We start from the raw sequence: 127,149 nt of genomic DNA, 5'->3' as shown, positions 1-127,149 counted from the left end.
CATTTTTTCCTCAGTCCTGACTAGTCTCCCAGTTCCTGCTGCTGAAAAACATCCCCACAGCATGATGCTGCCACCACCATGCTTCACTGTAGGGATGGTCCTGGTTTCCTCCAAACATGACACCAAAGAGTTAAACCTTTGTCTCATCAGACCAGAGAATTTTGTTTCTCCTGGTCTAAGAGTCCTTCAGGTGCCTTTTGTCAAACTCCAGGTGGGCTGCCATGTGCCTTTTACTAAGGAGTGGCTTCTGTCTGGCCACTCTACCATACAGGCCTCATTGGTGAATTGCTGCAGAGGTGGTTGTTCTTGTGGAAGGTTCTCCTCTCTCCACAGAGGAATGCTGGAGCTCTGACAGAGTGACCATTGGGTTGTTGGTCACCTCCCTGACTAAGGTCCTTCTCCCCCGATCGCTCAGTTTAGACGGGCGGCCAGCTCTTGGAAGAGTCCTGGTGGATCTGAACTTCTTCCATTTACAGATGATGGAGGCCACTGTGCTCATTGGGACCTTCAAAGCAGCAGAAATGTTTCTGTACCCTTCCCCAGATTTGTGTCTCCAGACAATCCTGTCTCAGAGGTCTACAGACAATTCCTTTGACTTTATGCTTGGTTTGTGCGCTGACTGTCAACTGTGGGACCTTATATGTAGACAGGTGTGTGTAAATGGACTGCATTTATATAGTGCTTTTCCATCTGCTTCAGATGCTCAAAGCGCTTTACAGTAATGCCTCACATTCACCCCGATGTCAGGCTGCTGCCATACAAAGGATTCACTACAAACTGGGAGCAACTATAGGATTAGGGACCTTGCCCAAGGGCCCTTAAGTGATTTTCCAGTCAGGCTGGAATTTGTACCAAGGATCCTCTGGTCCCAGCGCTTGACCAATAGACCATCACCTCCCTGTGTGTCTTTCAGATCATGTCTAATCAACTGAATTTACCCCAGGTGGACTCAAATTAAGCTGTAGAAACATCTCAAGGGCAGCACCATGGCTTAGAGGTTAGCACTGTTGCTTTACAGCAGGAAGGTCAGGGGTTTGATTCCCACCTGTGGCCTTTGTGTGGAATTTGCTTGCTTTCCATGTGTTTGTGTTTGTTTCCGCCGGGTGCTCAGGCTTCTTCCCACATCTGAAGACATGCAGGTTAGGTGGACTGGAAACGTTATAATTGTCCAGGTCTCCCTTGCGAAGGAGATCTCGATCTCAATGGCAGTAACCTGGCTAAATAAAGGTTAAATTAAAATTAAAATCAAAATCAAGGATGATCAGTGGAAACAGGAGGCACCATTATGGGATATTGGGTGGAGAATTTTGAGGTAAAAAATCAATTTCATCCATTTTGGAATAAGGCACTTATTCCACATAACAAAATGTGGAATAAGTGAAGTGCTGTGAATACTTTCTGGATACGCCGTATATATTTTTTGAGAGATGTTGACTGACACAACACCGCTGCTTTTGCTCAGGTTCTCCTTTGTTGCCCCACAATCACCACCAATGGACCATGGACACCCTTGCCGTGTGGAGGCTAACTGCCACATGGGCGTGCTTTGTGGTCCTGATGACAATAAGTGAATAAATTGACAAAATGAAATAAAGTGAGGGAATGTGGAAAGAATGTCTTGTCCTTTAGTTAATGCTGTTTAAAATTTATTTTTGGAATCTGATGGTTCTGAAATTCAGCTGTGAACTGAAAAACATTTTGCTGCTGTATAATTTTGTAAATAGTATGCCAACAGAAAATCAGCTGGTGCCGTGTTTAGCCTTCTGGAGCAAATGTCAAACATATTGAACATGACAACAGAAAGAGGATGACTGTGATGTTAAGGTATTGTTTTTTCATCAAGCTTTTCCTCAGAAACATTTCATTTGAAGTTAAAAGCACAAACCCTCTCGACAGTGTGAGTATACAGATACACAATATGTGGAATACGAACAAAATGCCCAGATATAAAAACTGCCAACTCGCTCAAAGAGGAAAGAAACAGTCTCACAAGGTGAGTAAAATTCTGAAAATCGACAGCTGCCCTCCTTAATTCAAGGCCACCTGTGCTCCATCATCTGTGTACATCTGGAAGTGTATTGGAATTAAAACTTGTGCTCAGTCACATGGATCCATATGAACTGTTCTGTCAACTCCAAACAAATTGGAAATGGGAGAAGAAAAAAAATGAGTGCAATGAAAGTCTGTCACTGACCACAGCGACAGAAACACGGGTGTGTCTGTTACGTCCCCGAAAGAGAGCCAATGTAGAAATGCTACATTTGGAAACTCGTATTCTGAATTCTTAAAGAAAGCGTCTCGGGTAGCTCTTGAAAGTGTAAAAGCTTCTGTGCTGTCAATTGGTTCCACTTTGCCTTTCTGACCCAGTGATTTTTGTTATGAAGTTACCAGAGGTGGGACGAAGTCACCATCAAGTCACTCAAGTCATGACTCAGCAATTCCCAAGTCAAGTCTCAAGTCAACTTGCAAACAATTGGTCATTATGACTTGGAACATGCTGATTCATGACTTGACAGTGACTTTGTCCCACCTCTGGTGGTTACTAGTTTGTCAATACTGGCGAGTTTCTTAGTGAAGGATTATTTATTTATTTTGGGGTTTTGGATTAAAGCAAATGACAATTTTCACATTTTGCCTGGAAATTACAAATGGCAATCGTTTGTTACAACATAGATGCAAGAACCAACTCACTAAGTTTTAGTTTTGGGTTTGTTTCAGGTGGAGGTTATATTGAGGTTCGTGTGTCTGTTGGTTCTGCACTTTATCGCTTGTTTATGCAAGTTAGCCCTCAGGTTATGCGGTACAATGGAGTCCAGGCCTTTCCACAAAAAAATCAGCAGACCCATTACTTGGACTCAAACATTTATCTCATACTTAGCAAAGCCACTGGGATCACACTCTTGGTCTCTATGTGAATGGGCCACTTGATTAACTTAACTGTTTCCATGTCAGTTTTTTTTTCTGAATTGGTGCTCCTTTAAAATGTGTGTGTGCTGTCAGCGACAATAATTCACAAATGAACTTTCATAATACACTTAATTATTTAAAAATAAAATCAAAATTCTCATTTTACTTCAAAGACAAAGTTAATTGTGTTTTATGTATGTTTGACTTCAAACGTCATCTTCGAGGTTTTAAAAGTAGAGCAGTTAGTCCTGGCTAGGATTCGAAGGAACAGAGGAAAATTAACAAAGGCCAGGTATGCTGCACATAATCAGTTTCTGGCGTCTGATGAGTGGAAAAGCAAGGGAATAAATACAGGTGCTGCTGATGAGGAACAGGTGAGACCAATCAGTGCCTGAAAGACACAGGAGGGGAGGAGGGAGAGAGCAGAAGGAGACGGCGCAACATCTTCCTGTGATTGCTTATGTCGTGGGTTGAATTTTGGCAGTAATATGCGATAACAGCTGTGATTAACGGGTTGAATTTCAGCAGTATTATCAGATAACAGCCTGTGATTGCCAATGTATTGGGTTGAATTTTGGCAGTAATATCTAATAACAGCTGTGATTGCCAACGTGGGTTGAATTTTGGCAGTAACATCCGATAACAGCTGTGATTGCCAGGTTGAATTTCGGCAGTATTATCCGATAACAGCTGTGATTGCCAGGTTGAATTTCGGCAGTATTATCCGGTAACAGCTGTGATTGCTGATGTCGTGGGGTGAACTTTGGCAGTAATATTCAATGTGCTGATGTGGGGTGAATTTTGGCAGTAATTTCTGATAACAGCTGTGATTGCTGATGTCGTGGGGTGAACTTTGGCAGTAATATTCGATAACGGGATTGCCAACGTCATGGGGTGAATTTTGGCAGTAATATCCAGTAACCGCTGTGATTACCTACGTCATGGGTTGAATTTTGGTAGTAATATCCGATAACACCTGTGATTGCCGGGGTGACTTTTGGCAGTAATATCAGATAACAGCTGTGATTGCTGACATTGCTGGGTTGAATTTTGGCAGTAATATCAGATAACAGCTGTCATCGCCGACATCGTGGGTTGAATTTTGGCAGTAATATCCGATAACAGCTGTGATTGCCAACATCGTGGGTTGAATTTTGGAAGTAATATCAGATAACGGCTGTGATTGCTGACATCGTGGGTTTAATTTTGGCAGTAATATGCGATAACAGCTCTGATTGCCCATTTGTGGGGTGAATTTTGGCAGTAATATCCGATAACAGCTGTGGTTGCAGATGTCGGGTGAATTTTGGCAGTAATATCCGATAACAGCTGTGGTTGCAGATGTCGGGTGAATTTTGGCAGTAATATCCGATAACAGCTGTGGTTGCAGATGTCGGGTGAATTTTGGCAGTAATATCCGATAACAGCTGTGGATGCAGATGTCGTGGTGTGAGTTTTGGCAGTAATGTCCGTTAACAGCTGTGATTGGTGATGTGGGATGAATTTTGGCAGTAATATCTGATAACAGCTGTGATTGTTGACATCGTGGGGTGAATTTTGGCAGTAATATCTAATAACAGCTGTGATTTCTGATGTCGGGTGAATTTTGGCAGTAATATCTGATAACAGCTGTGATTGTTGACATCGTGGGGTGAATTTTGGCAGTAATATCTAATAACAGCTGTGATTTCTGATGTCGTGGGGTGAATTTTGGCAGTAATATCTGATAACAGCTGTGATTGCCAACATCGTGGGTTGAATTTTGGCAGTAATAGCTGACAACACCTTTGATTGCCAGGTTGAATTTTGGCAGTAATATCATATAACGGCCGTGATTGCTGACATCGTGGGTTGAATTTTGGCAGTAATATCCGATAACAGCTGTGATTGTCAACGTCGTGGGTTGAATTTTGGCAGTAATATCTGACAACACCTGTGATTGCCGGGTTGAATTTCGGCAGTAATATCTGATAACACCTGTGATTGCTGGGCTGAATTTTGGAGGTGATATCCGATAGCAGCTGTGATTGCCGACGTCGTGGTTTGAATTTTGGCAGTAATGTCCGTTAACAGCTGTGATTGCTTATGTAGGGTGAATTTTGGCAGTAATATCTGACAACAGCTGTGATTGTTGACATCGTGGGGTGAATTTTGGCAGTAATGTCCGGTAACAGCTGTGATTGTTGAGATTGTGGGGTGAATTTTGGCAGTAATGTCTGATAACAGCTGTGATTTCTGATGTCGTGGAGTGAATTTTGGCAGTAACATCTGATAACAGCTTTGATTTCTGACGTCGTTGGGTGAACTTTGGCAGTAATATTCAATAACAGCTGTGATTGCCAATGTCGTGGGGTGAATTTTGGCAGTAATATCCGATAACAGCTCTGATTGCCAATTTGTGGGGTGAATTTTGGCAGTAATATCCGATAACAGCTGTGGTTGCAGACGTCGTGGGGTGAATTTTGGCAGTAATATCTGATAACAGCTGTGATTGCTGACGTCGTGGGGTGAATTTTGGCAGTAATATCCGATAACAGCTGTGATTGCTGACGTTGTGGGTTGAATTTTGGCAGTAATATCCGATAACAGCTCTGATTGCCAATTTGTGGGGTGAATTTTGGCAGTAATATCCGATAACAGCTGTGGTTGCAGACGTCGTGGGGTGAATTTTGGCAGTAATATCCGATAACAGCTGTGATTGCTGACGTCGTGGGGTGAATTTTGGCAGTAATATCCGATAACAGCTGTGATTGCTGACGTCGTGGGTTGAATTTTGGCAGTAATATCCGATAACAGCTCTGATTGCCGACGTCGTGGGTTGAATTTTGGTAGTAATATCCAATAACAGCTGTGATTGCTGAATTTTGACAGTAATATCCGATAACAGCTGTGATTGCTGACGTCGTGGGGTGAATTTTGGCAGTAATATCCGATAACAGCTGTGATTGCTGACGTCGTGGGGTGAATTTTGGCAGTAATATCCTATAACAGCTGTGGTTGCAGACGTCGTGGGGTGAATTTTGGCAGTAATATCCGATAACAGCTGTGGTTGCAGACGTCGTGGGGTGAATTTTGGCAGTAATATCCGATAACAGCTGTGATTGCTGACGTCGTGGGTTGAATTTTGGCAGTAATATCTGATAACAGCTGTGGTTGCAGACGTCGTGGGGTGAATTTTGGCAGTAATATCCGATAACAGCTGTGATTGCTGACGTCGTGGGTTGAATTTTGGCAGTAATATCCGATAACAGTTCTGATTGCCGACGTCGTGGGTTGAATTTTGGCAGTAATATCCGATAACAGCTCTGATTGCCGACGTCGTGGGTTGAATTTTGGTAGTAATATCCGATAACAGCTCTGATTGCCGACGTCGTGGGTTGAATTTTGGCAGTAATATCCAATAACAGCTGTGATTGCTGAATTTTGACAGTAATATCCGATAACAGCTGTGATTGCTGACGTCGTGGGGTGAATTTTGGCAGTAATATCCGATAACAGCTGTGATTGCTGACGTCGTGGGGTGAATTTTGGCAGTAATATCCGATAACAGCTGTGGTTGCAGACGTCGTGGGGTGAATTTTGGCAGTAATATCCGATAACAGCTGTGATTGCTGACGTCGTGGGTTGAATTTTGGCAGTAATATCCGATAACAGCTGTGGTTGCAGACGTCGTGGGGTGAATTTTGGCAGTAATATCCGATAACAGCTGTGATTGCTGACGTCGTGGGTTGAATTTTGGCAGTAATATCCGATAACAGCTCTGATTGCCGACGTCGTGGGTTGAATTTTGGTAGTAATATCCAATAACAGCTCTGATTGCTGACGTCGTGGGTTGAATTTTGGTAGTAATATCCGATAACAGCTCTGATTGCCGACGTCGTGGGTTGAATTTTGGCAGTAATATCCGATAACAGCTGTGATTGCTGATGTTGTGCGTCTCCTCCTCAGCAAGATGGCTGCATTGCTGCGCGCACCAGCGGCGTCCTGCTGAAATGACGCAACCCACAGTTTGCGCTCCCTGAGCTCTCCGGTCCCGTTCCTCCACACTACGCAGATCCCGCCCGACACAGCCGGAAGACCGACTGGCGATCCCCCCGTGGACCGAGCGGATCCGGTTCGTCACAGTAAGTTGCCGGTGTGTGTGATCGTGGACGCGGTTCGTGGGGTGTCGCGGATCCGCGCTGCGTTTCTTTCTCGGTGGTGGTTGTTGTTGTTTGAATGCACGCGCATGTGTCCGTGCGTCGTTGTGGCGGTGTTTCCGTGGGTCGTGTCACGGTTTCTCTCCCGATTCGCGCTCAGACGGTCTTCGCTTTTCTTTTCTTTTTTTTCGGTTGTGTGCACGCGCTCGCTCGGCTCCTCCGTGAGGCCGTTGAAGGAAAAAAACAAACCAACCCCAAAACACTAAACTCGTTGTCAAACTGCGCACGCGCGGTTTGTGCGCTGCGGGGACAAAGCGCGCACGCGTGGCGCAGCTGGACGCAGCTGTTAGGCTCCAAAACACAACCGACCTTTTTTTTCTCGTGTAACAGCTACAGTGTGTTTCAATGTACAGCAACAGAGTTGCCAGATCGTAGGAGAAAACAAGCAGCCATCTGCAGAAAAGTCCTGCTGAAGTCCGCAGCTGTCTGTTTATATGATTTTAAAGGGCAAGTTCACAGTTTTTACCAGCTTTTTGTCACATTCAAACATGTTATCAGAAAAGCCTCTGAGTGCTCTGCTCACCTTTGACAACTGTGTTGCATGAGACAAATTTCTTGCCCACACACAGCTGAAAAGTCAATACATGGATATCAGTGAGGCGAGACGTGTGGGACAGCGGGATGGGACGGGCTTCCAGTCCTTCCTTATTTCCAATAGGCGCAGGTTGACAGATGAGAGCGGGCAGGAGAGTCTGTCGACTTATGATGTTTGCAGGTGACTTTGGGATGTATTGTTAGAGTTCGAAGCAGGTTAATGTGAGCCTGGAGACGTATCAGTAAACTCCGGAGAAAAGGGGAATGAAAGTCATTTGGAGCCATTCGGATTAGAGGTGTGTGTGATTGAAAGTGGATTCATGTAGTTGCAGGGATTAAAAGTTGTGAAGGCGGATCAGGTCGAATCCTCGTGTCCGTAACAGAAAGTGTGGTAAAGGACGAGAGTGCAGGTAGAGATTTGTTGCATAAGAATATCTCCCAGATGATAGAGAGACCAGTTATGTTGTATTGGCTTAGATCAGTGATTTTCAACCTTTTTTGAGCCGCGGCACCCTTTTTATATTTACAAAATCCTGTGGCACACCACCAACCAAAATAATATTATAATGCTATTACCTCTGGTTTTGCGCAAAATCAAAATATCATTATTATTATTATTATTATTAATAGAAAATCGATACAGAAAACACCGCATTTCGAAAATCCTCAAGCATTTTGCGCTCTGATATCAAGTAGGGCTGTCACGATTAGGAATTTCTGGAGACGATTAATTGTCAGACAAATAATTGCGATTGACGAATATATTGTCTATTTTTTTTTCTCTTTTTTTTGCCCTTCTTTATATTCTACTATTGTAGTATAATTACACAACTCTGGAAGAACGTTTGGCTTCTGTGAGTGGAGAACCTGGGAATGGTGCAACATTTTAATTTTTATCTTAATTTTATATACAGTCCCAACTTTTTCTGATTTGTGGTTGTTTCTGTTGCATTTCTGAAATTGTTTCTCCTCATCAGTCACGTTTTGTGCTTAAACACTGCATTAAGCTCAAGATTGAACAAATAAATACCTTTGGAAAATAACAGCTGTTAAAGTTCAGAGTTCTCACCTGCTTTTTGTGATCTGTGCGTCTGAACATTGTTTTTTTTTTTGTGGCTCAGTTCATTCATATATTCTCATTTTTTTTTAAATGTTTTTAAAGATATTTGACCATTTATTTCATCTCATGATCTCATAAATTCAGCATACGACGTGCACATGGTGTGAACAGACGGTAACGGCAGAATCACACCTTTAGAGAAAGTTCAGAGAGAAGTAAAGGCAGCTTCACGTTTTGTTTTGTTAACGTTCACTCGGGTTACAATCCTCTCTCTGCTCCACGCTCGCTGCGCACTGAACGTGTAGCGCCTGCATTCAGGAATCTCCCTCACCCACCCCCTCCCTCGCAGTCTGCAGCCTGTTAACTCCGCACGCGCGCACACAGGCACAGACACACACACCGACAGCTCCGCATTTTAGACGGCTTTTGAAGGAGACGGCACTGTTTTAATCGGCCGTCAGCCTCCTTGTTATTGTCCCGCCTTAAGACGAGAGCGATGCTGCAGCACGTTTGACATCAGATTCTGAGTCGTTTTATGCTTTGTGGATAAAATAAATAATTCACAGTAATCGCGAATATGAAAAATACCCACGGCACCCCGGTTGAGAATCACTGGCTTAGAGCAAGCTGCATGAACAAAAAGACAGCTGAAGATGCTGTGATGTTCTTCAGGCGTGATGAGGAGGACAGTGCAGGTCACATCATACACATACGTACATCTTTAACTGCTTATCCGGGATCATGTCACAGGGGTCATAATCATTTGGAGACAAAATCAGAGGTGAAACTGACATGGTTTGGACATGTCCAGAGGAGGGACCCAGGGTATATAGGGAGAAGGATGCTGAGGATGGAGCCACCAGGTAGGAGGACAAGAGGGAGGATAAAGATGATAACATGATAAAATCAATAAATACAAAAATAACACAAACATTTAAAAGAAAATCAAGCTAAAATGCAATTTTAAAAAGGTGAGTCTTAAGTTGCTTTTTAAAAACATCGACAGAGTCTATCGAGCGAAGGGAGCAGGGAAGCTCATTCCAAAGGCGCGGCGCCACGGCTTTAAAAGATCTGTCCCCTCGAGTTTTAAAACAAGTACGGGGAACCATCAGCAGGTTCAGGTTGAAGTGTTTATGGATGTGCTGAGGGAGGACATGCAGGTGGTTGGTGAGACAGAGGAAGATACAGAGGACAGGGTGAGATGGAGAATAATGATGTGATGTTGCGCCCCCTAACGGGAGCAGCTGAAGGAAGGTGAATAGTGCTAAATAGCTGAAGAGTGCTAAGTACATAATCCAAGTTTTCTGAACCTTAAAATCGTGTCGTGTAGCCGCCGGTGATAGTTAGTGGTTTAGTTAGCTGAAGATTCACCATCAGCCCGTTTTGTTCATTGTTCAAGTTCAGTTTGGAAAAAAGAAATCTGTGTGTTTGCTGGTTTGGCTAATAAACAAACGTCACTTCTGCTTTTATGTTAGCAGAGATACTCATAGCGTACTTTACTACCACGTGCTGTACTACCGTGTGCTTTACTGTATGTACCTGTATTATGTATGTGGCCTGATTATTATTTGCTATATCTTTGATATGATGCTCATAAATTTTAAAATGATAAAGGATTTGCAGAAACACGAGCGACATTGGCTGTCAACAAACTGACCAGAGTTAACTTCTGTAAAGCAGTGTTTGATATATATATACAGTAGTGTTCAGAATAATAGTAGTGCTATGTGACTAAAAAGATTAATCCAGGTTTTGAGTATATTTCTTATTGTTACATGGGAAACACAAATCCAACAAGACCAAGCATTCATGATATGCACACTCTTAAGGCTATGAAATTGGGCTATTAGTAAAAAAAGTAGAAAAGGGGGTGTTCACAATAATAGTAGCATCTGCTGTTGACACTACAAACTCAAAACTATTATGTTCAAACTGCTTTTTTAGCAATCCTGTGAATCACTAAACTAGTATTTAGTTGTATAACCACAGTTTTTCATGATTTCTTCACATCTGCGAGGCATTAATTTTGTTGGTTTGGAACCAAGATTTTGCTCATTTACTAGTGTGCTTGGGGTCATTGTGTTGTTGAAACACCCATTTCAAGGGCATGTCCTCTTCAGCATAAGGCAACATGACCTCTTCAATTATTCTGACATATCCAAACTGATCCATGATACCTGGTATGCGATATACGAGGTCTGTCAATAAAGTATAGGTCCTTTTTATTTTTTTCAAAAACTATATGGATTTCATTCATATGTATTTACGTCAGACATGTTTGAACCCTCGTGCGCATGCGTGAGTTTTTCCACGCCTGTCGGTGACGTCATTCGCCTGTGAGCACGCCTTGGGAAGGAGTGGTCCCGCCCCCTTGTCGGATTTTCATTGTCTGGAAATGGCGGAATGAAAAGGACTTTTTTTCCATCAGAATTTTTTCAGAAGCTGTTTGAGACTGTGCACCTGGAAACCATTCGAAAAATGAATGAATGAATGAAATCCATATAGTTTTTGAAAAAAATAAAAAGGACCGTTACTTTATTGACAGACCTCGTATAGGTCCAACACCATAGTAGGAGAAACATGCCCATATCATGATGCTTGCACCACCATGCTTCACTGTCTTCACTGTGAACTGTGGCTTGAATTCAGAGTTTGGGGGTCGTCTCACAAACTGTCTGCAGAGGGATTTAACAGAGGGACTTTGCGGGGGATTCTTGCAAATAAATTAGCTTCACACAGGCGTCTTCTAACTGTCACAGCACTTACAGGTAACTTCAGACTGTCTTTGATCATCCTGGAGCTGATCAGTGGGTGAGCCTTTGCCATTCTGGTTATTCTTCTATCCATTTTGATGGTTGTTTTCCGTTTTCTTCCACGCGTCTGTTTTTTTTTTTTAAAGCATTGGAGATCATTGTAGATGAACAGCTTATAATTTTTTGCACCTGTGTATAGGTTTTCCCCTCTCCAATCAACTTTTTAATCATACTGCGCTGTTCTTCTGAACGATGTCTTGAATGTCCCATTTTCCTCAGGCTTTCAAAGAGAAAAGCATGTTCAACAGGTGCTGGCTTCATCCTTAAATAGGGGACACCTGATTCACACCTGTTTGTTCCACAAAATTGACGAACTCACTGACTGAATGCCACACTACTATTATTGTGAACACCCCCTTTTCTACTTTTTTTTTACTAATAGCCCAATTTCATAGCCTTAAGAGTGTGCATATCATGAATGCTTGATCTTGTTGGATTTGTGAGAATCTACTGAATCTACTGGTACCTTGTTTCCCATGTAACAATAAGAAATATACTCAAAACCTGGATTACTCTTTTTAGTCACATAGCACTGCTATTATTCTGAACACTACTGTGTGTGTGTGTGTATGTGTATATATATATATATATATGTATATGTATATATGTATATATATATATATATATATATGTATATGTATATGTATATATATATATTATACGTATAATCTGTTTCCACACATTATGTCATGAATGTTCCTGATGCTCGCTGGCGTGATTCCGTTGTGTCTGTGGGTCTGTGTGACTCCTCTCCTCTTCACTCTCGTGTCTCGGGGATTTCTTGCTGAAGTAATTTTCCAAAGTACAACCAACAAGGAATTCAGCAGGAAACAGTCTAAAAATATTGATTTGAAAATGATTTTGACTGGCATCTTCTGGTGACTTGAATGAACTGCCACAGTCGTACACCACCACCAAACTGAATCAAAATGGCTTTTAAGATGTCCTGCTGACAAATAAACATTTCCACAAACAGCAACCTGAGAACATTTTCCATGTGACAAATTGATGTCAGTATTGCATCATTTTTATTTGTACTAAAATGGCCAAAGAAAATGAAAACTGTAAATGATAAAAGGAAAAAAAAACATTATGTTGTGGAATTAAATAAACGGTTGTATGAACACCTCACTTTGTTTAAAACCACTTTAAAATATGACTTGGTAACTAAAAATCATGCTGTAAATCAGAGGAATATTGGTCCCTGTGGAGTTTGCGTGTTCTCCCTGTGCCCGTGTGGGTTCCAGCTTCCTCCCACATCCACAGACACGCAGGTTCAGTGGACTGGAGACTGTCCGTGTGTGTCCCTGTGACAGATTGGCTTCCTGTTCAGAGTGAACCTGCCTCTCGTCATGTGACTGCTGGGATCGGCTCCGCCCCCGTGGCCCTTAACTGGAGTAAGTGGGGAGAGAAGATGAGTGAGTGAGTGAATCCCTTTGTTTTCACTCGGTGTCGCCACAACAAAGCCGAGGTGGATCTGCATGTTGATTTGGCACAAGTTTTACGCCGGCTGTCTTCCATGATGCATCTCCACATTACATGGAGAGATGTGGCAGGGATGGGGTTTGAACCAGGAACCTTCAGCAGTGAAACCAAGCACATGAACCACTTGTCCAACACCCCCCCTGCTGCCCCGTATATCAACCGAATGGATAAACCGAATGTTTACTCTTTGCGTATTCAGTGTTTACTCGGTATTTACTCTGGGAGTACTCGGTGTTTAATCTGTGCATACTCGGTGTTTACTCTGCGAGTACTCGGTGTTTACTCTGTGCGTACTCGGTGTTTACTCTGTGCGTACTCGGTGTTTGCTCTGCGAGTACTCGGTGTTTACTCTGTGCGTACTCGGTGTGTACTCAGTGTTTACTCTGTGTTTACCCGGTGCGTACTCGGTGTGTACTCAGTGTTTACTCTGTGTTTACCCGGTGCGTACTCGGTGTTTACTCTGTGTTTACCCGGTGCGTACCCGGTGCGTACTCGGTGTGTACTCAGTGTTTACTCTGTGTTTACCCGGTGTGTACTCGGGGTGTAGTCAGTGTTTACTCTGTGTTTACCCGGTGCGTACTCGGTGTGTACTCAGTGTTTACTCTGTGTTTACCCGGTGCGTACTCAGTGTTTACCCGGTGCGTACTCGGTGTTTACCCGGTGCGTACTCTGTGCATACTCGGTGTGTACTCGGTGCGTACTCGGTGCATACTCGGTGTGTACTCGGTGCGCACTCTGTGTTTACTTGGTGTGTCCTCTGTGTTTACTCTGTGCATACGCAGTGCGTACTCAGTGTCGTCGCTGTGTTGATTGGCTGTAGGAAATTTCACGACTCACGTGGACTTTGGTTATTTTTCTTTGGATGTTGGAAACAAGCCCAAAATAAGTAGCAGCTTGATTTGTACATCAGGGCAGCCGGTCCTGTGGGGGCGCTGCAGAGTGCAGCTTTTCTTTCCTCTGTAACGTGACATCATGGAGCTGACAGGTTCCGATGTTCCCTGAATAAAAATCAGCCTGTCTGAGGACAGACTCTGTCGTTCTTTTATCGGAGTTGAAAAAGAAGCTTTAGTCTTTTTCTTGTTTTATGTGTTTTCATGAATTTATGTACTGCGTCAAACATTTTTTGGGGGTTGTTGTGTGAGTGTGTGTGTGTATATGTTTTTTTTTTTTTAATGTGTCAACATAACAAAAATTAAGTAAAGTTCTTTTCACATGTCAAACAATCAGATGTTAACTGTTTGTGAACCCATTTAAAATGCTAGTTTACACTGACACACACACACACACCATGTTAAAATGTTTTTTATTTATTTTAGTTTTCTTTTACCTTTGGGTGGTGGAGGTGGGGGGTTAGATTGAGGAAGTTGTGAACCGTATTTATAGATCAGACAGAATTAGTTTTTAAATCAATTACTCTGGTACCAATTACTCAGTTCAGATTAATTGCTAATTAACTGTTAATTAGAGTCATTGTTTACAGCCCAGACTGATACTAACCTTGTTTTGTGTATTGGATAGACGCCACCTATGCTTCACCTATGCATTACAGCATCATACAGCATCTCTTTGTGCAAAGTGCACTGTATAGTTGAACGATGCACAGAGACACTATCTGCAGCAAGATCATGTTGTATGTCTTTAGAACAGGTCTGTGGGTTGACTATGACTGTTCCCACCATCCTTCACTTCAGCTTATCTGAGATTTTTCTTGGCCTGCCACTTCGGGCCTTAACTAGTACCGTGCCTGTGGTCTTCCATTTCCTCACTATGTTCCTCACAGTGGAGACTGACAGCTGAAATCTGAGATAGCTTTTTGTATCCTTCCCCTAAACCATGATGTTGAACAATCTTTGTTTTCAGCTCATTTAAGAGTTGTTTAGAGGCTCCCATGTTGCCACTCATTACAAGAGATGCAAAGAGGGGAAACATTTGTAAATGGCCACCTTAAATACCCTTTCTCATGATTGGATTCACCTGTGTAAGGAGGTCAAGGGTCAATGAGCTTATCAAACCAATTTTGTGTTCCAGTAATTAGTGCAAAATGTATTCAAATAAATAAAATGACAAGGGTGCCCAAATTTATGCACCTGCTTTAGTTTGTTTCAATAATTATTACACACTTTCTGTAAATCTTATGAACTTAATTTCACTTCTCAAATATCAGTGTGTTTGTCTGCTATATGATATAGTTAACTGAAATTTCTGATCCAGACAACCAAGGATTTTAAAAAGGAAAATCATGAAAATTATCAGGGGTGCCCAAACTTTTACATACAACTGTATCTGTGGCTGAGACAGATTGACTGAAGTGCAGTTTGAAGCAGAAACATGGATGGTGATAATCGGTGAACCGCGGCTAATGACGCATGTGCAGTGAAGGCAGGGTGGACCGATTTTAGGGGGGACTGTTTGGGCTGTGACACCGGCCTTGGCTGGGGCAGTAACCTGCGTTGGGCTGGTGTCCTGCCCAGTGGGAGTTGACTCTGTTCTGCTTCACGCTGCAGAATCTGGAAGTGAGCCAGACACCAGCGGGCCCCAGGGCCTACAGAAGACTGACTTTCTTTTGGGTTTGCAGAGTCATTTGCAGTGGTGACTAAAACTTTTCTCATCTATATCCTGCATTGTTTAGAATTCCAGCTTTACTTTCCCATTCTGTTGTGTAATTTTTCCCATATTGGTGATATATTTGGCATCTTGTTTCTTCATGTCATTACCAGCTGTGATGGCAGCTGTAACAATGAGATGACCCCAAAACAGGAATGGGAACCGGAAGAGCACCACCAGAGTCCTATAGAATCACCTCCAGAAGCCCAAAGGTGTGAATGTCTCTGACCAAACCATCAGAAACAAGACTCCATGAGGGCCTAATGTACTGTAGGGGGCACTTTGCTCACTGGCTGGCACTGTGGAGCTTGATTGGCATTGGCCATAGAACAGCAGAATTGGCGGAGAACCATGTTCTGCCCGTAACATCATCGAGGTCTGGGCCTGGGTTAACAACACAGCCACTGGTGCCATTGCCCAACAGGTTGCTGGTGGAAATTGGGCTACTGCTGGGCGAAGAAGAAGAAGAGGATGATAGCATGTAGACACGCTATCGTCCTCTTGGCCACCTTAAATACCCTTGACAGTGGGAGAAGAGGAAAACTAGAGGGGTGGAAGTGAGAGTTGGGACTTTGAATGTTGGCAGTCTGACTGGTAAAGGGAGAGAGCTGGCTGATATGATGGAGAGGAGAAAGGCAGACATATTGTGTGTGCAAGAGACCAAGTGGAAGGGAAGTAAGAGCAGGAGCATAGGCAGTGGGTTCAAGTTCAAGTTGTTGTATCATGGTGAGGATAGGAAGAGAAATGGTGTTGGGGTCATTTTAAAGGAAGAGTATGTTAAGAGTATGAAGATGTGTAATGAGAGAGTGATGAGTGTGAAGTTGGAAACTGAAGGGGTGATGATGAATATCATCAGTGCATATGTCCCACAGGTAGGAGTGAGTTAGATGAGGTGGTGGAAAGCGAAAGAGTGGTGATAGGAGCGGACTTCAATGGGCATGTTGGTGAAGGGAACAGAGGTGATGAGGAAGGAATGAGTAGATATGCTTTCAAGGACAGGAATGAGGAAGGACAGATGGTAGTTGATTTTGCAGAAACGATGGAAATGGCTGTGGTGAACTCCTACTTTAAGAAAAGGGAGGAGCACAGGGTGACATATAAGAGTGGAGAAAGGTGCACACAGGTGGACTACATTCTGCAAAGGTAAATGGACTGCATTTATATAGCGCTTTTACATCTGCATCAGATGCTTAAAGTGCTTTACACATCAATGCCTCACATTCACCCCTGCCATGCAAGGTGCCCACTACACACCAGGAGCAACTAGGGGATTAAGGATCTTGGCCAAGGGCCCTTAGTGATTTTCCAGTCAGGCTGGGATTTGAACCGAGGATCTTCTGGTCTCAAGCCCAACACTTAACCACTAGACCATCAACTCCCCCTAGGAGGTGCAAACTAAAAGAAATCAGAGACTGTAAGGTGGTGGCAGGAGAGAGTGTAGCTAGACATCATAGGATGGTGGTTTGTAGGATGACTTTAGAGGTGAAGAATAAGAGAGTGAGAGCTCAACAAAGAATCAAATCATGGAAGGTGAAGGGTAAGACTGTTGTATGAAATTTAATGAGCAGGTGAGAGAGGCACTAGATGGAGGAGAAGCAGTTTTGGACACCTGGAAAAGTACTGCAAATGTGGTGAGAGAAACAGACAGGAAGGTACTGGGTGAGACATCTGGACAGTGGAAGGAAGACAAGGAGACCTGGTGGTGGGACGAAGAAAGCATAAGGAGAAAGAGGTTGGCAAAAAAGTTTTGGGATAGTTGGAGAGATGAAGAAAGTGGACAACAGTATAAGGAGATGTGGAAAAAAAGCAAAAAGAGAAGTAGCAAAAGCTAAAGAAAAGGCATGTAATGAGCTGTACAAGAAGTTGAATAGTAAGGAAGGAGAAAAGGTCTTGTACCGATTGGCCAGGCAAAGGGACAGAGCTGGAAATGATGTGCAGCAGGTTAGGGTGGTAAAAGATGCAGATGGTAATGTGCTGACAAGTGAGGAGAGTGTGTTGAGAAGGTGGAGGAAACATTTTGAGGAGCTGTTGAATGAAGAAAATGAGAGAGAGAAAAGGCTGGATGATGTGGGGAGAGTAAATCGGGAACTACAAGAGATTAGTAAGGATGAAGTGAAGGCAGCTATGAAGAGGATGAAGAGTGGAAAGGCAGTTGGTCCAGATGACATTCCAGTGGATGCATGGAAATGTCTAGGAGAGATGGCAGTGGAGTTTCTAACCAGATTGTTTAATAAAATCTTGGAAAGTGAGAGAATGCCTGAGGAGTGGCGATGAAGTGTGCTGGTTCCTATTTTTAAGAACAATGGTGATGTGCAGAGCTGCAGTAACTACAGAGGCATAAAGTTGACCAGCCACAGCATGAAATTATGGGAAAGAGTAGTAGAAGCTAGGCTTAGAAAACCAATGAAGATCTGTGAGCAGGAATATGGTTTCCTGCTGAGAAAGAGCACTACGGATGCATTGTTTGCTCTGAGAATACTGATGGCGAAGTATAGAGAAGGCAAGAACGAGTTACATTGTGTGTTTATAGATTTAGAGAAAGCTTATGACACAGTGCCAAGAGAAGAGTTGTGCTATTGTTTGTCGAAGTCTGGAGTGGCAGAGAAGTATGTGAGGGTAGTGCAGGACATGTGCAGTAGTGTTCAGGATAATAGTAGTGCTATGTGACTAAAAAGATTAATCCAGGTTTTGAGTATATTTCTTATTGTTACATGGGAAACAAGGTACCAGTAGATTCAGTAAATTCTCAAAAATCCAACAAGACCAAGCATTCATGATCTGCACACTCTTAAGGCTATGAAATTGGGCTATTAGTAAAAAAAAAAAAAAAAAAAAGTAGAAAAGGGCGTGTTCACAAGTTTGTCAATTTTGTGTAACAAACAGGTGTGAATCAGGTATCCCCTATTAAGGATGAAGCCAGCACCTGTTGAACATGCTTTCTGTTTGAAAACCTGAGGAAAATGGGACGTTCAAGACATTGTTCAGAAGAACAGCGTAGTTTGATTAAAAAGTTGATTGGACAGGGGAAAACTTATAGGCAGGTGCAGAAAAGCTGTTCATCTACAATGATCTCCAATGCTTTAAAATGGACAAAAAAAAACAAAAACAAAACAGAAAACAACCATCAAAATGGATAGAAGAATAACCAGAATGGCAAAGGCTCACCCATTGATCAGCTCCAGGATGATCAAAGACAGTCTGGAGTTACCTGTAAGTGCTGTGACAATTTTGTGGACTGATGAGAGTAAAATTGTTCTTTTTGGGTCCAAGGGCCACAGACAGTTTGTGAGACAACCTCCAAACTCTGAATTCAATCCACAGTTCACAGTGAAGACAGTGAAGCATGGTGGTGCAATCATCATGATATGGGCATGTTTCTCCTACTATGGTGTTGGGCCTATATATCGCATACCAGGTATCATGGGTCAGTTTGGATATGTCAGAATACTTGAAGAGGTCATGTTGCCTTATGCTGAAGAGGACATGCCCTTGAAATGGGTGTTTCAACAAGACAATGACCCCAAGCACACTAGTAACCGAGCAAAATCTTGGTTCCAAACCAACAAAATTAATGTCTCGCACATGTGAAGAAATCATGAAAAACTGTGGTTATACAACTAAATACTAGTTTAGTGATTCATAGCAGTTTCAACATAATCGTTTTGAGTTTGTAGCATCAACAGCAGATGCTACTATTATTGTGAACATCACCTTTTCTAATTCTTTTTACTAATAGCCCAATTTCATAGCCTTAAGCGTGTGCATATCATGAATGTTTGGTGTTGTTGGATTTGTGTTTCCCATGTAACAATAAGAAATATACTCAAAACCTGGATTAATCTTTTTAGTCACATAGCACTACTATTATTCTGAACACTACAAGGACAGTGTGACAGCGGTGAGATGTGCAGTAGGAATGACAGACTCGTTCAAGGTGGAGCTGGGATTGCACAAAGGATCAGCTCTGAGTTTTCTTGTTTGCAATGGTGATGGACAGGTTGACGGATGAGATCAGACAGGAGTCTCCATGGACTATGATGTTTGCAGATGACATTGTGATCTGTAGTGAGAGTAGAGAGCAGGTTGTGTCTAGTCTGGAGAGGTGTAGATCTACTCTGGTGAGAAGGGGAATGAAAGTCAGTTGGAGCGAGACTGAGTCCATGTGTGTGAATGAGAGGGAGCCCAGTGGAATAGTGCAGTTACAAGGAGTTGAAGTGGTGAAAGTAGATGAGTTTAAATACTTGGGTTCAACTGTCCAAAGTAATGGAGAGTGTGGCAGAGAGGTGAAGAAGACATTGCAGGCAGGGTGGAGTGGGTGGAGAAAGGTGGCAGGAGTGATTTGTGACCGAAGAATATCTGCAAGAGTGAAGGGGAAAGTCTGCATGACAGTAGTGAGACCAGCTATGTTGGACGGCTTAGAGACCATGGCACTAACAAAAAGACAGGAGGCGGAGCTGAAGATGTTCAGATTCTCTTTGGGAGTGATGAGAATGGACAGGATTAGGAATCAACATATCAGAGGGACAGCTCAGGTCGGACAGTTTGGATACAAAGTCAGAGAGGTGAGGCTGAGATGGTTTGGACGTGCAGAGGAGGGACCCAGGGTATATAGGGAGAAAGATGCTGAGGATGGAGCCACCAGGCAGGAGGAGAAAAGGGAGGACAAAGAGGAGGTTTATGGCTGTGCTGAGAGAGGACATGCAGGTGGTTGGAGAGACAGAGGAAGGTACAGAAGACAGGGTGAGATGGAAACGATCGATCGATTGTGGCGCCCCCTAACGGGAGCAGCTGGAACAAGAAGAACTCATCCACCCACTCGCTCATTTATCTACATTTTTACTGCATACGCTGTCACTACATTGTCACCGTTGCAGGGAAAAGGTAAAGCAGTTTTACCCCTGGGAAGTCTCACAATATTACATCCTGGAAGGTTTGGATAGGTGCTGTACATCATGACCTCACATGATGATGATGTTGATAAACTTTATTGGCCACAAGAGGAAATTCGTCTTCGGTTTGTTGCAGCATTATAAAGTCAAATAAAACATGAAATTTCAGATCAATAAAACTCCATGTCCTTTTCACAGTGGACTTGTTTATTTCTGACCTTTGGACAAATGCTTATTTTTGTTTTCTGTAATGCTGATGTTTTTCACACGAGAGGCAGACAGGTTTTATGAGCTGTTTGTTATTGACTGATACTCTGAGTCTTGGTGTCTCAGTCAGTATCAGGGAAAGAAAAACTTTGAGTCTCCAGATGGAACTGCAGCAGTGGAAAATAGTTTCTCAGTTGATTCGTCGTTTTTCTGCTTCCTTCTTGAATATGATGGTTTCCGGTTAGGGGAGGTGATGGTCTCGTGGTTAAGCGTTGGGCTTTGGACCAGAGAATCCTTGGTTCAAATCCCAGCATGACTGGAAAATCCCTAAGGACCCTTGGGCAAGGTCCTTAATCCCCTACTTGCTCCCGGTGTGTAGTGGGCGTTTTGTATGGCAGCAGCCTGACATTGGGGTGAATGTGAGGCATTATGTAAAGCACTTTGAGCGTCTGATGCAGATGGAAAAGTGCTATATAAATACAATCCATTCACTGATCTTCTTTAATGTCGCTGCAAGGCTGAGCTGCGAGTGTGTGTGTATATATATATATATATATATATATATATATATATATATATATATATATATATATATATATATACCAGTTTCTGTCCTTCTGTGGACCAAACAACAACTTATGGTTAATCTTGAAAATAATCAATGGGTTCATTGATAATGAAAATAACCGAGTTGCAGCCTGAAGAATATGTTCAGATTTTATTAGCTTTTTGTGTTGAAAGATTTTCTTCCACAATTTATCCAGTAATAGCTTTTGAATTTTTGGCACCTATATGTTCTTTCTACATTGGGATTTATTTTTGTTATACTTTCTATGACAAAATATTTGAATCCATGGTTGAAAGTTACTCTTAGACTTTATGGTTATGATTTAGTGGTTAACTAACCAAAGGAAAATCAACCGATCAGAAGATAATAAACTATTAAAAACACAAGATTACTTAATTAATTAATACTTTTTTACATAATTTATGAAAATAATCTTTAGTTGCAGCCTCGTGTAGATCTGTATGTGTGTGCTGAAACATTCGTCTGATATTTTGTAAGATAAATGATGATAATCTAATTATTTACAGCTCCAGTTCGTGGTGGACTTGGGGAAGCACAGCGTGTTCTATCACCAAAGATAAGCAGAGAGGAATGACCAGAACACAAACCTGCATCTCTGATGTGCAGCTCATAAAATATAAGTTAGTGTGAAATTCACGTGTTCTGCATTTTCTCAGATGTTCTGTTTGCATTTGCAGACATGAGCAGCCTTTTGTTTGGTGATGTGGAAGCAGACGGCTTTGGCCTCGTCAGTAGCAGATTATATCGCTGATATACGAGTTTGTGCCGTCATGTGCCGCCATCTGCACCTTGGTGACCAAATACCCCTCATGACCTCACTGCTGATTTGTCTGCTGCCATCTGCTTTGAGTCGCTTGCCTGCTGAGGATAAAATCAAAAACGTGCTCGCGCACAGCTTGTGATGTAGCGGCCTGCTGTCTTTTCCTCTGTCTGCCCTCTGACCTTTGACCTGCAGCCTCATTACAGTGCACACGCTGGCATCAGTTCAGGTGGTCAGGATGCATCACTGCATCAGGAGTCGGGTGTCCATGGTTACCAGGATGTCCCCAGCTTGAGCAACAGAGCGAGGGAGTCCCCGTGACTGTCTGGCATACAGATGGTTGCAGACATGTGATGAGGCTGTTGGTGCTCCGCTGCAGTCAGTATGAAGCATTCACGGCACGGTGCAGCACGGTGCGCCTCAGTTTGACTCAGCAGTCTGCCGGCTGCTCAGATCGTCTTCCTCACTGACTCATCAACGATAACGCGCTGCTGGCTTTGAGTTGCTGTCTTTTGCTTTGTTGTTTCTGATGTGTGAATATTTCTTTATATCTGATTCTTCACACGTGTTTGTGCCGCCACGCCTTCTGTAGTCAGTGGGCTGCGGCTGCGCCTGTGTTGCCTTTGCTTTGCCCATATGCTTTGTGTGCTCGTCCTGCACATGGAGCAACGCCTCCGTGTGAGTGCAGGGTGTGTGTGTGTGCACACAGAGTCCACTTGGGATAAGAAGGCGGGGCATGATACAGATTTGGTGAGGGTGCTTTGATCCACCTCTATTGTGGCACAAGTGAGTGGTTAAGCAGCAGAGAGGTCAGGAAATGTATTAATTAATTAAATTTTTAATTGTACCTCTCAGGGCTTGCAGGTGGGCACCAAGACAGCCCTGGCCACAGGGTGGTTGATGACCCCGGGGGAGGGGGGTGCAGTTTGACCCTGATGGGATATTGAGGAGATCAGGCAGATGGAGGTGGAGATGGAGGTGCAGTGGAGAGGAGAGGCTCAACAGCTTCACCTCAGGGAGCCCATGTGCACACGTGCTTTGCTGAAATTCTGTTACCAGAAAACCTCTCACTTTTGGGTCTACCAACTCAATAGCAATGCACCAGGTTCAAGCACACATGGCATGTAAAGGTGGTAACAGTCTGATTTATTTCCTGTTACATCCCAAACCATTGACTAGATCCCACCTTTTTGAGCCTTACTTGCCACTCAGGTTACAAGATGCACATGATGCACATTTGGACATTTTTGTGAACATGGTGATGGTGGACATTTGATACGTGCACCATGTCCTCTGTGGAAACAGTAAGCAGATTCGATTTTCGAGTTTCTGTGTGTGTCTGTGTGTATTAATGGAAACTGAGTAAGTCTTGTACAGGTCCTGATGCCCATCAGCCAGTGCTCATCCCCAGATTAATGATTTTAGTTATTTTACTGCCTCCAGCAAGCATGTCAGGTTTTGACACTTTTGTAATTTTTCTGATTTGTATATTATTAAAATGTGTGCAGGGGTGGTGGCCAGCGGTTAAGTGAGCTTGCTGGCAGTCCTCATTTAAACCTCAACCCTGCCCATTCTCCATGTAATGTGGAGTTGTGTCAGGAAGGGCATCCGGTTTAAAATTTGTGCCGAAGCAAAAAGAAGATCCACCTTGGAAATGACTATATATGGATATATAAGTTAAAGTCCTGCCAAGTATAACACATTAAACAGTATATGGTCCCTCCCGACAGCAGGTGGAATGTTTCGCAGTTCCCCATTTTGTTTTTGGTTTGTGGATTTTCTTCCGGTTTCTGCGTTTGTCGTGTTCTGTGCGAAGGGGTCCCGAGGAAGATATTCAGAATGTACATATGTATTGACACTATGTTTTTAATCACAATTCTAGGCCAGACATTTGGCACTTCAAGTGCTTCAGTACAGACCTGAATGCAATAATTAATCACTGTTTTGATGAATGGATGAATCATTTTGAGACTTTCTAATATCCAAATTCTTAAAATGTGAATATTTTGTAGTTTCCTGTCTACAATCCCAATTCCAGTGAAGTTGGGACTTTGTGTGAAATGTAAATAAAACAGAATACAATGATTTGCAAAGCCTCTTCAACCTATATTCAATTGAATACACTGCAAAGACAAGATATTTAATGTTCAAACTGATAAACTTTATTGTTTCTGTGCCCATTTTGCTCATTTTGAAATGGATGCCTGCAACACGTTTCAAAAAAGTTGGAACGGGGCATCAAAAGACTGGGAAAGTTGATGAATGCTTAAAGAACACCTAATTGGAAACAGATGAGTGTCATGATTTGGTATAAAAGGAGCATCCCCAAAAGGCTCATCCGTTCACAAGCAAAGATGAGGCGAGGATCACCACTTTATGAACAACTGCTGAAAAAATAGTCCAATATTTTAAAAACAATGTTTCCCAACATTCAGTTGCAAGGAATTTAGGGATTCCATCATCTATAGTCCATAATATAATCAGACGATTCAGAGAATCTGGAGAACTTTCTACACGTAAGCGGCAAGGCCGAAAACCAACATTGAGTGCCGTGACCTTCGATCCCTCAGGCAACACTGCATTAAAAACCAACATCATTTTGTAAACGATCTTACCGCATGGGCTCAGGAACACTTCAGAAAACCATTGTCAGTTAACACAGTTTGTCGCTACATCTACAAGTACAAGTTAAAACTCTGCCATGCAAAGCAAAAGCCATACATCAACAACATGCAAAAACGCTGCCGCCTTCTCTGGGCCCGAGCTCATTTGAAATGGACAGACGCAAAGTGGAAAAGTGTGCTGTGGTCTGATGAGTCCACATTTCAAATTGTTTTTGGAAATCATGGATGACGTGTCCTCCGGACAAAAGAGGAAAAAGACCTTCCAGATTGTTGTCAGTGCAAAGTTTAAAAGCCAGCATCTGTGATGGTATGGGGGTGTGTTAGTGCCCATGGCATGGGCAACTTACACATCTGTGATGGCATCATCAATGCTGAAAGGTACATCCAGGTTTTGGAGCAACACATGCTGCCATCCAAGCAACGTCTTGTTACAACAACGTGGCTGCGTAGTAAAAGAGTGCAGGTACTAGACTGGCCGGCCTGCAATCCAGACCTGTCGCCCATTGAAAATGTGGCGCATTATGAAGCGCAAAATTCGACAACGGAGACCCCGGACTGTTGAGCAACTGAAGTCATACATCAAGCGAGTGTTGGGAAAGTGTAGTGACACGGACTCACAACAGGGGGCGTAAATGAGCGGACAATGAAAGAGTCGAATACGAACACTTTACTGTTGTGAATGAGCACAACCACAATACAGAGGAATGTGAAATTTTGCAAACAGTCAATCACAAGGGTGATGTGTGGGCAGGCTCGAGGATAGAAGATGTCTGTCCTGAGAAGAACCGGAACCACACGATTTCCTCTGCCCTCTGACCGAACCCGGAGAATACTGGAGCCGCCAAGTCCCGAGTCCCCAGGTGGCCACCGTCTCCGAATGTCGGATCTGGTACTGCTGGCAAGAAGCAGAAACAACAAGATGTGGGTGTGTGCACACCCAGTAACAGCAATGGTGGAGATTCCACCTCCACCTCTCATCCACACTCATGCAGCTCCTGTCACACAGCACTTATCTGGTGGGGTGTAAAGCGAAGCTGTCGCCGGTCACGCCAATCACCAGATAGTGCACTCCACAGGAAAAAACAGCTGCAAAAAATGAGTTACTAGACACAGTTATTTATACGGCTGAGATTGTTACCTTCACAGGTCGATGATATCTCGGCAACGAGGTGGAGATGACGTCCGGGTTTTATGGAGTAGCATGATGAAGTGTTGATGGGTGACAGCTGTCATGAGATGATGAGTGACAGCTGTCACCCCCGGCTGTGTCCGTGGTGGCAGCGCCCTCTCGTGCCTGAAGCCTGCACTCCAGGCAGGGCGCCATCTGGTGGTGGTGGGCCAGCAGTACCTCCTCTTCAGGCGGCCCACATAACAGCAAGAATAGGAAAGAATTCCACCTACAAAGCTTCAACAATTAGTGTCTTTAGTTCCCAAATGCTCATTGAGTGTTGTTAGAAGGAAAGGTGATGTAACACAGTGGTAAACATACCACTGTCCCAACTTTTTAGAAACGTGTTGCAGGCATCCATTTCAAAATGAGCAAATATTTGCACAAAAACAATAAAGTTTATCAGTTTGAACATTAAATATCTTGTCTTTGTATTCAATTGAATATAGGTTGAAGAGGATTTGCAAATCATTGTATTCTGTTTTTATTTACATTTTACACAATGTCCCGACCTCATTGGAATTGGGGTTGCATAATAAATGGAATATTTTTAGGTTGTGGACAAAATAAGACATTACAGATTGTTATTTTGGGCTTTGGGAAACAGTGAGAGTTTCCCCCATTTTCGGTCATTTTATGGGCCAAGCAATTCACCAGTTAATAGAGAAAATGGCCAACAGATGAATGGAAAAAAACAAAAAATCTTGTAGCTCTGTTGCCAAGGACATGATATTTTTTGCTCAAAATTGTTTTTTGTGTTAGCAGAATTACTTAATTAAAAAAAATGGCCACTGGCAATTAAAAACTCATTAAATTTTGATCTTGATCAGGATATGGATCCACAAGTTAATTATGACTTCCTTTAGTTTGGTGACATCGAGCATTAATGATAAGATTTCTCACTAACTCCAAAACTAATGGACAAATCTTCATTAAAATAAGACAGAAACTGAAGTGCATGTTTATGCAGTTTAGTGATGTTGATCCTGCAGACTGGTGGCCTTCGGTGGTGGCGTGCATGGGACTCACTGTGTTGTGGTGGAAATTATGGCAATAGTGTGGGACAACTACATTTTGTTTAAAAAAATCACAACAGTTGTATGCCATTGAATACCCCAATTATGTTTTGATTATTTTATTGATATTTTATTCAGAGATATTTTAAAACATTAGAAAAACGTTTCTTTACCATTCATTTTTATCATTGAAGATCAAAAGTCTGGGTGTGGGACAAGCACAAAACGGCAAAAGGTGAAAAAGTCATCATAGACTACTAGAACAAATTTCTTAAAACACTTTCATTGTAAAGATAACTATAAAAGTGTGAAATTTCCCCTTTTTTCTGTTTTTCATACAATATGATCAAAGGACATAAGTGCCCGTAGTCTAAGAATCACCCACACGTGCCTGTGCACACTTCATTGAATGATGCCACATTGAGAAACCTATGGTGCAAACAGTTGCTCACGTGCACATTGCGATGGCAGTGCTTACACAACAGATTGTATGACCCTAACAGAGGTGGAGGTTTGTGCTCTCACTGCACTTGTAGATCATCTCTTCAAAAAGTACTGGATGTGATGACTTCCTGATGTGATGACTTCCTGGTGCGATGACTTCCTGGTGTGATGGGTTCCAGATGTGATGACTTCCTGATGCGATGACTTCCTGGTGTGATGGGTTCCAGATGTGATGACTTCCTGGTGTGATGGGTTCCAGATGTGATGACTTCCTGGTGTGATGGGTTCCAGATGTGATGACTTCCTGGTGTGATGGGTTCCAGATGTGATGACTTCCTGGTGCAATGACTTCCTGATGTGATGACTTCCTGGTGTGATGGGTTCCAGATGTGATGACTTCCTGGTGTGATGGGTTCCAGATGTGATGACTTCCTGATGTGATGACTTCCTGGTATGATGACTTCCTGGTATGATGACTTCCTGATGTGATGACTTCCTGGTGTGATGACCTCCTGGTATGATGGGTTCCTGATGCGATGACTTCCTGATGCGATGGGTTGCTGGTGCGATGATTTCCTGGTGTGATGGGTTCCTGATGTGATGACTTCCTGGTGTGATGACTGCCTTCCGACGTGCCATCCTTTCACTCGCTTCATGTTTCCTTTCCTGTTCACTCGCTTTGGCTCTCCACATCTCCGAAGTTGTGAGAGTAAATGTTGATAGTCAAACAGACGCGTTTTTGTTGAACAGTACAAAGGAAAACAGACGCTTGTGTTCGTTGTGCCCTCTCCCTCCACCACCACTCGTTTCGGTCCTCACAGGAGCTGCTGCTCGCGCCGCAGCACACTTTAAACAAAGGCCGCGCACTCAGGAGGAAGCTTTGCTGTCCAGCAGCGTTGGTGTATGTTGGCGCTGCGACCCGGCGTGTCATGCTGATGGAGAGTTGAAGGTGAGAGGAGCAGAGCAGCATCTGCTGCCAGGCTAAAGTAAATATTACAGCATGTTGGCCAACGAATTACAGAGAAACTTTGTCATGGACAGAAGCAGAGAGAGGACACTCAGCAGCACACAGGAGCGAGTCTGCATCAAATGACTCACTTCACTGATCATTTTTAACCAGAGCTCAAATATGGCCATCAGGCGTTACAAAGACTTTGCATCCATCTGTCAATCCATCTGTCCGTCTCCCTGTCCATCCGTCTGTCTGTGTTTGTCTGTCCGTGCTCAGCATAAGTTCCGTCCTCTTACTGCCAGAGTCTTTAAATTAACAGGGAACATTCTTGGGACACAGACTTTGGACAAGTTCATAGATGGCTAACCTTGAACTTTTTTAAAAGGTCAAAAGGTCACATTCAGTTTCCTCTTGTCATGCTCATGTAGCTGAGGGTATTTTAGCATTGTGTTATATTATTTTTAGTTGCTTAGACTATGACATATCAGAAATGGGTTTTCTCTGTGCTTGCTACACATTTTCGATGCTGACATTTGACATTTCATCAGTGTCGTAATGTGATGAAGTAGAAATACTTCGTTACTGTACTTTAGTAGAATTTTGACGTATCTGTACTTCATTATTTAAATTTCTGGCAACTTTCACTTTTACTTCACGACATTTCCTTAATAAAATGTTTACTTTTACTCCAATACATTTCTCTGAACCATCTTCGTTGCTACAATATAAAAGTAGAAGAAATTTGATTGGGCAACTCCTGTTTGCAGAGGTACGGAACCGGGAGAGGTCACTTAAAGTGATATTTTTCTCTGGCCATGATAATTTGTACACATGTTTTCCTTTAATTGAGCCCTTGAATTAATAAAACGTGCGCACGTTTTCCTTTAATTGAGCCCTCGAATTAATAAAATGAGTGCACGTTTTCCTTTCGTTCGCTCATTTGTCATCCTCACGACGGGGAGACGCTTCGCCCTCAGGATCCTTTTTAATGTGCTTAAACTCCAGATGATGCCATGCTGGGTAGCTAGAGTTCTCTGTATGTCCTTGTGCACCCAAATGATATACCCTGATCAGATCCATTTCTAATGGGAAATGTATTACACTGTCTCCTGGTTTGTTGACTATTATATAAAGGCTGAGTGGATCCTTGTCATTTGATTGGTACAGTAGCCTTAAGAGTGCGCATATCATTAATGCTTGGTCTTGTTGGATTTGTGAGAATCTACTGAATCAACTGGTACCTTTTTTCCCATGTAACAATAAGAAATATACTCAAAACCTGGATTAATGTTTTTAGTCACATAGCACTACTATTATTCTGAACATTACTGTATGTCACATGACATGGATTAATTCATCCCATTTGTGTTGCATTGCATTTAGAGTGCAGCTTGGTTCCATTTAGAGTGCAAATTTGGTTCCATTCGTTTGGTACCATTGCACTCTGCTCACACAGGAGTACATGTGTGCCCACACATGCTCGTGTATGAGCGCACGCACACACAAAACAAATCCACTGTGCTGCCTGGAGGCTGTTAGCAAGAAGAGAAAAGAAAAGCTGGACTCATTTCTGACCTGATTTTTTTTTCGCTGCACTGAGGACATACACAGTCGACCGAGCCGGTTGCATGTGTGTGTGTGCGCGCACACGTGGGGGACAACGACACGATGATTTGATGGAGCTAACTGATGCTGCGACACACACAAAATCCACCCCGCTGTAAGCCCTCTGGTTGCATGAGGACCTGTTCACATGAAATGCTTATGTGATTTTGGCTGGACTGAGGAACTACGAGGTCTGTTAGAAAAGAAACCGACCGTTTTATTTTTTAAAAAAACTATATGGATTTGATTCATATGTTTTTACGTCAGCCAAGCTTGAACGTTCGTGCGCATGCGTGATTTTTTCCACGCCTGTCGGTGACGTCATTCGCCTGTGAGCATGCCTTGTGGGAGGAGTGGTCCAGCCCCCTCGTCGGATTTTCATTGTCTGAGAAGTTGCTGAGAGACTGGCGCTGTGCTTCATCAAAATTTTTTCAGAAACTGTGAGGCACATCCGAGTGGACACCATTCGAGAAATTAAGCTGGTTTTCGGTGAAAATTTTAACGGCTGATGAGAGATTTTGGATTGTTTCTATCGCTGTAAGGACTTCCCACGGAGCGGGACGTCGCGCAGCGCTCCGAGGCGATGTCGTCATCCTGTTTCAGGCTGAAAACCTCCATATTTAAGCCTCTGTTGACCCAGGACGTCAGAGAACAGAGAACTTTCAGAAGAGGTCGGAATTAGCAGTTTATCCGGACATTCCACTGTTAAAGGAGATTTTTTTTAATGAAAGACTTGCAGACGGATTGGCGCGTCGGCCTGCAGCCGGCGCGGCGTGCCTGCCACAGGAAAAACACCTCCGTGTTGATAACCATTTGTAAATCCAGGCAGCTTTTGGTGGCTTTCAGTTGAGTGAGTATCTGAGAAATTGTTTAACAGCAGGGCATGTTCCAACTTGTCCTTAAGGCTTCCAACTGAGGTGTCTTTCCTGTGGCGGGCGCGCTGCGCTGGCTGCAAGCCGACGCGCCAATCCGTTCGCACGTCTTTCATTAAAAAAATCTCCTTTGACAGTGGAATGTCCGGATAAACTGCTGATTCCGACCTCTTCTGAAAGTTCTCTGTTCTCTCACTACGTCCTGGGTCAACAGAGGCTTAAATTTGGAGGTTTTCAGCTTGAAACAGGATGACGACGTCACCTCGGAGCGCTGCGCGACGTCCCGCTCTCTGTGGGAAGTCCTTACAGCGATAGAAACAATACAAAATCTCTTATCAGCCGTTAAAATTTTCACAGAAAACCAGCTTAATTTATCGAATGGTGTCCACTCGGATGTGCCTCACAGTTTCTGAAAAAACTTTGATGAAGCACAGCGCCAGTCTCTCAGCAACTTCTCAGACAAAAGAATTACGACGAGGGGGCTGGACCACTCCTCCCACAAGGCGTGCTCACAGGCGAATGACGTCACCGACAGGCGTGAAAAAACTCTCGCATGCCCACGAGGGTTCAAGCTTGGCTGATGTAATCACACGTGATTCAAATCCATATGGTTTTTTAAAAAAATAATAAGGTCGGATACTTTTCTAATAGACCTCGTACACAAAGTCTTTTTTTTAATGGATGTCCAAGTCAGTGCACAGCATCACTGGACTAAACATTACAGTGGAACACCAAAATGTAAGTCCCTTTTCTGTTGTTTATAAATTAATAAAATATCAAATGACAAGGATGTATTTTAGCCATTATATAAAACAAATAATGAATGTTTTTACATTCTTTCAATGGAACGAACATTTAATTCGGTGAAAGCTGGAACATACCATTGAACGAGGCCTCGTCTCATTGAATGGTATGTTCCAGCTTTCACCTCATGAAATATTTGTACCATTGAACTCATAAACATTCATTATTTGTATAATAGCCAACATTTATGTGTCAAGACTATTGACTAATTGAGTGCATGTTTTACAAATTGTTGCCACGTTTAAGTAGATTGTGCCCTTGTTTTACTCAAACGATGCTTAAAATGTGCCCACAATATAATAAAACGTGCCCACAATATAATTAAACGTGCCCACAATATAATAAAATGAGTGCACAATATAATAAAACGTCCGCACATTCTCTCCCCATGCAAAACACTTCCAGGGCTCCGTAGTTGTGTGTGTGTGTGTGTGTGTGTGTTAATTCCAGCAGGAGCCGATCCGTGTATGTGTGCGCGCGTCGGCGTGTATGCGTTCGGAGTCCAAAGCGCACATGACCCCCTTTTCACCCTCCAGTCTCCTCTTCCTCAGCAGGGGTGCAGATTCATCTTTGTGTGTGTGTATGTGTATTAGAAACTTGTTTTATGTCAAACACACCACTTGCTGCAGGGTGAAAGTCGGACCCCTCTGCTGTGGCTGTCAAGGACTCCATCTCTTCCCAGTACGGCGCACCGCTGCAAGGGCATGATCTACTTAAACGTGGCCGCAATTTGTAAAACGTGCACTCAATTTTAATCAATATTGTCTTGACACATAAATGTTGTCTATTAGCCAACAAACCAGAAGACAGCGTAATACATTTCCCCATTAGAAATGGATCTGATCAGGTATATCATGGTTTGGGTGCACAAGGACATACAGAGAACTCTGGCTACCCAGCATGGCATCATCTGGTGTTTAAGCACATTAAAAAGGATCCTGAGGGCGAAGCGTCTCCCCATCGTGAGTATGACAATTTACTTCATATTTCATTTTGAACAAAAGGAAAAACGTGCACTCATTTTATTAATTCGAGGGCTCAATTAAAGGAAAACGTGCACGTTTTATTTATTCGAGGGCTCAATTAAAGGAAAACGTGCACACAAATTATCACGGCCAGGAAAACGTGCGCATGTTTTATTAATTTGAGAGCACGTTTTATTAATTCGTGGGCTCAATTAAAGGAAAACTTGTGCACAAATTATCATGGCCAGAAAAAAAATATCACTTTAAGTGACCTCACCCGAGTTCCGTACTTAACACACATTTAAGTACCGACAAAACTGGCAGCGTTGCTGTTTCATTTCAATTATTTTATTTGAAATTTCCTGGGAGATGCAGTGCGTAAAAGCAGTGCCACATTTTGGATTAGAGAGTTCAAAGAGCGCCGCGTTTAGTTGCTTTGCAGTGGTTGGTGGTGATGACGCTTGCATTTTTTTCCTTAAATTTGGCACAACTGTGTAGCTATAAATGATTGTTTGACAAGAGCCTGGCTGTTGTGTTTAACAGAAAGGTGTGCTGGTCTTCCAGGAAAACGACTGCGGTTTCAGAAAAAGAATGGCAAAAGAATGGATGTATGTACAGCTACATACACCCACCTGTTGCTCATTCATCCCGTCACCAATACCAACTGCTCCGCCAGAGGCGGATCCAGCCTTTCATAGGGGCTGAGGCCCCCTTCTGGTTTATCCAGACACCACACTGGCTTTCTTTTTGTGTTGCAGTTTCACGCTCCACTCGCTTTGGATTTTACTTTTACTCAATACTTTTACTTAAAGTACATTTTACATGAGGAATTTACTTTTGATACTCAAGTACAATAAATTTCAGATACTTTAAGACTTTTACTCAAGTAATATTTTTAAAGGAGACTTGAACTTTTACAAAAGTAATTTTATGGTAAGATACTTTTTTTTTATTTTAAGAATTTAAGAATTTTCTTTTTTCACTGGTTGGGGGAAGATGAGCCTCATTCTGAGATTCCCTGCCAGAGGCACCAACAAAGAGGTTATATATGACTACTAGAGTCTGCACTGCCAATGCTGCCCACTAAACACTAATGTCCCTTCATGGACAGCGACATGACACCTCCTAACCACCAAAATATTGAAGAAGTTCCCGGATGTTAATGCATTTTCAATGAGGATTCACGACTGAACACACTCAGAATAACACTCCCAAAATACGTATTAAAATGTCATTCTGACCTGGATATTGAGCCAGTAAAATTAATCAACATTAAATCATGTCAGGAAAGTATTAAACTTACTCTGACACACACACATTCCCAAATATTAGTGTTGAAAGTTACACGGTTGCACTGTTAAGCTGCACTGCTGAACCGAGCTGCTGCTGCTGCTGCTGTTTTCAGCCATTTTATATAATATATATTTAGAGAGAGAGAGAGAGAGAAAACCATTCAGACGTGTGGACACTCTTTCCCCTTCAGTTGAATTGTGCGCATTATGCATCAGTTGCACAACATCATTATGTGACATTTTAACCATGTTCGTGCACATGGTCACAGTTTGCATCCATAAGCAAACATTTTGCTGCGCTGTTTGTTTTCATAAATTGCGCACATTAAAAGTGTTGTGGGCATCATTTAAGTTCCATTTTGTGGATGTGCACTCTTTATAAATGAGGCTTCGTGTCTGGACCATGACACCATGGTCCCACAAACAGCCTGTTAAACTCTTGTGATAAGGTCTATGTCTGTAGCCCAGCAGGACGATCAGTGTCCCTGTTCCTTGCTGTGTATTTTGCATTTCTCTGGAACTGTGCTGTAAATGGATGAAAACCATCTTTCCAAACCATCTGCTCATTTACACCTGAAAAGCTGAGCCACACCGGCAAATTAAAATAATTAGTTGTGGAGGGGGGGAGAGAGACAAATTCTGTTTTCCAGCTTGACAAATGTGAACATTTACTCGTTGTTTTGACTCATCTATATATTAAAACCCAAGTGGCCTCTATGTATGTATGTGTGTTTGGGTTCAATCATGGAGAAACTGGGGAGAGCTGACATTTGGTATGTTTATGTATTTTGGGTCGAGAATGAACGGCACCAAAATAGAATGTTAATAGGACTAATATTTTTGGAGAAATTGCGGATATTGTGTAACAGCTGTGAACAATGGTATACAACTAATGAATGTTTATGAGTTCAATGGTACGAACATTTACTGAGGTGAAAGCTGGAAAAAAAAAAAAAAGACTTTGTGTAATTCCTCAGTCCAGCCAAAAATCACATCAGATTTTCAGCTTTTCATGCATCCAGACAGTATACAGTGGAGTGCATTCTGTGTGTGTGTTACAAGAACTAGCATCATTAGTTAGCTCAATTAAATCGTCTCACTTCTGTCATTGTCCTGCGTGCGCACAATGGGCGCGCGCTCACACAAAAGGGACGTGCTTGTACGCGTGTGTACTGCCGAAAAAAGGACTGTGTATTTCCTCAGTGCAGCAAAAAAAAAAAAAAAAAAAAATCAGAGAAATCAGGCTTACAGTGCAGTGGATTTGTTTTGTGTGCGCGTGCGGGTGGTTTGTTTGTTTGTTTGTGTGTGTGTGTGTGTGTGTGTACACGCGCGTGCAGAGTGCAACGGTACCAAATGTTTGGAACCAAATTTGCACTCGAAATGGAACCAAATCACACTCTAAATGCAATGCAACCCAACTGGGATGAATAATCCATGTCATGTGACATACCAAGCACCAATCAAATGACAAGGATCCACTCAGTCATGATACAAATGTTGATAATTCCATTCTGGACTCACACGCCATTCTTAACTCATAATTTATTACCACCCTTGAAAAATGTCAGCTACCTATTTTACAAACACGACCCAATCTGGAGCCCATGGATCCCCACAGGCACCAGGCTAGTTTGAAATAAAACTGGTTTAACTGGCTCTAAATATTGTTTCCAGTGCTACATTGGCTGTAAAATGGTTCAGACATGTTTTAACTGATTTAAATCGCATAATACTTTCGTTTTAAATGCTCTGTGCCAATAGTGAAATTGTTTAACTTAAAAATTACATGTAGCTGAAAAAAATCACAAGTGCAGCAAAGATGAATGTTTAGTGTTTAAACAAGATTTCGCCCATTGAAATTTTAAATAGAATTGAAGTAGAATTTCTGACTGATTCACCTGACGTGGTGCATATGCAGGACGGCAGGATTCGGGCTGCTGTCTGCCTGTGTGGTTGCCATCCACGTCCCACAGAGGGCCCAAAATGTGGTGGCATGCTGCGCCTGCACATGCTGCCAGATCCTCACCTGCTCAGAAGCATTAAATGGTTTATAGAAGATTTATTTGACAAATGCAACATGCAAAGGGTTCGTGTGCTAAATCCTCAGTTAATACCAGAAAATACAAACGGCATGGAGCTCCAATCATATGTCACTCTGATTTATTTGAATGGAGCGTCGTCTGTTGTGTGTTGGGGGGGTTTGGCTGGCCAAGATACTGTTTGTGTGTTTTGTGTATACTTCGGGTGGCTGGTGGGGGGCGTGTCTGAGGCCGTGATGATGGATGAAGCATCTCTCACCCTCCACTGTCATCATGCCAACCCCATGCACCTGATGAGCAGTTCATGTGTAGAGCTAAAGGACTACCAGCTGAAGTGGATGCACCTGATGAGCAGTTCACGTGCAGAGTTAAAGGACTACCAGCTGAAGTGGATATCCTGATCAGCAGTTCACGTGCAGTTCCAAAGAACGTCCAGGTGAAGTAGATGTCCTAGTGATGTACTACATTTGAGCCATGACTGCTCTGTGTAAGGTGCTGGGGACTCAACCTTGTTGCTGCTGTGTGACGATCGTTTGTCTAACATTGTGACACTGAGGATCGCTCCAGGTTTGACGCACTGTGCCTGTTAAGGAGATGGGTGAGGGACATGCTCCATCAGCACACTTCAGAGGTAACTAAAGCTGTGAATGACTTTGAGTAATTAACAATGGTAATTTGGCATTTTGTACGCAGCTGTATTTGGGCTGCTCTGATAGTTGTGTAAATTCGCTCTTCACAGCCGTGGCGTGCGGATTGATGGTCCTCCACGGGCTGTGAGAGCTGTTTCTGTAATTTCAGTCTGAATTAGAACCTGAATGTGTTTGCTGATGGTGTGAACCCTAAACAGTATTTGTGTGAACAGTGTTGACTTATCTCGCCTCTCATCCTTAACAGGCGCTGTCCGATTCATTAACCACCTGGGGGGTGCCGGCGGGAATTTCTGGGTCCAGAACTGTCGGGCTCCAATCCCTTGGGCGCTAGGAAGAGCGCGTCGTCCTCCACCCCGCCAGGCTGTTAATTCACTTTTTGTTTATATTTGCACTTGAAGTAAATCTGTTATGTTCTTTGGAACCGCTCTCTGTTTCTTTAGCGCTGGGTCCTTGTCAGACGCTGGTTCGCTCCTCTAACCTGCGTCCCAACATAACAGTCATCCTTTTTCACTTTAAAGGTGTCGTCCATGTCAGTTTTCCACAAAATTGGCATATTTTTGTATTGAAACTCTATTATTATAAGGCACCTTTTAAGTCAGTGGTGTAATGCAAAATTATAGCAGATTTTATTGGTGGCAAAGTTTGTTTTTGAGGATTTTGTGGCAGATTGACTGAATTCATGCTGTGAGGTCTTACAGGTGACAACGGTTTGAAGTTTATGCTGCATTTGATGGAAACTGAGATCTCGGAATTCAGCTTGCCTCTCCAGTACAGTGTTTGTGTGAAATATGTCCAGATTTTATCCGTAGTTCTTCCCGGTGGGATCTCTGGTCTCCTGTCTTTGCTGCTGTACCTATCAGTGTCTTTCTGCTGCAGTTTTACTTCATTAAAATTATGTAATCCACAATAGAAGCTTGGCTGTGTTTCATGGTACATACTGATTTGCAATGAATATTTCGTCAAAAGGAATAGAGCAGGTATCACAGTGGGATAAGGATTTGGGCAGCCTATATGTAGACCGGGGTTCGATTCCCGGTCATGTCATCTATCTGTGTTCTTGGATAAAACCCTTCATCTGCATTGTCTCAGTCCACCCAGCTGAAAATGGGGACCAGCACTGTTTGGGGAAGCAACCTATGATGGACTGGCATTTCATCTAGGGGGGGTCGTAGACGCTGATCCACTTCACGTTATGGTGTCTGGGGCTGAACACCAGCACCAGTGGGCCTTACGGTCTATGTCAGAGTTCTTACGCTTCTTCTTGGCTGGAATGTGACCTATGATTGGATCGGCTGGTGTCCCATCCAGAGGGAGTCGTAGACTCTCATCCGCTTCACGCTAAGGCTTCCGTTGATGAGCTTGGCACCAGCGGTCCTAAGGGCTGATGAAGGAAGACAACCTACTCCAAGAAGACAAACCAGAGTGTCAACACGTGTGTGGAAATGTTATTTCCAGCATTTTCTCAAACATTTTTCCCTTTAATTTGTCAAAACCAAATATGTCCAGGGCTGTTTTTGTACATTTGAAGAGGGTGTACATGGACCAGCTGACTGCAGACTGATCCAGAACAGCTCTGCACTCGGAGGAGCAGCGCAGTGCAGACGTGCGCGTGCTGTAAGATGTGGCCTGAAGCTCCGAGTCTCCTTGCGGTTTTGGATCAGGAGCTTAAGTCATTACTCACTCTCCTTAGGAAATCAAATCTGCCCAAATCTCAGCCAGGCACTGCTGTCAGCATTCTGGTCAGAATGAATTGCGGCTGCGCAGAAGGGAATCGAATCCCTGCACAGAACGACATGTTGCACGTGTTCCCGCTCTTCCTTCGGGTGCTTCTCTCTTTTGCTGAGCCAGTTTTTCTGGCTCTGTGGTCTCTCTGTCTTGCCTCTGGCACGCCCCATGTTTGAGAAAGCCTTGCACTGCACACTGCCCGGCCTGTCTGCCTCCGTGTGTTTATGCAAACAGATGACGTGCACGCCTGCATGTGCGATCACTTCTGTGTCCACGGGCCTTCTCGAGTTCCTCCTTTTACAAACTGACTTGTAAAGGAGGCTTATTCACAGAACGTCACCCCCCCCCCCCCCCCCCCCCCCCCCCCCCGTGTGCAGGCGCAGGCAGGCCCGAGTGTCGGTGCCGTGAGACTGATTCAGCTTTTGGCCTCAACATGCTTTTATTAAGAGCCGGGGACGGTTTGTTTCCTGTACCTATGTTGCTTTGACATAACTTAAACTCGCTTGTGTGGTGAAACATTGACAGATGGCTCCTTGCCAGATGTGGGGTAAGATGAGTTCATCTCGCGATGATGCAAGACCCGCGAGCCGCCATCATGACAGCTTTATATCTCTAAGGGAATCCACTGCCTGTCTTTGGCAGTAATGGGGCAGGTTGGACTGATCTTGGAGTGTTTTAATCCTAGAAACCCGTCGCCTTCAGCAGGCTCAGGATGGTTATCGGATCATGTCGGCTCAGCTTGTGCATGAAATTGTTGGTGACAGGATCTCAGCTGACGTACTCGAATAAGCGTGTCACACTGACTTGCTTCAGTTGTCCTGTGGGTGACATCAACATGGCACCACCCCGGTACAGAAGGCCTTATTGACTCCCATCTGTGTGCTGTCTGGGTGACCATTGTCAAAAATGTGCCCACTGATGACAGTTTGAGTGCATTAGTTTTCGGCAGAGGTGCACCAATCGATCGGGCACCGATCATTATCGGCCGATCACGCCTTGATCGGTGATCGGCAAAATGCGCCGATCAAAAGGACTGATCACAACAGTGCAGGCAGTAGCACAGGAAGCGCTTGGTCCTGTCATGACACACTTTCCTCTCTGACGTAAACTCATTTTGACTTCTGATACGGACAAGGAGAGCAGTCGCCATCATCTAATGTAGTCCATGTCCGCCCAGCTCATATCAGAAGTCAAAATGAGTCAAATGGCTCTGAGAGATCTAAATAGACTGCTGTGTAATGAATGGAACCACACTGCCATCTAATGGATACCCAGTGTGCGTGACTGTGTATTTGTGAATCAGTAGGCATTTGTTTGTTGATCTGTGGATTTCGCGAAAAGAATGTCTCAAAATTACGTCACAGAGGAAAGCGATGAATGCATGTAATTGGTGATCCACAAATGCTGAAACTCAATTCACAAGTACAATTTCCAGTTTTACAAATGTAATTTTTTTTTTACAAATTAAGTTTTATATTTGCAAATACAGCATTATTTGCAAAGACCAATTTACAAGTTACAAATATGAAATTTGCATTTGTGGATATCTGAACACATTTGCAAATCAATGATTTGTAGATCACCCTGTGTACATTTACAAATATTAACGAGACAATTTTAACCCCATAGAATGAGGGCTGTATTTTACATTCTCAACGTATTCTCTGTAGGCTGTAACCTGAGCAACATGAAACATGGAAAAAAAAAGCTTGCTGGTAGAACAAAGTCAGTGTAATAAAACAAAAGTTGGCAGTTTATTCTAGTGTCTTTATTTGAATGCATGTTTTTTGTTTTCATCATTAAGTTTTAATGCAAAAATAGTCCTATACATTAGACCTATATTCTTATTTTGGGCATGATCCAAATATGTGCTTGATCGGTATCGGCAGATCAAAATTTCAGTGATCGGTGATCGGCCTAAAAAAATCCTGATTGGTGCACCTCTAGTTTTCGGGATATCCAATAATTTTAAATGGGCTTTGTGATGTTTTAGAATTCAAGTGCTTTGCTTCTGATGTATTTAAATATGCTGCTCACAACTCAGCTTAGAAAGTGCTTAGAAAGCACAGCATGGTTATGCTCACATTTCAAAGGGTTAGGCATGTAGAGAAACTGTTACATGGGGCTCTTAAAGAGTCAAGTTCATGAACAGTAACTCAGCTGTTATTTACCGTTTTCCTGTAGATTATCTTAAGACTTGAAGTTTGACTTTGACATCTGACCTTTAATCAGTGACTTATCCTAACCAAATTTAAACACTTCTTCCCATCCATATATCTAACAGTAACACTCTTCGGCTACTCCCTTGTTTGCACTCGGGGTCGCCACAGAAAATCCAAGGTGGATCTGTGTGTTGATCTTGCAGAAGTTTTACACCGAATGTCCTTCCTGATGCAACTCCACGTGACATGGAGATGTGTGTCAGGATGGCATTTGAACCAAATAGGGCTGTTAACTGCTTCAAATTAATCACCAACTGTATTGATAACCAATTACTCATTTTAAGTCCAAATTCTCTGATTTCAACTTCTTGCGATTTTTTTTTAATTTTTTTTTTATTCTTTCTTCACTCTTTGACAGTGAACTGAAGTCTTTGGACATTGAAGGACGTCATCCTGGGCTTTGACAAACACTTATAGACATTTTTCAATGTCTATCAGGGTTGAATCCCGCCTCTATGCCTGTGACTGCTGGGATAGGCTCCAGCCCCCTCCCCCGACTCTTAATTGGAGGAAACAGGTATAGAAAGTGGATGGGTGGATAGAAATGCCTGACTGAACATGATGTGGTGAGAAGTGACATTTGTCTCCACTGATTCCTGCTGGAAGCTTTTGAAAGTCATTGTGGGACTGCAGGTGATGTTATGCAAGTTATACCCCCGTCACACATAGCCGGAATCACGCAGAGTGCCGTTGGAGTTATGAATTGGCAGACATCTGAAAGGTGTCAGATTTCAGTTCGAAAACCTTCTGGCAGCCATCTGCGGAAGTCGACACAATTGGTCAAAATTGGCCGGTGGCCCCGAGTGTGCCGCACATGTTCATAATTCTCCGGGCGCCATCGAGATGGGACACCTATCCGATGGCGATCCATACGAAATCTGACGACCATCTGACCGCAAATTACATATTCCGATAGCGGCATAAACAAGATCTGAAACGATCTGATTGCGGTTGATTGAGCTCTGAGATCGATCGATCACAGCAAAGCCTGCTGACATGCTGTGCCACGTTTGCCCACCTCCACTGGACCCCGGCCAGGGAGGGCGAAGGAAATATTGTTATGTAATAACATGTATGTGGCACTGTGCATGCGTAAGAGGCTTGGTGCAGCGCCCAGCAATGCAGCCGAACAGGATGTCATCTCTGTAATGCACGTCATTACATGTACACCTCCTAAGTCTGTAGCAGGTATGATGCGGAAATGTTTGCCCAACACATGATGACATAAATAAACATGTAACTCACCTCTGGTACCTTGCGTTCCACAGCGCGGTGCAGACAGCTGGTCAAGTCCCTTTCACCCGCTGTGCTGTGTGCTGGCAATGTCGATCAGATGACAAAAGCGTAATCCGCCTCTTGTATAATTAAATCCCATGTGAAGCATCGTCCCATAATGATAATCCAACTACAGTTGTGTTATGATGCGTATCAAGTAAAATGACAACAATAACAAAAAAGAGTTTGAGAAAAGAGAAAGTCCACTGGCTGCATCTGAATGTTGCGCACATGTGGGAAGTTGGTGCACCGACAGCACAGTTCAGCGGCAGTTATGGAGTCCAGCCGGACAAATAACATCTAGCAATGCAAGTATATACTGACCAAACACACAAAGGGATTTTTCACCGGGCAAACAAGCAAGCGATCACTGACAGCTGTCAGTGTGCTCGGATGGACATCAGCTCCAGTGCTGCCGTGGGGTGCACGTGCGCATGCGGAGTTGCTGGTATAGCGTTTATGAACACGCATACACGCAGCTGAGTAAACATTTCAGCCACACACTCGCACACTGCTTTGATCACCTGTTCTACACACGTACACGCGCACTCCGTCATGTGAGACACACACTGATGAGAGGTCAGTTTAGCGCTGGGAATGTGAGGACGAGCGCAGATTTGATTGCGTGGGTGAGTGAGCGAGTGAGTGACAGCTCCAATGTCGGTGCTGTCTGACAGCAGTCTGTGTCATCTGACTGTTGTCTGAAATATGTTTGGGCTGCATCCTGTATGTGTGCCTGAGTCCGGATGTGTTCGGCCATGGCTGGCCACGCCTATTTTTCTGCCAACTGTGTCGGATAATGGTAATATTTGCCGTGTCAGAATGGCTCCTTCACATTCTTGATATGTGTGACAGGAGCCTTAAAACCTTTTAATTGTGACTCTTCATAAAATAAGTTACACACCTCCTGTCTGTCTCTGTCTTTGTCAAAAATCCCACAGTAATTTTCATGCTTTCTTTTCTGGAGGCATGTGTCCGTGTCCTTTTTTGGTATTTTCTGCAGGTATTATTTGTTTATACCCTTTAATAAATTTTAAATTGCTTTTTGACCTCAAATTTTGGTTCTGAACAACATGTTTGGTTCCCATTACTATCTTACCTTGTTTCACGTGTGTGTGTGTGTGTGTGTGTGTGTGTGTGTGTGTGTGTGTGTGTGTGTGTGTGGAGCAGTGAAGATTAGTCAGGCTTGTTTGATGATGAACTTTTTTTGGGGCAGAAATACACTTTATGCCCATGAGTCCTACATTTCATATGGCGCACCACAAGGAAACTGTCTGGAGCCTTTGTTTTTTTCACTCTACATGGTTCCCCTGGGGGTGATGTCATCAGGAAATAAAGCCTTAAATGTTATAAGTATGCTGATGACACACTTCTACATCTCTGTAGAGCCTGATGAGCTAAACACTTTAAGGTAATTTATTCACATCCTGCCTGTAATCAGTAAATACAACCCCTGGCAAAAATTATGGAATCACCGGCCTCGGAGGATGTTCATTCAGTTGTTTAATTTTGTAGAAAAAAAGCAGATCACAGACATGACACAAAACTAAAGTCATTTCAAATGGCAACTTTCTGGCTTTAAGAAACACTATAAGAAATCAAGAAAAAAAGATTGTGGCAGTCAGTAACGGTTACTTTTTTAGACCAAGCAGAGGAAAAAATATGGACTCACTCATTTCTGAGGAATAAATTATGGAATCACCCTGTAAATTTTCATCCCCAAAACTAACACCTGCATCAAATCACATCTGCTTGTTAGTCTGCATCTAAAAAGGAGTGATCACACCTTGGAGAGCTGTTGCACCAAGTGGACTGACATGAATCATGGCTCCAACATGAGAGATGTCAGTTGAAACAAAGGAGAGGATTATCAAACTCTTAAAAGAGGGTAAATCATCACGCAATGTTGCAAAAGATGTTGGTTGTTCACAGTCAGCTGTGTCTAAACTCTGGACCAAATACAAACAACATGGGAAGGTTGTTAAAGGCAAACATACTGGTAGACCAAGGAAGACATCAAAGCGTCAAGACAGAAAACTTAAAGCAATATGTCTCAAAAATCGAAAATGCACAACAAAACAAATGAGGAACGAATGGGAGGAAACTGGAGTCAACGTCTGTGACCGAACTGTAAGAAACCGCCTAAAGGAAATGGGATTTACATACAGAAAAGCTAAACGAAAGCCATCATTAACACCTAAAGAGAAAAAAACAAGGTTACAATGGGCTAAAGAAAAGCAATCGTGGACTGTGGATGACTGGATGAAAGGCATATTCAGTGATGAATCTCGAATCTGCATTGGGCAAGGTGATGATGTTGGAACTTTTGTTTGGTGCCGTTCCAATGAGATTTATAAAGATGACTGCCTGAAGACAACATGTAAATTTCCACAGTCATTGATGATATGGGGCTGCATGTCAGGTAAAGGCACTGGGGAGATGGCTGTCATTACATCATCAATAAATGCACAAGTTTACGTTGATATTTTGGACACTTTTCTGATGTTTAAGGATGATGAAATCATTTTTCAAGAAGATAATGCATCTTGCCATAGAGCAAAAACTGTGAAAACATTCCTTGCAAAAAGACACATAGGGTCAATTTCATGACATAGGGTTAATGTCAACGAGCAGATGTGATTTGATGCAGGTGTTAGTTTTGGGGATGGAAATTTACAGGGTGATTCCATAATTTATTCCTCAGAATTGAGTGAGTCCATATTTTTTTCCTCTGCTTGGTCTAAAAAAGTAACCGTTACTGACTGCTACAATCTTTTTTTCTTGATTTCTTATAGTGTTTCTTAAAGCCAGAAAGTTGCCATTTGAAATGACTTTAGTTTTGTGTCATGTCTGTGATCTGCTTTTTTTTCTACAAAAGTAAACAACAGAATGAATATCCTCCGAGGCCGGTGATTCCATAATTTTTGCCAGGGGTTGTAGATGAACAGCTATTTCTTGAAGCTTCATGAGCGCAATGCAGAGATTCTCCTGCTTACACCAAAGGTTAACACTGATGCAGTAGCCAAAAGCTGTGGACCACTTGCACCAAAGATAAAACCAGGAACGATATGCTTCTGCACTATTTTATACTTGGATTTGAATTTCAAGCCACACATAAGGTGAAGAAAGCTGCTGTCCATGTTTGAAATACTGTAAAAGTACATCTTCTTCTTAGCTTTCACTTCCAGCAGGTCAGACGACTGAAATGCTTTTTTACTGACCTTTACAAAAACACAATGAACAGGTGAAAATATATTCTGATTTCTGCTGTCAGACTTCTAACAAAATCCAAGAAGAGAAGCTGAACTTCACTCGCTGCTATTCAAAATGAATTTTGAAGTGCTTTTGTTGCTTTTCTTAGTGTTGGAAATTCTAAATGTATAAATAAATAAATTATTAAAAACTATTAATGAAAGAAAGTAGAGGAAGAACAAAAAAAGTAAAAAGTGGTTAAAAGACACGATGGTGAGGAACACTCTGGCAGGCAGGCGTCCGTAACAGCGCCATCTTGGAAAAAATAATTAATGCAACACTATTTACAATAAAAATCATGGTTATTGGTCTACATCCAGATCATGATCATCAGTTTGCATCTGCACCTTTTTATTGTCTTATACGGAAGGATCTACTTTTTTAAAACTTCATATTGTCTTGTGGCACGTTTGGTGAGTACACATTTCTTTTATTTGTGCTTGAAAATTATTTTGGGGGACTTTTTCATACGCCCATTTGATTGAGTGGTGTCGCATTGAAAATCTACTGTCTTTCGCCTCCGGTGTTACCGTCACGGGGTACGGAGGCGGGACCCGCAAAGAATCCAAGTCATTAAAAAGATATAAACCTCTCTCAGCGGCCACGGAGCTCTGCGGCTCCGATTACCGAGACGTGCGGCTCCGCGGAAAGTCTGTCCTTGCAGCAACAGGTGTCACCGGCCGCTCCGCATCAAAACAGCGAGCGTAGTCTCTGGACCTTTGCCAAGTTGGCTGCACCTCCATTCAGTAGACAGGGAGGTGGTGCCGGCTGCACAGCAGACATGGGGGCGATGTGACTGGCCCGCTTCGCCGTTTACCGAGCACGCAGACTCAGTAAGTGCAACGGAGGCAGAGAGCGAGGCGTCGGGGAAGAACGTCACCCGCTGTCGATGTCACCGCTGATCTGAGCATGCAGAGCTGTATCTCACATTCATTGCAGCTTACTTTTGGATGCTGAAACCAGGATGTATATAACAGTAACATTACTAACAGATAAAATCAATTTCAATGCGGGATCGGACTGAAGGCGGGAGCGCTCCGTCTTCTGCCGGACATCACTGCAATGTCCCGGATGTACAAGCAGTTTTCGCAGAGGGCCAAATTTTAGCTGCAAATTTGTCATTTTTAAATGAAGATTTCTCTGCTGAATTACAAATTTGGGCTTGCAGATTTACTTTACTGCATTCATAAGGGTCTTATAAATACATATCAGCTATTTCTTTCTGAGTTCTGACCACATTTATTTCAATGCAGGTCTACTTTAAATAGGTGGCTGGTGCAATTTTGTAGACAGCAAGGCTTTAGTTTTATTGATAACTGGCCTTCGTTCTGGGGCCACCGTGGCTTGTTGATGCCGCACGGCCTCCACTCTATCTTGTCTGTGAACATAGATAGAGCTCTACAGGGAGTGTAACATTAGGAATTCACAGCAGGCCAAGGAGCAGGTGATTAAAGATCCTGCAAGGCTTATGACAAATGTGGGTGTGGAATCCATTAGCTTAGCGGGGAATTTAGCGCAGAAAATCCACTATGGTGATAGCTCAGTTTATTTGCCAGGGAGGGAAATTCAACAAGTTGAGACTGTGGCCTGCTTCTGTAGACGCGTCCATAAAAATCATAGAGCAATATGTGTTGCAAACTGAATACCCATTACTACACTGGATGATGTTGAAATTGAGGATGGCCCAGTGGTTGTTCCAACAGTATCAAAGATTTTGTGTCTGCTACCTACAATGCACATGGAATGTCTCAAACCTATACCTACTTCAAGGCATCTTATATATGCTACTCTGACCACCCCAAAACCCAAACAGTTCAACTGTCAACCCCACTGAGGTCTTTAGTGTGGGTCTCATTAACATAAGATCACTATCCTCAAAATCATTGTTGATTAATTATCTAATTATTGATCATCACTTAGATATGATTGGGTTATATGAAACCTGTCTTAAACCTACAACTGTCCTCCCCTTAATGAGGCCTGTCCACCAGCTTATACATTTAGTCACGTCCCTCGTGATGTGAAGCAAGGCAGGGGTGTTGCTCTTATTTATAAATCTAGGTTTAGCTTATTAGTTGTTGGGGGTCACAAATATAACTCGTTTGAGCATCTGATTCTCCACTCTGCCTATGATGCTACACATTGCCAAGGTCAGAAAAATAAAAATCAGCCGTATTACTTTGTCATGTATATATTGTATATAGGCCTTCTGGCCCATATTCTGAATTCTTAAATGAATTTGGTGCATTCATCTCTAACTTGTCAACTAGTCCAGATAACATTCTGATCATTGGTGACTTTAACGTTCATATAAATAAGCCTTCTGATCCCCTCTGCAAATCATTTATGGAAATTGTGGATGCATTAGGATTTCGGCAATGCATTCAGGACTCGACACACATTAGTGGAAATACCCTGGATTTGGTTCTCATATGTGGTATTGCTGTCACAAATATTGACATCATGCCTCTTACATCAGTGGTCTCTGATCACTCACTTATTAAGTTTACAGTTTTGTTACCGTGTTTAGTGGAACGACAACCTTATATATCACTACGGCGATGGATCAACTCCTCAATTAAGACTGAACTCAAAGCTAGACTGCCTGATGTCTTAGCTTCACATTTGGCAAATATCCAATTGGTAGACAGTCTTGTGGATAGTTTAAACTCGGTGCTCGAAACTACACTCAACATGATTGTGCCACCTGTGTTAAAACTGCACTCCCCCAAAACATAGTCACCTTGGTTCAGTGATTACCTGCGTGACCTCAAGCATAAGGCTAGAGGTCTAGAACGGAAATGGCACAGTTCAAAATTAGTACTATTCTACCTTGCGTGGCGTGATGCTGTCTTAGACTATAAGCATGCATTACTGGCTACAAAGTGGACCTGTTACTCTGATTTGATCAACAAAAACAAGCATAACTCAAAGTTCTTGTTCGACACGGTGGCAACACTTATTCATGGACAGTCACCTGTAGTTCGCTCTCCTTTTGCATCACAAGATTTCCTGGATTACTTTGAGAAGAAAATAGAACACATTAGGTTAAACATATCCCAGCATGCCTTAACCCAGCCACTACACCCTACTATTGAGGTGGGCGCCATTACTGAGATATTATCTAGATTTACAGAATTTGAGAGTATCTCTCTAGGCATGGTGACAAAACTCATGATGTCAACAAAAAGCACAGCCTGTTTTTTTGATCCTATACCAACAAAACTGTTTAAGGACCTGTGGCCCACTCTTGGGCCATCTGTGCATGTCACTAAGGTTAGACTACTGTCTAACCTTGGTGACATGAAATTTGGGGTTCCACAGGGGTCCATCTTAGGCCCACTGCTTTTCTCCCTTTATCATCATATGCCGGTTTTTGCAGCTTTTCAGGTCTTAGTTGATGGATATGACCAGAAAGAACCTGTACATTTCAAAAGAAGATGAACTGAAGTTACCCTTGAGAATTTTAGAAGGGCCTTAATGCAGCAGGATTGGTGTGATATTTATAACGATGACATTGACAAATCATATGAATCTTTTATCACCATTATTTCGAATTTTTTAAAGTTACTGCAGATCATTTCAAAAATTATTTTGTTAATGTGGGTAAAAATTTATCAAATTCAATTATATCTTGTAAAACACATTCTATGGACAACGATAAATTAATTAATACTGGATTCAATATACATTAGAGAAGTAGATGAGAACAAAATTATCAACATTGTTTACAAATTAAAGGGGAAAAAATTAACTGACTGTGATAACTTTAGTATGTTTTTGATCAAAAATATTATTCATTGTATTATTAAACCTTTAACCTATATTTGCAATTTGTCACTAATGACTAGGAAATTCCCTTCTAAAATGAAAATAGCTAAGGTGATACCTTTGTTTAAATCTGGTGACAAGCATGTCTTTTCAAATTATAGGCCAATTTCTTTGTTATCACAGTTTTTGGAAAAAAATCTGCAAAAATATTTGTAAAGAGGCTGAATATTTTTATATCCAAACATCATATACTTAGTGAACAGCAGTATGGTTTTAGAAAAAGTTGCACCACTTCTCTGGCTATAATTGATTTTGTTGAACAAGTTACAAATGTGTTAGAGATGAAGCAATACACTTTAGGGGTTTTCTTTGATTTACAGAATTCCTTTGATACCATAGATCATTCTTTATTATTGTACAAATTACAGGAGTACAGCATCAGAGGATTAGCCCTTGATTGGTTAGCTAGTTATTTATCAAATAGGTATCAGTGTGTTTATTTTGGAGGGACAAATTCAGAATTATTGAGGATCACATGTGGGATGCCCCATGGGTCAGTCCTTGGGCCGTTGCTGTTTTTGTTGTATGTTAATGATATAAGTTTAATGTCAAAGTCTTTGCATTGTATTTTGTTTGTGTTCAGTAGTGGGGACAATTTGGGGCAACTTTTGGAAAGGATGGAGAAGGAATTATTAAATTTTAAATATTGGTTTGATTCTAATAAATTGTCACTTCATTTTGGTAAGACGAAGTGTATTATATTTGGAAATAAGACAAGAATTTAAATAGAAACTTATCATTGAACAATGTTGAAACTGAAATTGTATCTGAAACTAAATTTCTTGGCATTTTTATTGATGATAAATTAAGTTTGAAATCTCACATAAATTATGTCAAATCTAAAAATTTCAAAAGTTATTTCAATTTTGTACAAAGCACATTATTTTCTCCCCCAACATTCGTTGGTCTTGTATCATTCATTACTTGTCCTATATATGACCTATTGTATTGAGGTTTGGGGAAACATGTTTATAACAAAAACAAATTCAGTTTTTCTGTTACAAAATAAAGCTATAAGAGGTATAAGTAAAAACCATGTTATGAACCAACAAAACGTTCCAAGCATTAGTTAATGATGTCTTGCGGGATTTCCTGCACCGATTCGTCTTCGTATATCTAGACGATATACTCATCTTTTCCCCGGATCCTGAGACTCATGTCCGGCATGTACGTCCTGCAGCGGTTGTTGGAGAACCGGCTGTTTGTGAAGGGCGAGAAGTGTGAGTTTCACCGCACATCTTTGTCCTTCCTGGGGTTTATCATCTCCCCCAACTCCGTTGCTCCTGATCCGGCCAAGGTTGCGGCGGTGAGAGACTGGCCCCAACCCACTAGCCGTAGGAAGCTGCAACAGTTCCTCGGCTTTGCAAATTTCTACAGGAGGTTCATTAAGGGCTACAGTCAGGTAGTTAGCCCCCTGACAGCCCTGACCTCACCAAAAGTCCCCTTCACCTGGTCGGATCGTTGCGATGCCGCGTTCAAGGAGTTGAAATGGCGCTTCTCGTCTGCACCCGTTCTGGTGCAGCCCGATCCTAGTCGCCAGTTAGTGGTTGAAGTGGACGCCTCGGACTCAGGGAAAGGAGCTGTGCTTTCCCAGAGCGGGAAGACCGATAAGGTCCTTCACCCGTGTGCCTATTTTTCCCGCAGGTTGACCCCGGCCGAACGGAACTATGACGTCGGCAATCAAGAACTCCTTGCGGTGAAAGAGGCTCTTGAAGAGTGGAGACATCTGTTGGAGGGAACGTCCGTGCCATTCACGGTTTTCACTGACCACCGGAACCTGGAGTATATCAGGACCGCCAAGCGGCTGAACCCCAGGCAAGCCCGCTGGTCACTGTTCTTCGGCCGTTTTGACTTCCGGATCACCTACCGTCCCGGGACCAAAAACCAGAAATCGGATGCCTTGTCCCGGGTACATGAAGATGAAGTCAAAGCGGAGTTGTCGGATCCACCGGAACCCATCATCCCGGAGTCCAGTATCGTGGCCACCCTCACCTGGGACGTAGAGAGAACCAACCGTCCGGGAGGCCCTGGCACGAAGCCCGGACCCCGGAACTGGGCCGAAGAACAAACTATACGTCCCACCAGAAGCTAGGGCTGCAGTCCTGGACTTCTGTCATGGCTCCAAGCTCTCCTGTCATCCAGGGGTGCGAAGAACCATGGCAGTTGTCCGGCAGCGCTTCTGGTGGGCGTCCCTAGAGGCCGACGTCCGGGATTATATCCAGGCCTGCACCACCTGCGCCAGGGGCAAGGCTGACCATCGCAGGGCACCAGGCCTACTCCAGCCGCTGCCTGTGCCTCATCGCCCCTGGTCCCACATCGGCCTGGATTTTGTCACGGGCCTCCCGCCGTCCCAGGGCAACACCACCATCCTCACGATAGTGGACCGGTTCTCCAAGGTGGCCCACTTCGTGGCCCTCCCGAAGCTCCCAACAGCCCAGGAGACAGCGGACCTCCTGGTCCACCACATCGTCCGGCTGCATGGGATTCCAACAGACATCGTCTCCGATCGCGGTCCCCAGTTCTCCTCGCAAGTCTGGAGGAGCTTCTGCCGGGAACTGGGGGCCACGGTGAGTCTCTCGTCCGGGTACCACCCTCAGACCAACGGGCAAGCAGAACGGGTAAACCAGGAGGTGGAACAGGCTTTGCGCTGCGTGACTGCCGCGCACCCGGCGGCCTGGAGTACCCATTTGGCCTGGATCGAGTATGCTCATAACAGCCAGGTGTCTTCAGCCACTGGCCTCTCCCCTTTTGAGGTATGTCTGGGGTATCAGCCCCCGTTGTTTCCGGTGGTTGAGGGAGAGGTCGGTGTGCCCTCGGTCCAGGCCCACCTACGGAAGTGCCGTCGGGTGTGGCGTGCCGCCCGTTCTGCTTTGCTAAAGGCCCGGACGAGGGCAAAAGCCCATGCAGACCGTCGGCAGGCCCCGGCCCCTGGGTATCGGCCAGGGCAGGAGGTGTGGTTATCCACAAAGGACATTCCCCTCAAGGTGGACTCCCCCAAGCTACAGGACCGTTACATCGGCCCATTTAAGATCCTTAAGGTCATCAGTCCAGCCGCGGTGAGGCTTCAGCTTCCGGCCTCACTGCGGATCCATCCTGTGTTTCACGTGTCCCGGATAAAACCACATCACACCTCACCCCTCTGTACTCCGGGTCCGGCACCGCCTCCTGCCCGGATCATCGATGGCGAGCCGGCTTGGACTGTACGCCGGCTTTTGGATGTCCGTAGGATGGGCCGGGGCTTCCAGTATTTGGTGGACTGGGAGGGGTACGGCCCCGAAGAACGCTCCTGGGTGAAGAGGAGCTTCATCCTGGACCCGGCCCTCCTGGCCGATTTCTACCGCCGCCACCTGGACAAGCCTGGTCGGGCGCCAGGAGGCGCCCATTGAGGGGGGGGTCCTGTTGTGTGGGCCGCCAGAAGAGGAGGTACTGCTGGCCCACCACCAGAGGGCGCCCTGCCTGAAGTGCGGGCTTCAGGCACCAGAGGGCGCAGCCGCCTCACAGGAGCAGCCAGGGTGACAGCTGTCACGCATCACCTGCAACAGCTGTTACCCATCATGTGATCAACAGGGGAATATCAGCAGGACGACGCCTCCACCTCTTTGCCGAGATATCGTTCTACCTGGAAGGTAACGTACCTCAGCTGACTGTTTTGACAGTATTTTTTGTGCGTTGTTAGTGTGGACTACTTTTCCAACGAGAGGTGGAGGTAGCATTCCTGCTATACGGATTCCTGGGTGCAAACGCTCCCTCATTTAATTGCTTTTTGTTCCTCGCCAGCAGTACCAGGTCCGACACGCGGAGGCAGTGGCCAGCTGGGAGTTCGGGACTTGGCGGTTCCAGTATTCCTGGGGTCTGGTGGCGGAGGAAATCGTGTGGTTCCGGTTCTGCTTTGGACAGGTGTCTCCTATCTTCGAGCCTGCCCACACGACATCTTTTTTTTTTTTTTTTATTTGTTATGCTAGTAAGAGATTTTTATGTTGGTATTTTGTTTATGTGCATGCTGATTAAAACTCATTCATTCATTCATTCATATAGCACCCCTTCGGCACATATTGCGCTGTTTTGGGATTACCTTTCACTGCTATAATGATGATACTCAGTATACATGCCGATAACTGCTTGTAATCTCATTCACTTAAAATCCTTAGAAGATTGCCTTGCATCAGTGAGAAGTTGGATGTCTAGAAACTTCCTACTTTTAAACTCTGATAAGACTGAAATGATGGTTCTTGGTCCAGTGAGACATCGGCATCAATTTGACCAGTTAATGCTAGGCTTGTGTGTCATACATCACACTGAAAAAGTGAGGAACCTTGGGGTAATTTTTGATCAGACATTGTCCTTTCAAATCAAAATCAAAATCAAATCACTTTTATTTATATAGCGCCAAATCACAACAAACAGTTGCCCCAAGGCGCTTTATATTGTAAGGCAAAAGCCATACAATAATTACAGAAAAACCCCAACGGTCAAAACGACGCCCTGTGAGCAAGCACTTGGCGACAGTGGGAAGGAAAAACTCCCTTTTAACAGGAAGAAACCTCCAGCAGAACCAGGCTCAGGGAGGGGCAGTGTTGTGAAAGTGTCGTGACACGGACCCACAACAGGGGGCGTTAATGAACGGACAATGGATAAGCCAAAAAGTAACAATTTAATGTTGTGAATCGCACAACGAAGTACAGACAGTAACAATATGGTGGAATGTCAATTATACACAAGGTGACGTGTGGGCAGGCTCGAAGATAGAAGACGTCTGGCGAGAGAAGAGCCGGATCCCACACAGCTTCCACGACCAACGGATCTGAAGAACACCGGAGCCGCCAAGCCCTGCGCCCCAGGTGGCCACTGTCTTCAGCAGTCAGACCCGGTACTGCTGGCAGAGAACAGAAACAGTACTGATGAGTGTGAGTTCGCACACTCAGTAATCCCACAGTCAGTGTTCAGTTAGGAGGGAGAACCTCCACCTCCGAATCACACACTCGTGCAGCTCCTGAGACAACCACTTATCTGGTTTGGGGTGTGAGGCGAAGCCGTCGCAGTCCACACCAAACGCCAACACAGCAGACAAGGAATCCGTCCCAGGAAAACGGCTGCAAAAGAGATCAGACTAATGCTCGATTAAGATTCAGCAGAGAATTACCTGAATGGTAGCTGATTTCTCGGCGGGGAGGAGGAGTTGCAGTCCGGCCTTTATGGTGGTGGTGATGAGTAGTGGATGAGTGACAGCTGGTACGGATGATGGGTGACAGCTGTCACTCCCGGTCGCTCCGACACCCTCTCGTGCTTGAAGCCCGCACTTCAAGCAGGGCGCCATCTTGTGGTGGTGGGCCAGCAGTACCTCCTCTTCAGCGGCCCACACAACAGGCAGTCTTCTGCTGGGACTGGCTGGGGCTGAGGGGAGAGAATCAGGGAAAAGACATGCTGCGGAAGAGAGCAGAGATCAATCACTAATGATTAAATGCAGAGTGGTGCATACAGAGCAAAAAGAGAAACACTCAGTGCATCATGGGAACCCCCCAGCAGTCTAAGTCTATAGCAGCATAACTAAGGGATGGTTCAGGGTCACCTGATCCAGCCCTAACTATAAGCTTTAGCAAAAAGGAAAGTTTTAAGCCTAATCTTAAAAGTAGAGAGGGTGTCTGTCTCCCTGATCCGAATTGGGAGCTGGTTCCACAGGAGAGGAGCCTGAAAGCTGAAGGCTCTGCCTCCCATTCCACTCTTAAAAACCCTAGGAACTACAAGTAAGCCTGAAGTCTGAGAGCGAAGTGCTCTATTGGGGTGATATGGTACTATGAGATCCCTAAGATAAGATGGGACCTGATTATTCAAAACCTTATAAGTAAGAAGAAGAATTTTAAATTCTATTCTAGAATTAACAGGAAGCCAATGAAGAGAGGCCAATATGGGTGAAATATGCTCTCTCCTTCTAGTCCCTGTCAGTACTCTAGCTGCAGCATTTTGAATTAACTGAAGGCTTTTCAGGGAACTTTTAGGACAACCTGATAATAATGAATTACAATAGTCCAGCCTAGAGGAAATAAATACATGAATTAGTTTTTCAGCATCACTCTGAGACAAGACCTTTCTAATTTTAGAGATATTGAGCAAATGCAAAAAAGCAGTTCTACATATTTGCTTAATATGCACATTGAAGGACATATCCTGATCAAAAATGACTCCAAGATTTCTCACAGTACTACTAGAGGTCAGAGTAATGCCATCCAGAGTAAGGATCTGGTTAGACACCATGTTTCTAAGATTTGTGGGGCCAAGTACAATAACTTCAGTTTTATCTGAATTTAAAAGCAGGAAATTAGAGGTCATCCATGTCTTTATCTCTGTAAGACATTCCTGCAGTTTAACTAATTGGTGTGTGTCCTCTGGCTTCATGGATAGATAAAGCTGGGTATCATCTGCGTAACAATGAAAATTTAAGCAATGCTTTCTAATAATATGTATGTATAAAGTGAATAAAATTGGTCCTAGCACAGAACCTTGTGGAACTCCATAATTAACCTTAGTCTATGAAGAAGACTCCCCATTTACATGAACAAATTGTAATCTATTAGATAAATATGATTCAAACCACCGCAGCGCAGTGCCTTTAATACCTATGGCAGGGATGGCCAAGTTCGGTCCTCGAGAGCCACATTCCTGATACTCTTAGTTGTCTCCCTGCTCCAACACACCTGAATCCAATGAAAGGCTCATTAAAAGTCTGCTAACGAGTCTTTCATTGGATTCAGGTGTGTTGGAGAAGGGAGACAACTAAGAGTGTCAGGAATGTGGCTCTCGAGGACCGAACTTGGCCACCCCTGACCTATGGCATGCTCTAATCTCTGTAATAAAATTTTATGGTCAACAGTATCAAAAGCAGCACTGAGGTCTAACAGGACAAGCACAGAGATGAGTCCACTGTCTGAGGCCATAAGAAGATCATTTGTAACCTTCACTAATGCTGTTTCTGTACTATGATGAATTCTAAAACCTGACTGAAACTCTTCAAATAGACCGTTCCTTTGCAGATGATCAGTTAGCTGTTTTACAACTACCCTTTCAAGAATTTTTGAGAGAAAAGGAAGGTTGGAGATTGGCCTATAATTAGCTAAGATAGCTGGGTCAAGTGATGGCTTTTTAAGTAATGGTTTAATTACTGCCACCTTAAACGCCTGTGGTACATAGCCAACTAATAAAGAAAGATTGATCATATTTAAGATCAAAGCATTAATTAATGGTAGGGCTTCCTTGAGCAGCCTGGTAGGAATGGGGTCTAATAGACATGTTGATGGTTTGGAGCACGTAACTAATGAAAATAACTCAGACAGAACAATCGGAGAGAAAGAGTCTAACCAAATACCAGCATTACTGAAAGCAGCCAAAGATAACAATATGTCTTTGGGATGGTTATGAGTAATTTTTTCTCTAATAGTTAAAATTTTATTAGCAAAGAAAGTCATGAAGTCATTACTAGTTAAAGTTAAAGGAATACTCGGCTCAATAGAGCTCTGACTCTTTGTCAGCCTGGCTACAGTGCTGAAAAGAAACCTGGGGTTGTTCTTATTTTCTTCAATTAGTGACGAGTAGTAAGATGTCCTAGCTTTACGGAGGGCTTTTTTATAGAGAAACAGACTCTTTTTCCAGGCTAAGTGAAGATCTTCTAAATTAGTGAGATGCCATTTCCTCTGCAACTTACAGGTTATCTGCTTTAAGCTGCGAGTTTGTGAGTTATACCACGGAGTCAGGCACTTCTGATTTAAGGCTCTCTTTTTCAGAGGTGCTACAGCATCCAAAGTTGTGCTCAATGAGGATGTAAAACTATTGAAGAGATAATCTATCTCACTCACAGAGTTTAGGTAGCTACTCTGCACTGTGTTGGTATATGGCATTGGAGAACATAACAAAGAAGGAATCATATCCTTAAACCTAGTTACAGCGCTTTCTGAAAGACTTCTGCTGTAATGAAACCTATTCCCCACTGCTGGGTAGTCCATTAAAGTAAATGTAAATGTTATTAAGAAATGATCAGACAGAAGGGGGTTTTCAGGGAATACTGTTAAGTCTTCAATTTCCATACCATAAGTCAGAACAAGATCTAAAGTATGGTTAAAGTGGTGGGTGGACTCATTTACATTTTGAGCAAAACCAGTTGAGTCTAATAATAGATTAAATGCAGTGTTGAGGCTGTCATTCTCAGCATCTGTGTGGATGTTAAAATCGCCCACTATAATTATCTTATCTGAGATAAGCTAAATCAGACAAAAGGTCTGAAAATTCACAGAGAAACTCACAGTAACGACCAGGTGGACGATAGATAACAACAAATAAAACTGGTTTTTGGGACTTCCAATTTGGATAGACAAGACTAAGAGTCAAGCTTTCAAATGAATTAAAGCTCTGTCTGGGTTTTTGATTAATTAATAAGCTGGAGTGGAAGATTGCTGCTAATCCTCCCCCTCGGCCTGTGCTACGAGCATTCTGACAGTTATTGTGACTCGGGAGTGTTGACTCATTTAAACTAACATATTCATCTTGCTGTAACCAGGTTTCTGTAAGTCTCTACGGGGATGGGGTATTGGGGGGATGGCAGGGGGTGAGAAGCTGCAGAGAGGTGTGTAAGACTACAACTCTGCTTTGACTGTCCTTTGACCTCCACATTAGAAACATTACGAGGACTGCTTTCTTCCACCTGTGAAATATGGCTAAGATTCATCCCATCCTGTCTATGGCTGATGCTGAGACCCTGATCCATGCGTTTGTCTCTTCTAGATTGGACTACTGCGATGTTCTATTTTCTGGTTTACCGCAGTCCAGCATTCGGGCTCTCCAATTGGTTCAAAATGCTGCCGCTAGACTTTTGACACAAAGCAGAAAATTCTACAACATTACACCCATTTTGGCATCCCTTCACTGGTTCTGCTACTGGTCTATAAAATTGTTCACGGACTAGCACCTCCCTACCTAGCTGACCTAATTAAACCTTACGTACCGGCCTGGGCTTTGCGTTCTCAGGGTGCAGGACTACTTTGTGCTCCTAAGGTGAATAAAAAGTCTGCAGGTCTTAGAGCTGTCTCTTATCGTGCCCCTATTCTGTGGAATGATCTCCCTGCATCGATAAAACAGTCAAATTCTGTGGAGACTTTCAAGTCCAGACTTAAGACGCACTTATTTTCCCTTTCGTATGGCTAGCATACTGGCATAGTATAGTTCTACACTTTTTACTCTTTTAATTCATTTTATTAGGAAACTGAGCGTGCCACGTCCTCAACTTCACCTAAATTCTGGGTCTTTTAGTGAAGCTTAGGGCTAGTGGCCGGCGATCACCTTAGTATTTCCTGTTTTTCTTGTTTAATGCTGAAAAATTATACTGTATTTCTTGTCTTTCTGGTGCCTGCTTCTGTTTTTTTTCCTCTCTGTTTAAGGTGCGGCTCCCTCCAGAGATGGGTGTGGTATTTGTGCTGGAGCCCCTCCTGTCTTGTGCACCAACAGCATTTCCTGTATACTAGTTTTGTGAATTGTTCTGTAATTTGTGTCTGTAGCATGGCCCAAGCAGAGGGTCACCCCATTTGAGTCTGGTCTGCTTGAGGTTTCTTCCTCAGAGGGAGTTTTTCCTTACCACTGCTGCTCTGTGGGTTGGTAAGGTTAGACCTTACTTGTGTGAGGCGCTTTGAGGCAACCTTGTTGTGATTTGGCGCTATATAAATGAAAATATATTGAAAATTGAATTGAATTGAAATTGACTTTTCCTGAAGATAAATACTTTGAGCTGCACTTGTTCGAACATTAGTGAACAAATAAAGATGATGATGATGATCTTTGTAATTGCTTTTGTTTCTGAGTAAAAGCAGCTTGATAATAAACTGCGTACCAGCTGCAGCCTGGATGTATATAAGCCTGGTAATAGCAGCTTGGCGCTCACACAGCCTGGCATTATCCCGGCACATTACAATGGCTCTGGGTCTGCTGGGCCTATTTTTAGTCGGCTCCTACTCACAATTTGATGTTTCAATACACACAAATCAGAACCCTTCACACACAAGCTGCCCACACACTGCAGCCCTTTGAAAGTTTCAATCCGTCAAGGCTGCTCACATTCTCAATACCGGACTTTTAGTGAATTCAGAAGGGAGTCTGTGTTCTTTGCTAATCTAATATTCACTCCGGTTCTACACTAATAACCCAGAGAGCCGGTGCCATTTCATCTCTCATTTACTCTCTGCTTTGTCTCTGTCCCTGTTGAGGTGTCTGCACCATGCTGTGCTGTGATTCTCTGACAGGTGACATGGACCCCTGCGGCGGGGTCGGCGTATAGACGCAGCATCACTGCACCTGGTGCGGAATCCTTATTGAAATGAGGCCGCTGAAAGAGTTTGCTGGATGAAATGATGTATGAACCTTTTCCCCCCATTATCTTCTCTTTGCCTGTGGCCGGTTTGCCAGCTTTCAGCTGCGCACGTTCCCGTGGGTTTCCAAGTGTGAGTCATTCAGCGGTGGTTGTAAGAGGTCTCTCAGACCAGCTGATGAGGTTTCCACAGGTTACACTACACACACCTACACACCACAGGCTGACTGTGTGAGCCACACATTCAGGAGAACAGCTCAAACTCCAGAGATGAATATATTTACCGGTGGTGTAGTGCACCACAGTTGATGCATGATCCATACGGATCGCTACCCGCTGCTTGGCTGGAGACGGCCTGTTGCAGGCTCAATGCCTGTCGGAGTGCGAGCATGGAATGAATCACTGAGAAATATCCAAAGCTGTGGGCAGAGTGTGTCTCCTGTGCTGAACCCCCTGAGCTGAGTGCAGGTGGGGCTGAGGTGACTGGAAGTCCACTGAGCTCCAGAAAACCTACTTTTCTCCAGTTTTGCCGAGTGGTATATTTGTCTCCTTTTTGTTGATCTGAAAAATGATCCGATCCTTGACTGAAAACTGTGACGTGTGAGTTCTGTGATCCGTTACCCCGTAACATTTATTAGTTGAGTTTAGATATTTCCATGGATGCAGTTGTTATTGACACATTCAGGCACTCAAATTTGATAGAACCACTAATCTGTGTGTTAAATTTAGTTTGAGCCTTAAATATTCTGTGACATCAATTCAATGCCAATATGAAAGCTTTTCATTATACAACTTGGCATTGAAACGCCAAACAGTAGTTGGCAAAAGATGCAGTGAAATCGCTGAATGGTTGCACAGTAGGTCTGTGGGTTGACTATGACTGTTCTCACCATCCTTTGCTTCAGCCTATCTGAGATTTTTCTTGGCCTGCCACTTCAGGCCTTAACTAGTACTGTGCCTGCGGTCTTCCATTTCCTCACTATGTTCCTCACAGTGGAAAATGACAGCTGAAATCTCTGAGATAGCTTTTTGTATCCTTCCCTTAAACCGTGATGTTGAACAGTCTTTGTTTTCAGGTCATGTGAGAGTTGTTTAGAGATGCAAAGAGGGGAAACATTTGCAAATGGCCACCTTAAATACCCTTTCTCATGATTGGATTCACCTGTGTAAGGAGGTCAAGGGTCAGTGAGCTTACCAAACAAATTTTGTGTTCCAATAATTAGTGCTAAATGTATTCAAATCAATAAAATGACAAGGGTGCCCCAATTTATGCACCTGCCCAATTTTGTTTAAATAATTATTGCACACTTTCCTTAAATACTAGAAACTTCATTTCACTTCTCAAATATCAGTGTGTTCGTCTGCTATATGATATATTTAACTGAAATTTCTGATCCATGCAAGCAATGATTTATAAAGGAAAATCATGAAAATTTTCAGGGGTGCCCAAAGTTTTACATACATCTCTCTCTCTCTCTCTCTCTTTATATATATATATATATATATATATATATATATATATATATATATATATATATATATATATATATATATATATAATGTGTGTGTGTGTGTGTGAAATATAATGTTCCTCTCCTACGGAACTCTTCTTATATTTGCAGTTAGAGTCGTACATCTTTGCACATTCGTCATATTTTGTATTTTGTATATTGTGTATAGTTTTTTCAGCCTCCCCGGTAAGGTCTATTCCAGAGTACTGGAGAGGAGAATTCGACCAATGGTCGAACCTTGGAGTCAGGAGGAGCAGTGTGGTTTTCGTCCTGGTTGCAGCACACTGGACCAGCTCTACACGCTCCATCAGGTGCTTGAGGGTTCATGGGAGTTCGCCCAACCAGTCCACATGTGTTTTGTGGATCTGGAGAAGGCATTCGACCGTGTCCCTCGGGGCACCCTGTGGGAGTGCTCCTGGAGTACGGGGTCTGGGGTCCTTTGCTAAGGGCTATCTGGTCCCTGTAAGACCGCAGCAGGAGCTTGGTTCGCATTGCCGGTAGTAAGTCAAACCTGTTTCCAGTGCACGTTGGCCTCCGCCAGGGCTGCCCTTTGTCACCGGTTCTGTTCATTATTTTTATGGACAGAATTTGTAGGCGCAGCCAGGGTGTAGAGGGGGTCTGGTTTGGGAACCACAGAATCTTGTCTCTGCTGTTTGCGGACGATGTGGTTCTGTTGGCTTCGTCAAATCAGGACCTTCAGCATGCACCGGGGCAGTTTGCAGCTGAGTGTGAAGCGTCCGGGATGAAAATCAGCACCTCCAAATCCGAGGCCATGGTTCTCGACCGGAAAAAGGTGCTTTGCCCTCTTCAGGTCGGTGGAGTGTCCTTGCCTCAAGTGGAGGAGTTTAAGTATCTTGGGGTCTTGTTCACGAGTGAGGGACGGATGGAGCATGAGATCGATAGACGGATCGGTGCAGCATCTGCAGTGATGCGATCGCTGTATCGGACCGTAGTGGTGAAGAGAGAGCTGAGTAGGGGGGCAAAGCTCTCGATTTACCTATTGATCTACGTTCTGATCCTCACCTATGGTCATGAGATTTGGCTCATGACCGAAAGAACGAGATCGCGAGTACAAGCGGCTGAGATGAGTTTCCTCTGCAGGGTGGCTGGGCGCTCCCTTAGAGATAGGGTGAGGAGCTCGGTCACTCGGGAGGAGCTTGGAGTCGAGCAGCTGCTCCTCCACGTCGAAAGGAGTCAGTTGAGGTGGCTCGGGCATCTTTTCCGGATGCCGCCTGGACGCCTCGCTGGAGAGGTGTTCCGGGCACATCCCATTGGGAGGAGGCCCCAAGGAAGATCCAGGACACGCTAGAGGGACTACATCTCTTGGCTGGCTTGGGAACACCTTGGGGTTCCCCCGGAGGAGCTGGGGGAGGTGTGTGTGGATCGGGAGGTCTGGGCAGCTTTGCTTGAGCTGCTGCCCCCGCGACCCGACTCCGGATAAAGCGGAAGAAAATGGATGGATGGATGGATGTATAGTTTTTTGCTTTCCTTCATTCTTATTATTCTATTCTATTTTATTTCAACTCTATCATCTATATATCATCAACCACTGCACTGAAAAGAGAGCGAGCTGCTACTTTTTAATCTCGTTATACTTTGTACTGCGTACACTGTGCAATGACAATAACAGGATTCTGATTCTCTGTATGTATATGTGTCCCTGTGACAGACTGGCATCCTGTCCTGGGTGTACCCCGCCTCGCGCCCTGTGACTGCTGGAATAGGCTCCAGCCCCCTCGACCATTTATTGGACTAAGCAGCGGTTGAAGATGAGTGAGTGTGTGTGTGTGTGTGTGTGTGTGTATATATTTGTATATATGATGAAAGAAGGTACACCTTCACTGCACAGTCTGTAACAATCTTGTTCTCATAAAATGGTCTTTGCCTCCACAGTGCTCAGATATGTGAAAAAGAATCACCTTTGAAAAGTTGCTCTCTCTGCACAGTTTCCTGAGAGAACTATATTTGTTGTTGCAGATTGTAGATCTTTTCATCTGAATGCAGAGGACATGAGTTGGTCGAGAATGTTTCCTCTTATTGATGTTCAAGTTTGCAAATGTAATTTTTTGCTTTCTTTACTGTTGAAAATCAGTTTTAAAGAGTAAAAACAGTGACCACCTTGACGTGGCGTCGGGATCAGAGTGTGCTGTCTTAGCATGATGTCTCATCCGTCTGGTGCTTTTCAAAAAAATTTTTTAACCATTGTCCTCAGCGGCGCTGTCCGGCATACATCAGTGCATGAGAACACTGGAACTGGTTTTGCTTTTCAACTTTTTTTTTTTCTTTGTAATTACACGAGGAGAAATGGATGGAAGCTTACTTACTTGCTGGTATGTTGTTGTCCACAGGCTTGGTCTTGTTGCCACAATATCACATCTCAGCATTGCACACTTTACAAAAAAACTTTTTTTTGTTGTTTGCCTCAACATTTTGCTTTTTTTTTTTTTTCTTAAGTGGGACATTTGCTTTCCTCTGCAGCCTGTAAAAGCTTGACAAGAGGTCATTGGTCAGAGGTGTGTGGTGCTGTCAGTGCTTTTGCCAGGGGACAAAGGTCTAAGTTGTCCAAGTTGGTTCTGGTCTTTACTGTATAACTTTTATCTCATATGAACCATTTCACACATGTTGTACATGACAGAGGATTGTTCGTATCACACATTCTCACTTCCTGGAAATATTTGTTTTGAAGACGGGTGATACCTGGGTTAAACCTGTGGAATTGCCAGATCATGACGTAAAACGTATGCTACGGAAATTGTTCTTGCCATTCCTTGAGTTTCTGACGATTTCTGCATCAGACTTTAAGGAGAGAAGTTATATCATAAAGACTTGGGAGACAAGAAAAAGTTAAAGGTTTTAATCCATCATGATATTGGCATCAGACAAGGACCAATTTGTGGCAGTGGGGTGGAAGAGGTAGTGTTCAAGTCAGCAACTGCAATCAGCAATCAGCAGAGAGGTGAGTTACAACTGACATTTTTACATAAAGTACGAGTTTTATGCTGGTTATGAGCTAATGACTAAAAGGGTTCCTATTAGAGGAGACAGCTGTTATTAATTAGGTGAAATAGAATGAAAATACTGAATTCTGAGTCTTCCAAGCTAAACTTATGCAACTCTACATTTTTCAGATCTTCTCGTCTCTCTAGTTTTAGTGGCATAGTCATGCAAATGGCTTCTCTTCTCCTCCTTCAGATGTTTGACATCATTACAGAAACAACATCAGCGCACCCACTCATTCACTGTCAACTTATGCTGTTCACACAAGGGCTCAGTCGGACAGCTTGTGGACTTTATGTAAGGGACCTGGCAGATGTAAGGCCATTTAATGTCTGCTCCACCTGGTTTGGACACATTCAGCTCCTCTGGGTCTCGATAAGTTTCAGGTTGCTGTGTCTGCTTGTGAAATCTGAACACTAAGGAGTGATGTCAGATGACGACGGGATGTGTTTGGTACAAGGTGCTTCTGGAGTGGAATGACTTTGTGTCAAATGAGTGCTTAATTATGGACACGAGGATGAGACTTGTTTCATGTGCCATGACTGATTATTAACTGCAAGGACCATGTGGTGTGTTCTCCTGCGCATGGTCCAGTACACAAGGTTCCTCATTGCTGAACACCTCAGTGACCAGACCAGGCCAAGGAGACACCCACATAACACCTGACAGGTAGTAGGGGTCAACCGTGGGTTATCTGAATGTTGGTCAAAGCAGTTCCAGGAGATGGTGGATGGAGATGGAGAAGGTCCAGCAGCAGTACATTCTCCAGAACCTTTCCAGTTTTCCTTGACTACATACTGGCAAAACAACCCAGTAGAGTTGGGTCCTACAGCAGCTGTATTCAGACACGCAGCCGCTCCCTGCTCCTGTGGACACTTGGTGCTTTGTGTCAGGTCCAGAGAGGAGGAGGAGGAGGAGGCTGGGCCATCACAGCCAAAACACAAGCACCTCCTGTCAACTTCAAACGGTCACTGAAGAAGGGCGGAGGTGCAGAGAGGACAAGACGCCACTCTTTGAAGCTCTACTCTGTCCGTCTGGCTCTTTTCATCCCTTCTTTCTTCCTCCCTGCCTCCCTCTCTTTGTTGTTTCAGTCTCTTTTCTGCTCCCTGTGTCCTTCACTCGTCTTCACACATCTGCACTAGAGCTGCAGCAGGTTTCACGTTTTCCGTGAGGAATCTCCGGCTGCTTCGGCGTGTGCACTTTTCTCTGCCTGGCAGCAGTTTGATGGGCTCTGGCGATGACGGCGTGTGCCATATGAGAGTGGCACAGCCTTCCCTGGCGCTGCGTGGCACTAACTGACACTCAGGCTCAGAGTGTCAGGGCGCTGCCCCGCCGGGCGTGGCCTTTCCATTTTCTGAATAATGAAGTGTTGCTTTTTTTGTTCCCTAATTGAGGATGTTGGGGGGAAAATTACTTCTGTGTTTGAGGTAATTGAAGGAAGTGATGTCCGCTCACATGGTACATCACGCTCATGCATAAAAGGCTCATGTTACACACCTCAACATGCCGATATCGTGAAAGTGACGTCATCGCCCTGTATACGTGTTAAACAGCGCTGTCCTAGTTATCACCCGACTGCACATCCGCTGTAGAAATTTGAGTTGTGTTCATTATTTCGTGTTGAATTCTTTGAATAATACAGAATGTCACGTGTCAGGCCACGTACTTTGAAGGCTTTGATCCTGATGTCAGCGTTTACTGTGATGCAAAGATTGTTGTTCCAGGACAAGATACTTGTTCAACTTGCCCATTTGAAATGAAAGTCGTGAAAGACTCCAGCGAATAAAGGTTGCCTGACCTCAGTGACCCTGATTTTTACTGCAAAATATTTACCCATGCTAAATTAATGCTTTTATATTTAGCCATTATTACCTGATAGCGAGAGAAAATATATGCAGTGGGAAGAGACTGATTACCTTTAACCACACAGATATTTAGAATAAAATGCTCAGAAAGGATAAACAGTCAAGTCCACAGCAGCTATCAGCTACCTGCTAGCCTAGCAGAGGCTATCGCCCAACACACAATCATTTTTTTCTTGATTACATTATTTTCATAATCATTGGCAGCCAAAATCAGAACTGGAATCAAAATTGAATTAATTGCACAATCCTACACCTATAAAGACGTAGGAATGGGCACAAACGGGCAGCATGAGCATGATTCCAACCCAGGTCTACATATTGGCAGGCCAAGTCCATATCCACTGATCTACCTGAGCTGACATGTTCTGATAGTTGTTTTAATTTGTAAGTGTTGTGGCCTGTAGGCCATGTATGAATCCCCCCCCCCCCCAAGATAAAAATGCTGCCCTGCAGGATTTTAAACCATGATGGTGTAGGGGCCGGGGTCCGCCGACGGTCTGCATGGGCCTTCGTCCTCATCCGGGCCTTCAGCAAGGCAGAACGGGCGGCACGCCACACCCGACGGCCTGGACCGAGGGCACACCGACCTCTCCCTCAACCACCGGAAACAAAGGAGGTTGGTACCTCAGACACACCTCGAAAGGGGAGAGGCCGGTGGCTGCCGACACCTGGCTGTTATGGGGCGTACTCGATCCAGGCCAGATGGGTACTCCAGGCCGCCGGGTGCGCGTCTGTCACGCAACGCAGGGCCTGCTCCACCTCCTGATTGGCCCGTTCTGCTTGCCCGTTGGTCTGGGGATGATACCCGGATGAGAGACTCACCGTGGCCCCCAGTTCTCGGCAGAAGCTCCTCCAGACTTGCGAGGAGAACTGGGGACCACGATCCGAAACGATGTCCGATGGTATCCCATGCAGCCGGACGACGTGGTGGACCAGGAGGTCCGCTGTCTCCTGGGCCGTCGGGAGCTTCGGGAGGGCCACGAAGTGGGCCGCCTTGGAGAATCGGTCCACTATTGTGAGGATGGTGGTGTTGCCCTGGGACGGCGGGAGGCCCGTGACAAAATCCAGGCCGATGTGGGACCAGGGACGATGGGGCACGGGCAGCGGCTGGAGCAGTCCCGAAGCCCTGCGATGGTCAGCCTTGCCCCTGGCGCAGGTGGTGCAGGCCTGGATATAATCCCGGACGTCGGCCTCTAGGGACGCCCACCAGAAGCGCTGCCGGACAACTGCCACGGTTCTTCGCACCCCTGGATGACAGGAGAGCTTAGAGCCGTGACAGAAGTCCAAGACTGCAGCCCTAGCTTCTGGTGGGACGTAGAGTTTGTTCTTCGGCCCAGTCCCGGGGTCCGGGCTTCGTGCCAGGGCCTCCCAGACGGTTCTCTCTACGTCCCAGGTGAGGGTGGCCACGATACTGGACTCCGGGATGATGGGTTCCGGTGGATCCGACAACTCCGTTTTGACTTCATCTTCATGTACCCGGGACAAGGCATCCGATTTCTGGTTCTTGGTCCCGGGACGGTAGGTGATCCGGAAGTCAAAACGGCCGAAGAACAGTGACCAGCGGGCTTGCCTGGGGTTCAGCCGCTTGGCGGTCCTGATATACTCCAGGTTCCGGTGGTCAGTGAAAACCGTGAATGGCACGGACGTTCCCTCCAACAGATGTCTCCACTCTTCAAGAGCCTCTTTCACCGCAAGGAGTTCTCGATTGCCGACGTCATAGTTCCGTTCGGCCGGGGTCAACCTGCGGGAAAAATAGGCACACGGGTGAAGGACCTTATCGGTCCTCCCGCTCTGGGAAAGCACAGCTCCTATCCCTGAGTCCGAGGCGTCCACTTCAACCACTAACTGGCGACTAGGATCGGGCTGCACCAGAACGGGTGCAGACGAGAAGCGCCGTTTCAACTCCTTGAACGCGGCATCGCAACGATCCGACCAGGTGAAGGGGACTTTTGGTGAGGTCAGGGCTGTCAGGGGGCTAACTACCTGACTGTAGCCCTTAATGAACCTCCTGTAAAAATTTGCAAAGCCGAGGAACTGTTGCAGCTTCCTACGGCTAGTGGGTTGGGGCCAGTCTCTCACCGCCGCAACCTTGGCCGGATCAGGAGCGATGGAGTTGGGGGAGATGATGAACCCCAGGAAGGACAAAGAAGTGCGGTGAAACTCGCACTTCTCGCCCTTCACAAACAGCCGGTTCTCCAACAACCGCTGCAGGACCTGACGTACATGCCGGACATGAGTCTCAGGATCCGGAGAAAAGATGAGGATATCGTCTAGATATACGAAGACGAATCGGTGCAGGAAATCCCGCAAGACATCATTAACCAATGCTTGGAACGTCGCGGGGGCGTTTGTGAGGCCGAACGGCATGACCAGGTACTCAAAGTGACCTAACGGGGTGTTAAATGCCGTCTTCCATTCGTCTCCCTTCCGGATCCGAACCAGGTGATACGCATTTCTAAGATCCAGCTTAGTAAAGATTTTGGCTCCATGCAGGGGGGTGAACACGGAATCTAATAATGGCAACGGGTATCGGTTGCGAACCGTAATCTCATTCAGCCCCCTGTAATCAATACATGGATGAAGTCCGCCATCTTTCTTGCCCACAAAAAAGAAACTTGCCCCCATCGGGGAGGTGGAGTTCCGGATCAGCCCGGCAGCTAATGAGTCCCGGATGTAGGTCTCCATTGATTCGCGCTCAGGTCGTGAGAGGTTGTACAGCCTGCTGGACGGGAACTCAGCGCCTGGAACCAAATCAATGGCACAATCGTACGGATGGTGCGGGGGAAGGGTGAGTGCCAGATCCTTGCAGAAGACGTCAGCAAGATCGTGGTACTCAACCGGCACTGCCGTCAAATTGGGAGGGACTTTGACCTCCTCCTTAGCCTGGGAACCGGGAGGAACCGAGGATCCTAAACACACCCGATGGCAGGTTTCGCTCCACTGAACCACCACCCCAGACGGCCAATCGATCTGGGGATTGTGCTTTAACATCCATGGGATGCCCAAAATCACGCGGGAGGTAGAAGGAGTTACAAAAAACTCAATCTCCTCCCGGTGGTTTCCAGACACCACCAGAGTTACTGGTGGTGTCTTGTGTGTGAGTAAAGGGAGGAGGGTGCCATCTAGTGCCCGCACCTGCAATGGCGTAGGAAGCGCCACCAGAGGGAGCCCTACCTCCTTTGCCCATCTGCTGTCTAGCAGATTCCCTTCTGACCCCGTGTCCACCAGTGCTCGGGCTTGAAGGGTTAAATCCCCGCTCAGGATTGTGACTGGGAGTCGTGTGGCAATTTGTGTGTGTCTCACTTAGCCCAGTCTCTAAGGGCGAGTGTTGACGTTTTGGCCGTTTGGGGCAGTCTCTCTGTGTGTGCTCTGTTGAGCTCCAGAGAAAACACTCTCCACGGATCAGCCTCCCCATTTTGGCCCTGTGCGTTTCCCTAACAACGTCAACAGGGGGAGCTGTTGCCCCACAAAGCGCTGCGGCTGTGGAGCGTGGGGAGGGCGGCCCCTTTTCGAACCCGGAAGGGAGAGGGGCGGCGCGTATCCGGTCACGTCCTTCGCCTCACTTCCGACGGCGTTCCTCTAACCGATTGTCTAATCGTATAACGAGATCAATAAGCCCGTCTAAATCCCGCGGTTCGTCCTTGGCCACCAGGAGCTCCTTCAGGACCAACGACAGTCCGTTTACGAAGGCAGCGCGGAGGGCAGTGTTATTCCAGCCGGACCTCGCAGCCGCGATGCGGAAGTCGACTGCATAAGCAGCTGCGCTCCGGCGCCCCTGTCTCATTGACAGCAGCACGGCTGAAGCGGTCTCTCCTCTATTTGGATGATCGAACACTGTTCTGAACTCCCTCACAAACCCATCATATGTCAGAAGGAGCCATGAATTTTGCTCCCAAAGCGCTGTAGCCCAAGCGCGTGCCTTGCCGCGAAGCAGATTAATTACATAAGCTATCTTACTAGCATCAGTCACGTACATGACGGGACATTGTGCGAAGACGAGCGAACACTGCATAAGAAAGTCCGCGCATGTCTCCACACAACCCCCGTACGGCTCTGGAGGGCTTATGTATGCTTCAGGGGAAGGTGGGAGGGGTCGTTGAACGACCTGTGGAACGTCACTGTTACGCACAGGATCGACAGGAGGGAGAGCCGCAGCAGCGCCCTGAGGGCGCGCTTCCACCTGCGCGGCGAGAGCCTCCACCCTGCGGTTAAGGAGGACGTTCTGCTCGGTCATTAAATCCAACCGAGCCGTGAAAGCGGTGAGGATCCGCTGCAACTCACCGATCATTCCTCCTGCGGACGCCAGTGCACCCTGTTCTTCCATTGGCCGTTCAACAGCCGGTTGACGCCCCACGGGGTCCATGACGTTGGCCGAGATATCCTGTTGGGAAAGTGTAAGTACACGGACCCACAACAGGGGCGCAAATGAACGGACAATGGAATAGGTCAAATAACACACTTTACTGTTGTGAATATGCACAACAAGTACAACAGATTACAATAATGGACAAAGTCAAATTCACACAGGTGTCGTGTGGGCAGGCTCGAAGATAGGAGACGCCTCTCCAAAGTAGAACCGGAACCACACGGTTTCCTCCGCCACCAGACCCCGGGAATACTGGAGCCGCCAAGTCCTGAATTCCCAGGTGGCCACTGCCTCCGCGTGTCGGACCTGGTACTGCTGGCGAGGAATAAAGAACAATTAAAGGAGGGCGCGTTCGCAGCCAGGAATCCGAACGGCAGGTAAGCTACCTCCACCTCTCGTTGGAAAGTTCTCTCAGAGTAATGCACAAAGTCACAAAGATTACTGTCAGACAGTTAGCTGAGTACGTTACCTTCTCGGTAGAAACGATATCTCGGCAAAGTGGTGGAGACGTCGTCCTGCTGATATACTCCTGCCGATCAGATGATTGGTAACAGCTGTTGCAGGTGATGCGTGACAGCTGTCACCCTGGCTGCTCCTGTGAGGCGGCTGCGCCCTCTGGTGCCTGGAGCCCGCACTCCAGACAGGGCGCCCTCTGGTGGTGGGCCAGCAGTACCTCCTCTTCTGGCGGCCCACACAACACTTAGACAGCTCTTTGGTCTTCCCCATGGTGGATAGGTTGGAGTGTGATTGATTGAGTGTGTGGACAGGTGTCTTTTACACAGGTAACGAGTTCAAACAGGTGAAATTAATAGAGATGGCTTGGGACTCCGGCGAGGGTGGTTGCATCCCTCCTCCCTCCTCTCCTCCTGTTGTCTCTATCTCTGTCTCCAATCTTCGAAGTCCTGACTTCACCAGACTGTGAAATCTTTGAATTGCATTCGGAAGAATCATGGAATTGATCAGCTGGTCTCTCAGTGCTATTGACACCATCTTGTCAACAAGGCAATCAGGGCTGGGGGACCCTGCATGCCCAGAAAGAACCTATCTCATGGGCTAAGTTCTTGATGCCTGGAAGGAGTGGCGTGTGGTGTGCTTGGTCCCACTCTTTGTGGAAGACGTTGAGGATTTATTCTTATTTGTCTTTATGGTAGTTGAGCTTCTGCTGTCAGGATTATCCACTGCCCTGATCTACCATAAAATTGGCAAGACAGCTGCCACCAAAACCATAACCTCATGTCTGTCTGTCATGATTATCGAGGTTGGCAAGACTGTACAGTCTCAGACTGCGTTGACTCTTGAACTGAAACGCAAGTTGGGATGCATCTCGGAGCAGCTGCCTGCCCTGCAAAGGCATTGATGTTGGAGACAAGTGAATAGTTATTTACACAACTGGATCTGGACAGTTAAGAGAAACCACATTTGGCTCTGTGCTTCTCTGCCTAACCCAAACACGGGAGCCTCATTAGCTACTGCAGGTCAAAATATCCTGTTTGTTTTTCTACAGAAGATTTCAACGGTCCTAGTGATGCACACGGCTCCCTTTCTCATCTGCCCTCCCCCACAGATTCTAGACACACACAGACAGAGACTGATATGAACCACCTGCACACACGGACGCACGCCCCCCCAACCCTCCTTGTGTTTCTGTCCCCACGCCGGCCTCCGCACTTGCCACTCCCTTCCTCCTCCAGTCATTTTGTTGGAACTGATTTCGTATTAACATGCCAATAAAAAAGGGGCAGAGGGGAGGGACATCAAATGCTACTTTTATTATGTAAATGTAATATGTGTGTGTGTCGCCTTCATACCTGTACTCAATTGCAAATATTCCAATATACTTTCCATTGTCATGCCTGGAAGAATCTTGTAATATGATTTCAGACAGCGACCCGTCTCACTGCCCTCTATGGAATGGTTCATATCAAGAGTTCAGCATCTCTTAACCATGGCTGTATTTTTGTTTAGATGTTTTGTGGTCATATTTTCATTCATTTAAAAAAATGAATTTAATTGGTGCATTATTTGTTTAGAATGCAAACAGTGTCACAGTAAGCAGCAGCTAACCAGCCTGTGTTAATATTAGTGCTAATGTAATTAATAATAATTAATTGTACACCACATCATGATGCCACTGAAGAGGTAAAAGTTTGAGGATGTGATTTTTGGTCCATTCCCCGCAGCCCCACTGCTTTTTGTCAGGTATAAGGTAATGGTATTTTACACAATATGACCCTTTTAATTTGACTTGGTTGCTTGATTATCTGCTTTTTGTTCTCTCTTTCTGTCAGGTGAGAGTGCGATGAGGAGAGGTTTCATTGTGTGAGGCCATGGGCTGCACCTCAGCCAAGCAGGTGTCGGCTGTGCCCAACGAGGAGGAGGGATGCGGCAAGGCCTACAGCAACGGAGACCTGTTCACCGGTCAGTGTGCACCCGCCACGCACGGAATCAAAGCATCACAGACATCACTTCTGTCACTTAATTACTCAGCGTCCTCGGTTTTTATTGTCTTTGTTACAGCTCCTTGTCGGCCGGCGATGTGTCGACTTCTCTTTCCCAGATAATAACTGTCAGCAGTGTGGTTTTATACGGCGCGCGGTCATATTAACAGAGAGGAATTAACTCGTTAGCGACACTGTCGTGTGAATATCTTTGGAGGTGGAGAGTGAGTAGAAGGAAAACAAAGGCGAGGAGAGGTGAGAGAATAAAGAGAACAGAGAGGAGAAGGAAAGACGGGCGGCTGTCAGAGCCACTCCATGTCATGACGACGGAACCAAAAGCTGCGGGAAAGTGAAGGGATGAAGAGCGGCTAGGAATCAGGAGGAATGTCCCAACAGGTGGATGATCCTCTCTTCTTTCTCCTCTATCTGTCATCTTTCTTTCCCTCTTTTTCTATCCATCCAGCTCTCCTCACACTCAGCCCCTCCCTCTCACATTTCTTCTTGTGACTCTCATTTCCCTCCTCCTCCTTTATTAAGGAGTAACCAAACAAGGGATGATCGACTGAAACGGGAGAAATGACGTGTGTTGGCGGCGCCGCCGCTTTCCCCTCCACCCGCTCCCTTTTGTTTACTCAGCCTCCTCCGCCCCTCCCCTGCTCCAAGCTGGATTTTCATTCCCGTCCATGTTCCCTCTGTCTCACTATTTTGGGTTTCTGCCCCTCCCCTCCCTCTCTCCCTTCCTCTTTCCAGCTCTTTTCCTCTCTTCTCTGGCACATTAGGTCACAAACTCGTGTCCTTCCACCTCCCCTCATTCCTCGCTCTTCCTCTCATTTTCCCCATGCTCTCTCGTGTCAGTTGCTTTAAAGGGAACGCACGGCAGCGGGCGGATGAGATCAGATGTCTCAGTACTGTGGATCAGAATTATCCTCGAGGCCTCGGAACCTCTCCTTCATCAGCGTTTTACCATCTCTCTGCACTATTTCTGTCTTTACTTTGGGTTTAGTCATTTTTCCCACTTCACTGGCTCGCTGCGTCCTATGTCCGCCTCCTAATCGATGCAGGAAACAGCTGATTCTGGTCAGCCCGTTCCACCGGCACACGTACATGTTGTGTTTGGTGTGTTTCCAAACCTCTCTCCTCGGCCTCACCGATCAGCCTCCGACAGACTGTCTGCCAGTCGATCTGCTCCTCTGTGTGTGTGTGTGTGTGTGTGTGTGTGTGTGTGTGTGTGTGTGTGTGTGTGTGTGTGTGTGTGTGTGTGTGTGTGTGTGTGTGTGTGTGTGTTTGTGTGTGCCCCAGATACTACTCACTCTGTCAGATGTGGCCACACACACATGTGCGCACACACACGTTTCTCAGTTACGCTCACACAATACCCAGCAAAGGCTGAGCGCCATTACACAAACACAGGGGCACGAGGAGAAACACGCCCACAATGCTGCCCTGCTGATGTGTGTAATAACTAGTGGGAGGAGACTGGAGTGGGGACGGGGCGTGTGCTTCTGGATTGCTTACACAGTTAGGTCCACAAATATTTGGACATTGAAAAAGTTATTAATATGTCCACTAACTGACAGTGGTAGAGCAGGTTAGTTCTTTGGGAGACTTGTTCATTCCATGACGACTATACTTTTCTGGCACTATGCTTTTTACTCTTTTAAATTCATTTTATTAGGAAACGGAGCAGGCCGCAGCCTCAACTTTATCTAAAGTCTGGGTCTTTTAGTGAAGCTTAGGGCTAGTGGCCTGCGATCACCTTCGTATTTCTTCTGTTTTTCTTGTTGCTTAATGCTGATAAATTATACTGTATTTGTTGTCTTTCTGATGCCAGATTCTCTTTTTTTCTCTCTGTTTGAGGTGTTGCTCCATCCAGAGATGGGTGTGGGCATTTTCTTCTGCAGGCCTTCCATCTTTTGCACCAACATGGACTCCCAAAATCTCCCCAAATTTCCTGTATAATTTCCTGTATTGTCTATTGTCAGTAGCATGGCCTAAGCGGAGGGTCACCCCTTTGAGTCTGGTCTGCTTGAGGTTTCTTCCTCAAATCATCAGAGGGAGGTTTTCCTTCCCACTGACACCTGTGTTCTTGCTCTGGGGGTTGGTAAGGTTAGACTTTACTTGTGTGAAGCACCTTGAGGCAGCTTTGTTGTGATTTGGTGCTATATAAATGAAATGAAATTGAAATAGAAAGACACTTCCTGTGTATTGTACCAGTCCACCTAGCTGTAAATTGGTACAAGCCTTGGCTGGAGAAGTCAACTAACCATGAACTGTCCTCCCATCCGGGGGAGTCTTCGACTCTCATTAGCTTTGTGCTCTGGTATCTGCCACTCTCAGTTCGGAGTTCATGTGATCTCTGGATTACTTGTAAAGTTTACATAATAGTGTGAAGTACAGATTTATTGTCACAGTGACTTGTTTTTAAAGTAATAACTGAATAAATCTTGATGCACAGGGATGAGATTTTTCCGCGGCTCTGCGGATTTGACAGTCCCGGGGGTCAATATTGTGAAACGTCCAAATCCGCTGAGAAAATTTTAGGTGGGGGGGGTAAGAATGCAAAAAAAAAATTAATGCCAGGAGTACCTTTGTTTAATAAAATTGTCGTCTATTCAGAACACTGAGTGGTCTTTGTTTGTTATCGCCGACGCAGCAAGTTCGATCAGTCCGTCAGTCAGCCGAACGCGGAAGTAACACTGTGCTGATCAGTGACCAGTATGAAGTAGGTGCACAATGAGCATGTAGTGTAAGGGAGGTAACTGTGTAGTCTTTCAACTTCCAATATTCGGTAGTTTTCCCTCCAACAAATCATAAAAACCAAGACGGTATCAAAGCGCAGTCGAAGCTATTACTTACGCACGTTTTCATTGGTTATTACAAAGCTTATGACCAATCAGCGCAAAGGTTATATATGCGTTTCTCCCGCCCTTTCCTTTCTCCCGCCCTTACATGTATGTTTGTTGACAAGCAGGGCTTAATTTGAGGGGGAGCAAGCTGGAGCACGCTCCGGAACCTCGGGCGTGCGCTCTGGAACCTCTGACGTTGGCTCCGCCAGCTATTTATACTGGATCCGTGATCCGCCACCTCTCTTGACTAACAAAATATTTTTAAAAAATCACCGCGATTGCGCTCACTGCCAATCACACCGCCGCCCTCCTGTCTGCTGTGCAGAATTGCGCCAAATCTGGCAACAGGTCCAGAGGCTACACTCGCTGTTTTGATCCGGATGTTGACCGTAGTCGCAGAGCTCCATGGCCACCGAGAGAGGGCTTGGATTCTTTGCGGGTCCCGCATCCGTACCCCCGGAAGCAGTGAGTGAAGGGAGAGCCGCACATTGTGTTCTGCGTGTGTCTGTTTATAATCTTCTCACCCAGAAGAAAGAGTGTTTACACAAGAGAGAAAAGTGAGAAAATGTTAATGCCTTTTTGAGAAAAGTGTGTAGTGAGGGGTTTTACAGCCTTAAAACATCTATAATAAGTGTAAAAAATAGTGCTACTTCGCGGATTTCGTTTATCGTGGGTTATGCCGCGTTCACACTGGGCGCGACCAAACGCTACAAATTCGCGAGGGTCACGTGGCGACGGACGCGCCTCCTTCGCCCGGTGTGTCGCTCTGCTTGGGTGGACTTTCGCTGCGAAAATTCGCCCCGGTGCGTCATCAAATAGGAGGAGCTTCCATTCCGCTCGGTGTCAAGTCACCATGACGGACCTTTCACACGGAGCGAGTTGTTGTGAAAAGTTCCCAATACAGAGAGTATCATTATTTGCTGCAGGAGCTGCGTCTGGATGACGGCCGCTTTCAGCGGTCCTTCCGCCTCTGCGGGACCACTTTGAGGACCAACTGTCCCGTTCACACGCGCACATGTAAACAATAAAAAAAAAAGAAACTCCGCTGCTTGCTGCAGCTCGCTCCTCCCCCAAAAAACTCTGTCATATTTGTGTTTAGAAACCAGTCACCATTTGTTTTATTATACATCTGTGTAAATTAATAAAATATTCTCCACACAGACGATTCGCTCGCACGCGCACGTAACAAAAAAAGAAAGAACGAAACTCTGCTGCTTGCTGTGGGGCTGCTGCTCGCTCCAAAAACTCTGTCATGATTGTGAAATAAAGGACAAAAGAGACATAAGTCCTGCTCACAGGCTGCTACCAGATACAGGACATGTTCACATCCTCAGTCAAAATCCAGACATCTCCACGTCACTACATATTCAGTCCCCGATTGGTCATCGCGGTGCGAAAAGACAAAAAAGTTCAGATTTTTCAACTTAGGGAGGAGGGCAACATGACGTGACACGACGCAATATCGCACCACAAACGCGCAAAACGCTCAAAATCGCTTCACTTGCGTCACGCTGCACGGTTTGGCGCCAAAACGCGTCCTTACATAGGAATTACATGGCAACCTGTGGCTGCAGTCGCTCGCATCGCGCCCGGTGTGAACGCGGAGAACGTAACTCCCGCGATAAACGAGGGACCACTGTACATCATTAAACAGGAATTTGTACTCTGTCCGGATTTGATGTGACTAGTGTTATTAGGCCTACAATACATGCCCAGTTTATTTTCGGTGTGGCGCACAGCGTTGTTCGCAAGCCCCCCCCCCCCCCCTTCTTTTTTTTTTTCTGCACCGGAGCCACCCATCCTCTGCACTGCGGGACCTCCCACTTTACAAATTAAGCACTGTTGACAAGTGTGCCATGCTGAAAGTGGAGAATGCTGAAAATCAAGTAAGTCTAGTTATGAAAAAATATTTCATGTACAGTAGATGGTCTTAGTAAGGGTTTACAGTTTGAATTATAGATATGAACACCTGGCATTTATAGTAGTTTTTTAAGCCCCTGGACCCTGGCTTATTTTCCTCTGAAAATCGAATTTGCCAATCTCATCCCCGGATGCAGATGTCAGTGAAATCATAGTGTGAGTTCAGTGTGATTGGAGAAAAAAGCTTTTCTGATCCTTGACTTAAAACCATGATCCAGTCTGAACTGTGGGTCTTGTGATCCATGACAGTCCTCGTATCCGGGGATAAACACCGACCTGAAGGACCTCATATCCTTGATTGAATTAGTGGGGACCAGGACAGATGGGTGCACGTCTCCTCTTCTTGTTCATCCCCTGCGTTTGAGCTCATGTATGTTCTTCTGTCCTGCTCAAACCAGACGTATCAAATTTAGCCAGTTCTTTGTACTGGCTTATAAGAAGATGCATCTCCAGTTATGCAAGTTAACATTTCTCACTAATAAATATGAGAATTGAATTTAGAATGTCAGCTATGATTTATTGCTGTTTAGATATAGATGTGTTCAACAGTGTAGAATGTAGTATTTTTTTCTATCGGATCCCTGATGTTTTGCTGTCAGTAGGATAATAAATAGGTCTGAATATCTGCTCTTGGTTTTATTTTTGGGTTTCAACTGTGAGCGCAACAGGTCCTATTAAATGGAACCCCGACTATAAATACATGTTTATTCTATATGACTTGTTGTGATATTAGTAACATAACTATGGGACAAAATTTGCAAAAATAATGGCAAGTTTTATGATATTTTAAGAAACTTTATTTCTACGTAGGTCGCCATTGTTGTTTGTAACGCAATGCATTCTGGGTAGTGACGTCAAATGGGGGCAGAGATTCCCGTGTTTACATTACAGCTAGTGGCGATTAGCAACGATGAGCTCCTCTGTTCACCCTTTTCAGTTCGAACCAGAGCGTGATCTGCAGTGTGAGGAAGAGAACTTTGAAGATACTGTCAGAAATGAAGATCAGCGCTCTGATCAAGCAAGAGTTGGCCATTGTAGGTGGTGTCTGTGTGGGGGCTGCTTGCCGATGCCAACAGAGAAAGAGAGTGTCTGCTGCTCTTTGGCGTGTTTTAGTCCTATTTTCACTAGTTACTCATGGACGATTTTTCTTCTTGTGGGGAAATATGACGGGCACTGCATCTGGTTTACGACGTCGTTTGTATCCAGAAACACCAACAAGCTCCCTCATTAGCTAAGGTCGATGAAAAGCCTCAAATGCATCCGCGTTGAAGTGATGTGTGCACAGCCGCGGGTCTTTCTGCAACTGAACTCTTCCACAAGCATCCTCCCACTTTTTCCTTAACTTTCTTTCTTTTGGAAAGCAATGAAGGCTTACCTCGCTTTCTTTGTTGCCCTTAGACTGAAAATTGCATCCAAAAGCCGCGCAATGTGGCATTTTATCTCGGTAGAAGAACTAGCTTTAACACTGTTTTCGCTTGCATGAAAGATTTCAGAAACCTTTCCACGTCATCACCCACAGAATGCATTGCACAGGCAAAAACATGGCGGCCACGTTGTATTTAAATACGTGGTAAATAAACACTATTTTATATCATTCAAGACTTGTTTATGCACTTCTAACTATATATTATAATAGCAGACGTCAGCGTTTCAATTTTTTGACAAATTTAATGTTATAGTCGGGGTTCCTTTTAAAAATAAGCCATCATGAAAACCACAAAGACATCTTTTGGTGAAAATGTGGAAAGATTAGAGGTGCAAATGCTGGTCATAGCCAGTACAACAAAATACAGCTGATCAAAATCAGTACAACCAGTGGTGTGTTGGCCAACAGACACTGACTTTGTTGACCAAAGAAAACATCTGATGACAGAAACGTGAGAACTGTGCCCCCAAGGAAAAAAAACCCAACCATAAACAACTGTGTGTGACACCAACAGGCTGGTGAAGGTATCACAAGCCACTGTTTAAAGAAAACTTCAAGAAGAGAAATATAGAGGTCATACCACAAAATTCATCCAAATGTATTTATACAGTACCAAATCACAACATGAGTCATTTCAAGGTGCTATGTATGAGGTTTAAACTTTACCCACCCCATGAACCGTTGACGTTGATGACAGGGTAAAGAAAAACCTCACCTTGCATTTGATGATGATGGGAAGAAACCTCAAGCAGACCAGACTCACTGGAGTGATCGTCTGCTTTGGCCATACTAATAAAATAGAACAAAAGCATAACAGAGTTATTACAACATAGAGTGACAGAAATGTTACTGCTAAGCAAATTTACACAGCTCAGTGTTCGTCATGGTGGATGATGGTAAAGGCAACCCAGAGGTGCAGATCAGCGTGCTAGTAAAACAGACTGCGGCTACTCAGTCAGTGTCTGTATTGATGCCAGATCAGTCATAGAAATAGGATGTTCTGCAGTTTTTACCACAACCTTGATGCATCTCTAACTTCTCCCAGATCCTGTAAAGAGGTTGTGGTGCTGAAAACTTCTAGTGCAGAACGCACGTGTGCAGAAGAGTCACATTCAGACGTTATGTAACACGACTTCATTCGGCACCTGTTCATATTCCCTCATGCTTTCTGCACGCTCCAGAGATCAGTGACAGAGTGATGACAAGTCAACACGCAGCCCCTGCCAAGCCCCCAGGGTTTAAAGCATCTAGCTCTACATTCCACGAAATAAAACATGACACTGTCACCTTTCTTCTCATTATCATCTTTTCACCTCAAAAAAACTAATGAGTTGGTCTTCAGGTCTTGATCTGGTCTGTTTAGTGAGTTTGATGCTCAGTTTCTCTCTTGTTAGCTGCTGCTGCCATGGCGTGAGAGCTACACAAACTGGTTCCATTCATGCACGCATCCGTGTCCTTCACCAGGCTGCTGCTTGAAACCAAGTCATAGCAGAACCAAGATGTCTGGGATGAAAGATCATCACACAAACCTATCGGGCAGGTGCAGAGGGACCTGACCAGGACCTGCTTTTACTACATCGGATGAGGGAGGATTCAGATGTCAGTATTCAGTCCTTAAGGACAGATCTCTTATTTGAAACAGGTCGAGAAAGCTAAAATATATTGATGGGTACCATTGTGTGGTGAATCGATGCATCCAGAGAAACTCCCACAATACCCTTTAGTGTTTACTGTTTGTTTTCTGAGTGTGAAGCTTTTTTCCTCCCTGACTCCTTTCAACAATGGACCCACAGTAATTTTGCTGCTCAAACTGCATCAGGAGAGATTTATAAAGAGGGCAACAGAATCACAACATGTCATGCAGTTGTTTGTTACTGCTGCCTTTTCTCCCTCGGAACAGACTCTGTCCCAAGAACTGCAGATTATTGCATGATACAGAATAATTCCTGGTTCTCTTTGTTTCTGGCCATCAAAACCATTAGATTAAAAAACCCTTTCAAAACTCAATTGTGTACACACACACCCACCCACACACACACACACACACACACATACATATATATATATATATATATATATATATATATATATATATATATATATATATATATATATATATATATATATATATATATATACACTCAACAAAAATATAAACGCAACACTTTTGGTTTTGCTCCCATTTTGTATGAGATGAAACTCAAAGATCTAAAACTTTTTCCACATACACAATATCACCATTTCCCTCAAATATTGTTCACAAACCAGTCTAAATCTGTGATAGTGAGCACTTCTCCTTTGCTGAAATAATCCATCCAACCTCACAGGTGTGCCATATCAAGATGCTGATTAGACACCATGATTAGTGCACAGGTGTGCCTTAGACTGCCCACAATAAAAGGCCACTCTGAAAGGTGCAGTTTTATCACACAGCACAATGCCACAGATGTCGCAAGATTTGGAGGAGCGTGCAATTGGCATGCTGACAGCAGGAATGTCAACCAGAGCTGTTGCTCGTGTATTGAATGTTCATTTCTCTACCATAAGCCATCTCCAAGGCGTTTCAGAGAATTTGGCAGTACATCCAACCAGCCTCACAACCGCAGACCACGTGTAACCACACCAGCCCAGGACCTCCACATCCAGCATGTTCACCTCCAAGATCGTCTGAGACCAGCCACTCGGACAGCTGCTGAAACAATCGGTTTGCATAACCAAAGAATTTCTGCACAAACTGTCAGAAACCGTCTCAGGGAAGCTCATCTGCATGCTCGTCGTCCTCATCGGGGTCTCGACCTGACTCCAGTTCGTCGTCGTAACCGACTTGAGTGGGCAAATGCTCACATTCGCTGGCATTTGGCACGTTGGAGAGGTGTTCTCTTCACGGATGAATCCCGGTTCACACTGTTCAGGCAGATGGCAGACAGCGTGTGTGGCATCGTGTGGGTGAGCGGTTTTCTGATGTCAATGTTGTGGATCGAGTGGCCCATGGTGGCGGTGGGGTTATGGTATGGGCAGGCGTCTGTTATGGACGAAGAACACAGGTGCATTTTATTGATGGCATTTTGAATGCACAGAGATACCGTGACGAGATCCTGAGGCCCATTGTTGTGCCAACATCCAAGAACATCACCTCATGTTGCAGCAGGATAATGCACGGCCCCATGTTGCAAGGATCTGTACACAATTCTTGGAAGCTGAAAATGTCCCAGTTCTTGCATGGCCGGCATACTCACCGGACATGTCACCCATTGAGCATGTTTGGGATGCTCTGGACCGGCGTATACGACAGCGTGTACCAGTTCCTGCCAATATCCAGCAACTTCGCACAGCCATTGAAGAGGAGTGGACCAACATTCCACAGGCCACAATTGACAACCTGATCACTCTATGCGAAGGAGATGTGTTGCACTGCATGAGGCAAATGGTGGTCACACCAGATACTGACTGGTATCCCCCCCCAATAAAACAAAACTGCACCTTTCAGAGTGGCCTTTTATTGTGGACAGTCTAAGGCACACCTGTGCACTAATCATGGTGTCTAATCAGCATCTTGATATGGCACACCTGTGAGGTGGGATGGATTATCTCAGCAAAGGAGAAGTGCTCACTATCACAGATTTAGACTGGTTTGTGAACAATATTTGAGGGAAATGGTGATATTGTGTATGTGGAAAAAGTTTTAGATCTTTGAGTTCATCTCATACAAAATGGGAGCAAAACCAAAAGTGTTTTGTTTATATTTTTGTTGAGTGTATATATATACACACACAGTGGAGGAAATAAGTATGTGATCCCCCGCTGATTTTGAAAGTTTGCACACTGACAAATAATTAAACAGTCTATGATTTTTGTGGTAGCTTTATTGTAACAGTGATAGAAAGAATATCCCCCCAAAAAATCAAGACAATTACATGAAATGAAAAATAAAAATTAATTTGCATTTCATTGAGGGAAATAAGTATTTGACCCCCTATCAAAGCATGATTTAATAGTTGGTGGCAAAATCCTTGTTGGCAAGCACAGCAGTCAGACATTTCTTGTAGTTGCTTACTAGGTTGGCACACACATCAGGAGTAATTTTAGTCCACTCCTTTCTGCATATCATCTCCAAATCATGGAGGTTTTGAGGCTGGTGTTTGGAAACTTGAAGCTTCAGCTCTCTCCATAGATTTTCGATAGGATTAAGGTCAGGAGTCTGGCTAGACCATTCCATGACCTTGATGTGCTTCTTATGGAGCCACTCCTTTGTTACTTTTGGGTTGTTGTCGTGCTGGAAGACCCATCCATGACCCATTTTCAGTGTCCTGACGGAGGCAAGGAGGTTGTCACCCAAGATTTTGCAATACATGACCCCATTCATCTTCCCGTCCATGCGGTGAAGTCGACCTGTCCACAAAGAAGAGGAACACCCCCAAAGCATAATGCTTCCATCGCCATGCTTGACAGTGGGGATGGTGTTCTTGGGGTCATATTCAGCATTTCTCTTCCTCCAAACATGTCAAGTTAAGTTGAGGCCAACAAGCTCGATTTTGGTCTCATCTGACCACAGCACCTTTTAACAGTCTCTCTCAGAGTCATTAATATGTTCATTGGCAAACTTGAGGCGGGCCTGGACGTGAGCCTTCTTGAGCAGAGGGACCTTGCGTGCACTGCAGGATTTTAACCCTCTGGGGCCAACGCTGTTGTATACGACGGCTAAGACCAAGCTTTACTAAATTATAAATAACTTTTTAATGGTATGACATAGAAACTTACTTTTTTTTTCTGAAAAGTTAACTCCGCGGACCTTTGAGCCAGCCATCAGCCATCTTTGTACTCTTCATAGAAGCTGTATGATGACGTGCGCAATGTGAGTGTCCAATCGGAATTGGTTCACCGTCACATGGTTTTCCAAAATCCAATCGTAGGGCAGATTTACCTCACGTGAAAAGCCAAAGATCGTTTTCAGGAGTGATATGTTACTAGTTGGCCCATTTGAATAGCCCCCTGGGTGCTCCAGTGAGTAAATCCAGTGCACCCTGCACCATTACGCACAGCGATCAGTGAAAGTAGGAGCAGATGGAGAATCTCACGTGCTCAAACAAGTAGTGTGTAACTATCAGGATTGCTCCACTAGTTTGCATGTGAATGTTACTGGATAACTGTTGCTTTCTCGACATAAAGCACTTGTTTACCATATCAATGGAGTGAGGTGGAGGGCCGCTCCTCAGAGTGTAAGGAGCCAAAGTGGGCCAAAGTGTGAATGAAAGCTGCTTTAGGAGCAGCACAGAACAGTCCAAGACACAGTAGAAGTAGAAGTTTGTGTTGTAACCTTTGTGTAATAGCAGACAGAAATTGCTTTGAGATGAAGACAAAAGAAAAAAACGCATAGACCATTTTGTATATATTGTTCAAAATGTGCATTTGTGTTTATTGTTTGAACCTTTTTGTTGTACAGTCTTTCACACAAGACCTCAAATTACCTTTATAAAGTGTGAAAACAGTTGTTTATTATAGTTTGCTGTGTGTTTTGGATAAATGTGTGTGGAAAATTATTTTCCGCTTTACTTTTTTCTTTCTTATTTTTGATTGTAAACCTTTATTACACTTATAAAACACAACAAAAGCATATATACTGTATTATGAAAGCACAGGTTGTCCTGAAAAAAGAGACATAAAACTTGATTGTGGGATGCAGGGAGCAATAATAAAACATTTATGCCAGGCAAGTGAACTGTCCAAAAAATGCCCTCAGACCCCAGAGGGTTAATCACTGTGTTTCATTGTGTTACCAATGGTTTTATTGGTGACTGCTCTCACCTGCCTTGAGATCATTAACCAGCTCCCCCCGTGTAGTTCTAGGCTGATCTCTAACCTTTCTCATGATCATTGAGACCCCACGAGGTGATATCTTGCATGGAGCCCCCAGCCTAGGTCGATTGACAGTCATGTTGTACTTCTTCCACTTAATTTAATTTAATTTAATTAGCTTATAATGCGCCAAATCACAGCAAAAGCCGTCTCAAGGCGCCTTACAAAAAACAAGTCAACATAAAATTGAATAAATAATTAAAAATGAATAAAAAATTCAAATACATAAATCAAAACAGAAGTAAAATAATAAAACAAATAAAAATAAAAACTATCAATAAGAAAGAGAATAAAAATAGGTTTTGAGTCTTGACTTAAAAATGTCCACAGACTCAGACTGCCTCACGGTCGCAGGAAGACTGTTCCACAGGGTGGGTGCAAGATATGAAAAGGCTCTTTGAACTGCTGACTTCTTCTTCACCCTGGGAACACAGAGAAGTCCCACATCCTGCGACCGCAAAGCCGGGGCCGGCACGTAGAGTTCCACCAGATCAGCCAGATAAGATGGCGCCAGTCCAGATGGCGCCAGTCCAGTCACAGAGACAGGGAGCCAGTGCAAAGATGCCAAAATGGGTGTGATATATTCAGACCTTCTGCTATGTGTCAGAAGTCTGGCGGCAGCGTTCTGAACCATCTGAAGACCCCTAATGCTTGACTGTGGTAACCCTGAAAATAGAACATTACAATAATCTAGTCTAGAAGAAACAAAAGCATGAATCAGGGTCTCAGCATCAGCCATGGACAGGATGGGGCAGATCCTCGCTATATTTCTCAGATGGAAAAAAGCAGTCCTAGTAACAACCCTGATGTGGAGGTCAAAAGACAACGTCGGATCAAAAATTACCCCAAGGTTCCTCATTTTGTCTGTATGATGTATGACACAGGAACCCAGGCTGAGTGCCAGCTGGTCAAACTGATGCCGATGTCTCGCTGGACCAAGAACCATCACTTCAGTCTTATCAAAGTTTAAAAGTAGGAAGTTACTAGACATCCAGCTTCTCACTGATAGAAGACAGTCTTCCAGGGATTTTATGGGAGTGAGATTTCCCACAGTTATCGGCATGTACAACTGAGTATCATCAGTATAACAATGAAAGGCAATCCCAGTATACGCCCAAGGGGTGCCACATACAGGGAGAAAAGCAAGGGGCCTAAAACAGATCCCTGTGGAACCCCAAATCTCATGTCAGCAAGGTCAGAGGTAGTGCCATTATACAAGACACATTGAGAACGACTGGACAGATATGACGTCAACCAGGCAAGGGCACTTCCAGTAATCCCAAAAAAATTCTCCAACCTATTGAGCAAAATATGATGATCCACAGTATCAAACGCAGCACTGAGATCTAACAACACTAAAACCGTAATGGTGTCTGAATCCATTGCTCGCAGAAGATCATTCACAACTTTAGTGAGCGCTGTCTCTGTGGAGTGATATTTCCTAAAAGCAGACTGCAGCGGCTCAAAAAGATCATTCTCAGTAAGGTGGTCTATGAGCTGCCGTGAAACCACCTTTTCTAAAATTTTGGAACAGAATGATAGATTTGATATCGGCCTGTAATTTTTCAATACACTAGAGTCAAGATTAGATTTCTTAAGTAGTGGTTTAATCACTGCTGATTTAAAACATTTCGGAACAGATCCAGAGGTTAATGACAGATTAATAATTTCCAGTACAGTTGGCCCAAGAGTGGGCCACAGGTCCTTAAACAATTTTGTTGGTATGGGATCAAATAAACAGGTTGTGCTTTTTATAGACGCCACAAGTTTCGTCAGCACGCCCAATGAAATACTATTAAATTCTGTCAATCTAGGTAACACCTCAATGGTAGCGCCCACCTCCATAGCAGGTTTTAATGGTTGTGCTGAGATATGCTCAGCCTAATATCTTCTATTTTCTTCTCAAAATAATCCAAGAAATCCTGTGCTGAAAAGGGAGAACGACTAACAGGTGGCTGCCCGTGAATAAGAAATGCGACTGTGTCAAACAAAAACTTTGAGTTATGTTTGTTTTTACTGCTCAAATCAGAGTAATAGGTCCGCTTCGTGGCCAGTAGTGCATGCTTATAGTCTAAAATAGCATCCCGCCACACAAGGCGGAACACCTCTAATTTATAATAACGCCATTTCCGTTCCAAACCTCTAGCCTTCTGCCTGAGGTCACGCAAATAATAATTGAACCAAGGTGACTGTGCCTTACCAGATCCAGGGTATTTCCACTAATGTGTGTTGGGTCCTGAATGCATTGCTGGAATCCTAAAGCATCCACAATTTGCATAAATGATTTGCTAAGGGGATCAGAGGGCTTATTTATATGAATGTTAAAGTCACCAATAATCAAAATGTTATCTGCACTAGTTGACAAACTAGAGATGAACGCACCAAATTCATCTAAGAAGTCAGAATATGGGCCAGGGGGCCTATAAACAGTGACAATATAACATAGCTGATTTCCAGTTTTATGACCCTGACAGTACTTAGCATCACGGGCATAACGGAGAGTCAGATGCTCAAATGAATTATATTTGTGACCCCCCACAGCTAATAAAGAAAACCTAGATTTGTAAATAAAAGCCACACCCCCGCCTTGCTTCACACCACGAGACACGTGACTAAATGTGTATGCTGGTGGGCAGGCCTCATTCAGAGGAAGGAGGGTTGTGGGTTTGAGCCAGGTTTCACACAAGGTTTCACCTTCTCATTCAACTTCTTACTTATGGTTTTGTAGGTCAATAATTTTGTCCCTGACATCTTTAGACAGCTCTTTTGTCTTGCCCATGGTGGAGATGTTGGAGTGTCACTGAGTCTGTGGGCAGGTGGCTTTTTATACAGGTGACAATTTAGGACAGGTGTCTCTCATGCAGGTAAAGACTTCACTGCAATTAGGAGTATGTCAGTGGTCTGTGGGAGCCAACATTGCTCAAGGTTGGTAGGGGATCGACTACTTATTTCCCCCAATGAAATGCAAATTGATTTTTATTTTTCATTTCAAGTAATTTTCTCAAATTTTTTTTTTTTTTGATATTCTTTCTGTCACTGTTAAAATAAAGCTACCATAAAAATCATAGACTGTTTAATTATTTGTCAGTGTGCAAACTTTCAAAATCAGCAGGGGATCACATACTTATTTCCTCCACTGTATATGTATATAATAAACCTTTATTTAACCAGACAGAAAGCCCGTTGAGATTGAAACCTCTTTTACAAGGGTGACCTGACCAAGAAAGGCATCACCGCATGTCATAATAAGTCAAATGAATAGAATGTTAAAAACAAATAAAATATAAGCAGTTTACAAATAAAACAATCAGCTTGATCATAGTAACAATATATAAGTTAGAACAGTTTAAAATTTAGAAACACAGGAACTGTGCAAAAGAATTCCATTCACGGTGTCTTAAAATAGAGCGAAAAATCAACTCAGACCAATTCACTTCATATTGAGGACATTCCAATCAGACGGAGCAGAGAAACTATAAAAGCTTTCTTTCCCGTTTCAGTGTGATCACGAATTCCACAAAAGCACAACATGTCATTTGAACACAAAGCATAACAGCTTTCAGGTCTCCGAAGTAATCTGGATAAATTAATCGGAACCAACCCAATAAAAGTGTTGTAAACCAGAGTCACCCAATGTGTGTATCACCTTACATTCAAAGAAGGAATGCCAGCATTAGCATACATCTCACAGTGGTGGTTGAGGCGGCTATAACCAGTAAGTAAGTCCCTTCGGCTGCTCCCTTGTTTGTGCTCAGGGTCGCCACAGCAAATCCAAGGTGGATCTGCATGTTGAATTGGCACAGGTTTTATGCCGGATGCCCTTCCTGACGCAACTCCACATTACATGGAGAAATGTGGCAGAGGTGGGATGTGAACCCAGAGCCTTCTGAACTGAAACCAAGCGCATTAACCACTTGGCCACTACCCCTGCTGAGGCGGCTATAACCAGTGATGAATCTCAAAGCACAGCGACAGAAGAGTCAGGGACCGTAGACAACTGGCTGAAGCGCACATATACACAACATCACTGTAATCCAGTACAGACAAGAAGTTATCAGCAGCTTCCGAGCTCCTAGGGAGAATGACTTGACTTCTTTCTATAAAAGAAGCCAAGCTTCACCCTTAATTTGGAGATCAATTGCGGCATATCACTTCACTTCATGGGAAACTCTGAGGGCTTTTCTGTGCATTCACCACACTGAAAGTCTCCAGACTACATTGCCAGACTTGCTTCTGTACCCAAATGATCAGTAGTTCCACCTATGTAGAACTGACAAACAACATATTCTGAGTTGCCCTATGTAGGTCACTTTGCACTTTTTATTGTACTACTGCTTTATGCATTCCAGCTTTGTGTGTGTGTGTGTGTGTGCTTTTAATAGCATTATTTTCAAAGAATTGACAGACATAATCCACTGTAATTATTAATTTATACGTGTCTGGGTCAGGTTGGTTTTTCATGAATTTGTTGTTTATGATGCCCAAACCTTTTGGACGGCTTATTAAACTGATTCTCAGGTTTCACGCACACATTTAAAAAGACTCTAAGTAGAGCTGTGCATGTCTGTGTTAGATGACTGTTTTGTCTTCAGGTGTAAATGTCGTAGCTGGACTGGTAATAACTTGGAGGTAGGGTGGTACAGATGGAGGATGGAGTGACACTCCCGCGGGACAGACGGCCTACAGTGAGGAAAAAAAGTATTTGAACACCCTGCAATTTTGCAAGTTCTCCCACTAAGAAATCATGGAGGGGGTCTGAAATTTTCATCTTAGGTGCATGTCCACTGTGAGAGACATAATCTAAAAAAACAAATCTGGAAATCACAATGTATGATTTTTTTTAAATAATTTATTTGTATGTTACTGTTGCAAATAAGTATTTGAACACCTGTGAAAATCAATGTTAATATTTGGTACAGTAGTCTTTGTTTGCAATTACAGAGGTCAAACGTTTCCTGTAGTTTTTCACCAGGTTTTCACACACTGCAGCAGGGATTTTGGTCGACTCTTCCATACAGATCTACTCTAGATCTTTCAGGTTTGGAGTTTCAGCTCCCTCCAAAGATTTTCTATTGAGTTCAGGTCTGGAGACTGGTCAGGCCACTCCAGGACCTTGAAATGCTTCTTACGGAGCTCCTCCTTAGTTGCCCTGGCTGTGTTTGGGGTCATTGTCATGCTGGAAGACCCAGCCATGACCCATCTTCAATGCTCTTACTGAGGGAAGGAGGTTGTTTGCCAAAATCTCGCAATACATGACCCCATCCATCCTCCCTTCAATCCGTTGCAATCGTCCTGTCCTCTTTGCAGAAGAGCACCCCCAGAGTATGACGTTTCCACCCCCATGCTTCACGGTTGGGATGGTTTTCTTGGGGTTGTTCTCATCCTCTAAACATGGTAAGTGGAGTCGATTCCAAAAAGCTCTGTTCTCGTCTGACCACATGACCTTCTCCCATGCCTCCTCTGGATTATCCAGATGGTCACTGGTGAACTTCAAACGGGCCTGGACATGTGCTGGCTTGAGCAGGGGGACCTTGCTGCCCTGCCGGATTTTAAACCATGACAGCATCATATGTTACTAATGTAATCTTTGTGACTGTGGTCCCAGCTCTCTTCAGGCCATTGACCAGGTCCTCCTGTGTAGTTCTGAGCTTTCTCAGAATCATCCTTACCCCACAAAGTGAGATCTTGCATGGAATCCCAGACCGAGGAAGATTGACAGTCATCTTGTGTTTCTTCCACTTTCTAATAAATAATCATAACAGTTGTTGTCTTCTACCAAGCTGCTTGCCTGTTGTCCTGTAGTCCATCCCAGACTTGTGCAGGTCTACAGTTTTGTCCCGGTGTCCTTAGACAGCTCTTTGGTCTTGGCTATGGTGGACAGGTTGGAGTGTGATTGATTGTGTGAACATGTGTCTTTTATACAGGTAACAAGTTCAAACAGGTGCAACTAATACAGGTAAAGAGTGCAGAATAAGAGGTCTTCTTAAAGAAAAATTAACAGGTCTGTGAGAGACAGAATTCTTGCTGGTTGGTAGGTTTTCAAATACTTATTTGCAGCAGTAACATACAAATAAATTATTAAAAAATCATACATTGTGATTTCCGGATTTTTTTTTAGATTATGTCTCTCACAGTGGACATGCATCTAAGACGAAAATTTCAGACCCCTCCATGATTTCTAAGTGGGAGAACTTGCAAAATCGCAGGGTGTTCAAATACTTATTTTCCTCAGTGTACCTTGAGCTGTTTGGGAGCACGTGGCCAAACTCATAGATGGGAATTCGAATGACTCACATCGCCTGTCAGACACCACACTTGTATAAAATGCCAAATGTGCTGATTCAAAAAGGCCGGGTTTGTCGTGCAGGCAGGGGCTTGGTGATACCTTAAGGTCAGCACTCAGCCTCACTCTCTAATCAGGGATGAAAAAGATGTCCACGTGGCAATCTCAAGCTTTTCAAAATAGTCCTCTTCTTTAATCTCTTTGTCTGTGCTGCTTGCTGTCTCTTGAGCACAGGTGGGACCAAACACACACGTGTCATTTCCTGTGACTGCACGGCAAGTTTTGCTCTGAGGTTGTGATGTGATGAGTCTGGATTGGCAGTGGCAGCTCCAGAAGGGTTTTTTTTTTCTTGGTGGTGTTGGGAGAGACATGAATTTGTAGATACATTTTAACATATGTGTAGTAATAATCATGTGTCTTCAATATCTCTCACACCCACCCACACACACACACACACACACACACACACCTTCAACCGCTTATCCAAGATGGGGTCACCATGGGCTTGGAGCCTATCCCAGCAGTCACAGGGCGTGAGGTGGGTTCACCCTGGACAGGACACCGGTCTGTCTCAGGGTTACATACAGACAAACGGACATATTCACACCTACGGACAATTTAAAGTTTCCAGTCTGTCTAACCTGCATGTCTTTGGATGTTGAAGGAAGACGGATCACCCGGAGAGAACCCACACAAACACAGGGAGAACACGCAAACTCCACACAGAAAGGACACAGGTGGGAATCGATTCCATGACCTTCTTGCTGTGAGGCAACAGTGCTAACCCCTAATCCACTGTGCTGCCCTTTAATATTACTAATAATAATAATGATAATAATATTCCCAGCAACCCCCCCGCCCGTTTCTCCATGTAATGTGGACTTGCTTCAGGAAGTGCATCCAGCGTGCATGTAGGCTTGTGCATGTGAGCATGCGCCCTCACAGCCTCACTTCTGATATGAAAGTGTACTGAAAAGCCACACTCAAGTAAAAGTACAAGTACTACAATAAAAATGACTCCTGTAAAAGTGAAATTTGAAAAGTCCACTTGAGTAAGAGTCACAGGTCCTGAGTTCCTGTGTGAGTCAAAGTTCAGCTTCTTGGAGCCTGAATCTGAGCTGTTTGTTTAAGGCTGTCTGGTGAAAATCCTAAAACCTGAGCAGGGGAAGGGAGTAAAACATTTATGTGCTCCTCATTGCGAGGCATGCGCACACTTGCACACGTGCACGGTGGCTGTGCTATACTAATGCACTTTGGACTTGGGTCAGAATAATTACAACGGGAACGCGCGTGTTGTTCAAACTCTGTTGCGCTGCTGATGTGCCAAGAGTCTTTTCTCTCGCACATCTTCTCTCAGCAAGCACTCCGTCGCAGCCCTTTTTTGATTTCTGCAAGCTGCCTCTTGTCGTGTCTTCTGTCACTGCGTTAGTGTCGACACAACACAACAGGTGAACTGACGCAAGCTTCTTCACACCGCGTGCCTTGATGCCCCTGGAGGTGTGCTACACGGTCTCCAGCCGACTGGCACCAAAATGTTTTAACCCTTTAATGTTCTGCTCAACCAATTGGTAGAGCATACTGATATCTACTGCACTGTGTTGGAAAATATGAGGCCTTTAAAGGGGCATTATGAGAAAAAATATACTTCAGTAAAAAATAGTTTCCTTTCTCAAATACCAGTCAGAGTAAAAATACAAGTAAAAAACAAACAAACAAGAAAGGTGCTCATTCCTCTTAAAAAAAATAAAAATAAAATAAAAATCAATAAAATAACCCTTTTTCTTATGTGTTACTATCATCCCTGGGAGAGAGAAAATGAATAGAATATGTAGTTGAAGGACCAATTCCTGAAAGGTGACTTCTATACACACTTTTTTGAGCAGATTCAGTTTGACCTTTTTGAGTGTTAGGGTACCTGAACCTGAACCGGCGGGTTCGCTTGTCTACGCATACGCATAAGCCCCGAATGGGGTCATTTGTTCTGATGTCAACAAAATTTAATGGAAACTCACAAATATTCTATATATGAAAACCCAAATGCTTCCAAACTGAACCGTTGTTCAGTGTTTTAGACTAATAAATGTTACACTAGCGTGTTGTCCATGGGGATCCACGGGCTCTAGATTGGCTTGTGTTTCTAAAATAGATAGCTGATATTTTTTCCAAGGGTGGCAATAAATTTTGCAAAGTTTCTATAATGAGTTGGAATGGTGTGTGAGTCCAGAATGTTTTTAGAACCTTAGACCTCAGCAGTTTTTAGAAGGACTCAGCCCTTTAATTTCTTGATAATTATGTAATTTTTTTATGTTAATTTGTCATCTTAATGTATTTAGAAATTGTTTATGTTCTTGTTATCATATATACACAACTATTATCAGTCTTACTTCTATTATTATTATTATCATTATTACTATTGTTGTTGTCAATTCGGCTGCTCCCGTATTGTTCAGGGTCGCCTCAGCGGATACAGCCAGATCCACATCAGGATTTGGCACAGGTTTTACGCCCTTTTTGACACAATTCCAGTTTTCCTGGAGAAACACACACAGCCTCTGGTGTTCCAAAGAGGTCTCCCATCCAAGTACTAACCAGATCCTGCACTGCTTAGCTTCTGAGATCTGATGGGATCAGGCTGACACAGACTTACTATTATTTTATTTTATTACTTCTATTTTGTCATTTGATTTTTAAATGGAAATAAGTGTTTTCAGTTTCTTGTGTCATCCATGTATTTTTAACGTATTTACAATTATATGTTGTACTCACATTGAATTTAGTACATAAAATCACGCTTTTAATATATAGATGATTTACCGCCCCCAGCTGGAATGGTGTGTGAGTCCAGAATGTAATTCTCAAAGTCCATTGCTCACTGTTGTTACATAATATCCCTATTTTCTCTAAAAATATTAGTCCTATCAATGTTCCATTTGGCGGTGTTCATCCTTTACCAAAAACACAGAAACCTACCTAACAGCAAATGTCAGCTCTCCCCAGTTTGTCTGTGATTGAAGTTACACACGTAACTTGAGTGCATGCAGAGGCCACTTGGCTTTTAATATACAGATTGTATCACTATTTTCATTTTCACAAAGAAATTATTGCTAAATTTTGCTCTAATGTTTTACATTTTTGACATACAGTTGCTAAATATTTTAAATACAACTTTTTTCTTTTACAGTGTAACATGATTTAAACTGCTTATGCCTGGTTCACACGGCAAGATTTTAAAATTGTTGGTAGGCTTCCAGTACCTGAGAGACCACACACGGAGATAAAAAAAAATAAATAAATCATAGATCTAACAGTTTTGGTGGTAGAGCGTGCGGTGTGCAGCCACACGGTAAAGACAACACACCAACAGATTTCACACACCAACATTCTCAGATCAGACAGGAAATCTCACAAAACCTCTTGAGATTAAATGTGACTTCAGAGTAAACAAACGGAGATAGTTTGTGAACTATTTCTAATGGAGAATAAAACAATACAAAAATAAAAAGAAAAGGTGTTGTTTAAAGAAGTGGAGACAGCGCGACCACCGGACTTTCTGGTGCGCCATAACAGCCGTTTTGATTTTGGATTCCACGCCGTCCATCCGTCACCTTGCTTTCTGATTGGCTACACATCACATTCAGCAGGCTGCATGCTCGTTTGTGGTTGGTGGGGTGGGAGGGCACCACACATGCTGCGATATCGGGCCAAGACAATCCAACATGTTGAATATCCCCAATGGGCCTCACACGTAGGCTCCAAAGTAATGCAACAAATTTAAACATTGTTTAATGGTCAAATTCAATATGCCTCACTCGGAAGCACCACAATATGTAACAAAATAGAATTAGAATAGAATACAATTAATAATTATTGGGCCACACATGCAGCAACATATATTGTGACAAATTGAGATATTGATTAATATAAGCTAAGACCGTATTACATATAAAATTTAATTAAACCTCGAAAAAGGGCACCACGTGTGTATTTGGGCGTATAGGACGTCCTTAATATTAATGTTCCTGATGTTTCAACTGGACACAATAAAACCACTGGCGTAATATTTACACATTTATTTACATATACACAGAGCCAAAGATAGGGGACTGACATTTTGAGAAGATGAATAATGTTTCATAGTTATATTATGGAGACATTCTGTTAATCATGAGACCTTTAAAGATAAAGCAGTGAAAGAACAAAGTTTAAGAATTTAAAGAATAAATCTGATTGCTATTTAATGATGAATTTGGGTCCACAAGTTTTTTTTTTTTTTTTTTGAAAAATTAACCCCATTGTGGGGTTATGCGCGTGCCGAGACAAGTGAACCCACCCTTACAAGGTTCAGGCTTGGGTACCCTAACACACCAAAAGTTCAAACTAAATCTACCTAAAAAGTGTTCATAAAAACTATTTGTAGGCTTCTTGAGAGAACTGGCCCTTCAATGTTAATGAAAAAGAACATGAAAAAGCAGGAACGCTCAGTTTTGTGCAGGAACAAAAAAACAAAACAAAACAAAAACGCTCTCAACCAGACGACCAGTCAGTTGAAGGTATCTGTCAGCGTTGTTAGTTTGGCTCAAAATAAATGCAGTGACCAAAGAGTAAGTCTACGGTTCGGTGCAGCAGAGGGCTGACTGTCCGTCATGGGGCTGTTTCAGTACCACGTGTGGCTGACAGAAAATGTCACATGGAGCTTGGTTTTAGGCTTGTTCACTTTTAATAGAAGAAACAGCTGAGCTTTGTAGTTTCATTTTTATATTTTGTGCATCTGAACGATGAAGGTCTTGTCTTCAGTATCAGCTGTTTTGTCAGGATGATCTTGGGGGGGCTTCATGCAAACCTGCTCAACTGTGAGAATATTTGCAGTTTTGTCTGAAAGTTGTGTTCATTAAAAAGTGGGATTCCTTTGATCTTGTGCAACAGAGAGAGCTCCGTGTCAGCTGGTGACTTAGTGCAGTGCTGTTTGGGGCTCACTGAAAATGGCATATGGCTCTGAGCTTTTCAATTACTTAAAATGAAATTTATTACTGACATATAATTTGCATCTCATCCAAGTTTAAATCATTTCCTTGTTCTTCGTGATTGAATTTGCAAAATCAGTATTGTTTGTCTTGTTTTCATACTTGTTTGTCTTGTTTCGTGGCAGCATGGTGGCTTAGTGTTTAGCACTGTTACCTCACAGCAAGAAGGTCATGGGATTAATTCCCACCTGTGTCCTTTCTTTGTGAAGTTTGCATGTTCTCCACGTGTTTGTGCGGGTTTCCTCCGGGTGCTCCGGCTTCCTCCCACATCCAAACACATGCAGGTTAGATGGACTGGAAATTTTAAACTGTCCAGGTCTCCCTTGTTAAAGAGGCCTCGATCTCAGTGGGCCTAACCTGGTGAAATAAAGCTTAAATGTAAAAATGCTTGAGTTTGCAGCAGGTAGACCGTCACAAGAGTAGCAGGTGAATTCTAGTATAGGAGAGACTAGATGCTCTCGAGTGGGCTAAAAATAAAAGCACAACAGAATGTGTGTGTGTGTATACAGCATCTGTATATTGGTAATGGCCAAAATGAGTTTTAAAGAGGTTGACATACAATATCTGTAAAAATCCAATATTTAAAATACAATATTGTGCCTCCCTGCTATTTAGAGGGTGCAGAATCAGGTGCAAAGGGGTTTGGACTCACAATTTGATTGAGTTGTGGGTGTGTTTTGGCCATAATATGAAGTAAACCAGAGTGTCATCGGACATCATTTCTCAGAGCTGCAGTGTGACGGTAACCTGGCGTATCCTGCGTGCCGCACACTGCTGTTTATAACAGAGGAAGCACTGTGACCCTGAAAACAATTTGAGGCTAAAAACACAGGATTTTGAATGTCAAATGTCTGGTGGGGTTACTGATATTCTGGGGGGGGGCCTAGCCCCAATAAGTCCCACCATAGAGCCGCCTTTGAGGTTTATTATAAGAGAGGTCACTTTGATTCATTCATATCCACCACATAGGCTCGGATCTATAACAAGAGAAAAGGCTGTGGCCGTTTATCCAGCCAGCCTGCAGCTCAGATTACAGTTAGGTTTGAAAATATGCATTTAATTTACTGCAGGCAGCAGCTTCACGTAAATGTTCGTCTGCAACCACCTCCAGCTTATACAGATTATACAGCCTGAAGTTTCTCTGCACCAGGATGAATTGGATCTCATTTCAGTTTCTTGCAGCAGCAGCGTATGTGTCACACGTTGACTGAGCAGATCCTGGCTGGATGAGCTTTTGCATGTTCAGACGGCATGTTCAGACAGGAGCTGCTGGGTCGCAACTCGTTTACATTCCTGAGAAAAACAGAAGAAACATAGTAGACATTTTGTAGTTGTGATCTCTGCCAGCTCTTGTGTTCTCAATGTCTCTGAGTGACTGGTGCTGAAAAGGCTGCATATTGGCAGCATTTATCTCAGAAATGAGGCATAGGTTTTGCTGTCCATGTGGCATGTTGTAGGGTGCTGAATCCTGAGCCTCCCTGTTGGAACATGGCAGTCTTTCAGCTGTGTTAAAAGTGGCACAGATAAGCTTGATAACGTAGGTGCCACTTCCCTCGGCCTCCCTCACTGCTGATAGCGAGAGCAGCATACAAAACACCCAATGATAAGGCCACAGTCACTGTTTGGCGTCCACAGCATGTGTGTCTGTCTATCAGCTTCAGGGCTGTTGCGTCCAGAAAGTGTTCACAGCACTTCACTTCTTCCATATTTTGTTACCTTACAGCCTTATTCCAAAATGGAGTAAATTCATTTTTTTTCTCAAAGTCCAACACACAATACCCCATAATGACGATGTGAAAAATGTTTGTTTTTTTTTTAGAGATTTTTGCAAATGTATTAAAAATAAAAAACTAATAAATTCCATGTACATAAGTATTCACAGCCTTTACCATGAAGGCCAAATTGAACTCAGGTGCCTCCTGTTTCCACTGATCATCCTTAAGATGTTTCTACAGCTTAATTGGAGTCCACCTGGGGTAAATTCAGTTGATTGGACATGATTTGGAAAGACACACACCTGTCCACATATAAGGTCCCACAGTTGACAGTCAGAGCACGAATCAAGCATGAAGTCAAAGGAATTGTCTGTAGACCTCCGAGACAGGATTGTCTGGAGGCACAAATCTGGGGAAGGGTACAGAAACATTTCTGCTGCTTTGAAGGTCCCAATGAGCACAGTGGCCTCCATCATCTGTAAATGGAAGAAGTTGAGATCCACCAGGACTCTTCCTAGACCTGGCTGCCCGTCTAAACTGAGTGAAAGGGGGAGAAGGACCTTAGTCAGGGAGGTGACCAAGAACCCGATGGTCACTCTGTCAGAGCTCCAGCATTCCTCTGTGGAGAGAGGAGAACCTTCCAGAAGGACAACCATCTCTGCAGCAGTCCATATCCTCACAACATCATGCTGTGGGGATGTTTTTCAGCAGCAGAAACTGGGAGACTAGTCAGGATTGAGGGAAAGATGAATGTAGCAATGTACAGAGACATCTTGCATGAAAACCTGCTACAGAGCGCTGTTGACCTCAGACTGGGGTGACTGTTCATCTTTCAGCAGGACAATGACTCTAAGCACACAGCCAAGATATCAAAGGAGTGGCTTCAGGACAACTCCGTGAATGTCCTTGAGTGGCCCAGCCAGAGCCCAGACCTGAATCTGATTGAACATCTCTGGAGACATCTGAAAATGGCTGCGCACCGACGCTCCCCATCCAACCTGATGGAACTTGAGAGGTGCTGCAAAGAGGAATGGGCCAAACTGCCCAAAAATAGGTGCACCAAGCTTGTGGCATCATATTCAAGAAGACTTGAGGCTGTAATTGCTGCCAAAGGTGCATCGACAAAGTATTGAGCAAAGGCTGTGAATACTTATGTACATCTGATTTACTGATTTTTTAAAATTTTTAATAAATTTCCAAAAATTAAAAAAAAAAAACTTTTTATGTTGTTATTATGGGGTGTTGTGAGTAGAAGTTTGAGAGAAAAAAAATAATTGACTCCATTTAGATTAAGGCTGTAAAATAACAAAATGTGAAAAACGTGAAGCACTGTGAATACTTTCTGGATGCTCTGTGTATCACTGAAATGTGTAACAGGCAGCCAGGCTGCAGAAATGCTGGTGCTGTGCCTTTTGTTCATCCCAAGATGATGTGGGGTTCAGTCTTATGTAAAGATGCTGCCTGTAGCAGACATTATATCGTCTTACATCACTGTCAGATTTATTGTTGGCAGCACCGCTGGGTCTCATCCTCACTGGACTGAAGCTTTGCTTTGGCTTGACTTCAGTCTCAACCCTCCAGAAGCTTAAGGAGACATGTTTGCTACTGGTTCTATGTGTCTGTCCACATGTCAGCATCTTATAGCTTGAGAAATGTTTGTTTGTTTGTTTGTTCGTTCCACTACTCTCTGATGTGCTTCAACCAATTTTTGCCAATGTTGATATGTGCATTTAAGATGACCCCAGATTTACCCTAAAGGGGTTTGTTTTGGTTGAGGTCAAGGTCATTGGGGTCAACCTTCACAATTATTTTTCTTCCCCCCCCCTCTGTTGGGAAAGTGTCAGTACACGGACCCACAACAGGGGGCGCAAATGAACGGACAATGGAGAAAGTCAAATAACAAGGCTTTACTGTTGTGAACGTGCACAACGAATACAACCAATCACGAAATGGACAACAGTCAATTCACAAAAGTGTCGTGTGGGCAGGCTCGAAGATAGGAGACGCCTCTCCAAGGTAAGACCCGAACCACACGGCTTCCTCTGCCACAGGACCCCGGAAATACTGGAGCCGCCAAGTCCCGAACTCCCAGGTGGCCACTGCCTCCGCGTGTCGGACCTGGTACTGCTGGCGAGGAACAAAGAACAGTTAGATGGGGGCGCGTTTGCACCCAAGACTCCGAACAGCAGGGAAGTTACCTCCACCTCTCGTTGGAACAGTACTCCACAAGCTATACACTAATCCAAAAGGATACACTCCGTCAGCTTTGATACGTTACCTCGTAGGTAGAAACGATATCTCGGCAATGAGGTGGAGGTGCCGTCCTGCTGATATACCCCACAGATGATTGCCGTCAGCTGTCTCAGGTGATGGGTGACAGCTGTCACCATAGCTGCTCACGTGAGGCGGCGGCGCCCTCTGGTGCCTGGAGCCCGCACTCCAGGCAGGGCGCCCTCTGGTGGTGGTGGGCCAGCAGTACCTCCTCTTCAGCGGCCCACACAACACCCTCCTCTTGTTTACACCAAACTTGGCACAGATATGGAGGTGGGTTCTGGAATTGTCCAGGCAAGGTCAAATGTAAGGTCAAGCAATGGGTTCAAGATTATCAGGCTGAAGGTCAAAATTTAAGTTGGTAGATGTATGTCAGTGGCTTCTGGATTTTCCCAGACAAGGTGAAATTCTTCAAAGGTCAATCATTGGACTCAAGATCATTGGGGTCAAAGGTCAAGATTTAAGTTTGTCGCACCCAATTTGCATCATATTTGGCACACATATCGGGAGGATTCTGGTATTGTCCAACAAGGTCAAATTTGCCACAGGTCACTCACTGGGGTCAAGGTCATGCCTGCCTGTGTGTTTGTTGACAGAATCCTCCAAGGTCATTTTACTGATTTCTAGCAAACTTGGCATATCATTGAAGGGTGATCCCCAAAATTGCTGTGAAAAATCTTTTTTGGGGCAAAGGTCAAGCTCAAGAAATTTGATTTTCAACCCAATTTGGACCACATATGGCACACACTTGCGTGGATTCCAGAATTGCCCTGGCAAGGTCAGTTAAATGTCAGTCATTTGTGAATGAATCCAATCCCTTTGCACCCCACACCCTCGTCTGAGGTTTTACTCCGTATGAATTGTAACGTTGACTTGGACATGCTGCATATGTATTTGCATTAGACCATGTGCCATACGTTGCCAAGATGGGGCCACTAAGTGCAGGGTCAGATCAGGTCAGGTCTAGGACCATGTTGCCCATGTCCACCACACAACTGAACCACCCTGGGTCCTAGATGGCAACCACATCCGCAGTGGCAAGGCCCCGGGTGTTGATGAGATCTGTCCAGAAATGCTGAAGGCTCTGGGTGTGGAGGGACTGTCGTGGATGAGACGTCTCTTCAACATTGCGTTGAGGTCTGGAACAGTGCCTAAGGAGTGGCAAACTAGGGTGGTGGTCCCCATATTTAAAAAAGGGGACCAGAAAGCGTGCCAACTACAGGGGTATCACACTACTCAGCCTCCCTGGTAAAGTCTACTCCAGGGTGCTGGAAAGGAGGGTTTGGCTGATAGTCGAACCTCTGATCGAAGAGGAACAATGCGAGTTCTGTCCTGGTCGTGGGACAACCAACCAGTTCTTCACTCTCACAAAGATCCTGGAGGGTGCCTGGGAGTATGCCCACCCAGTCTACGTGTGTTTTGTGGACTTGGAGAAGGCGTATGATTGGGTACCCTGAGAGATACTGTGGAAGGTGCTGCGGGAGTATGGAGTGAGGGGGTCCCTTCTCAGGACCATCCAATCTCTGTATTCACAAAGCGAGAGCTGTGTTCAGGTGCTCGGCAGTAAGTTGGACTCGTTTCCGGTGGGGGTTGGCCTCCGCTGGGGCTGCGCCTTGTCACCAACCCTGTTTGTGATATTCATGGACAGGATATTGAGGTGTAGACGGGGGAGGAGGGTTTCCAGTTTGATAGACTCAGGGTCTCATCACTGCTTTTTGCAGATGATGCAGTCCTGTTGGCTTCATCAGCCTGTGACCTCCAATACCCACTGGATCGGTTCACAGCCAAGTGTGAAGTAGCTGGGATGAGGATCAGCACCTCTAAATCTGAGGCCATGGTTCTCAGCAGGAAACTGATGGATTGCCTACTCCGGATAGGGAATGAGGTCTTGCCCAAGTGAAGGAGTTCAAGTACCTCAGGGTCTTGTTCACGAGTGAGGGGACAATGGAGCGTGAGATTGGCTGGAGAATCGGCGCAGAAGGGACATTGTTGCATTCGCTCAACTGTACTGTTGTGACAAAAAGGGAGCTGTGCCAAAAGGCGAAGCTCTCGATCTACTGGTCAATCTTCGTTCCTAGTCTCACCTATGGTCATGAAGGTTGGGTCATGACCGAAAGAACTAGATCGCGTTACAAGGGGCTGAAATGGGCTTCCTTAGGAGGGTGGCTGATGTCTCCCTTAGAGATAAGGTGAGAAGTTCGGTCATCCGTGGGGAGCTCAGAGTAGAGCCGCTGCTCCTTCACGTTGAAAGGAGCCAGCTGAGGTGGTTTGGGCATCTGGTACGGATGCCCCTTGGGCGCCTCCCTAGGGAGGTGTTCCAGGCACATCCATCTGGGAGGAGACCCCAGGGAAGACCCAGTATCAGGTGGGTGGTTATATCTCCACACTGGCTTGGGAACACCTTGGAATAGCCCCATCAGAGGTGGTCATTCTGGCCCGTGAAAGGGAAGTCTGGGGTCCCCTGCTGGAACTGTTGCCCCGTGACCCGCACCCGGATCAACAGTTGAAGATGAGTAATGATGAGTGTTTGCAATTTACTAAGTGCAGAAGTGAGTTCTTCATTCTCTATTTCAATACTTCAACTAAACTTGAGTAATTTCAACAGGCTAACTACAGTTGTGCTCAAAAATGTACATCCCCTGTTAGAATTTTAGATTTTTTTTTCCCATTTTTTCACAGAATATGAATAACACAAAAACATTTTTCTTGCATGATTAGTGGTTGTGTGAAGCCATTTATTGTCAGCTGTGTTTGCGCTTTTTAAATCGTAATATTCCATGCATCTAATAGTCCAATCATAATATTAAAATGATTGTAAAACACAATTACTCATTATCACACATCACACATTATCCTTAAAATTGTTTTGCGGTTCTGTGACTTATACGTAGATTATCATCAGAGTTGAAATTCATCACACATTTAATTTGATGAATATTTATCAGGTTTTCATGATTTTTAATCCTTTTATGATGCATTAAATGTGTCTAAAACATTTGCACAGTACTGTATTTCTATTTAAAAACATGTAAATTGCTGCTAAAATAACGTCCATCAAAAGGGCAAATCATGATGACGAGTAAAGGCGTGAATAATACGAGGTCTGTTAGAAAAGTATCTGACCTTTTTATTTTTTGCAAAAACCTGATGGATTTGAACCATGTGTGCTTGCATGAGCCAACCTTGAGCCTTCGTGCGCATGCGTGAATTTTTTCTCGCCTGTCGATTGCGTCATTTGCTGGTAAGCAGCATTTGTGTGAGGTCGTGTGTTGTGTTCTCGACCGATTTTCATTTTAAGGAAAATGACGGAATGACTGGAGCAGCGCTACTGCATCAAATTTTGCCAGAAACTGGGCGACAGCCAGGTGGAGACCATTTGGAAGATTCAGGTGCTTTGAAAAGTAAAGATAGAAGTATGAGCAAAAAAAGAAAAAAAAAAATCACATTTATCATATCATTTTAACATTGGGGAGGTGATGGTCGAGTGGTTAAAGTGGTGGTTTGTGACCAGAGGATTCAAATCCCAGTCAGAATGGAAAATCACTCAGGGCCAAGATCCTGGATCCCCAAGTCTCTCCCGGTGTGTGCTGAACACCGTGCACAGCATCACGGTGTGTGTGTGTGTGGCATCGCTGTAAAGCACTTTGACCAGAAAAGTGCCATATATGTGCAGTTCATTGACATTTTTGGTATTTATTTATATTTATGTACTATTTTAAGGACAGTGTTTTATCCTTAGGATTTGTGTGTTTCACGTGGTCACTCGTACTTCAGATCAGAACACAACTGAACTCGGAAAACGTTGTGAAGCATTTGTCTGTGATGGTACGTAGCTCAGCACTTACAAACCGTTGGTTTGATTTTCTTAGCACATTCAAACACAGGAGGCTGGTTTGATGCTCCTGCAAGATGATCTGGGTCTGGATTCTAGAATGTTTGTTTGTTTGTTTTATCATTCTGTCCACTGACAGCAGAAGTCATTTTTAGTTTGTTTTTTTTCACTCATGAAAATCTGTCATTACAAACCTTTGATAGTCACTTTAAAATGTTATAATCATACTATTAGTACAACTTCTGTAGAAACCGAAGCATCTGCCCACCAGATTTTGATCATTTGATTTGGATTAATTTCATTCAGATTCCTGGACACTAGTGAGGGATAAAATAATCTGTATCTCAGAAGTTCAATTTCAATTTATTTTCCTTTATATTGTGCCAAATCACAACAGAGTTGCCTGAAGGCGCTTCACACAGGTAAGGTCTAACCTTACCAACCCCCAGAGCAACAGTGGTAAGGAAAAACTCCCTCTGAGGAAGAAACCTCAAGCAGACCAGACTCAAAGGGGTGACCCTCTGCTTGGGCCATGCCACAAACATAAATTACAGAAATAATTCACAGAACAATTCACGGACGAATATGCAAGAATTGCTGTTGGTGCACAGGACAGGAGGGTCGCCAACACAAATACAACTCCCATCTCTGGATGGAGCTGCACCTTAAACAGAGAAAAAAATGGAATCAGGCATCAGAAAGACAAAAAATACTGTATAATTTGCCAGCATTAATCAACAAGAAAAACAGAAGAAATACTAAGGTGATCGCCGGCCGCTAGCCCTAAGCTTCACTAAAAGACCCAGAATTTAGGTGAAGTTGAGGTTCGCAGCCCGCTCCAGTTACTAATAACATGAATTAAAAGAGTAAAAAGCGTAAAACAAAACTGTACCAGTATGCTAGCCTTATGAAAGGGAAAATAAGTGTGTCTTAATTCTGGACTTGAAAGTCTCCACAGAATCTGATTGTTTTATTGACGCAGGGAGATCATTCCACAGAACAGGGGCACGATAAGAGAAAGCTCTGTGACCCGCAGACGTCTTATTCACCCTAGGGACACAAAGTAGTCCTGCACCCTGAGAACGTAAAGCCCAGGCCAGTACATAAGGTTTAATTAGGTCAGCTAGGTAGAGAGGTGCCAGTCCATGAATAATTTTATAGGTTAGTAGCAGAACCTTAAAATCTGACCTCACTGGGACAGGAAGCCAGTGAAGAGACGCCAAAATAGGTGTAATGTGGTCAAACTTTCTGCTTTGTGTCAAAAGTCTGGCTGCAGCATTCTGAACCAATTGGAGAGCCCTAATGCTAGACTGTGGTAAACCAGAAAATAGAACATTGCAGTAGTCCAATCTAGAAGAGATGAATGCATGGATCAGGGTCTCAGCATCAGCCATAGACAGGATGCGATGAATCTTCGCTATATTTCGCAGGTGAAATAAAAGTAAAATATTTATAATATGGAGGCCAAAGGACAACGAAGGATCAAAAATAACCCCAAGGTTCCTCACTTTGTCAGTGTGATGTATGACACACGAGCCTAGGCTGAGTGTTAACTGGTCAAATTGATGCCGATGTCTCACTGGACCAAGAACCATCACTTCAATCTTTTCAGAGTTTAAAAGTAGGAAGTTTCTAGACATCCAACTTCTCACTGTTGCAAGGCAATCTTCTAAGGATTTTATGTGAACGAGATTACCAGCAGTTATCGGCATATATCATCATCATCATCATCATCATCTATATAACTGAGTATCATCTGCATAGCAGTGAAAGGTAATCCCAAAACGCCGCAATATGTGCCCAAGGGGTGCTATATAAAGGGAGAAAAGCAGGGGGCCTAAGACAGACCCCTGTGGAACCCCAAATTTAATGTCACTAAGGTTAGAGGTCGTGTTACTGTACAAAACACAGTGAGAACGACTGGTCAAGTATGATGTCAGCCATGCAAGGGCACTCCCAGTAATCCCAAAATGATTTTCCAGCCTATCATGTAGAATATGATGATCCAAATGCAGCACTGAGATCTAACAGCAGCAGAACTGTAGTGGTGTCCGAATCCAATGTAAGCAGAAGATCATTCACCACTATAGTGAGAGCCATCTCTGTGGAATTATATTTTCTAAAAGCAGACTGCAGTGGCTCAAAGAGATTATTCTCAGTAAGATAGTCTATGAGCTGCTGTGACACCACTTTTTCCAGAATTTTAGAGCAAAATGATAGATTTGATATCGGCCGATAGTTTTTCAATACACTAGGGTCAAGATTAGGTTTCTTAAGTAATGGTTTAATCACTGCAGATTTGAAATGTTTAGGAACAGATCCAGAAGTTAAAGAAAGATTAATAATTTCCAGCACAATAGGCCCAAGAGTGGGCCACAGGTCCTTAAACAGTTTTGTTGGTATAGGATCAAATAAACAGGTTGTGCTTTTTGTTGACGTTACGAGTTTCGTCAGCATGTCTAGAGAGATACTATCAAATTCTGTAAATCTAGGTAATACCTCAGTAGTGGCGCCCACCTCAATAGCAGGGTGTAGTGGCTGGGTTAAGGCATGCTGGGATATGTTCAACCTAATGTCATCTATTTTCTTCTTAAAGTAATCTCGGAAATCTTGTGCTGTAAAAGGAGATCGAGCTACAAGTGGTTGTCCATGAATTAGTGTTGCCACCGTGTCGAACAAGAACTTTGAGTTATGATTGTTTTTGTTGATCAAATCAGAGTAATAGGTCCGCTTTGTAGCCAATAATGCATGCTTATAGTCTAAGATACCATCACGCCATGCAAGGTAGAATACTTCTAATTTTGAACAATGCCATTTCCATTCAAGACCTCTTGTTTTATGCTTGAGGTCACGCAGGTAATCATTGAACCAAGGTGACTGCGATTTGGGGGAGCGCGGTTTCAACACAGGTGGTGCAATCATGTCGAGTGTCGTTTTGAGCACTGAGTTTAAACTATCCACAAGTCTGTCTACTGACTGGGTATTTGTCAAAAGTGAGGCTAAGACATCAGGCAGTCTAGCTTCTAGTTCAGTCTTAGTTGATGAGTTGATGCATCACTGCAGTGATAAATAAGGTTGTTGTTGTTCCACTAAACATGGCAGCGAAACTGTAAACTTAATAAGTGAGTGATCAGAGACCACTGATGTAAGAGGCATGATGTCAATATTCGTGACAGCAATACCACGTGCAAGAACCAGATCCAGGGTATTTCCACTAATGTGTTGAATCCCGAATGCATTGCCGAAATCCAAATGCATCCACAATTTCCATAAATGATTTGCAGAGGGGATCAGAAGACTTATTTATATGAACGTTAAAGTCACCAATGACAAGAATGTTATTTGCTCTAGTTGACAAGTTAGAGATGAACACACCAAATTCATCTAAGAATTCAGAATATGGGCCAGGAGGCCTATATACAGTGACAAAGTAATACGGCTGATTTTTATTCTTCTGACCTTGGCAATATCCTGAGCAGAGCGGAGAATCAGATGCTCAAACGAGTTATATTTGTGACCCCCAGCAGCTAATAAGCTAAACCTAGATTTATAAATAAGAGCAACACCCCCACCTTGCCTCGCATCACGAGGGACGCGACTAAATGTATATGCTGGTGGGCAGGCTTCATTTAAGGGGAGGACAGCTGTAGGTTTAAGCCAGGTTTCACATAGCCCATTCATATCTAAGTATCTTTTAAAGAGCAGAGAGGTCAGAGGGATAAGCAGTTGGACTACCAAGAGTGGAATCCTGAGCATGAGTCATCACAGACTCACACCACTTCATGCTGCAGAACCCAGTGTGTTTTGGCTTTGTCTTGTTTGTATGGCCAAACCACATGGTCACTTCACTGAGTCCATGCTGCTTGAGGTTTCTTCCTATAATAAAAAAAAAAAACATAGGGGGTTTTGCTTCTCACTGCCGGCAGTGTGCTTGCTAATGGAGTGGGTAAGGTCTCAACCTTACTTTGTGTATAGCACCTTAAGATGTCTCGTGCCCATATAGCCTATTTTTTCTGGGCGGCAACATTTTTTTCTTCTTCTTCTTCTCAGTTGCTCTAAATGAGAACAGACCACATTTGCAGGCAGAAAAAAATGGCACATCCTACTTTTTCTTTTTAGTGCACCACTTCCTGGTGCTTTTAAGATGAAAATCCACTGCAGCACAGAAATGTCACTGCAGCACCTTTTTAGGCAAACAGGAGAGGTTTTATTTATTGTCACTCAGAAGTGATCACAACAGAGACAGAAAAAAAAACCCTCATATCTGATAGTAGATTGAACAGATGCATGGTTCAGGCTTAGGGTGAGTAGTTTTTATTGCCATACATTATAAGCTATTCATAGGCTGTTTATTGTTGTCATGGAAACAAATCCCACAAGGAGCCCCCCCATGTAGATACAGCTCCGTATGTTGTGATTTGGTGCTGTATAAATAATTAGAATTAAAAATTAAATTGGAATTGAAGGCAACCTCATCCACTGGTTTGTATAATGTAATCTGGATTGAGCGATTCATCTGCATTGTTGCTGTCAAACTATTATGATGAACTGTTGTGACGTTCCCAATAAGCTGCTGAAGGTCTCTGATAAGGATTTAGAAATGTCAAAATACCACAGTGGGGGACGTGTTAATGGTGTGTAGCTTTACAGAAGTGTTACCGTTGACAGTCCCACTTAGCTAATTTTAGCAGTCTAAACCGTCCATGTCGCGTAGAAGCCGTCCCGCTGATCTTTAATCCCCTCCAGCTCTGTTCCTCCGTATCTGCTACTGCTGCTTTCTTCTTCCTGCTTCGCCTCCTCTTACTTCACATACTTATCACACACGCGTTGCAGCTCGCACTCGTACCTTCTTCCACTTATCTTTTCCCGGTACTCACATATGTTGCTATAATGGGAAAATATGGCGATTGTCTTGACACCCCCCCACCGGGTCGTCATGTCTGCTTCCTGAACCATAGTATCAAAACCTATGAGATTACCGGGGTCATGATCGATTGGGTAACCATCAGTAATGATAATGCAATGAGGCGAGAGCTGGGTGTGGGGGGGCATGTGGAGCAGAATGGATGTTTGTTTTTCAGGAGACGCCTGATGAATGCCTGTTTATTTCCCTGCTGTAATCCCACCTCCCTCTCTCCTCAGATGAATACAAGATGAAGGGAGTGGAGGAGGTGAAGTACATGCGAGGGGAGGAGAACAGGGTGAATGCATGCAACCAAGAGAATCTGGTGAGAAATGCACACGCGGACAAACCCACTGACAGCTTTTTCCTGATGGTTCATCAGCTCAGGAATCAGACCCATGCTAGGGTCCAGAGCTGGCGCCTTCACTCTGCACGCTCTGACAGCCTTATATCTATATAAACGTACAAAATGTTGTCTCACGTACAGCCAAAGTGAACATGCTGCTGCAATGTGGCTGCTGAACTCCTGCAGATCTTTGTGCAGGACACAAACCAACAAAAAAAACATTGGTTTTTGCTGCCATTTTCATTTGCGGTGTGGGTGCTATGGCTGGATACTGACTGACAGAAAAGGGAGACTACATGCTAGTTAGATTCCTGAAGGGAAGCTAGGAGGATTTGGGAAGGATGTTGGAATACCAGCCAGTGAAGATAAGACTCAAGAGGAATATACAGTGGTATGTAAAAGTTTGGTCACTCCTGATGATTTCCATGATTTGCCTTTATAATTCACTGGTTGTTTGGATCAGCAATTTCAGTTAAATATATAGCAGACAAACACAGTGATATTTGAGAAGTGAAATGAAGTTTATAAGATTACAGAAAGTGTGCAATAATTCTTTAAACATAATTAGGCAGGTGCATAAATTTGGGCACCCCAACAGAAAAAATACATCAATATTTAGTAGATCCTCCTTTTGCTGAAATAACAGCCTCTAAATGCTTCCTATAGCTTCCAATGAGAGTCTGGATTGTGGTTGAAGGTACTTTGGACCATTCTTCTTTACAAAATATCTCAGGTTTGTTGGTTTCCGAGCATAGACAGCCCGCTTAAAATCACATCACAGATTTTCAATAATATTCAGGTCTGGGGACTGAGATGGCCATTCCAGAATGTTGTACTTGTTCCTCTGCATGAATGCCTTAGTAGATTTTGAGCAGTGTTTAGGGTTGTTGTCTTGTTGAAAGATCCAGCCCCAGCGCAACTTCAGCTTTGTCACTGATTCATGAACATTGTTCTCAAGAATCTGCTGATATTGACTAGAATCCATGTGACCCTCAACTTTATCAAGATTCCCAGTACCTGCATTGGCCACACAGCCCCACAGCATGATGGAACCACCTCCAAATTTAACTGTAGGTAGCGAGTGTTTTTCTTAGAATGCTGTGTTCTTTTTCAGCCATGCATACGGCCCCTTGTTATGTCCAAATAACTCAATCTTAGTCCATCAGTCCACAGCACCTTATTCCAAAATGAAGCTGGCTTGTCCAAATGTGCTTTAGCATACCTCAAGCGACTCTGTTTGTGGAGTGTATGCAGAAAAGGCTTCCTCTGCATTACAGCATCTCTTTGTGCAAAGTGTGCTGTATAGCTGAATGATGCACAGAGACACTATCTGCAGCAAGCTCATGTTGTAGGTCTTTGGAGCAGGTCTGTGGGTTGACTATGACTGTTCTCACCATTCTTCGCTTCAGCTTATCTGAGATTTTTCTTGGCCTGCCACTTCGGGCCTTAACTAGTACTGTGTCTGCGGTATTCCATTTCCTCACTATGTTCCTCACAGTGGAAACTGACAGCTGAAATCTCTGAGATAGCTTTTTGTATCCTTCCCCTAAACTATGATGTTGAACAATCTTTGTTTTCAGGTCATTTGAGAGTTGTTTAGAGGCTCCCATGTTGCCACTCATTAGAAGAGATGCAAAGAGGGGAAACATTTGCAAATGGCCACCTTAAATACCCTTTCTCATGATTGGATACACCTGTGTAAGGAGGTCAAGGGTCAATGAGCTTACAAACCAATTTTGTGTTCCAATAATTAGTGCTAAATGTATTCAAATCAATAAAATGATAAGGGTGCCCAGATTTATGCACCTGCCTAATTTTGTTTAAATAATTATTGCACATGTTCTGTAAATACTATAAACTTCATTTCACTTCTCAAATATCAGTGTGTCCATCTGCTATATGATATATTTAACTGAAATTTCTGATCCAAACAACCAATGATTTATAAAGGAAAATCATGAAAATTATCAGGGGTGCCAAAAACTTTGCATACAACTGTAAAGCTTCCTATAGATGTAACACAGTGGTAAACATACCACTGTCCCAGCTTTTTTGAGACATGTTGCAGACATCCATTTCAAAATGAGCAAATATTTGCACAAAAATAATAAAGTTTATCAGTTTGCACTTTAAATATCTTGTCTTTGTGGTGTATTCAACTGAATATAGGTTGAAGAGGATTTGCAAATCATTGTATTCTGTTTTTATTTACCTTTCACACAATATCCCAACTTCAGTGGAATTGGGGTTGTAGAATGACACTGCACTGATAGCTGAAATAAATCCCATACCTCAACTTTTTTGGGAATAAGGGTGAGATGAAGACCACTACTAATTGTTAAAATTGATTTGTGCATTTGTATTTCACATGCTCGCTATGTTACTGACAAAATTCTCTATTTCCTCCACAGTTAAAATCCTCTCTCCATTATTCCCTGTTTTAATTGTCTCGGGGCTGTGAGAAAAAGGACTGATTGGTTTTGTGGGTTTTGACTGTGGCAGGCGATTACTTTGTCACTTTGTGCCGTGAGCGTTGGATTAGGTGAAGGGAATCTTAAACATTTCCATCATCACCCCAACAGTGAAATCTCTTTGAAACTCTGTGGTTTTCCATTTTGAACCAGTGGTTATTGCATTTAGACTTTTTAAATATGTGTGTCCTCAACAATCCTTTTTGGGTAGTAATGCATGTGAATATGACTTGAAATGAAAGGTACTGCACTCTTAATTTAGTTTCATATTAGCATGGTCTAGTGGTTAAGCGCTGGGCTTGAGACCAGAGGATCCTCAGTTCAAATCACCGCCTGACCAGAAAATCACTAAGGGCCCTTGGGCAAGGTCCTTAATCCCCCAGTTGCTCCCAGTGTGTAGTGAGTACCTTGTATGGCAGCACCCTCACATCGGGGTGAATGTGAGGCATTATTGTAAAGTTCTTTGAGCGTCTGATGCAGATGGAAAAGCGCTATATAAATGCAGTCCCTTTACCATTTACTCCAAAAGTAATGAACTGATGAAGTGTCACCACTGTGGGCCCAGAATGCAGCATTTGTGCCCTCCAGAACTGGTTATACAGTTGGTATGTACACCGTTGATACCAGTGGTGGGCACAGTTCCACTAATCCACTAACCGGTAATTATCAAAGCTAACATTTTCGTTAGCAGATTAGCTTTCCAGATAACTTTGAAAACCATCAGCGGACCACTTAGCTTCTGATAAATGTAGTTCCGATAACCTTTAGACCGCTAACATATTCTTACGGGCATAGTGAATAAAGCTTAACAGTTAAAAACGTGTAAAGTCTGAAATCAACAATTTTATTGCCTGCCTGTTACATGTTTTGTAGCAGATGGACAGCCATGAATGGTAGAGCTCTATCCTCTGCAGGCAGAGGAGAGCTGACTACCAGAAAGAAAGGAAAGAGAAAGGAAGAGGAAGAAAAAAATAATAATTTTAATTTTAAATTTATTTTTAACACCATACAGACCTGCCGGCATATTACTGTTGTCTTGCACAGGCAGACAGTTTTGACTTGTGGTTAAAATTTTAAACAAACTAATTCCGGACAAGTTATTAAACTTAATGTCACGTCTGTCATTTTAGAAAGTGAAAATATCAGTTATATGTTTTAGTTTTAAAGTAATGCACTAATATTGAAGGTTTTAGCGTTTAGACACATATGCCGCAATGAATTATGAGAACATTAGTTTCCTGACATCAGTGGTTGGATGGTCAGTATAACACACAAGTTACTGAAACATGTGGTGGGTTTTACAAATAAATCTGTATGTGTAAATATGTAATTTGTTTCATTTGTAAAAAAAAAAAAAAAAAAGCAATTTCAAAACTGATTCAGCACTTTTAACGAATGTGTGGCTGTTCATACTGCCATGAACACTGCCATCCAGTAGGTGGCAGTGTTCTTGGCAGTATCAACATTCAGTCTTGACAGCAGTTGCCACAAATTTGTGAACAGAACAGACATTCAGCCCGTTATCATTGGGGGACCTGTGTGGAAAGGGTCAGGGACTTCTGTTTCCTGGGAGTCCACATAGAGGATAAACTGACCTCTGACAGGAACACCACACAGTTGGTAAAAAGGCACAGCAAAAACTCCACCTTCTGAGAATCCTTAGGAAAAATAACCTCAACGAGAGATGTTTGGTGTCTTTTTCCCGCTCTACCATGGAGAGCATCCTGACATACTGTCTCTGGACGTGGTTTACCAGCTGCATGGGGGCAAACAGGAAAGAGCTCCAGAGAAGATCACTGGGTGCCCTCTGCCCACACTGAGGGACCATCACAGCCCTGACTGTCTCAGGAGAGCCAACATCATCCTGAAGGACTTGTCCCACCCTGGACACTCTCTGTTTGAGCTGCTGCCATCAGGCAGATGGTACAGGACCATTAAAGCAAGAACAAATAGACTGAAAAACAGTTTCTGCCCAGTTGTTGTTGGAGCTCTGAATGCCACTGGAACCAAACAGCTAGGTCACATGACACACTTGGAATGAGGGAAGTATTTGTTTATGTGCAACATCCACTGCCAATGAAATATCCACAGTTTTGTACATACTTTTCTCTTTTTTTATATATGTAATCTCTTTTTTGCTACGACATACTAATATATTTTTTCTTTTTTAAATTGTGTTCTGGACAGAGGGCAGACTGGGGTAATTCCATACACTACTTTTATAAATTTGGATATGTTAACCATGTAGAAGCAGAATCAATTCAAATTCATTCCAACAAACAATCAATACCTACTAAACAAAAACATAAATGAACTACACCTTTGCACATGCAAATAATATTTATTCATTAAAATTACAAAGATCTCAATAAAATTTGGAACGGGGCAATTCCATACCCCATTAATGTTAACAGTAAAACATTCAGCAATGTCAGAAATTCAGTCATATATCTTTTAGTCAATCTTGAAATTTAAATTTTAAGGAAACAACAACTTGCTAAACCCATTTTAGTTTCACAATCCAATAGAATATCAAAACATATATTAAACACATAAAACTTTGAAAGATAGAAAAAATACTAATTTAAAAACACAAAATTCACATTTTTTTAATCATTAAATATATGTGTGAGTAAGCCGATATCAATTAATGTATTCCTAAGAAATTAAATGTTTCCTAACAACTCATTGTTTACCCAGAGGTATGGATTTACCCCAGTCACAGTGTTGAGAATATGTCAAATCATTTTACAACTGAGTCTGCAGGTCAAGATATAATATCTATTTTTACATTATTAGATCCTTTATTTTGAAAACATATCAATTCTATACAATTATTTGAGAGAAACATACTTACCAAAATGCAAGCTTGGATGGTGTAGTTTTGGACCCTAAAAATATAGATTGTTTTTTGTTGTCTGCTCAGCTGCCATATTTTTGGCCAGACAGGTTCAAAGGTCAACAGCCAATCAGAAGCCTTGTTATAAAATATATGTGAAATATAACTTTCTCCCCTCCAATCCTAAAGACCCATAACCAGGAGAAAAAAAATCTGGTTATGGAATTGCCCCGGGTATGGAATTACCTCGGTCTGCCCTACCTCTTTCATTCTGTTAAATTTTCTGTTTATTTTCTTTTCTTCTCCAGACCTTTAAAGTCTGTGTGTGATTTATTTATAGGTTTACATTTACACTGAAGGCTGCATGTTACCTTTTGTTGTACTTGTTACAATGACAGTAAAGAATCTGTATGCTTGTTCTTATGAGGTCTGTCCATAAAGTAACGGTCCTTTTTATTTTTTTTTAAAAACTATATGGATTTCATTCATATGTTTTTACGTCAGACATGCTTGAACCCTCGTGCGAATGCGTGAGTTTTTTCATTCGCCTGTGAGCACGACTTGTGGAAGGAGTGGTCCCGCCCCCTCATCGGATTTTCATTGTCTGGAAATAGCGGAATGAAAAGGACTTTTTTTCCATAAGAATTTTTTCAGAAGCTGTTAGAGACTGGCACCTGGAAACCATTCGAAAAATTTATCTGACTTTTGGTGAAAATTTTACGGGCTTCACAGAGAATAAGGACTTTAACTACAGCTTTAAGGACCCCTTTAAGGACGGTCGGTGCGCCGTGCTCCGAGCTGCGACGTCGCGGCACAAACCACTGGATCATTTCTAAGCTGATGGCTCTGAGGATACGAGACCATCGTGTGCTCTTTCTCTGGTTATCACAAGAGCTGGACATCAGCCATTTTCCAGCAGATTTCACTTTTAACAAGAGATTTTGTCATGGAAAGCCGCGCGGAGGCTTCGCGCGTCACGACCGATTCGCTGATGAAGCGAGACAAAGGAACATCTCCGTTTCGGAGTGTCATAGGACACATTTGGACATGTCTATCTTGGCTTTCAGTGCTTACCAGTCGAGTGAGTATAAGAGAACTTGTGGAGAGCTGGACATGTCCCAACTTGTCCTCTAACACTCCGAAACGGAGGTGTTCCTTTGACTCGCTTCATCAGCTAATCGGTCGTGACGCGCGAAGCCTCCGCGCGGCTTTCCATGACAAAATCTCTTGTTAAAAGTGAAATCTGCTGGAAAATGGCTGATGTCCAGCTCTTGTGATAACCAGAGAAAGAGCACACGAAGGTCTCGTATCCACAGAGCCATCAGCTTAGAAATGATCCAGTGGTTTGTGCCCCAATGTCGCAGCTCGGAGCGCGGCGCACCGACCGTCCTTAAAGGGGTCCTTAAAGCTGTAGTTAAAGTCCTTATTCTCTGTGAAGCCCGTAAAATTTTCACCAAAAGCCAGATAAATTTTTCAAATGGTTTCCAGGTGCCAGTCTCTAACAGCTTCTGAAAAAATTCTGATGGAAAAAAAGTCCTTTTCATTCCGCCATTTCCAGACAATGAAAATCCGATGAGGGGGCGGGACCACTCCTTCCACAAGGCGTGCTCTCAGGCGAATGACGTCACCGACAGGCGTGGAAAAACTCACACATGCGCACGAGGGTTCAAGCATGTCTGACGTAAAAACATATGAATGAAATCCATATAGTTTAAAAAAAAAATAAAAAGGACCGTTACTTTATGGACACACCACGTATATGCATCAACACGCAAAACAAAAAAGTAAAAAGCACCACCTGGAGGAGAGCAAAGGCATGGCAGATTCTAAAAAAATATTTTCCATGTATGTTTTTTAATTTCTGAATATTTATTTGTGTAATACTTCCTGTGCTGTGGATAAATTGCATGTTGAATGTTAAATACTCTTTAATTGTATGTGTTGATGTAGCTAACGTTTTTGGAACCTCCATGTTTACACTTTTCATTGTTTTAGACCCATAACAAACCTAAATTTGTATGATAAACGTTATCAGTTATCTGTAGCTTCAAATCCATGTGTTAGCAGTTTATCACTTTAGCATTATCACAGTTGACTTCACTTAGCGGATTAGCAGTTGTTAACTTTTCCGTTAGCCTTGTCCACTGCTGCCAATTACAGTGCAGATTTACAAAAACTATATTTTCACAAAAAGAGTGGCATCTGTAAAACATGGTACTGTGTTAAGGAATTGAAATATTTCTTGGTTGTTCTTTTGTACTTTTTTTGCTGTTCTGTACAGTTATTTGGTTTAGCTCACATCACGCAGCATGCTAGCGTGCAGCGTGTTAGCTTGCAGCATGTTAGCATATGAGCATTTACTTGATTCTTTGAGAACACAAACTCACAACCGTGCAAAGTGGCCGTCCGTTATGAGCTGATAATCTCCTGTGGTTATTAGATCTGCGTCAGCTGGACCAGGATCAAACTGCATCACGCAGCTACGATCGGAGACGAGCTGCTTTGAGTTTTGGCTGTTTATCAGCTACTAATGACAATTAATGGTGCATGCATTTGTGTGTGTATATTTCAGGAGAAGAGTAATGTTCAGTACCGAGGCAAACAGCAGAAAGAAGTCACTGCAACAAACATCAAGTCCAAGTAAGTGTCCATCAGAATGCTATGGTGCATTCTGTCAGGACGGTCTCTTCATTTGTACACACACACACAGTTATTTGTGTAATAAATAATTACTGCATGATGCTCAGCTTCCTACAGATGCATTTTAAACTCTACCATCGTGACGTTGGTGACGTTTTGTGTCCGGCTCGTGTGTCGCTGCCTCCTGGTCAAAGTTGTACTCTGTGCATCTGTGGGCTGCAGTGTTTTGGCCTGCATTAGTATTTAAAATAATTATTTAAGGCCCCATAAAAAATAAAAACCATTAGTTTATTATCCTTGACATCAGAAAAAAGTGATGAGGGTGGGCAGTTTTTTTTTCTTTTTCTTTGAAACAGCTAAATACAACGCCATTTCAAACCTGAAAAATGACGCATAGAGCACTTGCATACCAAGTGGGCAACTGAAAACATCATATTTTTAAAATAAGTCTTGTTTCCATGTTGAATAGAGTCAGTGTGCTGCACGCTAGTAGCATGACCAACATGTACACTGTATGTGTGTGACACAGAGCCACTGACTGTGTGGTCATCAGTGACAGCAAATGTCAAGTTACGGCCCGACTCGGTAAACTCGGTGGCCGTGCCAGTTCTTGCACTTGCTGTACTGCTGTCAATGAAATGCACCTAAATAAATAAACAGAAGAAGTGATGCTGATTTCGGCATGCGGGCGGGATAATAAATGAATGTTTTGTTTTGTTTTTCATGGCGCCTAAATATGAATTACTTAAACTCTTTCACTGGCTCAAATGTAAAGATTTGACATGATAGTGACACGCTTGTGTGAGTGTGTGTTGGGTGGGGTGGGGTGGGGGGAGTGTAATGGAAAATTCTCATCATGTGTTTGTTGCCTCCCCCTCAGTATTCACACATCGGAGAGCCAGCAGGAATTTTTCCGGATGCTGGATGAGAAGATTGAGAAGGTGAGGGGTGGGGGGGTGATGGGCATGGAAATAGAGACTGGAATGGATGTCACGTGACTAGCGGCGTGCTGCACGGCGGCCATTACTAAGGGTGGAGAGAGCGCCTTGAGCCTGTTAAACATAAGCGAAATGAGGGGGAAAAAGGCAGCCAGTGCTTCACCATCAACTGCACCAACTACAAAAACAAATTCTCCAATGTGAAAATGAACTGTACAATAGCCTTAATGTAATTATGTAAAACAAATGTCTATTTTAAAGTCGTTATGTTGCAAATTAATATCGATATACTGAGACTATATACTAACTGAGTATGAAACTATATACTACTGAAACTATACTATAACTCAACGCCATAAGTTCTTTTCATTAAGCTGCGTTCACATGCATACAGATATGGAAACAAAAATGTTTAAATATATTTATGTATAGATATACTTGCAGTTGTTGTTTAATATGATATGTACATGGTGGTCACAGGCGGCATTTAAATTTTAACAGTGTGGTTGGGGGGATGGAGGAGGTATGTTTTACCCTGATTGAGGGTCAAAAGTCATAAATTCTGAATGGCTTTATATCGACTTGTAATAAAATGTTAGTAAAAATCATATATATGTTGTTGTCATTAAAAGACTGGCAATAATATTACAGTGGAAAAAGCAGCAAGGTAAATGAGCACAATGGCAAGGCATACTTCAGATTTATATTTTAATACTCGTACATAAGGATTTTTTTATCCAGGCATTTATGGGTCATTAGAGCTTTTAATCAGCTTGAATACAACTTACAAGGCTTCATTTATAAAAATCCATCGATAATTATGATGACAGGAAAAAAAAACATCACAGTAAATGAACAGAATGGCATATTTTCCCCAAATTTCCACACTTTACATAAAACATTTTTTTTCTACCCAAACATGTATGGGTTCATTAGAAAGAGCAATTAAAGGGCTTTAAAACAAGCCTACTTTTATTAAAATCTGTTAACAAATAGCGACAATAGAGAGAGAAAAGCAGCACAGTTTGTCATAATTTCCCCAAATTTCTGCATTTTACATAAAAGGTTTTTTTCATCCACACATGCATAGGTTCATTGGAAAGAGCTTTCAAATGGCTTTAAAACAAGCCTACATTTATTAAAATCCGTTAATAGCGACGGTAGTGCAAAAAAAAAAAAGTGGTCAGTTTATTATTGATGGTCTGCACATCTCCACCCTTAGTAATGGCGCCTTCCTGTCTTGAGCGACACTAATAGATTGAGGCGCGCACGTCCATTCCAGTCTATATTTCCATGGTGATGGGGCCTGCACACTCCTGGTGGTGGTGGGGTGGGGGGGTGATGGGGTCTTGGAGTGTTTAAAGAAGCAGCTGGGTCTTCTCATTTAAAGAGACACGCTACACCTTGTGTGTGACTCCGACTAACAGATGATAACGCTCCTCTGCAACTGGAATTATAACTGTTGCTTTTTACTATTTACTGATGTTCACAGACGCTGACAGGGACTGATGTTCAGGTTTAAATTCTTCACCTTAAAAGTAGTCTGTATGATCTGAGTGGATGACAAAGGAAGTAGTTCAAAGACGTATTTGAAGAGAGATGAGCTTGAATTGTGCTGCTTCATCTGTGCGACACTTCAGGCAACAAACTGAGACTGTTTGGTTGTGAAGCGACTTGAGGCAGGTTTGCTGTGATAAATGAAATACTAAATAGAATAGAATAGAACTGAGTTGAACTGGTCTCTTTCTTAGTTTTCCAGTCATCTTGGTGATGACTTTTTCTGTAACAGCTCGAGTAGATTTCAGTCGTTGGACAAACAGTCATAAAAACTATTCAAGATGAGCCACAGTGGCTTTGATGGCCTGAAAAACAATTTAGATTTAGAGACTGTTGGACTGGAGCAGTGACCATATCGACACCCAGCAGATGTTTGAAGGCCGGCCCCAAAGTGTTGACAGAAGTGCACCTTAGTAAGTTCAAGGCAACAGTACTGATGGTGTGCAGAATGACTGGAACAAATGCAAATAGGATGTACGGTAACAGGACTGTTTAAATGTGCAACACGGCAAAGTATTGCTGTAAAACAGCAGCATGGGGGATAAAGTGATGAAACAATTTGATTTAAATCAACAGTAATTTAACCTTAGTCTGAAATGAAAGTGTCTTGGGGGTTGGGGGGGTGCAGGGTGAGTGAGTGTGAGTGGATCATAGCTCTGGTTTAACAGTCTGGTGGTCTGAGTAAAGGAACTGTTGTCCCGTGCTGGCCGTGGAGGCCTGCATGCTGTGGAACTTTCTTCCAGAGAGAAGGAGGAAGAGGAGAGAGTCAGATGTGTGGGTGGGGTCCTTCACCATGTTTTGGCCTTTGGAGTGCAACAGTTGGTGTAAATGTTCATGACAGTAGGGCGCGAGACCCCAGTGATCTTCTCAGCTGACCTCACTATGCACCGTAGGGTCTTATGGTCCGTTGCGTTGCAGTTCCCAAACCAGGCAGCGAGGCAGCTGCTCAGGAAGCTCTCTATAGTCCCGCTGTGAGGATGGGGGTGGGATATTGGCTCTCCTCAGTCTCTGTAGGGAGTAGAGACGCTGCTGAGCTTTCTTGGCAGTGGAGCTGGTGTTGAGGGTCCATGTGAGTTTTTTCCTCTTCATGAACACTAAGGAACTTGGTGCTCTGGACGATGTCCACAGAGGAGCTGTCGATGTTCAGTGGAGAGCGATCTTTTTTGCTCACATTAAGACACAGGTTGTTGGTTCTGCACCAGTCCATATGAGCCTCTGTACCTCCATTCTGTCAGGACCCTTGTCATTCCCACTGATCAGACCAAATATAAAGAGCTGGCGCTCGGCGACAGCCAGTCACATCTGTCTGGACGATCCTACGATAGGATAATTTTTCTTTTAGTTATTCAGCGCATCATAATGCTATTGTCAGTCATGTGACCATGCAAATCATGTGACTCTTGGTGGCTCCCACAAATGAAAACTGGCAGATATGTGGACTGAACACAGAGAAGAGATGTTTGGCAGCACGTGGGTGGAGCGGTCCTGCTCGTACGATCTGACCATGAAGACAGTCTACAGAAATGTCAACTTCCACATCCTGCTAGGTTCACAAATTGCTTCCAGTCTTTTTTCTTTTTTAAATTCAAACTGCTTCTCATTGTATCATTGCTTGAGTGATGAATGGCAGGCCGTGAAGTCTGCACCCTTCTGTACTTACAGATTTAGGAGTTGTAAAAGGTTTAGACTTCAGTCAGTCTGTCAGACAAAAGGGCAGTTTGTCCACTCAGTCTGAGTTGTTGTTTATATAAAATCATGAAGACGGAACACGGAGCAACAAACAAAACACCATCCACCCCTGGATTCATGTGCAGCACTGCCAAAGTTACAAAGTAATAGAGCATTGTGAATAGAAATAAAAACACAAAATAAAATAAAATATGAATGTAGCAACATTTTCAGCTATTTGAATATGGGGTTAAAATTGTCTCTTTAATATTTGTAAATGCACACAGGGTGATCTACAAATAATCATTGATTTGCAAATGTGTTCAGATATCCACAAATGCAAATTTCATATTTGTAAGTTGTAAATTGGTCTTTGCAAATAATGTTGTATTTGCAAATATAAAACTTAATTTGTAAAAAAAAAAAAAAAAAAAATTACATTTGTAAAACTGGAAATTGTACTTGTGAATTGAGTTTCAGCATTTGTGGATCACCAATTACACGCATTCATCGCTTTCATCTGTGATGAATGCGATGAATCTCGACTCGCTTGATTATGTATCAGCTAGCGTGAACCTTGGAGGGAAAATTGACTTTATCGCAATTCGTCAAGAAGGAACATAATCAAGCGAGTCCAGTCTTATCTTCTAATTCACAAATACAATTTCCAGTTTTACAAATGTAATTTTTTTTTTACAAATTAAGTTTTATATTTGCAAATACAACATTATTTGCAAAGACAAATTTACAAGTTACGAATATGACATTTGCATTTGTGAACACATCTGAACACATTTGCAAATCAATGATTATTTGTAGATCACCCTGTGTGCATTTACAAATATTAATGACACAATTTTAACCCCATATTTGAAATAATGGAGTCGGGAGCATAACTTTTCAGCCAACCCTTCAATATGACAGTGTCTAACAGCTGCACTAAAAACCTAACCCTAACTCATCATCCTGTTGATGAAAGAAGAAACACGGCGCCCGTACAGTCAACTGACTACCAGCTGAGCCCTTATTTCAAATGATGTGATTTCTCTTTTCTGTCGTTCTTTCCGTCTGTGTGCAGGGACGAGACTACTGTTCGGAGGAAGAGGAAGACGGGACATAGCACAGCGGCTCCCACAGACAGCCTCAGTGTGTGTGTGTGTGTGTGTGTGTGTGTGCGCACTTGTGAACTATAGAACTGAACCAGTGTTTTCCCCATGTAAATTTGACGGGACACTGTACATGATGATGTAAGCATGTGAGGGTTTTGGAACAAATGGCAAAGATAGTATTTTAAAAGCGAGAAAGAGAATGCACATAAGGACTTTCCTCAGAGACTGGGGCCCTGGTCTCTTAGGGCCACGCCCCCTCAGGCCCCCTCAGCGGACAGACAGCGGAGGCAGAGCCGTGGATGGACAGACAGATGTCACACCGAGCAGAGAAAAGCACGTAAGAGAATTGTCTCAAGCATTGAACTCCAGCAGAGGAAAGGATTATCAGAATGTGGGGGTCCAGGAACTTTGTCCTGGTGGGTGTCGGGAGGACTGAGACACGCACGTGGAGAAGAATGAGCAGAAGAGTGGAAACCTGGAGGAGAAGATGTGAAGGTGGCAGAGTTACGTAATATGATCCGCGCTAAAGGTTTTTGGCTCGTCTGCCTGCAGCGAGGTTGGTCTGAGGTGGGGTGGGGGGTGGGGGGGGCAAAGAGGAGTAAATGTGATATTTTAATAAGAGTGTGTGTAGGAGCAAGCTGCTTCAGAAACTCAAAACTCCTCCTGCCTTCAGAAATCAAGGACTTTATTTTTTAAATTTGTATTTTGCTTTCCAGCTGACTTAATTTCACTTTGCTGAGTTTTTGTTTGTTTTGTTCAAATTTTGGCTTCTTCTGTGGTGTGACATCATCGCCCCACCGGGAAGACTTCAGAGCTTCTGTGTCTCAGCCCTCCAGGACCCGAACACAGCAACTCCAAGGACATACACACACACACACACTATCCTTTTCATTTCACCAGCAGACGGTCAATCTCAAGTGTTCTGTGACCATCCATATTTTACACACACTTGGGCACCGCAGCAACAAATTGGGCTGAGCTGAAGGGGGGGGGGGGGGGTGTGATTGCCATGGAGACACAGGCCTGGTCATATTTTTTGTTGTCGTTATCGGATATTTCCTGTCATATTATTTTGAATACTTTTTTCTATCGAAAATAAAAATACAGATGCTTCACGTGTGTGCTGGTTCATTGTGTGAGGTCACACTGCCTAAAGGGGAAACCAATACTGCGCCACCTGCTGGTGTAACATCAGCATTGCAGCTTATTTGTCCTTGTACTTGGATGTTTTGGCTTAAATACAATAGTAATACCACTGTAGATATCAGTCAATTCAATGCATAGAATATGTTCAGTGAAATACAGACGTATTAACATTAAAGTTTATTGAAAGTAACCAAAAGTAAAACTACATTTTCTCTATGTAACATGGAGTTGTGTCAGGAAGGGCATTCAGCGTGAAAATTGTGCCAAATCAACATGCAGACCCACCTTGGAAAACCAGGGAGCAGCCGAAGGGTCTTCCTTACTTATTTACTTTACTGAAAGTAAAAGTTCTCATGAAGAACGGCCCTTTTCGGAATAATATGTATACATTAGTGAAATTAAAATTATTGATTTTCATTACTTCAAAATCTGGAACTAGTTTAATTTCATTAATATTTTTGGGGTGTGCTGAGTCTGATCGACGTCTGCACATCTGAGTAATGTGTGTGTGTGTTTTACTTTAGGGAAGCACAATAGTTCTTTCACAGTTTGAGTTAATATTTTGTTAGATGGTGAATTTAAATGCATTTTTTTTAAAACAAATGAGCTGTTTTCAGACGGGGAAATCAATCAGATTGATGTCCGTATTGGCATCATATAGAACATGACAAAGTGCTGTATTACATCCATATTTCATATGTTGCTTTACATACTGCCAGGTAATTTTTGAACTTCCCCCTGTGGACCAAAAAAGCCATACTGTTTAATAAAATATTTTATGTATTATTACATTTTCTGTTAATCTGAATCTACAAAATGACGAGCAGCAAAAGTTGTCAGATAATATTTGTGGAGTAAATAGTACAATATTTACTCACTATGCAGCAGATTGAGTACCAGAAAATACAAATACTCAATTACAAGAACTTCAAAATAGAATTTAAGTGACATTTTTGAGTACTTTGCTGCCTTCTGTCACTGGTTAACTGTATTTCACCTCTAAATTGTAAGCACATTGTAAAATGTTATATCTTGTCACTATGGACGGGTGTGAACATGATGTTTGTGTCTGTGCTTTCAGATATACAGAATTCATATGAATATTACAGCTACTTGTTGTTTTGAGGAAGTCAGTGAGCTAATTAGATGATGGGGGATTTTTGACCATAAAGAGCATCTTGATATATTCTGTCTCGGTTTAAATGTACATATTTAATGTGCATCTAAAAGTGCACATTGAGCAGCACGGGTACTTCGTGGGGAGTAAAAATGGCAGCTTTAATATTTGATTTCAGAATTCTGGCGATATCTCACCATTTTAGATTTTTAAACTGAGTTGTTTTAGAAATTCAGACTTACAGTAATTCATTGTGTTGATTATTTGAAATTCATACTTGTTTGTACTTGATTTGTAAATGATCTTTTGGGGAATTGAAGAATAATGAACATGACAGAGGAGAAAAAAGAAAAAGCAGCACGAGAAAAACAGTTGTTTTTGCAAATTTTTACTTCCTCTTGTTTTCTTAGTTTGACTAACTAAATGGACTGCATTTATATACTGCTTTTCCATCTGCATCAGATGCTCAAAGCGCTTTACAATAATGCCTCACAGTCACCCCGATGTCAGGCTGCTGCTATGCAAGGCACTCACTATACACCGGGAGCAACTAGGGGATTAAGGGCCTTGCCCAAGGGCCCTTAGTGATTAAAGACCTTTGATTCAACCATTGTTAAATCACAGACACATTCAAATCGTTCTGCGCTGCAACAGGTCATATCTGGGGCTTCCAGTGTGGCGGTTAGTGAGTAGACACATATTCGGCTTGCAGCGTTGCACTCATACTCGGACTGATAATCTGTGATTTTGGGCATTTGCCCGGTGGGCCGCTGCACGTTTTCACGTGCGTGGGCCGGCCCTCCCATATTTATAGAGATTATGGAAATACAGTGTTCTCGAACCGCGCGCTGCTGTCAACACGAGGAAAGTCCGTGATCGGTGAAGCTACAGCATTTAATCGGCGCAGCTGCAGAACCACGTCCTGAATTTGTGTCAAAATAAAAGTTCTGTAGTGTTTCATACACGGCGCAGTCTTATTTTAGGTTTCAGTTTTGTTTCCGTTTGATCACACAACGGTGACTTACATCGAGCACAATGATTGACATGACCAACAGCCAATGACAATTAGAGAAGCATACACGTGGCCATTTGAAAGCCCGCCCCCTCTCATACAATGTAATGAGTTCCCGTCCAATCTCTGCCGTGACAGGAAGATTCCCCAACCAACATCTTTTTTTTTTTCGAAACTTTATTTCAACAAATGCAATAACAAACGAACGAAACACAAGAGCAAAGAGATATACAAGAAAAATAAAAAAAAGTTCAAGTTCCTTATGGAGGTGTCAACATTTTTTCTGTGTTCAATAAAATCTGCACAAATGGCCATGGCTTCGGATGACGACAGCGACCTCGAGGTTGAATTCGACTCTTTCTAGTCTGGTAATTAACACGTTTGTGTCCCTTCACAGAAAAAAAAAATCTTTCTAGTAGTGCGTTCTAGTTTCCCCATTACTATAATTACTGTTTAAAAATGTGACGTAAAATTCTTTGGAAATTAAAAAAAAACGCTAAAATAGCTACGTTGTATGCGTTTTGTTTGTGTACGATCATTTCTTCCAAAATACGATAATTTTGAGGTTTTGGTACGATAGTTTCATATTTCATATCTGGCAACACTGCGCCCCTGTGAATGGACTGAGTCCTCGGCGCCTGGACTAATCTGCGCTTCTCACTCTCCCTGCTGCTCGGATTTATTCCCGAATGTTGCTCCTGGTGTGGAAACGAGGGTGAAAATTTAAGATAAAACAAATGAGTGATGTTTTTTTTGTTTGTTTGTTTTAGGGGTCAAAGCTGTGATCTTTATTGGGACAGCAGACCAGTTATAATGGTAATAGGGGAGGCCGGGGCTGTTTGTAACAGTGTTCAAAGCTGCAGCCATGCTGGCATTTTGATTTCACTGTACACGTTATGAGGATCAGTTCACAGAAGTGAAATATTCTTTGGCGTATTCCACACTCTAAAACAAATTATTTGCTCAGTTTCAAAACAAAACCTTAAAATAGCAATTTGCATGTTTTTTAAAGAAATTCTAACTCAGCCACTGAGTACACACAAGACACTTATAGTCAGACAAACCCAAGTTTAGCAATGCATTTAATTAAGTGGTTTTGTATACTTAATTTGCTTTGTCCTCTACACTGTTAATTAATTTTAACCAATTTAATTTAAAGGTTTTGGTGTTATTAGTTAGTCAAATTATTCAATTTAAGTTTTTCAAGCTTCTTTTTTGCCTCCATTCCACTCTGTAGTGTTCATGCAAAATATTACCTTCATTTTCTCTGTCTCACTCACACTCTCTCTCTCTCTCTCTCTCTCTCTCTCTCTCTCTCTCTCACACACACACACACACACACACACACACACACACACACACACACACACACACACACACACACACACACACACACACACACACACACACACACACACACACACACACTTTGGAGACACAAAAGCTTTTTTCCACCTGTGTGCTTTTGCTTCCATTTTGTACTATGATCATGGTGAAATGACAGTGAAAGTGTGTGTTTAGGTGTGTGTTCATGGTGTTTAGGTGTATAGTATTTGTTCATTGTGGGTTCAGTATGGACGGGTGGGTGTGCGTGTTTGGGGGTGGATTCGTCGGGCAAATAGTGGGCTGGTCCAGAGGAAAAATGCCAGGGCCAAAATTTGTTTGCTGTTAAATTTTTTTGCTTTGCAAACCTCGCACTGTTTGGAATAGCAGTTTTATTTTTATTGTTTGTATTTACCACTTTTTGACCACCTGCAAAACATCCAAATCAAAGAGTGAGTCTGAAAGAGACAGAGACACATCGCTGCTTGCTGCATCTGTAACTATGGCGGCGATTAGCTTCCTGTTGGAAGACCACAGAACTGCACTTTCTGCAGACTTTAAACCTTCTTTTGAAAGTTTGTTGTTGAAGCTGGACAGTGTCCAGTCTGCAGTGA

At 43.4% G+C, this 127,149-nt stretch overlaps 1 protein-coding gene across 1 annotated transcript; it reads left to right on the top strand.

Annotated features, from left to right (window-relative positions):
- Positions 1-6,843: 6,843 nt before the first annotated feature.
- Positions 6,844-123,052, top strand: zgc:92140 (uncharacterized protein LOC447854 homolog). The gene is made up of 6 exons (XM_034180201.1): positions 6,844-7,031; positions 72,150-72,279; positions 108,609-108,694; positions 116,598-116,665; positions 117,546-117,606; positions 121,907-123,052. The coding sequence occupies exons 2-6, from the start codon at positions 72,189-72,191 to the stop codon at positions 121,946-121,948; spliced, it is 348 nt and encodes a 115-aa protein (XP_034036092.1). The 5' UTR covers positions 6,844-7,031; positions 72,150-72,188; the 3' UTR covers positions 121,949-123,052.
- The last annotated feature ends 4,097 nt before the right edge of the window (positions 123,053-127,149 follow it).

This window comes from Thalassophryne amazonica, chromosome 10 (genome assembly GCF_902500255.1).
Source record: "Thalassophryne amazonica chromosome 10, fThaAma1.1, whole genome shotgun sequence".
Lineage (NCBI taxonomy): Eukaryota > Metazoa > Chordata > Actinopteri > Batrachoidiformes > Batrachoididae > Thalassophryne > Thalassophryne amazonica.
Note: the sequence above shows the minus strand (reverse complement) of the source record. Positions and strands in the feature narration are given on the sequence as shown.

What these genes read in the sequence shown, in the direction of transcription:
- zgc:92140 (XM_034180201.1), top strand. Translation starts at nt 72,189, where the DNA reads ATGGGCTGCACCTCAGCCAAGCAGGTGTCGGCTGTGCCCAACGAGGAG. An exon ending in GCAACAAACATCAAGTCCAA is followed by an intron (nt 116,666 to 117,545) that starts GTAAGTGTCCAT and finishes CCTCCCCCTCAG; the next exon opens with TATTCACACATCGGAGAGCC. An exon ending in TGGATGAGAAGATTGAGAAG is followed by an intron (nt 117,607 to 121,906) that starts GTGAGGGGTGGG and finishes GTCTGTGTGCAG; the next exon opens with GGACGAGACTACTGTTCGGA.